This window comes from Pelecanus crispus, chromosome 10 (genome assembly GCF_030463565.1).
Source record: "Pelecanus crispus isolate bPelCri1 chromosome 10, bPelCri1.pri, whole genome shotgun sequence".
Lineage (NCBI taxonomy): Eukaryota > Metazoa > Chordata > Aves > Pelecaniformes > Pelecanidae > Pelecanus > Pelecanus crispus.
In genome coordinates this window covers 5,086,328-5,230,506 of record NC_134652.1, presented here as the reverse complement: position 1 = coordinate 5,230,506, position 144,179 = coordinate 5,086,328, and the positions used below count along the sequence as shown (strand labels likewise).

Sequence of the window (144,179 nt, the reverse complement as noted above, 5' to 3'; positions counted from 1 at the left end):
TTGTACACGAAATGGAATTGCATAGCTCAGGGTTTGACTGCATTTTTGTGTTTGCTGCTTGATATCTGCAAATGTGATTTACTATAAAAAATAATAGACAAGAATTGCAAAATGTGTAAATATCAAGGACACTTAGGGAACATAATCAAAGAAAATATGTAAAATTCTGTTGATGAAAATGTAGGCTTTGCTGTTGATCAGTCAATGAAGCTAGAATTAGCAAGTCTAGGCTTGCAACCTTGAAGTGTCTATTTCATATGCTTTAAATAGAGATTGTTAACATCTTGTAGAACTGATTGACAGAGACTCAGACACAAATTTGTCGTATTTTGGTCATTCAAGGCAACCACTGAATTTAATTAAACTTAATCAAATCCACATGCGTAAAGCATTTGGTAAAAGTAAATCAACCAGATGAAATTCAACATGATGAAATTCAAAATGCAAAGAAGGCACCAAATATGTGACTTGGAGAATAACAAGAAGAAGGATGGCTCATGGTAGATTACAAAGTAAATATGACTCAGTACATGATTAATTTCCAAATAGTCAATTCTCATTTTAGACCATATTAACGTGGGTGTCATAAGCTACATTTTATTAAACAAAAGAGAATACACCAGATGAGACCCCTTGGCACCTTGAGTAGATGATAATTATGTCTGAGTTTGGATCCTACTTTGTAAGAAAGATGCCAACAATGAGTTACAAGGAGAGGTTGAATGAACAGCATTTGTTTAGTCAAGAAGAAAGGAGAGAGAAATGGGACAGATAGCGGTTCTTTGGTATCTCAAGGTTGCTTACAGTGATCAGCTGAGCCAAGTGGCACCAGTAGACAGGCAAGAGCAATTCCAAGTATTTTCATGTAACATAGCCTGGTCACTTCAAATGACACGAACCCTAAAAACTTAATTGTACAGGTGCGCCTCACTTCTGATAGAAGTGATACACGAAGTGATCAAATTGCTAGCACAAAGCACACAAAACTATTCTCGTTATTAGAATTACCAATACCGTGACAGTGGCTAAAGCCCCAGCACTGACACACTCTTCTAAGGCCAGCATGCATATCCAGGAACAAGCAGGGCTTTTGCCATGGAGTTTGCTGTCTAGGCAAACCAGAACGGAGAGAGAAGACAGAAGCTCATAGTCAGTGGTGGAACAAATTAAGGCTCCTTAATCCCACTTTTGTGCTCAAATGACTGGACCGTGCCATCCTCCAGTGCTATTTTAAACAACATGATGTAATGAAAGTTTATGGAATGAGAATAAAATGACTGAGGAAAAGAATCCTCATCTCTAAACTGGTTGAAGTACCAACAGTATTGTCATTGCTGCTGCAGGAATCATGCTTCAGAATGCTCCTTGGAACTGGCCCTCTGTCTGAAGATGCATCAACAACTGAAGTATTTTCCAGGCAGGTTTAAGAGCACCTGCTGCTGAAGACGGTTTCAGCAAAGATCTTATTTGCCTTTGCATAGTGGGGCTCTCTAGCAGCACATGTGGCTGTTTGTCCTCTAGAAAAATCAATAGTTTCTCAATAGCTGTAGAGACATATTGAACAGAACTGCTTGCCCTTCAGTATTGCGCAAAGACATGGGGAAAGAAAACCTTGTGGAGTTATCAATATTTCACTGTCAAAAATACTGCCTCAGTAGAAAGTGAACTATCCGTGCTAGTGTAGGCATGAGGAGTATATAAAGCTCTTCCCTCTCTCCCTCTCTTCCCTAGTGAGTTAAAAGTTTTGCCTTGCTATATTTGTTCCAAATGTATATGTTTGACCTTTAAACTGACCATTTTTAAAATTCAAGATATATCATCAAGATATATCGTCTCTCAATAACGATTTTTCCTTCCGTGTGTTTCTCCTACGATCCAGACAAACTGTTTAAAAGCACTGAACTCTCTCTCTAGGAGCTGGATTGGCTAAGAAAGCTAAATAGCACTGGTGAGGTGGTTTCTCAGATACTCTAGAGGGGACCTAGAACCATGAGTTCAGACTAGATCTCGATTTTTAGATAGCTAATGGTAGGGGAATATGACTCCCATGAGACAAAGCAATGGCACTTTGTGTCCCGAGCTCAAAGTTTAGTGCTCAAAGTATGGTTTTACATCAATATTTAGAAAATTATGTTAGGCTATGCAGAAATAATTTTTTACAATACTTGTGGTTAACTTTGCTGTGCGTGATGGATTCAATGGTGGCAATAAGCATGAAAGTCATCAGGAAACATACCTGGGGAGATTATACTCCTTTCATTCCCTTTAGAGCTATATTAAGTCTGTGATGAACTTCAGCTGCCAGAAACATGATCTTATGACACACACTACTAGAAAAATGCACAAAATAAAAGCATTAAATGAAGAAAAAACAAAAGAAGTGAAATGTTACTGTCTAATAAGAGATCTTATTAGGACTGAAAACCCTAGAGTCATCAGAGAAAGTAACACGCATTGTCTGTATAGATAAGTTTTGGCACAGAGAGTAAAAGTGTAATGGTTGAGGATATGTTATCTAGGAAATTATTTTATGAGTAGATAAAATCTACTCGTGATGTTTTTCATCAGCAGTAAACTTTCCATGAAGTGTTGACCTGCTTACCACAGAGTATTTATGATCCCAAACATGGTGTTCACTAGACAGTAAAAACAGGGCTAGGTCACAGTACCCTAGAGAGAGAGGTGCCCCTTTATCAAGTATCTGGATGGCTTCAGTGAGCCAGATGAGTTGAAAACCCAGCTCTACATCAGAGATTTGGACTCAGTTTTTAGTCTCCAAAAGGTGTATTCCAATAACAAATAAATAAGCTCTTTTGAAGACTAACTCATATACTGATGGAGCTATTCCATTTTGCACCAAATTCTTCAACATTTATTGAGGCAAATGATCAAAGGAGCCTTTTAGGAGCCAAGATATCCAAGGCCCACTTCCAGCCTCAGTAAATGTATAGAGTCAAGGATGCTTTCAAGTTTGGAGGTCAAGACACTCTGATAGGAGCTGTGTAGTCCCATCCTTGGGAAGCAGATCTCAAGTTCATATTTGCAGTCTTAGAAATGTATAAGGGGAGGACTACATTCACATTTTCATGGGTATGGCTTTCTCTTCTTTTGTTTTCTTGCAATTGTCCAGGAATAAATTGCGGGTTTTGGGTGGGGGGTGGGGGGGGTGGGGTGTCATTGGCTTACAGTTTTGCTGTTGCTCCATGTGTTTAATATGAATATTCACTCCTTAAAACTTCCTCTTTCCACAGACTTGTTGAATTATCCTCTGTGGTCCACATCAATTCCCACTGGGGAATCATTTCCAAGTGCTTAGCTTACAGCAAAGTTGTTTCAGACCCTTTTGTGTACTCTTTGCTACGGCATCAGTACAAGAAGACATGGAAAGACATCATAAACAAGATCCTCAAAAGAAGCTCCATCAATTCCTCTGCCCTCACGAGTGAATCGCACGATCGGAATATATTGCAGCTGAATGAATGAGGAGCCTGGTATGGGACCTACAAGACACATAAAATGATATATGGGAAACAAAAGTAACTGGCCTATCCCTAGTAGCTATCCTCAGCTGTCGAGGTTTCGGGAGGCAGTCACGGACAGGTTGAAGCCCAGCCCGCGTCCCTCCAGTAGCCCATGTAACACCTAAGGAAGGCAGGCTGCTCTGTATCTGCTGCCTCCAACTAAAAGAGTGCTATTGATCTGTGGTCCTGCAGGCTTCGCAAATACTAATCTCCCATTGATTTCCATCAGCGGTTACACACACGTAGGGTAAAAAGCTAGTCCTCAGCAGAAGGGCTCACGAACATGATGGGAGCAAAACAGTGCCATCATAAAACTATTCTAAAAAGCTGCACAGGGATATTTGTGCTGTATTTTTCACTGGCTGCAGGTAATGCTCCTTCTGATGGAGCTGCCAGCCTGGCTTTACAAAAACAACCCCAAGCTAGTTGCTTGAGAGAAAAACTCTTAATGGGAAAAGATTAATAGAAAAATCTTTACCTAGATACTCATACAGTGCCCAACATAGCTTTCAACCTCTTCTGTTACATATTTTTTGAACAATCCTGTAGAATTAAAGGAAGAGAAAAATCACTTTTGAAGTATGATACAGACTGGGTTCAGCCATGTTTTTCTAAGCTTTTTAACTTCCACAGAATCCCATTAATTTTCTCCCCATTACATTTCAGAAAAATAAAAATGGTAGACAGGATGGAAAGGTCAGGATGCCTCCTGCCTACCCTCCAGTATATCTGAGCTATAAAGAGATGCGTTTTGCCCAAAGCTGCAGAACTGGGCCCTGTGCCCAGAGGAAAAAAAAAAAAAAAAAAAAATCTCTTTTTCTGAGGTGTTATTAATCATAGTTTTTTCCTACAGATATGTTACTTAAAGGAAAGATGAACCTAAAGATGAGTTTAAAAGTAAAACTTCCAAAGCAAGTGACGCAAAAATAACAGACCCCCTCCCCACCACGAAAGTGCAGCCAATAATCTGAATCCACATCTGAACGTGCAAATGTCAGGAGGTTTCTGTATAGATCTTTATAGCTCTAGATTGCAGCTATGCATAGTAACATCATGAACATTTACCATGCATTCAGTTCAGCCTGCAGCTAACACAGGCCTAAATACCAGTCAAATTTTCAAATCCAGGGCAATCCTACATGTCACACTTCCTCAGACACCGCCACAGTATCTTAATTTTTGTAAATGTTATTTAGTTCATTGTAAGTACAACTACAGCTGGTAGATGGCTTCACAGCTGTCACGTAAACATGTGATGCTGAAGCCATCCTCCAGTGATTCATAAAGAATTACTTTCCTGGGTAATTTTCAGTGAATTTTCTCTCAATTCAGTGAAAACACTATGAAATGAGACAGTTTTTCCAGTGTTTTCTTATTAATGAAGCTGTAGAATATCAAGAGCAGTAATTAATCAGTTGTCATTTCTGTTGTTATGATTTTTAGGAATAATCAATTGCTAAAACAACTTGCATCAACGTATGTCATCCTCATAACCTCTTAAAATTATTTTCAGGTAAAGAACTATTTGTTTCAAATGCTTCACTTTTATGCTTTGATTGGCAAAAGACTTACAACCAGTTTTGACCTTAATTCTGCACACATTTTTTTCCAGAAAGTGACTTGAAGTTCATAAGACAACAGCAAGTTAACATCAGAAATTAAATTAATTTTTGCTGGGTAGGGCAAGAAAGCTTCTGTCCAGTAGCTGTAAAGTACACAGTTCCTTTCTGAGCATAAATGGCAAATACATGCCCAGATTTTGAATAGTCTTGGTTAATTAGGCTTCATGCACGCAATGGCAGCTTAAATAACAGCCGACATAGCTGGCTATATTACCACCTATCCTTGCTCATATTCTGTCAACACTATACTGAGAAAATATGGTCAGGACCATATTGAGAAAATAAGGCCCCGAGTATTAAAAAGGTGGGATTACTTTTTAGTTACCATCTCTTGCCTCCCCCAAGCAAAGGGCGATTTGGTGCCTATAGCTCTGCAGAATCCCTGACAGCAAAGGTTAATGAGCTAAATTAGTATATTCTCTGTCACTTATGCTGAACGATCAATATCGGTCATTTTGCAAACATTAGCATGCTCCATTTTGCAAGCTCCACCATAAATATAAGACTTTGATAGAACAGACATTATGGTAACTAAAATTTCCTTCATACCTTGCAAAAAGTGTCTGCTGCTGAAGTTTCTGGCCAGTGACTCAAAGCCCAGACAGGTAACTCAGTGAGGGGCTTCACCCCAAAAAGTCAGTGAACGTGGTGTAAATACCTCAGTTGGTCTGGAGAGCCTTGCCTTAGCCCTCACTCTCGCATGGTACTATAGCTTCAAGGAACCGTGTTAATCTGTAAACTTACATTGTCACCTGCTTTCTAAATGGAAGAATTAATATAATGAAGATCATCAACTACCGTGTAAATAAAAATTTGCAGCTTAATTCTTAGTGTTAGTTATAAAAAAATAACATAATTACAAAAAAATATACACATAAATGTAGTCACAGAATTTGTCAGTTGTTACAAGGTTGTGTTCAAAATTAGCCCTTAGCCACATTCAATAGTCTACCTCATCTTAATCATTTTACGTTTTAGGCTTAGCACAATTTTCTCAGGTGCAATAGATAAAACCACCCAGTTCAATACTTGTTTCTTAAGAAATTCAAGTCATTTTGATGCCTTGATTGTATCAGAATACAGGACGTTACGAAGTTGATTATTAGTGAGTGTAAAAAAATGAAAAGCTCGATATCAGATTGTTATACATTTTACTAAGACCACTTTTACTTAAGTAAATTGCAACAAGATGATTGTTCAAGTCCACAGCTGTTGTCAACTTATACGAGGGGCTGCTGCCAAAGTCAATGGGAGGTTTGTATGTCAATAAACTTAGCCCCAGAAGGAGTTCAAATTTTCAATCAATTATTCAAGTAGTGTAAGATAATTTCCCAGAAAAAAAGAAAAAATGCACATATAGGTTGGCTAGTAAAAGATGGAGACAGCATTGGACTTGTCTCATTATGCTTGTGTATCACAGTCAGTCACTGGTTGATTTATGTGTCACCATGAGCAATAAATCTCTCCCCTTGTATGTGTTTAAAAATTTGTCTTTCTTTCATGGTGCCTTTCTTCTAGAATTAATCTTACAACAGAGAATAAATATAATTTCCCCTTCCCTACTTCAGCTCTCTGACACATTGTCATATTTCTACCATCTGAAGCAAGCAAGAGTTGTAAATGCTGATGCTTGCCAAACTGACTCAGTATACAAAATAAAAGTAATACCCTACCATTTCCTGATGACATTTTATAAGATACTAGAAATATGATACTGTGGCTCATTAAGTGCTAGATATTCAGCTGAATTCTTATAGGCAACTGGCAAAATTTTCTGAAATGTATGTCTAAGTGATCTATGTAGATTTGAGTAACTATCTGTCTGCTGAGTATTATATGTACTATACAACACTTTGACTCGAGTGAGTTAGAATAATGACGGTAAATGTAATGCACAATACTCCATTATCTCTGATCATGAAGCGGAACTGTTCTCTTGTCTAACACAAATGTGCGCGCGCGCGCGTGTGTGTGTGTGTGTGATTTTCCATTTGTTATTTAAATATTTTTGAAAAAGTTTGTAAAGTACGGCTGCAATGTGTGCCCAAAATATGGAACTGCATGTGCAAAAATTGTACAGATGCTTAGGCAATATGCAGTCTTCTGTTTGTTGGTATTTGAGATCCATATGCAATATCTATTTCTCACATGCATGTTCAATTAACATTTTCTTCATATCTTGTAAATTTGGCAGGCAGAACATTGGCAGACAATTAAGAGAATTTAGTCCACTATGTCATTTTGCATATTCTGAGCTTTTTCCTCCCTTCATTTTATAGATATTTATATAATCTCAGAGCCCTAACTGTGAACTAGGATTCTGGTTTACACTATATTTTTGAGCTAGACTGAATGTAAAGATCTGGGTAATTGCATTTACCAAAAACTATGAGAGACTGATAAGAGTTTATTGAATAAATAATAAGTACCAGGTCCTCTCCTGACATAAATCAACATCATATTTGGGTGTTTCACCTGAGGATCAGGTCCCATTATAGCCAAGTTTTATAGATCTGTCTTCTAAATGTGTAGGGCCCTGTTTCCATGGTATTTACAAATGGAAAGGTGTAAAGAGGATTTAGTGAGTTCCTCATATGCGTACGTGCCTGCTTGCAATGTCAGGCAACTGCATGACTCTTCTCTAAGTAAGTTCTATCCCTGTTTTTACTCTTTGAGTAAAAGACCCCAACAACCTCTTTTCAGTGGCTCTTAATCAGGCTTTTTATAACTTCTCTTATTTGTGAAAAAAATCAAATCTAGATATTAAAAAAGTTCCAGAAAAATCGTTATGAAGCCTGATGACTGCTGCAGTAGTAGCCACGCAAATCACAGAACAGCTGAGGTTGGAAGGGACCTCTGGAGATCTTCTTATCCAGTCCCCAAGAGGCACATCACTGCCTCTTCTTGTAGTTTACTCTCTCAATTTTGCCAATGCATCTGTTTGCTCTGCAATAGTGTTGGGAAATGATCCTAGTCCTTTTCAGGTCAACAATAAAATCTTCCTGGAAATAATTCTTTTTAAAAAATAATTTTGGGACAATATCTTAGACTTAACTTCAAAAGCAGCTGCATCAGAACAACTTTAGAGGTTACAAAACTGGGGCACAGAAAGAGATGTGAATGGGAGGCTGAAGGTCAGGAAGGTTGGGAACTATAAACCGGCTTTGCTGCCGTTGCAATGATACGTGTTATCCTGGCTGCAGCGGGCTTTTCTTGGTGACCTATTTCCACACTGAGAGTTCTCCAGGTCTCTCAGGCACCCATTGACTCCAAAGAGAAAGGTAAAGTTTCTATCAAAGCCCAGTAGCTGCCATAGAGCGGGCTGAGGCTACAGGAGCAGCCAAGCCTCCATAGGAAGGTCCATGTTGGGTTGGGAAGACTCTGATGGTTTTCAGATGGGCTATATGGAAACGATTCACATTGAATGATGAGAAATCACCTACACCTGGATGACCCTTGCCTTAGGAGACAGTCTAATACTTAAAGCCCAGGAGGTTTAGGTAGTTTGCAGAAAGTAATTATTTTTTTCTGGACTCACATGCCTAATGTTTCATAGTTCCCCTACTCCTCTTAATGCTAAAAGAAGAAGCTTCTGGATATCTTGTCCTACCTTTTTTACATGTGCAGTGAATGCCTTTGAAACAACCCTTTGGAAAATTGCTTGCTTTTCACTACTGATAGAACTGCCTTCTCCCCAAATTAAATGTTCTTGTGATTAAACAAAGCCTAAAAGCAAAGCCAGAGACTTCACACCTGTGTCAGCTCATTGTTACTTGACCCTAAAAATCACTAAGTATTTCAGCACATCACATTCAGCACAGAAAGCTCAGTTAGTTCCTGATCCTATGGTCTTGCTATGCGGGTAGCCCTGGATAGTTAGGGCTAAGCATAGGCTTATGTGTTTGCAGAATCAGGGACTATACCTTTGTAACCTACCCAAGCCTGAATAAGTGAGAAGAATAACATTTTAGCCTTAAATCTATTTTTTTTTTTACATTTTCTTTTTATGCTTTCAGCATTCAGTATATCAAAAATCTTTGATGGGTGAAGTTTCTTTATGAAAACCATCCTGCTCAAAGAGGCAGCTGTCCCTGTTTGGGAGGTATAAAAGTTTACATGAAGAAAAGAGCTGCTGCAGTCTTTGTAAAATGTCTACTTCTTACCTGTAGTCCTGGTGTGTGTCATGTAAATATGTATTTAGGATTGTTGGGTTTTAAGCAAATAACGCTGATCTAATGAACCAGGGAGGTTGCTATAGTTTATCATATATGTCTATATTTATAAAAAAAGATGGTTAGCCCTATAGACTGTAAGTGCACTTCCAAAATGTGTGTATTAAGCAAGTGCATCAGCTGTGTGACAGAATGCATGTGTGGTAATTGTGTAGTAAAGTATGACTTTTTTGTTGAAGAAATACTATTGCACATGGTTTCAATGTAGCCAAAGGCATGAGTTCACATGGGTGATCAATAATCTACAAAGATATATTAGGAAAAGGATCTCCATTTGGAGTTATTACTGAATACTAGGAAACTGTTTTCTAGTCACTGTAGTTATGCAATTAGAGCTTTAAAGCAAATCTTTTTCAAAAATCATACAAATAGCAAAAAATTGAAAGCCTCCATCCTCCTGGGATTTGATCCAGCAAGAGTTCCCAAGGAAAAAGAAAAGCAGTGCTCTCGAGTGAAATGCCAGTTCATCCTAGTGAGATACTAATGGGAATGCCATGTGGCCCAGGGTGCAAAGTTGTCTGTAGCCTTCCTGTTGTGGACCGTCACAGATAGTCCTACTTAGTGATATTACGCTAGCTTGAGTTCTTGAACAAAGCAAAACAAAAATCCCTGTTACATGTCAAAGTGGTCTATGTTACCACCATTCTGACAACAAAATGCTTGTGCAAAACCAGGTAATTTCTAGTCCTCCTGTTTTGCTAATGTGATCAATGAGTTACAGAGAAGAAAAAAAAAAAAAAATCTCATTATTTGAATGACTTTTGTTAGGAAAAAAAGTGTCAATAAATCCTTGGTGCCCTGAGGGTCACACAGCAAGTATGTGACAAGGCTGGGGACAAGTTCTCCATGCTCTGCCATCTGGCCCAACCTCATTCAAGTAAAATAAAGCTACCTGCGTCAGCCAGAGTAAAGAATGGGTCTTTTTAATAACAGAAACCGTAGGGCTTCCCAGATAAGATGTTTGAAAAATCATTATCACAGATTGCCTTGGAAAATAGAAATTGATAACTAAAAGGTGCCTTGATTTACCTTTTTTTATATGCAGGGCATTTTTCTAAACCTTAGAATTACTTTTCACAGTGTTTTTATTTTCTTAAGAGCATTTTAGGATAAAAGATCCCATATATTTGGCAATCAATCACTAATCATTCCCTTCTGAATTCTTGCAGGAATGTAACTTATTACCAGTCTTTCCAGATACAGTTAGATACAAACATTTTCCTCTAGATTAGATTATTAGATGATTATTTGCTTTAAAAAAAATTTAGGGACTGGTTTTACAAATCCTTGCTGTAAGGGCAGTGGGGTTGCTTGGATAAGTAAAGACCATTCATACGATGTGAGGTATAAAAGGTTTAGCCTGTGGAGTTAAACTTGTTTGGTTTATTTTGCAAAAAATGAAAATAGTTGGTTTCTTATTTCTAAAAGCACATAGCCAGTCTGAAGAAAGATAGTTCTGAAATGACATTAATAATAGCTGCTGTAGATAGGGCATGCTTTGATTATATTATTATAAATATACCCTTATAATTTATTGCATTTTACTTTTTTTGTATAACAATGGGATGTAATTGCAGGGGCTATTTATTTAGGAGAAAATGGCAATATAAATAAAACCTTTCTAAATGGCATGGATAGAGAGATGCACAGACCAATTTGTAATGATAACGTGTTCAAGAGTGCCGTGGGTTAACATGGTCTTTAGGGTGCCAGGTAAGCTAAACTGCAATAGTCTCCCAATATATGTTTCAGAGATACAGATTCATTCATGTAAAGGCAGATGCACAAAATTCTGCTACATTAGTACCTACAGTTTAAAGGAATAGAGTAAAAGAAATTTTAATCCTGACTTCAAATTTTTAATAATGGGGCCTGTGCTGTCTATTCTGTTTACAACAGCTTGTGCTTTGTGAATACATATCAAATGTTGTAATATATTTTTATTACATAGAGTTAATGGTTAATATGAACTGATGTATATAAATAAATACATACTATATATGTATATTGTGATTTTGTTAGATTTACTGTTAATGAAATGTGATTATGATTAAATGACTTGGTGTGAGCTATTTTTTCATATAAAAGCTAACATTTTAAAAAGTCTGTTTCACTTCATTGTTGCAAAAGTCAAACCTATAATGTCATTGCAATGATGTGACCTGATCGGTCCTGCTCATTTTTGGAAAACAACTACAAAGTCAACTGCGATAGAATATTATCTCACTTCAGTCATGAACAACGTGAGTGAAATAATTGGGGAACCTTAATACATGATGCATATGTCTAGTCTTAACACATATGTCTAGTCTTAATATATACGGTCCTACTTACATTTAGCTGTTCCTTGACATTTTGAGCAGGTTTCACAGTTGGTGTGAAACCCAAGATTAGCGGGGAGCTGGTAGCGTGGGGCTCCCTCTTGCTGCTCCCTGAGCATCCTTGCCCACACAGAGCTCCCACCGAAAGGTCTCTGGAGTTTTCAGACTCATCCTGACCCCCACCCAAGGGACATACCCTGCAGAGGGCATGCCTGGTAGTCCTCACAGAGCAAAGGTCTTTTATTGTCTGTGTGAAGTCCGAACTCTCAGTGCCCAAATGTGTTCTTCTGCTGACTCACAGGGTTTAATCATTAACTGTGCTTTAATATCAACATCATAACTTCAATACTCACATGTGGGTAAGCACTCATTGAAATCAACACAAATATCTCCAGTCTTTTCCCTGCGATCTCTAGACAGAGATTTGTTCTGAAGATTAAATTCCACTCCAGTGCACAGATTAGGCCTCTTAAGGGCTCTTTTGCTTCCCTTACAGGTGTTAAATCTCTGCTGTAGAAAAGCAGAAGAGACCCCAGAAGAGCTCAAAATTCTCCAACATTGAATAATTTCTGATTTAACCAACGTGATTGCTTTGTGCTATGTCTTTGGTTCCCATTTCCCCCCTTTATTTTAAACAGATCAGCAAATAAGTTTCTGGTTTCCATCTTTCTCTGTGTGAGCCCTCCCTTCTTGTCTCACACACACACACAGAGGCGGTCTCTACAGATTAACACAATGATCTCAGAAAGGCTGGCAGGGCTGGACAAGGTAGATAATTTATTCATGATTCCTAGTTTTTACTTTCATTATAAATGATCCAGCCACCAAGCCAGGAGGTGTGGGGCTGCTACTCTACCCTTGATTGGTTTAGCGTGGACTTGGTAGCGTTAGGTTAATGGTTGGACTGGATGATCTTAAAGGTCTTTTCCAACCTAAACGATTCTATGATTCTGTGATTCTATGATTCTATGTTCAGCTCATAGCCACTTTCAATTTGCACTGAGGGCAATGCACAAATTGGGCTCCAAATGCAAATCTTTCACTGTTGTCTTTGGGAGAAGCTGGAGACATGTTAGCTCTGCAAACCCTCAATGCCACAATAATGTCCTCTCAGAGGAGGAAGACATTTCCCAGCATCATGGATCCGCCCTGGGCTCCAGGCTCAAACAAACACCCAAAGGAAACCTGCTAACATAACGTGAGAGATTCTGGGAGGCTGTTCCTCTGAATCTGTGGGAGGTTTTATTTTGGTCTGGTCTCCATTACAACTGCTTCTTTTCATCCCTTAGGAAGGACCTAAATATTGCCTTTCACATTACAAAGGCTGATGCAAAGGAGTATTAATTCCTGGAAAGTTTTGCCTGGAGATTTAGCAGACACAGAATAATTATCCTGGAAAACGCATCTCATTTCAAAGGACTTGCCATCCACATGGTTATAAAAGATTTTTCTTTTCCCAGCATCATGCTAGAGCCCAGTTAGAAGCGTCATGCCAACTACTGCTACCCGGACTTCTAAAGGAAACCAGCTGTAATGCCAGCAACACAGTAGACATGCATCCAGCCTGGCAAGACACCTCAAACAATAAAACTAGTTATTTATTCTTTTGTATTTAGTGGCATGTGCAATGTAGAAAAGGGACCCAGCCAGAGCTGAAGGAGTCCCAACACAAAATAAAGAGATGTAGGCTGGCTCTGAGAGGTGTAGTCCATCCCTTGAGTCAGTCTGGTCCCCGCATGCCGGAGCAGTACATGAGAAGGTAAAATCTCAGCACATCACTAGGTGGCCAAAAGGCCTCTGAAGGGGAAAGGTTGTGAGCTATTTGGTGGTTTATGGTCCATTAAATAACAACAAGCTGACCTAAACTGATATTATATGCTACTCTACCTTTAATTGGTTTAGTGGTAGACTTGGTAGTGTTAGGTTAATGGTTGGACTGGATGATCTTAAAGGTCTTTTCCAACCTAAATGATTCTATGATTCTGTGATTCTATATCCCTGTGTGTGACTGTATGGACCATTTTCCAATGGGTGTGTGCAGATACGCCATACAAACAATACAGAAATACCCATACCGGTGCCATTGCTCAAATTCTTTGTGTTAATGCCCCTCCCAGAATATTCCCAATGTATTCATTGACAGAAAGACTGTAATGAAAGAGAAAATTAAAGAAACCAAACAAACCACAATTATCTGGCAGCAAATAAGCGACTAGTCATGTTTAGCACTGTGTCAACAGAAAAAAAAAAAAAACATTCCAGAGCAAGAGGAGATTAAACGACTAATCTTCAACATAGGAAAAGTGCTTTTGGAGGGAGATACAGCTCAGGAGATGCTTTTCCAGTTAAACAAGAGAAAAGAGCAAGCAGCAGCTCCAGCCACTCCTGCCCTGCATGTGCTCTGGCTAGCACGTGCATAGCACTTCAGCCCCGTGCCGTGAGCTCACCTTGACACTGAAATAAGGAAGCACTTGGGTTTTTTTGATTTTTTTTTTAATTAAACTCTACCAATTCAGATCATTGCAGCACAGCATTTTCCAGGTAATTACTTGTATTAATCTTTAAACCCCATATCTGAATATGCATATGCTGAATCATTATATTTGATAATTAGGATCAATTACCTTTGATGGTAATTTTGAACATGCACAGAGGCTTCAGCTGAAGGAAACACTCAGACAAAACACTGTATATCATTTTAAGTTTAAGCAGTCTAAATGATTCAGCTTTCCTGTTGAGGCTGGACGTAGGTAATGCTATTTGCCTTTGGGTTTTGGTAAGGATTTTTATCACTTTAAATTGCAAATATTTCTTTTCAGATTTCTTTTTCTTTTCAGCATTTCCTGAAAGTGCTTTAGAGAACCTGTTTCCAAGATGACAAGTGATGAAACCTAACGGTTTCTTCATTACATCCAACTTAATAATTTAAAAATTAATACTGCACCTTAGCTGTCCAGGTATCACATTTAATTCCCATTTTACTAACTGCAGCTACACAGCATCTTCCTATATCTGCCTATATGTGATGTCACTTTTTCTTTCATTAGTTTTTCTTAAACTGTAAAATAAATTATTATATACATTTCTAGACAACAGTAATTCCTGTTGCTATGTATGAAATATCCTGACTTTCATGGCATATGGGAAGAAATAATGTTGGCTTAATTTATCTGTTCAACCTCTGTTTCTGAAGTTGTGTGCTTGAACCTAATACTCACAAAATCTTAAATTTACCATTTGTCCAAATTGACCATCACAAGATTTCACTAACATCTTGGGATAAATGTCTCATTCTGTTAGTGTTTGAGGAAAAGACGCACTGGGGCAGGACCCAACCAAAAATATTTGTCTTATTATGTTATAGTTCCTACTTCCTTCTATTGTAAACCCTCCACTCCCCACAGGCAAACTGTCAAAATCAAATTGTTTCATTTAAAAGCGGGTTTCTCTGGCATCCAAACAACTTCATGCTCTTAAAAATAAATGTGATATGAACAACCAGCCCAAAGTGATAACATCTGAACTCGCTCTAGTCCGATTCGTTATCACCTTCCAGACAAACCAAACTTAAAGTACTGCGTTTCAGAAAGTCCACCTCCATTTCTTCCCTCAAGGGCTGTCGGTCATCTGCAATGCTCCCATACTCGCCCCAGGACCACTCATGTCGTGCCCCAGGGTCTGTGCAGGGCACAGCACCTACGCAAGGACCCAGCATTTGGGATGCCCACACACATCTGGGCTCCAGGTCAGCTCTCCCTCGGCACCTCTGTTTTGCAGGTAACGTTTCTCCACACTATCACCTGCATCACTGAGTCCTCGAGCCACCACTCTGAAGTTGTCATCGTTTAAAGGACCATGAGAAAGGGCAAAGTATGTTAAATGCATTTTCATCTTCTTATTCATTGTAAGAGTTGCCAATAACCATAAACACATCAGATACCTTTAGGAAGTCCAGTGCCTTGATAATTTAGGAAGTCAATTTTCCTTCTACCTTTAGGCAATTTAATACTTCCCCATAAATTAATGTAATCTGGTCTACTGACCATGCACTGGCATGAGAGCCTGCACTGTTATTTTGGAGAGTCTAAGTTGTAGGCTCATTTTCAGCAGTGAACTTTGTTTCTCTGGCTTTATCTCTCTGCCAGGGAGATTTTCATGTCAGCTGATTTAGTGGTATGTCTTGCCTAGTGCCTAGGACTTTTGCAACCAGTGGAGACAAGCATTTCCAGAGGGCAATTTGGAAACCCCATGCTGGACACAGTAAGATACTGAAGTAAGGTGACATGGCCTGATGTTGAAATGTCTAGTCTTTCCTCCAATACATTTGCTGAAAAATTTGCATCTGAAATTTTTTTGTAATCACTAGAATCCTAATATATGAGCCCTGCACACTTTTTTTTTTAAAAAAAAAATTCTATTATAACTGTTACTAATACCAAACAGCTAAAATTCTTATGGGTCCCTAAGGAAATATTTAAAATAAAATGTTACAGCAAGTGATAGCAGAAAGTTCTTAAGAGATAGCCTGAAGGGGCCTGATTGACAAGATAGTGTAGAGACTTTCTACAGAGTGCAGAGGGCCTTGGAGTAAAGTCCCAGATCTGAAAGATTTTGACTGTCAAATTCCCTATTTGCAATCAAGAAAGCATAAACACTAGATTTACAATCACGGCTAATCTCTCATGTGTACACTAACAAACAGAATTACTTCCAGCTGCAATGCTTTGGACTCAAACATAAGAAAATAATTGTTCAAGACAATATTACAGTGAATCAGACATTTGGGGTTCCCTGCCCTCAGGTAGGCTCAGTTATAACTCATCCAGCTCCAGCATAGGATAGACTCACCTGTTTTTTAAAACTCCCAGTGATGGTTTTTCCACAAATCTTCTATCCTTTCCAGATTATTTCAAAGTTTTACTGTTCCTATAATTAGATTACTCTATAATATCTAACTTATTGCTGCAAACCTTGATGCAAACTGTATAGCTCTTAATCTGTCTTATTCAGGTGCAGTTGCAGAAGGAAATATTTTAATAAGGTAGAATTTGAAGAGTTAAAGCTCTGTTTACAAGAAACTAAAAATATAAAGGAAACTTTCAGAAAAAATCCAAGAAGTTTCTTTTCTCCTGCAAAATCCTTTGAAGTGGATAAACATTTGCAGAATAAGCCTCTCCATGCAGATGGATGGGATGCTGGCACAATTCAGCTGCATTATTTCCAAGCTGCTAATGAGTCAACAGTAACAACGTCACATGACGCTTTTGAAAAGACTTCAGGACATTAAGAAATTGAAAAAAAAACCCAAACCCAACAACCCAAACCCCAGATTTTCAAAATTTTGGTTACCAAAAACTTAAGTCAAAATCTTAGCTTTTCCCCCACTCAATGGCCTATAGAAGAAAGCTTTTGATGGTATTTTATATATAAAATATACATAAAATACAACATTTATGTTATGTGTAAACCTTTATGAGCTACAATCAGGGGCGGCACTGGCAGGTTCCTCCTTGCCTCCCTCCATGCTGGGATGCCTCCAGCACATCCCACCACACACAAGTACCCACTACCAAAATGAGGTAGACAGGGAACATAGGAGCTAAATATCCCACTTGACACAAGCTGAGACCTCCTCTGCAGTTCCCAGCAGCTAGGACTGGGGTTGTCATAGAATCATGGAATGGTTGGAAGGGCCCTTCAGAGCCCCCCCAGCCCAGCCCCTGCAGTGCCAGGGACAGCTTTAACCAGCCCAGGGTGCTCAGAGCCCCGTCCAGCCTGGCCTGGGATGGTTCTGGGGATGGGGCCTCCACCGCCTCTCTGGGCAACCCCTTCCAGTGCCTCACCGCCCTCACTGTAAAACATTTCTTCCTTATAGCCAGTCTAAATCTGTTCTTCTGTAGTTTAAACCCATCACTCCTTGTCCTGTCGCAACAGGCCTTGCTAAAAAGCTTGCCCCCCCCTTCCTGCAGCCCCTGTCAGCACTGCCAGGCCGCACTCAGGCCTCCCCGCAGCCCCCTCCTCTCCAGGCTGAGCACCCCCAGCCCCCCCAGCCTGGCCCCGCAGCAGAGGGGCTCCGGCCCTCGGGGCATTTCTGTGGCCTCCTCCGGACCCGCCCCAACAGCTCCGTGTCCTTGTGCCGAGGGCCCAGAGCTGGGCGCAGGGCTGCAGGGGGGGTCTGCCCAGAGCGGGGCAGAGGGGCAGAATCCCCTCCCTCGCCCCGCTGCCCACGCTGTGGGGATGCAGCCCAGGGTGGGGTTGGCTTTCTGGGCTGCCAGCGCACATTGCCGGCTCATGTCCAGCTTTTCATCCCCCAGCACCCCCAAGTCCTTCTCCACAGGGCTGCTCCCAATCCCTTCATCCCCCAGCCTGCACTGATATTGGGGGCTGCCCCATCCCAGGGTTCACAGCCTTTAAACGCTGCCAGCTCCCAGGGCCTGCCGGTTGGTCCTGAAACGCTGTAGTGTGTTTTTATAATCAAAGTCCTTTTCTTTTTCTCTGAATGCCATTGTGAGAGCTCCCATGTTGCTCTTAGGTGGATACTCTTGTGTAAATGGAATTAACACATCCTGAAGGGATATCTTTATTTTCCTGGCATGTTTTTAGAACTTCTACACCCCCCTTTCTTTTATAAGATGCGTGAGTAGTGGCATCTCCGAGATTTCAACCACAAACCATCTCCAAGACTTCCATCCCAAAGTCCTACAGCGGCCACGTGCCTGCCAGACTTTACCCCCACATCCCTTTAGGGGGAATGGAGACAAAGGCTCTGCTTCCCCAGGCCAGCCCTGCATGCCACAGTTCCCAGGACAGAGCCGTTCCTAAATCACCCTCTAAGCAACCATTTCTCTATGTTCCATCCAAATTCAGTCCATTCCTGCTCTTAGCGAAGCACAGCTCTCATGCTGGCTTGCTTGTCAGATCGGCCTCTCGGCAGTTTCAGATGCTAGAAATTCCAGGATATTCTGGAGATCAAAGTAGTAATTACGAAAAGCAGGTGCTTTTTAAAAAATTTTAGAATGCTGACAATTACCGCAATCAGGATCACAAGGTGTTTTGCTAGAAAAAGATCCACCTGCACACTGGCGATTCAGAGAGAGCGAGGATGCTGCAAGAGTCAACCTTATAAAAATTCCAACAGCAGAATAAATCAGAAGCTAACAGCGAACCTGGCAGTAGTCTAAGGCTCAGGCTTGATCTGAACTCGGACAGAAGAACAAAAGCCACGGTGGCATTTTGCTGCACTGATTATTTACAAAAGTGTATACTGAATTGCAAATTCTTGTTTTACCACTATGAGAAAAAAAATAGTTCATTTAAAGTTTTTAATCCATACAAAGTCATGATATGTTAATTTTTACAAGGCTGCTTTTTCCTTCCATTTTTCCAATAGAAAGACTGTTTTCAGCGCTTTATCATCTGTCCTCATTTAATCCATTTCAAAAATATCTGTGCAGCACGAAACATTGCCGTTGATCTCAGTAAGTGTCTTCTAATAATTGCAGGTTTTAAGAAAGCTAAAGACAAAAACTGACTGAAATTAAGCTTGTAAAGAAAAAGAACAAGAAAAAAACGAGTAGGAGTATGGTAATTACATGCTTACGACTGTGACAGTAGGCAAAAGAAAACAGAGCAGCAGATGGTATCCAGATCTAAAGGAAAATGTAAATGATGCTGAATACAGACAGTTCTCTAAATAATGGTGTATTTAGCAGCAGGTAAATGTTCTACCTAAAGAAGTGCTGCCTGTTAATTCAAGGACATACATCCTATGAGGGGCATACCAGTCTTCTTTATTTGGATGAGAAATCACTTTATCCATTTCTATGTACTGCAGGGCCTTTACCTCACTTTCCTGGCCATCCCTACAATTTTGCTTATCAATAAACTTGCATTAGAGTTGATATTTGTCACTGGTAGTCACCAAAAGCATCACCTTCTTCTGTGACCTTGGTAGCCTTAACGTGACTATTTGCAGCGTAGCCCGAGTCAGTAATAGCTGGCCTCTAGTTCAATGGGGAAAATAAACATAACACTAAAAGCCAACAAAAATTATCAATAGCATTTTAGGACATGATCCCAGGAATGCTGCTCAGCACTGTAATAAAAGTGTTACGTGAATAAGTGCAATGGAAAAATCAGGTCTCCTCAATTTCCCGTGTCTGTGCCTGCAGTAGAACATGAAGGATCAAAAGGACCTGGGCAGAAGGTCTATCCAGCAAAGTGCTGATTTACAAAAGAGGTTTTTTTTTTTAACGAAGGGCATGTGTGCAGTTGAAATGTTTCATCAGCGAAAGCTTGTGTCTCAGGTCTGATAAACTGCTGGCTGAAGCACCAGCCAGCTGCCTAAAAGCCTCTTTCCAGCTATGAATTATTGGGTGTGTATAAACACAGTTAATAAGTTTCTTGGGCCTTGTTTTGCTCATGTTGTTATAATTCTCGAACCAGCAATGTACGACCACTCTGTTGAGCCAGGCAGTATTCGTCTAAAGATATTTTTACTCATACTTTGTTCCTCCTTTGCAATGCAAAAGAAAGAAGAGGAAGGGAATATATATCTATGCATTTTTCATATTTATATACTTATATATCACGTATAAATATGTCTTTTACAAATGCATTCTTCCAAAGGAATACTACAAAGGCAATAAAATCTATTATCTGCTAAAAATTAGTCAATTATGTTTACAAAAAATATTAGTATTTAGAAATTATAATTATTTTCACTTCTCGTATGTCAAGAGGATCCAAAGAATATTGCTGCCTACCAGCAAACAATGAATATACATAGGCAGTGAGATCATCATCTCAGAAGAACTTCTGATTTCTTTAGATTGTTTCCTCTATTTTTTGGCCAACTTGCATAGACTTCTTCCAAGGACTGAGGCACATTCCTGCCTATGGTATAAGTGAGCAGATTAGATTGAGTTGATTATGTGGTGAAGATACTAGCTGTGCCTTTCTAATTTTATTTTTTCTTCCTCCATCACCCAAATTCCATGTGCGTTCCAAAATCTCCATCGGTTTTAAAGAGTTTCCCGAGGGAGGTAAGCATCCAGTGTGGCCCCACATGACTTGCTTGGCCTACCTGCACCACCCATGAGCTTCCACACCGTGGCCTGAACCAGCAACACCCTTTTGTGTTTTGCATTATGCTCAAGACCTTCGGTACATGGTCCCAGGCTGCCTTAAGATGTATTTTCTCTTTCCCCTTTCCATCTCAGTTCCTACCAGCCCATGCCATGACCCACAGATGGGCTGATGAGTTACTGCTTGTTATTCTGTATATTTTGCTTCTTTTAATAGATGCAGGTGCACACGCTGCTGAAATGTTTTCCCCAGGAGCCCGCAGTTCTTAATCATCCTATTAAAGTGAATGTGTATTTGCCATAATTTTCACATTAAAATTGTCTGCTTTAACTGCACACACAGAGCTGTTCAAATTATTTGTTGTGAACAGCTGATTGAATTTAGCTTTGTTTGTGGTTTACAAATTGTCCCCTTCCTGTTCACAGTTTTAGGGAGCTGCTGAGTCACTGAAGTTGTTCGAGATATTTCAGATACTTTGAGCTGGGGGGGCATGATCACTATTGCTTACAGTGAGCTGATCTGAAAGGCCATGGGGCACCTTGCAGCCTAGCACCTAACCTGGTGGTATGCTTGGTCTTCAGTAGGCTCTCAGAGTTTTTCTCATCATTAATGCATGTGTGCATAGAGTCTTCCTACAGCAGCAGCATAACAGAAATAGCCTCAGTGCCAGCCTGGCAGCAGCAGCCTCTATGAATAGCGCACTGAAGCATTAAGCCATCAAAATAGATATACGTCCTGACTTCTGTTTATGTAGAGCCTGTACATTTTTGTCTTTCCACACTACGTTCTTCAGTCTTCTGGTCCAGCTGGCTGATGCGCATAAAACAAGGGAGCTTCCGGGCAGCTGTTTACTGTCACTTGATGTGGTGTAACTGCTTGCTTTAAATATCTCGCTTGCCTGAATAGAGTGGGTAGATGTGTGCATAGCCCCTGCCTTGGAGCAAAGGGACGAAGACGATGATGTCTGATATCTTCTGGTGCTTCTTAAGAATCAGTGATAAGAAAAAGGTACTAACTACCACACTGACCATGAAGACCTCTCCTGCTCTGTTGCTTCTTTCATTTTTTAAATTGTTTAGCATGTTTTTATATCAGGGTTTAAGAACTCTGGGTTTTTTGCCTAGCAGAAAGAAATGTGCTTGCTTATGGGGTATTTGAAAGGCCCTATAAATTTAAGATGTCTCCTATTTAGGAGTGTTTCCTGTGAACTTCTACACAAGAGATACAGTACTGTTTTAGAATTAGTCTCAGCTTTTCCAAAGTACATTTGTTTATAACATGCAGATATGTCCATTGTTAAAGCTAATTTACCTTGCTGAAGTCTGAAAATTATGCCTTTGCCTTTGGAACAACATATCAGTGAACTGAAAAAAACTTACCAAACGTTGCTGTGAATACTGCTGCCACCATCCCCTCCCTTCCCACTTTGTGTTCAGAAGAAAAAATGTTATAGAGACAAGCGCTGGTGACGCTACTCGGTTTATTCGTACACGAAGTACTTTTTTGCCTGAAGGAATGAAAAACAAGGACACCATTTTCTTGCTCCCAAGTCTTCTCTCTCGCCTCCTCTCCCTCTGGGATGTTTTGCATGAGCATACTGCCAGTGTGTTTCTTTTAGGCTTTCTCCTGTTATTTTCTTGCCCCTTATACTGTGTGTCTCAGTCATCTACACCATCACAAACAAGTGATCAGCTTTTGAGAGATGGCTAGTTGATGAAGGGAGGCAGTCACAGCTGAATTTCAAGAAGTTTTCTGTACAAACTATAATAAATGTACAATGCTGGATGTGCCAGCTATCCACATCAGTCCTCACGTCTCCTTACTGTGATACCCATCTCTCTTGGGACTGTCACTGTTCTCCATTTCTCCCTTTTGCAACAACATTACAATTTTTTTTTTTTTTTCCCCCCACCAAAACAGGGTGATTTTCAGCAGTGACTTGGACTGTCTCTGGGAGGCTAGTGCTTAATGCTTAAAGTACTGTGCATACAACTTAGAGAGGGAAGAAGAGTTACCATGATTAAAATTATCTCCAAGTACAGAAAATGTTCTCATAAGCTCTTTGTTAATGTTAAAAACAAAATTCCTATAAGAAAAGCAGTCTTAAGAAGCAACAAGTGAAAACCAAAATATCCTCATAATAGTACCAGTTCAATGTCTTAAAAATCTGTAGTCTGGCTCATGCAAAGTTCAGCTTAAAAATAATGAAATTAACAGAAAACTATAATCGAGGACATTGGTATTTGGCCATTCAGATGCTTCCAAACTTTTGATCTTTGGCTTTATTCAACAACTTTGAAGGCTAGAAATTTATTTATTTTAAAAAAACAAAAGCTGAGATTCTTCCAGGGAGATACGTAGTATAAATACAAGGAGTTGGCAGCATTTTACCAGAGCTCAAATGGCATAGATTTGTTCGTAGTTTCTTTACAGTGCTGGACCTTTTATAAACATTCAAGTGGGGATGGGTCACAAATTTTGATGTAGAAAATCATCATACTTTCACAGTAAGAATCAGATAAAAATTAACTCTTGGTGAGCCATTACCACTGTCTTTGAACTACTGATGAGGAAGTCTATCAACTGCAGTGACAAAGTGGTTGGCCAATTTTATCTTGATGTCAGCAGGTTTTGTATAGCTTCAACAGATGAGAATTTGTTCTTGTTTCCTCACTAAAGCCTCTTTACAGCCTCATTTTTATAAAAACATGGCCACGTTCCTATATATTTCAAGACAGCATTTTCAGATACAGAAGTCACAGGAGACTTCGGGGTTTTCTTCAGCAGGGTGTGGTTTTTTTTTTTTTCTTCTTTTTCCCTTCCTTTTTTTTCTTTTTTGGAGGGCTGGAGGGATGTTAAAACCACTATTTTACATCTTGAGTTCTTAGGCTGCAGCTTCATCACTGAAACAATTCAACAAGATATAATCAGGAAAGATGATAAATACTACAGACTCCCACACTCTGCTCTCATTGTTACTATAATAAGGCCGCATTCGTACAGTTTGGTTTTTCTAATGTCAGACAATTGGCAGCTCTGCAGTGTTGATGCCCCCTGAGGGCTGCCTGTCCTCATAATTGCTGCTGCCTACTGAAAGTAAACATATGAAGTGTATACAACATGCCCACACGAGGCACATAAACACACACATCGGTATTGTCGTGGGTCACAGAGACTCATTTCTACTCTATTATTTTTAACATCCTTATTTGCTCCTTCCTTCCCCTCCAGAGTTTAAATTTTTTCCCCCTAATAGCAGACATTTATTTTATTTTAAATTGGGAATGGATCATTTCAACATCCTCAGCAGTTCATGATACTTCTATAATATCTTTCTAGAAACTCAACAGCTCTCTCCAGATTCTCTGTTATGGGACAGTGATGATTCGAAGCTGTGCCTGTGCCTGGTATGGGCCAAATACTCCGGACAACATGAGGCGAACAGAGCCCCGGCTTGCCTTATTTCATGCATGCTCCACTGACTGTCCATCTTCCTGCCATGAAAAGGATATATGCACCGTTTCCTCCTTCACACCAAACATGAAGTTCATGTCAAAACGTAAACTTATTGAAGGAATGCTTCTTTGACCATCTCGTTTCCCACCCTGAACTTTTACCAGCTCTCTTCCAGGTCCCTTGGTGTGAAAAATACTCCACCTTCTCCTTCCTGCCAGATCCTAAAATTCATAGTCTTTTTCTGTTATGTGAAAAATTATAGTTATCAACATTTGGGGAAAAATAAAATATGCCAGCATCTGCTTCTGAACTCTCTGGTTCGGACTGGAAATCTTCAAATGCCACCATTTAGGCTGTTGCTTGTTGGTGATCTCACTGACTGCTTCAAAAACAAGGACTATTTGAAAATTCAGGAACAGACAAGTCCAGGGAAGATTTTTCAGGACAATAAGTGAGTAGAAGCTTTCAACTTGAATCCTCTTTTCCATGGTTCAGCTTTTCTTTGAAAAAGTGGTTATCTTGCTCCCCTCCCCAATCTCTTTTTTTTTTTTTTTTCTGTTCTCATTTCCTAAACACTAGACCTAAGAAGCTAACAAGTTCCCTGCAGACTGCAAGGATGAGTACTAGGGAAGCTCTATTAATTTATGTTTTGTCCCCAGAGTTAGTACCAGTAAGCCACCAAGCAAGTGGCCAGGTGAAACCCCATCATTCTCAAGGGCTTATTACATTTGATTTTCAGTCTGCTAACAGCAAATCATCCAGCAGTCAAGGAATTAATAATACATCTAAAGACTGTGATAATCTGAAAAGTACTCTCTGGAGACTCATGCTGCTTTAAAAATGATAGATTTCTTCTGAAACCAAGATGAAAATTCATCAATTAATTTGTATGAACACTTTCATTAGCAAGAAACTGATTTTATAGTGCTGGATTTTCTCCAAATCACATATGTTCTGCACATCACTTAATGCAAAAGGTGGCGTGGTTATTGACAGTATAATACCATTAGTACTCAAATCTAGAGTGACTCAGAGTCATTAAGCTGATCCTTGATGACCTTCTTAGGGCAAAAGTAGTATAAAGTGTGCAATGACACACTGCCATGAAAGTTCCATAAAACTAGATACCATATGTCTCTGAAGAATAACTATCAAGTTCTAACACTCAAGCAACATATTTTAGCATTTCAAAATCACAATATAGCAACAAGCAATAGAAAAAACCATTTAGAATTAAACTGGATAAGTAGATTTAATAGCTTACACTTTGTTTCTGGTGAAGCTGTTGACTTGCTGGTTGCACTGAAGGACCAAGACCGTAAGGGGTTGAAATGTTACCAGAAACCACTATGTTCATTACAGTGCCTCTAGATGCCATTCATTAGCCAAATATAGAACAATAAACTTTTGCATTTCGGCAGATACAGGGTAGATCATAGAAGCGGAGTCTGGTTTTCCATTTACTTCCCACTTCTTTTCAGATTATACTGTAAATCTACCAGTGCTGCTTGTGAGAGCCGGATCCAACCTTGGAGCCACCAGGAGCTGATTAGTGAGCTGGGTTAGAGCTGTGGCATGCTACTAGGAGACAACCAAATTAATGATTCCATTCACCTGTGAGTTAGAGGGCTCACAAAACTATAATAAATAGGAATGTGATTTTAATGCCTTTTACATTAAAAAAAAAAAAAAAAAAGCAACCCTGAAGCCATGTAATCAGATCCAGATCCTTGTGGTAAGAAATATACCTCAAATTTAAATCTCCCTGGTCTATTCAAGTGAGGTTATGCTGCCATTGATCCTTATTAACCTAGGTATTGAATTTCTGTCACATCTAAACCACAAAAAGTAATTCAATTTTTCATATTTTTACTTGCTGACAATAAGGCTGGCTGAATTTTTTTAGATCTTTAAATGACAGTTTACCCTGAATGCTCTTTTTTGTTGCTCTTGGGATAGTACACTGTTAATGAGAATGACTGTGCTGTTGACATAAGTGGTGTATTGAATTCTAGAAAGCAGCTTCTGCAAATTAAGTGAGAGTTAATGACTAGCATAATTAAAATATCAGGTGGTTGATACTACTTCATAGAATAATACGTGGGAATTGTTACTAACTGCTTTCTCTAAAGCGCATCGGTATTTCAGAATATACGTTACCCATTTAGAATGGAAGAGAGAAAGCTTTCTGCTCATAACTGTGACTTGGCATTACTATTCATAAATATTACTTCAAACATGCAGAGGAGTATTTTTTTGCTTGCTTATTTTGCTTGCAAAAAGCAAAGTGTTGATTTGTGTTGGTTTTTGGTTAGTTTTATTTTGCATGTCATTCTCACTGAAGAGCTCATTCTGTATATATATTTTTATCACAAAACTGGTTGGGCTCCCCCTATATGGGCACTTACCAAACTGCCATGCTTGGAGCTCCATCCGGGGCAGCTATATTTATATATTTCTTTAGATCTGCACATGCTCTATTCCATATACCTTTTTCTGGCCTTGAAAACCACTGTGCACATTGATGCTTTACCCTCTGAGACAGCATGTTTCAGCAGCTTTTGCCCCCGGTCTACACTGGACACTGCAATTCCTCAGTGCGGAGTGAAGGGCAGGATGATTTATTATTTAAGCCACTAGGGAAAAGCGCTTGTTTTCATATGGAATTCATAGATGTTGCAAGACAACTTTAAATACATCTGTAACTTCTTTGTAAAGTCTTCATAAATCTAAATCCAAAGCATTCCTTATGGAGCTATCATTTTGTCTTATTTTTTTTCAACATTCACTGTTCATCAGTTCTTCAGCTTTTTCTTTATCTGTGTCCTGATCAGGAAAAATAGAGCTTTCTGAATTGCCCACACCTTCTCTTAGAATAGTATTAAGGTAAAAGAATAGGCATTTGCAGAGCAGTGCAATGCTTCTTGGTAGTATTTTGCTGAAAAATCACCACTTTCAGAAGCGCTGCTCTACCTTGAGAGCCCAAATGTTCTCTCCAGATGCAATACTGGCACTCTGACCATGCTCTGATGACCTTCACAGATGAAGGTTGGACCTTCATCTGGGAGCCTGGTTAGTGAGGAGAGGTAAGTTTCTGAAAGGTCTCTGAAGGTCAGTTTAGTAAAGAGTCAAGAAAAGTAGCCTGAGCAGAAAACTATGTGGGATATTGTTTAATCCAGCTTGTACAACCCACCAGACCCAGGGGAGGGAAAGACGGATTTAGCCTCTCTGAGTCTGGCACTATAGCAGATGATTAAAGGCACTCATATAACCAAAAAGGCAGATTAAGTATATAAACATGCAGCTTTATGTTCACTGCCTAAACTTTTTTCACAGACTTTCCAAAATCCCATTCTTGTCATTTTTTACTGATAAATGTATTCATTTCAGGTAGTTATGAGTTGAAATGTTATACCAGATATTGTCCAATCAATACAGCCCCTCTGAAATTTATGAAAGGCATAAAAATGTCCTTTTTCTGCCTAATGAGCAAGGAACAGATAATGAGCATGAGAGCACTGTTTAAAATGTTCATGTGAAGCAGTAATTCAAATCTTCATCAAAATAAAATTGTATAATTTGTCAGGTTAAGAGGACAGGGAAGCTACCACAACAACTCATCAACAAATTGTCCTGCAAATCTAAATGTGGACTTGGTGGGTTTGTAAGTCTCACCTAGACTTAAACTGGCTATGCATGCTGTAAAATGGTGATTATATCAGTGGAAGATGGCAAAGGATGGTTATTCAGTGACTTACTGTTCCAGGCACAAGATTGCATTCATGGCTTCTTTGGACATAAATTTTGCAGCTCAAAAATCATATTATAGAGTTACAGTGAAATACAAAAATGTCATCTCAAGCTGAATGACATTTAAAAAGAAATTAAAGACTAGAAAGCACATTAGACTAAGTATGTAGATGTGATTTAAACTTGGAAAATTAAGGAAATACCAGAATAAAGACCTAAAGCTTCTATAAGTTAATCACCTGAAGCCAAAAACCATTCATAACCATTTCTCAAGGACTGAGAAAACTGCTTGCCACTACAATAGCACAAAGAATCAGAGGCAAAAGTGGCACTAAAATTATCCATGAAATCAACTGTAAAAATCACTGACCCTCTTTCCATGTACGCAACTGCTCCAAGTAAGAAAAGAAAAGGACTTTTGGAAAGTTGTATGCTCTCAGTGAGTATGAAAGAGAGCTGGTTTGGGCTCCTGCTGGAGATCTGGTAGGTGTACACAGAGCTGTTTGTCTTGCGGTGCTTCTATGCCGGCACAGCGGTGTACTGCAGCAGGACGTGATGCTACCACAATTTATACGACTTGTATGTGTTTTTATACTTCCTCCCTCAGGCTTATGGTATTATGACTGAATTTACACAGAGACTGATTACAAAGATAAATGGTAGAGAGGCACATTTGCCTCCAAACTCAGGCATTTTCAGAGCCTTAGAAAATATATTATATGCCAATTTTTAAAGGTTAACTAGTGAAAGTCGTTGGTGTGAAACCACTGGTACCCTATTTTAAGTTTACTCATCTCTGTTCCAGTGTTTCTCAAAAAGGTCAACCACCTACTACAACATGATAAAGAGGCAAGTAAATCTGGCTGTATAACTCCATCACTGACTGCCAAAATGCACACTTTGGGAAGATGTCCCATATTCACTGAAAATAATGAGCTGAAGTTAGAGGAAAAAACCCACAACTATACATGGATAAAAGAAGAGAAAGTAGTTGGTGACAGAAGTTGAAAATATGTGACAGGCTTAAAATATCCACCGAAAAATTGCATTTCTTCACCAGCATAGTCAATAGCTTCATTTACATCCATTTTTATCAGTGTGTTTTACCCACACAGAGCTCAACCTCCTGGTAAAAGGGATACTCAGATACTCCTAGCAGTCTTCTGGTGCCAGCAGATTAAATTTGGGTTGGAGATTACCAAGTTTCACTACACTTATACCAACGTGTGTAAGTAGATATAGTTTTTGTGGATACAGTTTATTGGTTTCAGCATTCCCAAGCTGATTTGCAGATACTGAGATCTGTCTTTGAGAGGTTAACATACTTATAGTTACTAAGATGGATGAGAAAAACTGAGATATGGGGTGATAAAAATTATGATAATTAAGCAGATAAAAAATGAATAGCTAGATAGCATAACATGGATAGTCAAGGAGAAGCCAGCCAGCTCCCACTGCATTTTATGATTGTCAGGGCTCTGCATGGGAGCAGATGACGGATGGCTGGTAATTATCAAGGCGAGTGGAATATGTCCTGTTTTAACCTTTTATTTGTTTAACCTTCACTGTGTGGGTGAGATTGTGTAGCTGGATGTCTTATTACTTGGAAGGGTGTTTATTTTTTTCTTTTATATCGGGGATGATCAAAACTTAGCAAGGTCCTCATATAAGTAGCTGTTAAAATGGAGCTGTAATTATAAAAGGAGCATATCCATCCTCAAGCTTTATTTCCTGTCATTTCTGCAGGGTTGCCTATTTTCCTACAACACTAAAAGGAAAAGAGATTAAAAGCACAGAATCTAGAAAAAATTACTTGTTCTAAAGATGTGGAAAAGGTAGATAAATAGAAAACATTCGTATACAAATTTATTGGTTTGTGGTTTGGATCTATCTAAAGGTTAAATAGTGGTGCTATGTATTTCAAAGAAAATGAACATTTTAACTCCCGAGTGCATAACTACAGCAGTAAATAGGGCACACATCAGTTCAGTATTATTATATTCAGGGCAAGCATAAGCATCTTAGCACAAGATATTCACACATCTGAAGTTCCTAGTAAAATTCCTTTGAACTTGAGTGTTTTCCAGCATAAAGGTGCTGGACAATGAAAAAATAATTGCACAGACAAGTAGACTTGACAGCTATTAGGCCATTTATTTAGTAATGCCTGGACTAAAATGGAGTAAGGTCACCTGCATTAGTCATAGTTCTGCTGTGCCCAAGTATGTCTGAGCACTAGTCACGGCCAGTAAAGAGCACCAAGGCCACTGTCTTTGGTGTCTGGTGTTACTAAGGACTTCAGCAATCAGAGTCCATCTAATTTTAGCTAATAGCCATTGAAGAATTTCCCATCAAATCCACTCCTTGCTATCAAATAAAAAAATAACTTCCCATTGAGATAATCTCATACCTGAGAACAAAGCATAGGGACCTCTAGGTTTGTAAAGTAAATCTCAAAGCAGCCTGAAACATTACTTCAAGGTAGAAAGAACTGACCGGCCAGGACTAAGATAGTGGTTTCCACCCTCAATCGGATTATCAGAGTGATTTAAATTTGGCTGGTTAGTTCCTTGTTTTCCTGTGCATGCCAACTACCCCCAGCAAGATGACCAGGTATCTTTTGTGGAAGTCCAGAGAGAAGCCACCTAAGAAACTCCATCAGTTCATAACACAAAAAATTGTGTATGGCCCTGATCTATTGTGGTGGTAACAAAACCTATATATGCCAATGAACAAGCCAAATTAAACTGCTAACAAATTGTCTGCTGTCATTACTCCATATTCCAAAATTATTTCACATCGCTACCTGCACGACGACATCATTAATCCCTTCTCAGCTGCCAAAAAAACCCTTCTTGACAAGTTGCTGTTATATTTGCTATAAAAAAAAATATATGGCATGTAGAATGTTGTAAGGGTGGTAAATAGAGTGAAATAAATAAAATATAATTCCCAATGCTAATATAATGATTGGATTATTTGTTTACCTCTATTACTTAATTTAAATGATGCTGATGGGAGTTGGAGTCCCATAATTTCAGTTAAAGAACATTATGTATGCACTCTTCTATTTTCTTTGAGCCCTTGCTGCCAAACACATTGCTGTTATTTAATGGTATCTGCAGAACAAGCATGGGCTGGAATTGTCTAAGCAATTTAAGAATATGACTATTTATTATGCAAGGCTCATGATTGTATTATTCATTCTGCACTCTTTTGCCTTTTCTGTGTTTACAAGATTCGTTGACAAGAAAAAAAGATTTAATACAGATGGCACATGGTATTTTTACAGTAAGTTTTCTACTTGCACTTTATTTTTTCTGTTTTGAATGATACTTTGGTGAATGTTTTTTCCAAGAATCATATCAAATAGGCAAAAACTGTAATAGCAATTAAAATACTTTAAACAGGACTGTATTTGGAAGTGTATGCCGCAGTCTTTCTACCAAGCATATTAAGAGATGTTTATTTAGCCACAGACTTTTGACTGGCTAAAATCATACAGCTGGCCCTTCATTTGGTATAATTAAGGTTGTAACACTGAAGCTAGCAGAGCAAAGTTGATTTTCACCAGCTGACAGTTTGACCAGTGTTTATGTAGTTCATTGTTTCCTAGATCTGATCTGCATCTTTCCTGAACCTCAATCCTGTCCTGCTGTACAATTTTGTTACTTAAAAGCCAGTAATAAAGCACAAATCCTGCTCTCATAGATTTGTACGGCCAGAAAAGCAGCAGCAGTGCAGTGGCGAGATGAGCAGACCACGCAGAGGAATACAAAATCCCTTGCATGTCATGGAACACAGCGGCACAAGGTGTGTATGAGCACAAAAAGCACTTACAGGCAGGACAGAATCAAGAAAAAATATGATGTCAGTGGATTTGTGAACTATGCACATGCCAGTGACCCAAACTCTCCTCACATATGTGAGATATGACTGGCTGTATCCACAAGAAAAGCTTTGTTTCGAGTCCTTCTCCCAGGTTAGAGAAGGGGTGCCACGCCACAGTGCTGCAGTGGTCCTTATCCCTTGCCCTTGTCATTAGGTTTAGTTAATGGAGTAAAAACGCATCCTTAAAAAGCCAGAGGAGAAAACCACTCCTGGCATTAAACTCTGGAATCACAAGACATCCTTAAATACAAACAACCCAAGCAGGAAAGCTAAGGTGGGTTATTCGCTTCACATTTTTTCCCCAAGTATTATGGTGCCTGTCAAAAGGTGGACTTTCAGGGAAAGGGGGACTGAAATTTTGACACAGATTTTAATGATATTCAATAGAAGTTGTCCCCTCTCAGCTTACCTCCTATATGAGAGTAAAATATAGAGAGTGTCAAAACTTTTTTGAACTGCAAAAATATACCAATTTTATACTTTAGAAACAACATTTTTCAGTTTTTCATTAAAAAAAGCACTTCTCCTTTATAAGTATCTCTTTTTTCTTTTTTCTATTTTTAAAGAAAACAGATTTACAAAGGATTAAATAACCCAACAAGCAAAAAATTTCATTCCAGATTAACTCAAAACATCTTTCTACAGTCTTCCTGCCTCTCCCCCCAGACCGGGGCTTATTTTGGTTCAACTTGAATTTTGTTTCTGGTTTTTTGCCAAACTGAAAAACCCCACTATTCATCCAGCTCCACTAACAGAAAGGCCTCGTGCAGAGAAATATGTATGAAGAGACGGGCTATGTAACTCTCACTACGACTAGAGCCAGGCTGACAGAAGCAGAGCTCGTGGACCTCGCAGGCTGCCGAGCTGAGGTCTATCGCTGCTGCCGCCACTGCCGAGCCCTCTGCCTGAGCCGCCGGATGGACAGGCTGATCGGCTGCTTCCCAAACTTCTTCATGATCTCCTTGATTCTCGCCAGGTTGGTTTTGGAGATGGTGAAGTCGCACTGGGTAGCTCCCATGTCGTAGCCGACTTCGCAGGTCTTGGTGGCGGTGGTGTAGCCCTCTGCCTTCACACCCACCACATATTCTCCTGGGTTGAGAAGACGCCAGTAATCCCCATCGGCTCCTGGTAGGAAAAGAGATGGTTTTCAGGACAGTGGCCCTTTCTCCTTGAGGAATTTGTTTATGAGAATACAGAAATACCAGAAATAAGGTGACGGCACAGGCAGCAACCCTGCATTGTCACACCAGGACGGTGCCAAGGAGGCTGCCGCCCATCACACGTACCCCTCCTCGTCCTGCCAACCCTACAGGAAAACACACCTCAAACATATTTTCCAAATGATGAAAAAAGGATGATGGGCTTCAGTCTGGCCTAAGATTTCTGTCAGTTGAAGTCAAAAAGATCCTGAGGCAAAGGGTCATATTGTAATGGTTGGTGATCCCTGAGGGGTATAAACGACCTTCCCCAAACTAATTTCTAACTAACCAGGCAAGAGAAGCTCCAGTGGGGTACCTACATAGCACTCATGATCCTGGCCAGACCACCTGGACACAGGCGTTTTGGTGTTATTTAGTGATATTTGGTGATATATATATATATCGCAAAGCATGTGAATGCATAATGTCAACTCACTTAGAGACCTAAGTAAATCCCCCTTCCATAAAATCTTACATTGAGTTTTATTCCACTAATTTTCCTACAAACTGTAATTCATCGTGTACTCTACCACTTGCTTACCCGTAAGAGCATGAAGAGAGCTCCTCTAATCAACAAAATTACTCATGCATAAAGAAAGATGTATTTTAACACATCGTTGAATCAGGACTTTCTGTTTTCTTTTTTTTTTCCCCCGTATATAATCTCAGGTTACCCATAGGTACATAAGGATGGTTTTAGACATTTTAACTAGCAAGTATTGCTTAGCTGTGGATTGAAAAAGGTGAAACATTCATATCTAAAATTAGTTTTGCACTCTATCCTGGGAAAACCCACTGTGGAATGAAAGTGCATATTCAAGTATGTAATTCTAGATATAAATAGAAATGCAACATCTCTTGTATGAAGAGGGGTTAGGTTTTTTTTAACACTGATAAGAACCGACAACCTTACTGTCACTAGCCTTGAGTCGCTTGCAATGCAGTGTATTGCAAAAACTAAAGATGATTTGGGTAAAAATATTACATTTGGAAAAAGATCAGACTAGCTAGCCTCTGTTTAGAGAAATATGATTTTAATTTAGGGCTTGGTAAAATAGTGAATATGTTTGCAAACAGCAAGTGTTAGCAAAACAGCGATATCAGCTATACCCTGATAGTGCAGTCTCTGAACGCAAGTGTGAAATGTGTGCAAGTAGCACACCCGACCAGGTTATTCTTGCAAACCAGCTTGCTCAGGTTTTTCTTTCAGCCAGTTTGACCCTAATTGGTGTGATGATCAAAGTCTGGATTTGCTGCTTCTCAGGACTCGGGCATTTTTAGGAAGGGCTCTCTGAGAAGCTCTTTATTCAGTTCTCCCTTACTATTGTGTCCATTGACACCTTAACCAAACCACGAAACAAAGCTGCCCAGATTTCTGGAATTTATCCCTAAGGGCTCATTTTTAGCTGTAAATGCTCTGGCGATACTACAGGGCTGGCGAAAGGCTACGGATCACCCCATGCGTGGCTGTGAACGTATCCCTGCTCAGAGTTTGGCTTTAGTCCCTGGACTTCAAAACTGACCCACATTTTTCTGACACATTTAACAGGCAGTTCATCACAACCCCACACACAAGGCCAGAAAAAAATCTACACATTCACACACCACCGGGAAATTATTATAAGGCTGGATATTAAACTGTTAGCAGGATGTACTGTACCTGCTTTCCATTTACAAGTAAGTAGACATTAGTATTTCTGTCAGCTGTCATTGCCCAGAATTAAATACCAGGCTAAAAGTTTTTGGTTTTTTTTTTTAAATCAGATTAAATGCAGTAGGTAAAAAATTTCAGAGCAGATGGTAAGAGAAACACAATTAAAAATACAGATAAATTTAGTAAATAATAGGTTTGCTAAAAGAGTAGGCTCCAGTGGGAGCAGGCTGGAGGCAGACTATCTCCTCCTATTGGGTCTGGGAAAGAATTGCCATGTCTGCTTAGATAAAATAACAATGCATAAAAATACGAAGATGGTATTATTATAAATTAAATGTCAGATACTCCATAAACACTTCAATTCAGAGGAACACTCTTTGAGCCTGACAGGACAGTCCTCTGTTACAATTGTGTCATATTTACACTTACATGTACCACATTTTACTAATTTAAATACATTATAAAAATCTATCCTAGTGCTCTGTTACCCACAAAAGACTCTCCAGGAAAGCTAGCCATAGTGCTGCACACCCAATGCATATAATAACTAAAACTTAACTTTTCTCTACTGAACAGGCAGCCAGGAATGAGGCTGGAGAGTTATAATACCAGAATTATGCTTAGCTTAGTCTAATGTTATTAAATATTACTAAATCTACTTCAAAATCTTTGGGTTTCGTTACATAAAGTGTACTGAAATCATATGAAACTTACCAAAATATTCATAAAAATTTCTCTCAACATTGTGTGAAATTAAATTAATTATGCTTTATTGCAAAAATCACACAGAAATCATAGATGTGCATCCATCTTTGGACTCTGGTACGGGCTGTGATACCGAAGTGTTTCACTAGAAGGAAACTCTACATTTCTTCATCAAGATTTGCTTTGAGGTTTCCAAAATGTGCAATTACGGGAAGCAACCCACAAAACTGCCTTTGCACCATGGGGAAAGGAGGTGTCCAGGTGCATTTGGTCATCCAGCTGGTGAACTCTTTTCCAAAGGTTATCTCATAGAGCACAGTCCACGTCTAACTGTAACATGTAATCACTCAGACTTAATCAATAGCTACATCTGCATCAAGAGAAATGGAATAGTTTTCCACAAAGCTCTTACTCTCAGAATCAATGACTTCAATTAGCCTATTAATATTGTTAGCTTAGTGTCACCAACCCTCTCTTCCTGTAAGATATATTGTATGGCCAAGAGAAATTAAAAAAAAGTGTTCCATGCACTTTTTTTTTGTCCACAGGAAGAAGCAGAGAAATTTTCTCAAACAAGTGAATGTTATTAGAGGGCCTTTACAGACAACTTTTGTCTGGCTCTACAGGGTAGTTGACCACACTAATGTATCAAAGAAACAGTAGCTACCTTACAGCTTAGCTCACTTAAAACTTATATGAATAGAGATAGTGGCCATAATTCTTCTCCTACTTGGCCTATTTTTATATCAAGGCAGCTCAGAGGTTTAAATGGACACATTTTTCATTTTAAAATGTATAAATGAAAGAAGACTGCTGACAATTTGCCTTCTTTCTCTGGAGTTATATATGTCATTTTAGCTTTTTGGCTCCAACATAAATTCTCTAGTTTCAATGAGTAATGAGACATACATTGTTACATGTATAATATAAAACAAGATAAAACTTTTATCTTCCCATGTACAAAGTGATTCCCAAACAGACTGTCAGCTTAAAACGTCTCATTAAAAAGAAGAATTAAAAAGAATTAAATAAGTACTTTTATTTTTACTAATGAGTGCAGGTGGCCTCGAGCCACAGAAGCTCAGCTCTAAGTCTAGTTGTAAACAGCTGCAAGATTCCCCGAGCATTACAAGGTGGATTCTGGGATCTTGCATATTTATTACACATGCCACTAGGACTCCTTTCCACATGCGTGTTTGCTGTCTTTAAACCGTTGATTTTTTCTTTCATGTGGCAACACAGTGTGCTGAGAGCTGGAGATTAATCACCTATTGCATATACTCGGCCTCAACCAGAGCAATATATTAATTCTGTTAACAGAGTAATACAACCTACAGTTTATGGCAGTCTGTCAAGACTGCCAAGACTTCCAAGACAAGGAAAAACAACTGATTACTTTAAGTCCTGCTATCATTTCCCAGTGGTCCCATTTTGAAATATTTAAGGCAGAATCATTATTGCCTAATTAAATATCTGTCATTCAATGTTTTCTTTTACAACAGAGACACAGTAGCACTGAAATAAATTTAATCATAAACCAAGTTAGTCATTCCAAGATTTATTATTGGCTCAGATAATCTACTGTAGCAAACATTAAAGATTTGGAAGTCTCTTATCTAAAGCTCTATGATATTCCATAGCCTGAAATCAGTTTACATGTCAAAGCATACCATACTGTACTTTGGTGGCAAAGCACGTGAAAGTGGCAGCAAATGAAAGACCCAGAATGCCAGTCAGGATGTAAAAAACACGTAAAATTAGTGTCCCTGATTCTATTATTGAAACAAATCTAGAGCACGCAACAATACCATTTGTCTGATTATTCACCGTGACGCTACTTTTCCATAAACATCCAACAGAAACCTTGTTAACCTCTTTCAACCAGCACTTTGAGTGCAATCACTAAAGACTCCTGCTGACATCTTGTTTTGCTATTTCTTTCCGCATGCTCCTCTCCTTGCTATGTCCCCTCTGTTGTTTCTCCATTTAAGATGACTGTGTGTCTTAAATCACGGTACAGTACCTAGACAAGCACAATGGCCATTGGACACAATCCCGCCCGCTATCTGCCAACAACAGTTTTCAGGTATTACTATTAATCTTGGAATTGGCTAGGGTCTGTTTAAAGCAGTTCTTTATTTAGTGCCGTAACTACTTTCCAGGCCATTAAATAGGGTTAGAGTTTACACTGAGTATACATATCTGTGTCTGGGTATAGATCAAGACTGTGCTAACAAGGCAAATAGCCAACTGTGTATTTTTTTTGGACTATACAGATTGAAAAGTAATTCTCTGGGCTGAAATTCTCCCGTGCAAAGCAGTGTCTCTACTGAGCCCCATTAAATGATCTTTTAGAAAGCTGTGATGTTTTGCAGGAGACTCTTCAGGTTGTGAAACTCCCCCTTCCCTGCAACAGCTGTTCCTCCTCCGGACACAGCTCCAAATCACTTCTCCAACACATTCGCAGTCCTGTAACTGTTAACAGCCAGAGAAACACTCTTCACCCACCAAGGCATTACCTACACCCTTGTTTTTCAGTGCTATAATTATTCTGGGTTAGATTTGTGCTACCTTTACACGAGAAAAGGAGTAATAAGAGTTCTTTAGACATAGCCTTACTCAGGCTGTTGACTTGGGGCAGATAAAAGGCCGTTTGCTCACTCCTGTAAAAGAGGTGGAAAGCCACAGTTCTGTTCCTGTCTCTGCAGCTGCACCATGGGAAGAATGACCCCCTCCTCATGTGCCACTCCTTCTGCAACGCTTTCCTTGGACTGCATACTATCTGCTGGCTTTTCTCAGAAAAGCGTTCAAAGTTGCAATGAGTTTCTGTATTTTGTTTTTAAACCGTAAACCTGTTCATTTGCACTGATGATTTTGGTTTTGTTTTTCTTACCTGTGCGAATGTCATGGTTAACGCCTTCTACTGAAATAACAGCATTTGGGATTCCCTTTCCATGCACGTCTTTTACTATGCCTTTGATGCCTCGGTGGACCTATTGAGAGAATAAAAAACCCAAATATGTATTGCACAGCAATGCACAGTACTATCATTAGGAAGATACAACAAATCATTAATTCCATATGTGAACAAAGTGTATTCTATTCCTACTTTATGGTTCATGTAACTTTGAAATATCATTATTAACCCAGTATCAGCCTTCAGGCATTAGCTACTTCTGAACCAGCTTACAAATTCTGTTAGCATTCCTGAGGCATCAAATTCGAGCGACAGATAAAACAAGCAGATAAAGAAGCAGACATAAGGAGATTTTTTTTTTCTGGCAGTCATTACTAGCAAGCTTTGCACTCATGTCAAATTTTAACAAGCTTTGTTATTTTGTCCTCCTAAGTTAAAACAGCCTGGCTGAAGTGATATGCCAGTATTGCTTATAGGTAAGGTTTCTATCACGATAATCATGTAATTAGTCATGCAAGAAAAATATCAGAAACCTTAAACTCCCTTTCAATCTGAAAGGAGTCATCAAGTTATTCAGAAGTTGTTCTTCTGTCAAATACCTGTTCCATAAAAACAATCAGGGACTCGCGGTTGTTTTCCCATTCTTCGGGCAGCTCACTCTCGTGGGGATACTTGTCACAGCCAACGTAGATGGATAGCTCAAAGCAGTTTGTGTGCAGATAACTGAAGTCGTTTATGCCTGTCAATAGGAGGTAAAAAAGAAACAATTTTATATCATCTTGTAATCTATTGATCAGATCTGATTATTTTATGCAAAGTAATATAACTTATTTAAACACAAACCGGGTATTTTTCTAGCTGACTTAGTTTGCAGCCTTGGCAGGGCAAAAGTTTTTTAGGAATGCCACATCTCCTGTAACAGAGTGCCGGGGTAACATCAGAGCCGTACATGTAACAAAACAAGGCTTTCTAAAGACAGCGTCCCACCAACATGTGCAAAACTGAGGAGACGAGATTGCAGCATGACAGCAGGGCCCCCCATGTCAGCCCAGCCCCGCATCCCCACTCCTTTGCTGCAAAGAGCAGCGTCCTTCTGCCACCACAAAACTTAAAGGAAATAGAGAGTTAGCAGAAAACAAACAAAAAAATTAAAGTAATTCCAGATAAGGTTTCTATGATATTGATGGAGAAGATGGGGGCACACCAGGAAGATGTTAGGAAAGGTTTTTTACAGCAAAAAGTTTGTGCTTTGCTTTTAAAGCACTAAACTTCGCTAATCCTGGATACATTCCCATGGAGCAGCTCTCACCTTATGATTGCCCGGGGTAGAAATGGGACGGTCTACATTCCCTTGCTCGGATGTGGGGCCATTAACCGAACTTATACAACCCTAAATGTCAGGATGCAGAGTAATGTGCACACAGTGGTTATGTAAAAATGATTTATCAGAACAGCAGACAAAATCATTTCTCAGTCTAAATGTTTTCCCATGTAAGTAATCTAAATGATAGGAAAGCCAGAAAAATCAAGGTAGTAATAAATCTTTTAAGTTATATATGGTGTCTATTGTCTTGTAAGGGATGAAAGGATCTATTCTGGTCTTTCCCTGTTATGGCTTTGCAGAGGACTGGAACTTGCACTGCTGTTCTGCCACAGGGATTTCCATTAGAAATATGTCCTAATCAAAACCCAGGAACCTCCGTGCCTCCCACCTCTGAGGAGCTGCAATTTAAGTCCACAGTACAGAGAGCGCTGTGACCTTTGCAAAGGTCCTGAGCACTAAGGAAGGCTGTGTTTAGATACAGATCTCAAACTTTTCCATTCTCCAGGTTTCTTTCCCATTTCTCACAAGTAATTTTCCTTTGGGAAATCCCATTTATTAGTTCTCCACGATCACACAGATAACATGATACAGTACATGAACACTAAGAGGAAGAAATGACGTGCGCTTCATTTCTTATTCCACCTGCATTTCTAATAAAAGATTATTTTAAAAAGCATTTATTAATGATCATTAATTGTTATATTTTAAATGGCAAAGATTAGCAGGAAATGCATTCACCAAGTGCTTCTGACTGAAAAGAGTTAGAAAAAAACCCCTAGTTCTGTCCAATTACCATAGAGCAGTAGTCAAGTATTTAACAAGCCCTCAGTGCCTTCTGGATGCAGAGCAGGAGGATTATACAATGCAGATGTTAAGCTTTTCGCTTTTGTTGATGAGCAAAGCCTAAATATCAGACAGTGGCATATGCTACTCTGCATAAATGTGCTTCCCCTCCATTCGAGAAACAGCCACAGTTATTTTCCCCTCTCACACTGTATTGCATCCTGATTAATCTATTGTGAAATGTTTTGCAATACACAGTAATTGCTCTGTTTTAATACATGTATTTAACAAAATGGCTTAACGCTGCCAAGAGCAACTCTCAGTGTAGTGTCTGAAACATGCAAATCCAGCCTTGAAAACACTGGATGTAAAATGAAATTCAGCTGTTCTTTGCCTTTGTGGAATTCACGCAGTGCAGAAACGTGATATGTAAAATTGCTGAAGAACTTGTATTCATTGCAGCCCATGATATGTGCAGGAAATAACATGGCTGGGTTTCAAAGGCAGTGTGTTTGATATCTGTGCAAGACATCTATGGTGCACATACTTCTCCAGGCACTCTCTGGTGCTGAAAAGGAATTGGAAAAATCCCTTATAAATTTTCCCATGGCATAGAGCAGTGCAAAGTTTTCATGCACGATGGCTGCAAGGCCAGGGAGCAGGTGGATGAGGAGAGAGAGGATGGGCAGCTTCAAGTTGTGCTACAGCCAGGAGGTGCCACCCACACCAAAGGACAGGTGGGGCAGCTTTCTGCAAGCAATATTTTGGGGTGTCACCTTCAGGTCAGCCATTAAGCAAGCAGGGGTTTAGGGAAAGAAAGTGTTACATGTTGATCTAAAAGGTAAGTAAACAGAAAAAGTGGAGCGGCTACATCTATGTAGGCATGGAATTACAGAGTGAAAAGACATAGGGGAAATCTGTCTCCAAATCTAGGATCATATTTGGACAACCCTTTACAACGCAAGGTGCCACGGGTTAGCTATCAGCTGTAATACATATATATGTACGCATATATACATCTGCCATACAAATCACTCTCTTCCCTTTGTCTATGTAGAGAAGAAGTCTAAAACCATCCTGCAGGTTGAAGGCTGAGCTCAAATGGAAACCACATCTTTTGAAGCTTAGTCTGGAATCCACGGTGTAAAGAATCAAAAGTAAAAGCTATATTCCAGCATTTTGCTCAGTCTCAGAAGTCTTATTATAATGGAAGAGAGTGGGATGTAAAGTATAATGAGAAACATCATAAAGCAATAAAACAAATCAGATGAACTAAATCCAATATGCAATTTTTACTAAGAAATCAAGATACTATTCAGCATCTGTATTGTACATCATTACTTAATGTAACTTAGTGTGACAGCCATTAGTGACATGGCCAATGTCATCTTTTCTGGATCGATTCATAATCATGTTTCTTATAGCACTTAGGAAAATTAAACTCATAAATTAGGTAATTAAGCAGTCAAGTTAACATTCAGAGGGTTTTTTTAGAATTTGTGGAAATGCGTAGAAATGTATTGTCAGGCATTGGCCTTGTGATCTAAGCAGTTCAACCTTCCCCCCCGAATTCACCCAGCACTTTTTAACCTCCTGAAAAATATTTGAAAAGAAAAGTTAATTCTTGGCTCTAGCCTTTAGAGGCTGGCCAGCATTAACTTTACACAGGCCAATGTAAAAGCCATAAAAGTTGTGTCCAAAATTTAAAAATGTTTATGCAGTGAAACTACCTGCAAGGTACAAACAAGAGCCAGCTCCAATAAAACGTGGTCTGCACAGATGTTCACTTGCATCTGTTTGCCATTACTGCTGTAGTTGTTCCTATCGTCATTCACGCAATGGCAGATGCACAGCTCATGTCTTAATTTCATAGAATACGTTGTCTGATGTACTTATAAAAACCAAAGATTTTGAGCAGAACTGTGATGAATCAGCAGAGTGCCTGTTCCGAGTCTGCTTGAAGTGTACACCCATAGAGATAACTGCGCCCATTGCTGTTAAAAATGTGCTTCTAATTGGGCTTTCCTAGAAATCGATGCTTTGTCTGAACTGCAGGACATGCCTTCCCCTTCACACTGCTTGACCAGGGTGAGAGGCTGGGGCATATGGTGAATGATGCAGTCTGTAATGTATTCTGGCAGCAGAAATGCCTACGGAGCCCGTGCAAATTTTAAGTGTAAGCACGTCCAGGTCCTTTAAAAATAGGATGGTAACAGGCAAGCAGCAGCTTTTTGTGGCATGTTTTTACAGTTCAAAGTGAATGTGAGTGGGGGCCAATCTGCAACTGAGTTCAGCAAGCAGGAGGCTGAAATCATGATTTTCTTATCCAAGGGCCACTGGAGTCTCTCCCAAGGCTCCCAGACTGGTTTGGGAGTCACTGCTTTGGCTCTGACACTGGTTACCTCTGCTGTTTGGCAGCATCATTGTGTTGGCACCCTCTGAGATGGCAAAGGCTGACAGGTTCCCTCCTGGGTTTAGACTGGGTTGGTTTTCTCCTGACAAACCATCTTGAATGTATAAAATCCATAAAACTAACGTATTCCATGTGCACTTTTAGAAACCTCAGTAGTAAATTAAATGGCCACCAGGTATTAATGACACAGTCTCCTTCAACCCTCTGATACCTGACGAAATGCAGTGAACAGACTTTCAGATGGGGATGTTCTCCTCTTAGTGCACAAGTTTGACCACCATTGCCACTGCAACATACACCAGGCAGTGACGGCATTCTCATATTTAGCGAGGTAACGCTAATTGCAGCTCCTACGGACACTTACTTCCAGCCACGGTATGCCAGGACGCTCCATTAACAGTGCCATCCTCCTTTTGGAAATCCTCCGTGTGACACGCTCTCCTTCTCGCATCTGTCATCAGGCGGTGAGTGGAGGCATAGGAATATGCAAGCCAGCGAAAGACGTGGTCATCTGGGGTAGGTGTGTAATCCTGGGTTTTCCACATCGATCGCACCATATCATAGGGGTACGCCACCACCAGCTCCCCTCCCTGCAAATTGCCACCCAGCACAAAAGGAATTTTTTCCATCCATGCTATTATTGCCCGCGTCTCAACTGCCACCTGGGAGAAAAAGAAAGAGCAGCTTTGATTCAACCTGTGAAATTGGATAATCTTCTTTCAAAGGTAGACCAGATGCAGGAGTCCTGCTTTGAGTTTCTTAGCATGGAGTGAGTAGCCAGCACAAGAGATGTGGCCAAGGAGAAGAGCTTCTTTAAATTACAGTGCTTGCCAGCTGTGCTCTGGAGGTCACCAACAGCCCACAAAAACTAGCAAAACCTTAATGTTAGTAATCTCTGCAGCAGGAACATCAATGTAGAGTGAGGCCAAGAGCAGCAACCAACAGAGATGTCAGACCATGACACTGCTCCCCCTGCCATTGGCTGAAATGAGTTTTCAAAATAAGGGATTTTAAGCACAGAAATATTTACAAAGCCGGCAGAACTGACACAGTTAAGTGCCTTCCCCTCAAACTAGGCGAATCTCAGCCACTATAAATAGTTGCCATTAGATTTAAAAAGCCATGCAAAAATAAGTTAAATTTTTGGCACTGTGATCCAATAAATGACTTTAGCATAAGCCACTGCATTGGTTTTGCATGTGCCTCAGCGTTTGCTGTGTTATTTCAAAAAAGAATATCAAGAAAACCCCAGGAGAAATCTGTATTGTGACTGAGTTTGCAAAGAGCTCATCTACACTGCAAAACTAGGGAGAAGCCTGATTTGCAGGACTGAGCCCTGCAGCGGGTTTCTCTTTGTCAACCTGTTGCTGCCTAAAAGTTGGGTATGAAGTCCTCCAGGTTCTCGCAATATCCCAGGGAAAAGAGGATCCTCCGGGAAGCAGTTCCCTTCCAAAAGGCTGCCTCTAAAATACAGGGATGAATGGTATTTTTGTGGTGCATTTTTATTTCTATTGACTAACAAGGAAGATTAAACAAGTAGCTTAGACCAGGTATGTAACTTCACCTACAAGTTACTAATTTCTTGAGATCAGTTGTAAAGCTCACTCTTTCAGCCTGCCCCAGCCTTTGCATTCCCCTCTCTCTAGCCTTACTCACGGTGGCATTTTCGGACAGGTACCAGTCGGGGATTGGGATGTGATGGTTTGGAACTTTTCTTTTACTCTTCTGCTGATCTTCAGACTCCCAGAGCAAAGAGTTTAAATCAGGGAAATTATTGTTGATGTCAATGCCGTCCTGAGTCCATCGTCCTAAAGACCAGCCCCCTAATTCTGAACCCTTAGATTTAAAAAAAAAAAAAGAAAAAAAAAACAGAAGAAAAAAAAAAAAAGAGAAATGTTCATTCCAAATATGACAACCTGTGAGCCCTCAGCAAGGTGTTTGGGGATGTGTCAGAGAGAACTCTATACAGAGAAAGGGAAGGATGAATTATTTAACTAACTGAAATTAATAACTGGCATTTTTTTCATTTTCTATGAAACCTTGAATGAGGTGAAGCAAAACCCATGAAAAATTACTTGGGGTTAGCCAAAATGTTCTGGTCTCTATTTAAGACTGGTTTTCCCATAGATTGCAATGGAGCTGGCATATATTCCCATCCACCGCTGTGAGTGTGACTTTTCTATTTTCTAGTGCATTTTACCAGCCCCTGAAATTTTTCCTCGTGGTGTCTGTCTTCTTCCAGACTGAATGAGTACAATGCCCAACAACTGTGCTCTCCTTAAAGATGCACTATTAAATTTCAGCTGTGGAGGAATGCAATTTTTCATGTGCTTAGCTTGGTTTCTCATGAGAAACAGACTGCATGAATTTTCCATTTTCCGTAATGGTGTTCCTATTGATCTACACACCTCAGTATGGTTTGTTCTGGCAGTCTTTGTGGCCCTCGCTTCTATACACATCTTCTTGTTAACCAGTATCACATAGAATACTGTTTCTTTCAGCTTTTTTTCTGGGTAAGGTGTCTTAGTGGTTTATGTATGCTTTGATGTGTTTACTTTTGAAGTTGTTTATTTTGATTGCTTGTAAAATGTGATCTTTGAAAAAAATGACAACAGGAGCACGTTTCATTAATCTAATAAAATGAAAATAACTCCTTGATATGTTCATAACCGTATTACCGCTTTATATGCCTTGTCATATCCATCTGGGTTGACTGAGGGCAGGAGGTGGATTCTGGTATCCTCAATGAGATGTACAATGCGCGGGTTCCCAGCCAGGTATTCCTGACACATGAACTGCATTAACAAAAGGATTAGCTCACGTCCGAGCACTTCATTCCCATGAGCTCCTGCAATGTACCGAAATTCTGGTTCACCTGTTGGAAACACATGGGGCAGAAGTGTAGTCACAGCAGCAAATCAAATATCTAACCAAATTTCATTTGTCAATCAGCAGCATTTCACTTAAGGAGAGCTGGAGAAATGCCTTAACTGAACAAATGATAGGTGAAAATGTAACTTTACAGAAAGAGATAATTACTTTCTGCTGCTGTTTTAGAAGGGCAGGTTTATGTATCAGTGATATATAAAGCCACCACGTAAAATCTCCAAAACTCATTTTCCATTAAACAGATTTTTAATTACACTCACAATTTCAGTATGTTACAGGTAGATTTTAAAAGCTCTGATAGTCTAAAAATAACATGAAATATACATTGCTGGTAGTTCTGATGTTAAGGCTCTTAAAAGAAACAGTCAGTAACTGGACATAATTGATCTCTGACTTCACACACTCCTTTTCCTTCACTCCTCAAAAAACAGGTTCACATATATTTTTCAAGGTTATACCGAATGCCACAATACTTGCATTCAACTACAAAATACTTCAGAGATGATTATGAATAATGCCAGCTACTAAAAAAAGCCCCATAATTTAGTTGTCCTTTGTATGAATAACACTTGCAGACATCAACAGGACAGACCCTAACTGGCCAAGCTATGGCTTGTGGCTGGATCCACCCTCCCAGCTTGTCTGGCTCATGATAGACTCTTCACATCTTTTCTGCAGGACTCTCAAAAATAGGTAAGTGAACAAGGCAGATTAGATGAACTATTCTGGTGTTAACATCTGAGACTCAGAGACTACAGTGTAAGGTCAGCCCCAAGCCTACTGAGAAATTACATCTATTGTGCTCCATCCCTTATGGCAAAGTAGAGAGATGTCTTAGGAGCACGTTGTAGCATTCTTCCTTGGGTGGGATGAACATATATCAGGCAGGGTACGTATGGACATGGCAAAACACAAGACACCTTTATTTCAACAGCTGCCCCAGGCACTATCATAGTGAGAGCTTTATTTTTCTCCACAGAAGGATCAAAGACTGGATAAGTTTCTATTCTGAAGAATTATATCACTGTAGGAAATTGTACCCCAACACTCACCAGTGAAAGATGATCTGGGAGATTTGACCTGTCCTCGTTCACAGTGCATTCACCCCATACAAAAAAGGTAAATTTCTATCCAAAGCTACATAAATCTCCACTACTAAAATCCATTTCCCAGTACTAAAATTCACTTTTATTTTGTTATTGTAAAGAATAAAACTCATTATTGTTAAAGAATTTGATCCCACATTCAAAATGTCTTCTATTTGTGCTCACCCTCCTCTTCCCAATTTAGAAATATAGCACTGAAGTTCCTCCCACATACATTTGAAATCTTTGCTACCACGAATATAATTCCATCAGTGATAATTACTGCAGATACAGAGAATGAGGAGGAAAAAGAAAGCCAAATTCCAACACTCTTCAACAGATTTAGTTAGACTAAATCCTAACCAACTTCGTGTTCTCCTGGGTTGTCAGAGATCTCAACAGCATACAGCTTTAGTCCTTGGTTGCTTTTTCCAATATTGTAAATTCTTGTGATATTCGGGCACATTTTATTCACGGTTTTCATCAACTGCCAACAAAAAAAATGACATATAGTTAGACAATCAGCATCAAAATAGATCCACTATTAATTATTTCATCCCAAATTAGTTGTGGCAAAACCTCTTCTTTCTCTTTTCTGGTTATTTCTTAGTTGTAAAAGCTTTATGTTTAGTTCATGAATTTATGGCTCTGCTATCACGCAACATAATGTTTCTTCAGCTGGAACAACCCGAGTACTGTCTGCTGAAACACCACAGTGTAGGTGAGGTTCAAGATCTTTCTTACATGAGATATATTTGTAATATTATTACAAAATTAAGGACTTGAGGGGGAAGTTCAATTCAAGGAATAAAACTAACAAAAACATTACTACTGTACAACCAAACATGTTTTCAAAACATTATGCAATGGAGGATAATTAGCCACATTAACTCTTCCTTCTACACACTCTGTGATTTACTGTAGCTCAGTGACTTGAGATGACCCAGGGTGTCAGTGGCACGGCAATGCATATTCATTACAGGTTGCCACAGACACACTCTGGCCAGTAAAGAAGATTTCTCTCTCCTTTGCCCTATGCGGCAGTAACTTAATTCAAAACGAACTAAGAGAGAATGATATCATGCATTTAAACACGATTTTCCCAGTGAATTCTGATTACACCTGCCTCCACTGAGGTAGAAACCAAGCCCACCCTTCTTGATTTACAGTGTGAAATCTCATATGGAAAAATCATCCGTTAAGGCAGTGTTGATGTAGCCAAAATAGTGAGGAAAAATATAATCTGAATGACTCCATAAACACAGCAGGATATACTCCTTCAGTAAATAACAGATTCCTCAGTCTTTGCTTACCAAGTTTCAGCAAAAAATAGAATTAATAATGGAAATGCCAACAGATGGTCTGAAGACATTCCTATCGTCAAAATCTATTCATTTTTTCTGCAGATATTGCATGACATAGTCAAAATATAATCAAATAGCCTTAATGCTTACTAAAGTGCATAGGGAAGGTTGTGGTTAAGGGTAGAGTTCTGTTTAAACCAATGGAATGACACAGATGACATCCAGATAGCGATATCTGGAGTTTGAATTGTCCCACAAACACTTTACTGTGACATTTTAGCTGAATGTTAAAATTTACAAACAAGACTGAAAATTGTTGTTAGTAAGAAGTTATTGCAAATAGCTTTAAATGACAAGAATTAATGTGTCTTCATTTTTTTTTCATTGGAAGGCATTAAAGAAAGAAATAAGGACTTTACTGTAAGTTGGAACCCTAGAGACTATTAATTAGACAATCCTTTCATAAACAAGGGTGCATATGTTATTGAAGAAATATTGTAGCCTAACAAAACTCTTTGCTCATACAGTGTTAATTTAGAAATAATATTGGATGATCACAAGGCTGATGATTTAAAAAATGCAATAATTAGATGTGTCCGATTCCCATGCCACCATTTAGCAAATCTAAGCAGAAACACAATTCACATTGGGAAGAACATTATTAAAATTCCTCTCATAAAAGGCTTCACTTCTATTTATAATCATGTTTCAAAGAGACCCCAAAGATGCTATTTTTTTACGTCTGTTCATCTCACACGTTTTTTTTACATATAGAAACAATTTCTTTTGCAAATCTAAACTCAGCACTCATCTGAAATATACCATCAGTTATGCTCTTTCAGTGTATTGTCTAGTTTCCTATCTACTTTTTTTCACCACTGTCATCATCATGAGTGTGCCGGTATTATGGGTTCCTAGCTGTTTCCATGGAACTCTTTTTAACGTTATTGGCATACGAAAGTGGGTACGTCATCATTTGTTGTTCCAGCTGAAAAACATATGTGAAGCCAGAGGACATTGTTTTATATTTGCTAGTGTTTGGTTTAAACAAGTCAATTCCCAGCTTTTTCAGGCAGACAGACTTAAGTCTTCATGGTCAAGAGCTACCACACCTGAACCCACTCATGATGAACCAAAAATACTATCAATGGGTATGGAGCTATGGACCTCTTACTAGAGCCTCACAGACCAAAGCTTATCCAAGGTCTACTGGGTGTGAATTATAGATTTATGTTCTACTGACAAGAGGATGAACTGGATTATTATTGGATCAGATACTGTGTTTTTCTCCAACAGAGATTTTTTTTTTTTTTCACTTTGCCAATGAGTACAGATATTGCATTAAAAGAAGGTCTATTTTAGCAGGCTAAAACACACTTTCTGTAACGCATAAATAATGTTACTGTCTCAGCTCCGTGTTTACTAATTCCTCTCCTTACACCCTCGTCAAACTGCTGGAAAGTCCCTCCGGGCTGACGTATCGCTGCATCCACGCAGCTCCCTGAGATGTGAGGTAGGGAAGATGAGCCTGTCTTCTCAGAGCTGTCTCTGAAATCAAGCTGCAGGGCAGAAGCTTTCCTAACGCGCCTGGCACTGCAGTGGGCACGGCATACCCGGAGCACTGATTTAGGAAAGCAAAGTATGTTAAAAGTTCGTTGCTAGTGAGAAAAATGCCTAGAACTAAATTCAAAGTATATTACAATCAGTGGAAATATTTGTATTGGCCTCAGTAAACTCCCCATCATCTCTTTAATTGCAAGCATGTGATTACTTTCTGAGTCAAACAAAGAACCTTTCCTGAATTAGGGCCTCTGCAGTAGACTTCACTGTGGCTCTTTTATAACAGTATGGATATAGTAATGTAGTTAAATGTTTATATGTAAATACAATACTGAAAATTAACATATTTCATATTTGCTTTTCTCATACCCATTTCCTACAAATGGCACAATAGGTCACCTGCAATGTCACAGTGTTTTCTTTGCGCTTTGTACAAACTGTCAAAGACAATTGATGATAACAGTCACTCAGGGCTTTATTAACCACCAGCAGGACTGTAAAACACTTTCATAATTACGTTCACTAACAGTTCTTATTTGACAGTTCCTATTTGTTTGTCACTACCAATTATTTACCCTATTAGTGCCCTGGAAAAAGACTGCATGCGGTCTCTGAAGAAGCCCCGCAAAACTGGTCTCCGAAGGCCCAATTCCTCCATTTTGCAGAAAAGGTGTATTAAATGTAGGTCTAAGTGCCATCTACACTTAAAGGAGGCAAAAAGGCTCTCAGTCAATGCCTCTCAGGTTAGGGCTATTTCCTACCCTCTGAGGAGATCTCCATATTTCTTGTTCTGCTGCGGGCCAAACTAGAAACTACCTCCTCCTTGAGGTTGGAGACTACCAGATAGAGACTGTCAACCTGGCATTGCGTGCAACCTAGGATGTTTGCTGGGTATCGCTCTAGCCTTCTACGTTTGCTTGTTTCGCCTCCAAATGAACCTGTTCAACTGGGAACATATACAGCGCTCTTCAATTTTCTGCATTATCATTACACCACTTCATAAACACATCTGGCCATGAAGAGCAACGTGAGACTTCAGGGGTGCTTGGAGTTTGGCTTGTCCAAAGCTATGAGTCACATCAAGTTAAATGGATTTCAAAATTAACACTGTTATTTATGATCCAGGTTAGCTATTTCAGTCTATTCCAAAGACAAAATTGTACACAAATGTCCATCTCAAACTATTTCTGGGAATATCTATCAATTATTTTAACAGCTTTCTATACAGCATGAATACATCCTGTAAATATTTTGGACTGTAAGACAATTCTGACTTCTGCATACAAGATACAGCGAGTGTTCCCATTGACTGAAAGAAGAATCCTGAATGCTCTTTTAAGAGAAAAAATTGGTACTATAAATTTCATCTTCCTAAACAGAGAGTTCTATTAAAATAATCTGACACTGAGAAAATCTCTCCCTCTCATAAATACTTGACATATTGCAATATAATGTAATGCTTCCAGAACACCACCCAGGGCACACTCACTCCTCCTTTTTCTTCTGTGTTTATGATAAATAACTTCAAAGAACAGTGGTTTTCTAAGATGGTTGACAATTAACTAGCTAATAACACTGACAAATAATGCACAGTATTTTTAAAAAAAATAAGTTGACTCTGGAAATTAACAATTATTGTTCTATTTTACACTCAGAAAAGAATTTATTAAGTCCTAAGAATAGTTTTGGAGATCTAAGACTTATTGCAAACCCAACCCACAATCTTTTTACCAGCAGCAGAACCCAATTAGAATCCAATAAGCTCTGAATAAAGTATGTTGACATACAGAAAAACAGAACTTGGGGGAGCACAGTCAAAGACAGTTCACAGCTGACCAGCTCTCAGCCAAATTCTCTGCTTCTATGAAAAGTGGAAAAACTTTCTGTTTTAAAGCTGCGGAGTTTTTTTCCCCAAGGTATTTCTAACCTGACTAACCTGTCTTTCTGCAGTGAGAATCTAAAATCCATTTTATTTTATTGTTCTTGACAGTAATTATGCCAATTGAGTTTCTACTTGTCTAATCTTTGTGCTAAGAAATATAGGCCACGAAATCTTTACCAAAATAAATGTGTGACTCAGTACACAATTGCTTAATAAAAATGAATGGTGATTCATGCAGTATAAATGTACTGAAAATTCAGAACACAGCAAATGATTCACACACTTCAAGTCCAAATATATTATCTTTATATTTGAAAAGAAAGTGGGTAGAAATAATTCTTTAGCACAACCCACACCTGTATCTGTGGTTATATGAAGCAAGATTAAAACCACCAACAACAAAAATAACAACAAGGTTGCTTGTTTGAGGTTAAAGGAACAAGATTAACAAGGCTGGTAGATTTAAAATGATACTAAGAAGATTTTTAAAATTCTTTATAATATTTTTCTTTTCTTTTTTTTTTTTTTTTATTCTGATTATCCAAACCCACTGAAATATAGGATAATTCTTATGGCTAAGTCAGCGTCAAATCTGAAAGGAGAAACCACTGTAACATTCACCACTAAAATATACATGGAAGAAAAATGATGGCACATGACATGTAAATACTCCCTCTGTCATCTAGTGTCACCATTTAAGGTTAGATGATGTATAAATTAAGACTTGGGGATTTTAATAGATTGTTGCTTTTAAACGATTAGAACCGAAAAACATGATTTTTTAAATAGATTGCAGACACCATTTAATAATAATTTTAACAGGTAGAATTCAGATTCCTTAAGAGCTCAAAAGCCTCTACCCATCCACCCTCCTCCATATCTAGGAGGTCACACACCAGCATCTTTGCCTACCTGCCTCATTTCCTTGTAGTTGTGATGCTTAAAGTCAAGATTATCTGTGGTTGTCATTTCATTTCTTCTGTGGTAATAATTATTTGGGTCTGAGAAAAGAAATAAAAGAATTTTCATGTGCTTACGGATATCCAATATAAAGATGCTTAACCATAATGCACGCAAGGAACATGGAAATCTGAATTCCATTGTCCTATATGTATTTAAAACAGGTTTTCAAAAGCAAAACTCAAAGAAACCACAAATTTGAAATATTTCTAATTACTGCACAAATCAGCTCACATAGATCCAAACAGAAGCAAGGAGGCAACAGGCATTAGCTCACTAGACAGCTACGCTGCATGAACAACCAGACTTCAACAGAAAAGCAGAAGGGCATCCTAAGGCTACAGAGGAGGGCAAGAGACCGTAAAATGATGAGTCAGATGCAAGACAAAAGAGTGGAAAAAAATTACATCAGAGGAAAAAGCTTCAGTAAATATTTGTCTACTTGATTAATTTACTATTACAAGGACTTATCTTCTAGTTTTCTTCATGAGTATTTTCGGAGTCTATGCACTGCTTATAAAATACAGAAAGGATCTACTGTGCATATCAAACATTCCTGATTATTTTCTTAAACGCTTTTTGTGGAAGTTGGAGGTCTTTGTTACTTTAAAATCAGCATATTCATTTCTGTATGGATAGAATTTATAGTTTGTGTGTTTTGAAGTATCAAAGGAGAATATTTGGATACAACAAAAACCTTCGTTTGCTTGATTTTCCAGGCCATTCACCTGGAAAAAAAACAGGCCAAGACTGTTAGGACTCAGCTTTATATTGCCTGATGTATGTGCTCCTAGCCTAATCTATTATGATTTATTTTTAGGGATAAACAAGTCTATTTGGAAAACATCAGACATGTTCCTTAATTTGCCATATCTGGGATGTCTGGAATTTTGAGTAATCGTTTGTCAAACCAGTGGCTGTCAGGCTGTTATGAGTAATTGTTTCCCTTCACACAAAATCATCCTCATTTGGTTTAAAATTATTGGAAAAAAGCCAAATATGAAAGCCTAAACATCATCCTGTCTTATTGTGACACAGTCAAAAGATACTGTCTCTAGAGAAGAAAAATTATTTTTTTAAACAGTATCACCTATCAATTGTGATTTTCTTGGGGGAAAAAAAAGCATAATTATTAGTAGGAAGAATACGTAGATACTATCTTGCAACAATAAACCCTTAATGAAATTATGGAAAACTCATAACACTTAAAAATACCTTATAACTCAACATTTTTAAGCTTCATATTTCTGACATTAAAACCTCTAAATTCTCAAATTTGTTTTTCCCATAAAACTCTAAAAGATTTGGGTTTTTTTTTCTTATGTGGAAGGAAAGCAAAATTTGAACTGTTTTAAGTTATTTATGAAATGAAACATGCAATTTCCATTAAGCTGCACTGTGACGCTACCCATGTTCTCTACCACTTATTTACTCTTCATTCACGTGCTTGTCTCCACTTCCATCCCCTAATCTACAGCAGAAATACTGGAAGGTCAGTTGAACAGTGCTCTACAAAAATTACTGAAAAATGTCAAAAAAACATCTTGCCTCAACAAAATCTGGTTGTTCAATGCAGTCTGTCCTTTCCAGTGAGAACTTATTCTATAACAAGACCACCTGGAAATGGATTTGAATTAGAACCTAATCAGGTGAAGAAACAAGATTTCTTTGCCTTTTTTTTTAAAAAAAAATGTTCTGAAGAATCAAGAGGGTTAAGTTTCGTATAACTCACCTGCATTTTTAGGTCTTCTTTCCAACCTAACTGCAGGCTAAATTGATGCAAGTCCACTGACAGCAACAATGCTGCGCTAACCCTGCAGATGACTCTGGAATGTCAGACCCTTAAAGGTCAACCCATGTTAATTCATAGAAATTATTCGTTAATATATTGATGACTGAGGAATGGAAATCATAAAAAAACCCACTTCTTCTAGAAAAAGACAGTGAGTTTAATGCCACACAGAATATCTTCACCATTGTAAAAATATCCCTCTTTTGTAAAAATACAAAAATAAACATCATAAAACTGCCAGGATGTTGAAGGCTTTCTCTATCACCATGAGCCAAAATATACAACAAACCATATTTTTTCCTAATACTTTAATCCCATTCCTTTCAAAGTCTGGCACTTTTTCCATACGTCAAACACTAATATCATGGGAATGACTGTGAACGTTGTAGAGTTGGTGGAAACTTAAAAAAATTTACAGTGAGAATGATTGTATGTCTGGTTCTTCCTCAAAACCAGTGCACAATTTGACAGCTCCCTAGAGAATTAACACTCATATTTTGCCACACTCTACTGTGAGTCTGCTTGGATCACTGGATTTCTGCTGCAGCAGGAATACAGATTAGAAAATTAAAAGCTAAAATGTAGAAAGGCATACAAGTCTTGTGCATAGCTGATTAAGTCCACTTTGGCAAAAAATATTTTCTTTAATAAAACAGAGAATAAGAGACTGAGAAACTCAAACCACAGAAGAACTAGAATTGAAATACACTCGTTTATTCATGGCACTACCTCTGACAGTCTCTCTTTCTTCCAAGGAGAAAAGGTCCTGCAAAAGTGTGGCACTCCCATTTATACAGAGGAATATATTTGCTTTTTCTACCTCTAATCTATCTTTACATTACCAGTAGAGTTAACTAAGTTTGCAGCTAAAGGTAGCTTGTTACCTTCATACTTCTATTCTTTGTAAAGATGGATTATATATAAAGATATTATATAGGAATATATTACAACTCTACACAACACCTCAAGCAATGGAGTCCTGATGCTTCCAGTGGGTTTCCAGTTATTATGCTAAAAACAACAACATGTGTTGGTCTTTTTTTCCTCCTTTAGTTTTCAGTGCTCCTTTAATTGGCACTGGAAAGGTATGAAGTGAGCTTTGCAATGACTTGAAGATGGAATCAACACTCACAAAAAAATATGATCAAAATGCTCTCATTTAGTAAGTAAAACTTATGTCCATTCTCAACACGATTTGTTCAGATGCTTCGTTCTCACAGAAGTCCTACGGTGAGTTGTATGGTACCATACTGATGGAGTTTGCAAGCTCAGAAGTGGTGCTCATATAGTGCTCCAAATGGATGAGATAATGAAGTCAATCCAAGTGATTTAGAGAAGTGCTTAATAAAAGGAATATTCTAGCCTAAATCCTTCAGACTGCCTTAAAAACCACAACTTGCCATTTTGCAAATGACTGATTTTTTTCATTTCCATGTAATATAAGTGAATTTGACTTGTCTTCATAAAATTGAACGTTACAGACGGCACACGTGTAATCTTGAAAAAACCCGCTGGCGGACATATCGGATGATTGTAAGGTTTTTTCCACATGATCTATTTTATGACAGTCATGAGCATTAACATCACACATTAAATGAGCAATGAAATAATATTCTTCAACTATAGATGGATTCTTTTCTATATATGTTGATGCATAGTCAAATACCAAACAACTAACTCCAGTTAAGCACGGTGACTGATAACAATGGGTAACACAAAACCCAAACTCTTAACCTGCAGTAGTCGCTTCTTGAAGGTTTTCTACCAACATTTGATCTTTCTAGTGATTTCCTACAGTTTGATTCCTATAATAATGGTAATTCTGAGGATTGTTAATACTTCTTCAGAATAGTATACCCTTCATTTTACAAATAAAATATGAAGGAAAACCTTTTAACAGCACCCACTGCATTGCTGGGGGATGTTACACATCTGTCTTGATGAGTATGGAGAAACATAATACATTGGCCTTTCCCAGGAGAATTATTGAATTTGGTCTCATTTTTATTCAGTCACTGCTCAGGCAAGCTCCCAAAAAATTTTTAAATTGCTCAAGATTAAGTTTTAGCTTTGCAATGATAAAAGCAGAACACAAGGACAGACTGTCAGTCTAAGCAAAAAATTTACTCTCACAAGTAGTTCACTGAATTTAGCACTGCTGTATACACGATCACTTATAAACAAAGACAGTTGTAGAAATCAGAGTTTTATACAAAATGAGCACACTCCTAGACTTAACCAGGTAGACTGGCAAGAAGAGACAAGCAATGAAAATAGGACTGAATGATGCATCCACTGCAAAGCACAGTACTCCGTTACAGAGTAGTTCATCTTTTATCTTGGGTTGAAAGTGATGGCATAATCATGATACCAATGAAAGTTTTCTATATAAGAATTATTAAAAATTAAATTTAATCACAAATTTATTCCATTAAAATAATTGCCTATTGCCTTGAATACTCTGCAGTATAAATAAATGCATGAAGAGCTCAGCTAATTTTCTCTCTCCTATCTCTGGGTACTTTTGATCATATGCAGTTTCTTTTTGATTTTCCTTACACTTGAGAAAGAACAGGCAAGGAAACTACACCCATCCCTCTGAGACAACTGCAAAAGATTGTGCGTGTCAGTCTACATCTATGTAAATACTAACATTTTTGGAAACTGGAGGGGGCATGAAATGCTGGTGCTTTTGTTCTCTTTTTCCCCAGTGGGAAATGGTGGCACTGATCCTCTGCTACAGGTAGGATTTTCTGGCATCTTTCCTCCACAGCTAAGTGTTTTTCCCTTGGTGAAACAGCAAATCGCTTCTGTTGCCTGAAAGACGGCACTGACACATTTCGGTAACACAGCTTTTTTTGTAGAGCTACTGAAATAGTCTAGAAAAGGTGGTTTGTCAAAACTAGCCTACAACAGACCAAAAATGTATGTTATGAATAATATATAAGCATTTCACTGATAAAAATTACAATCACCTTATATAATACCAATTAGATAATCTGTAACTTCTCTGTTCCAATTATCTAAATAGCGTTTTCTCACGATTTGTCCAATTTATAGTGCACCTAGCATATGCAGCAGGTTTTATTAAGAGATTCCTATCCACAGGAATGGGTCCTAGCTGTCTTTAACTATTTCCATCACATTCTGCCAGCGCTAACAAGCTTTCCTAGAATATTAATACCTTATTCAGGTTTCTTCTTTATCTGATATTTCTTTCTTACCCTCCCTTGTGAGCCTACATGATGGAAAGCTGATATGGAGTACAGACTGAATGCAAATCACTTAATTTATTCAGGGATTAATAAAGACATAAAACCTAACATTACAAGTTTAAAAGACATGAAAAGAAATTCACAGTGATAAAAAATGACTTACTTCCCTTCAGCCCCACTTTTTTTCTTGGGGTATTTCCCTACACCCCATCTGCCCATGCATTGTCATTGCTGCAGGAGGACACGGTGTGTGGGAGCTCTAAAACATGACCAAACTGCTGCTCCTGACAACTTGATTTCTTGTATGTTCACACTCAGGGTGCAAATATAATCAAACCCACACCAGGTATTCAAGGAAACTGAGCGTCACATAACTTCTTTCTTGGGTCTTTGTGCTTTGGAAAGGATGGAGGTGTGTGAACAGACAGAGCTCCACCTCCTGATTTTCATGAATTTATGAGACTTGCTCAGTTTTACGGAGGAAATCTCTGTCAGAAAAGAACCCTTGATTTCTAGTTGTACAATCAATACAGTGTATTAGAACAGCGTTATCAAGGACACTGGACCCATGGCCAAACCAGTCGGTGATCTGACTTGGAATGAGTAAGATGATACCAATAGGGGTAAGGAATCCAGTTACAGGGAACTGCAAAAAAAAGTCACATCCTACAGGAAGAAAACGTGCATGGAAAGGCCTCTGCAACCTGGGGAACAGCTTTGTTATGAGCGCCTTGCGTGCGATGAATAAAATGAGCTAGAAGAAAGAAATGTCAGTTCTTTCTGAGCTAAAAAGATGGGTCAGCAGCTTATCAAAACCTATTAGTTCTTTCAGTTCAATTATATTTTGAATAAACACACCCCGTTCCCATTGTGTTTCTCAATGAATGATTCTGGTATTTTCTTTCAAGAACAAACTGAATCAGCCACTGCAGGCAATTAACTCAATAAATGACTACCATCAAGAAGCACTGATGCTGTTTCTATGCTGATCCAAGACCTGCAACATGCTGCAACAGCACTCATTGCAACAGTGGTGGACGTGCAGATAAGTTCTTACCTCCATAACACCTTCACCCACCAATACAGCCCTGTCATGCTGAAGGGTGACAAATGCTAACACTGCAAAGCAGCATCTGGCCCTGTATGGGTGTATACCCCAAAAAACCCTGGTGTAAATAGCTGCTGCACTTAATAAAAATCACCTTTCCAAATATCGACATTTTTGCTCTTTCCTCTTTAAGTACAGGTTTATGGAACTGGAAAGGATTGTGAGAATTTCCCTACAAATTACTCTCTGAAATGGTTTGAGTGTCATCTCTGTTATTCCCTGGAGACCTCCATGCATGTCCTGCATGCCAGTAAAGTCACGGTGCTGATGAAAGCTATGCTTTTCCTTCAGCCTCACACCCTGTGTTATAGAGAGTGGATCCTCTGCAAACCTGTGTAGGAATTTGGGATAGATCACTGCTCTTCGACAGCCCTTTCAAGAGCTGAGGGGAAATACTGGCTCTGGAATTGCCCCTCCATGGTAAAAGGTGCAGTGGGAAACAAACAACCCACAGAGCTAGAGTGTTCTAAACCCACAGTTGAAATAAATCAGAATCTTACTGAAAACATGAATATTCACATACATGGGATACCCCTGGTCACTGCCGTTCAAGTCCAGGATGTATTTGTTACCCGCAGAAAAGCAGGTCTCTAAGCACTGCTAACTTTCACTGCTTCACGGTAATACACCTACAGACGAAGTTTTATGACAATACTTGCCCCATACTTTTCTTCATCAGAGAATTATCCCTTCTGTAGCCCAGCTTGGTTTTTTTTTCCATGAGTATTTAAACAGCTAAAGGACAAAAATCAGGCTACCTCTGCTTGCAATGTGAAGACCCTACATCAACAGTGGAACTGGAGGCAGGAAGTCTCTGAACAGCAGCAGGAACAGTTAAAGCAGTAATGACAGGCTCTGGAAAGGCAGTTCTCTTTCTGGCTCTGGTATTTCTGAAAATACTATTCATAGCCCTCTGCAAAAAAAAGAGAGTGCTATCCCCAAAGTGCCAGAATTAAGAACAAAGAGAGAAAGAAAAAAAAAAAAAAAAAAAAAAGATGAGAGATGTGGAATGATTAGTGGGCAACTTAGAAAAGGCTCAAACAAACAGCTTTTCAAATATTTATATACATACACACACATATGAAGACAGAAATCCACCATGAGACTATTTACAATGTCCTTAACAGAAAGATGGCTTTGCCATAATTTGCAGTATCTTTTTTAGGTGGCCTTGTATAAGGTTTCACTTTGTATACACTGTTTAGCAAAACCCTAATTGTATTTTGCACTCATATGATAAGAGAAACAGCTAACACCCGAAGCTTGTGCTAAACATCAGGTTGTGTCTTTTCCACAGTCTTTACCGAGGGTAGGACCATTTACGTTCACCTGAGACTTACCAGGGATCATTCTGGATGTGATAATACTTGAAATTTGCTAGAAATCCTTTACATCCCCAACTTCCCTCCCTCCCCACTAAAAGATAAGCACTAGTTCAGTCACAGTATTTACCTTCAAATTAATTCAGGGAAGTCCTATGGCCTGTACAATGAAATGAAAAGAAAAAAAAATCTGACTACATAATTATAATGGTTCTTTCTTGCCTTAGAAGCTTAAGACATCTGCAAGTGACTGTCCCGATACGTAATCCTATTGCCTCCCTAGTACATGTGCACTCAGTAAGATTAATTGCACTGCACTTAAGCCCAAATAACAGAGAAAATCTTGCTAGATCATCCATGCAATCTAGTTTTATTAATAAAGCCACTTATAGATACTATGTGGTTGCATTTGAGGAGTTATCCTGATACTGTCCATGAATCTGGACAGATATTTTTGTTTCTTTTTGCATAACTCTACTCACTAAAGACAGGTATTATATCAAAAGCAAAGATATCCAAAGGAAATGAAATTTCTGAGTCTTGGCACAGGCAGCCATGTCAACATCAGTTGAGACAGACTCTTACCTGGCAAAGGACATCCTAAGATTTCCAGTCTCATACAGATGCTACCTTCTTCAAACCAGGACCGAGGGTTTATACGGATGTAACGTGCAACCAGAGGCACCGGCAACTTGTTGAGAACTGGGATCTCTTTTTCACTGTTTCCTTCAAAAATCTATGCAGGCCAAACATAAGAAAATAGCAAGATTAGTTCTTCAAAAAGTCTTTTAGCACTTTTGGTAATACACAGTCACCTGGTACAAAGAGCCCCATGTTGATGGTGGCTTAGGCCAGAACCACTCTTCAAAGAACACAATCCCACCATGCCCCTCAGAGATGGGCAAAGGAGCCAGAGCTCCACACCTTCTCTCTGGCAATAGGCACCTCATGGGCTTGAGATGTCCTCTAGGATCAGCAGAGTGACACTAACCCTTGCACAGCCCATGCAACAAGAAACATATCTCACGATAGGCAAGACCACTGCCAGGGTGGCTTTCACATCCGCAGGCAGACACATGCAGATTTGCCATATAAGATATTCTGGGTCCCTCTCTATATATTGTGATTTGCTCTTAAAATTAGTGGGATCACTGAGAGATGTTACCTTGTAATCTTACATGGACAAATCTGGCAAATCAAAACTCCACGTGGACAGCCCCCACTTCCCCACCTCTGCTCTTCTTCATAAAACGTCTGTTTCGTGATACTCACCACATCTCCAGATTCATTTCTGACAGCAGTCCATGCATGACTGTCATTGCTCACCAATACTCTGTAAGAGGTCACCCAGTTACTCCTTGAAAAAGACAGAGTATCCAAGTTATTTTTTCATAACTTAGAATGACTGCAAATCATGTTTAATGTAATAAAGCTTGTAAGACTGCTAGCAACGGAAATCCCAGTTGGCAAAGTCATGTCAACACTTGGCTGAAAAAGTGACATGCAAATCTAGATTCAACAGATAATTAAAAAAGCCTAGCACATAGAAGCAAAAAACCAACAAGGTAATGTTCTGGGATTCCAGGAGGTGAGGGGTTACTGGTCTCCTTTCCTTTTATATGCAGAGTTTGGGATAAATGGCTTAGCTGGAACAGATGCAGTCAGTGTTCAAAAATCTTACCTTTTCAGCTACAGAACATTCATTATTTCTGCTGTTATTATCAGAGAGGATGGAAAAAAGTAATAAATCCTCTAGGATGAAAAGTCCGTGAATTTCAACCAGCAAAATTTCCATTCTTCCAATACAAGTATGACTGCAGGCTTCAGTCATTCTTGTATTTATTAGCAGTAGATAGGAACAAAGAGACAACTCTGTCTCTGCACAGCAGAGTCCAATTGATCACAGTATTAGTGCACTACAACAATATCTAGATCAGTCTTCAAGCAGGCTGATCTTTCTAGTGGCCTGTTATCTGATTTACAGCAAAATGCCCTTTAATCTAAAAAAGCAAAATCTTCATTTGTACTTAAATTATGCCTTATCTTTATACAGCTGAAGGAGAATATGAGGAGAAAACACTGCTTCCCATATTCTGAGTGGAGTTAAAGCTATGTAGCTTTTACACTGCCTGGCCATTCTCCACGGTAATATGTCTACAGCTACAGAGAAGGTAATGTCCCGACTCTCCTGTCATCTTTGTTGGTCTGAAAGGGCAGCAGTAATTTATTTTTTTCCCTAACACCTTCCTGGTTTCAGTAGGCAGTGACTTGGAGGAGAGTTGTGGTTTGGAGGTATCTTTGTACCATAAAGTCAGTCCAGGATGATTAAATTCTATTTTCATGTATAAAAACTGATCGTGCATAACCAGCAGTCTTCTAGAGCAGTCATTCCTGAACACAGATTCTTAGCTGAGCTACACAGTCAGATTGCTGGGAGTGAAACCGGAGTAAGGAAAGCTCTTGGGACAAGAAAGAAGAATAGGGACAATTTGGGCGATTATGGGAGAAGCATCAGAGCATACGGATCAGAGATAAGGGAGTACCTGCAGGGACAGACACACCTAAGAAAAGCTTCCCCTTGTACCGCACCCATACAAACACAACTTTGTTTTTCTTTCTTTCTTTTGAAATCAACAAATAATATAAGCAAACTACCTATGAACACACATGTTGACTTCACCGTGCTTGTGTTTAAAAAGACAAAGCTAGTCTTTATGTGTTCACTAAAAGAGGGTTGGGCTTCTACTGAAGACCAAAAAAGGGGCAGGGGAGGAACAAGAGCAAATTCATCAGCCACAAGAGCAGCACAAGTTCACCCAGCTTCGTCTTGTACAAAACAACAACTTTCAGAAAATGCCTGGGTCAATGCATGGCAGCAGAAAATTTATAACTTTAGATTTCCATCTGCTATTTCTTTTTCTGAGTAACAGTGGTCCTACTTACACAAAAGATTCAAACTGATGTCCAGACTTACAATGATGCCGAAACCCAAAGATTAGGTAAGTGTTTAGCGGGATTTAGAAAAGCACTTCTGTATGTACTATTCTAATACCCCCAAAAGTCAAAGATGAGATATCATCTGATTTTGAAAAAAAAAAGACTGAACAAACCCAGCTCTGTTTTACAAACTAAACCAGTCCTTTGCAAACTTTCACCAATCACCTTCAATTAATAATTGTTAATAATTGTTGCCATTCATGTTATTTTAAATTGAAAAATCTTGACTATTGCCAAGCAGACTGAACTTTTTATTATTGCGTTGAAAAGATGAATACATCTATCAGCTGTAACGCACACACTACTTCAACATTTTTTTTAACAACTTTAACAAGTTAGCAGATTTCTGAGAATACTAATTGTCCGCCTGTCAGTGGAAAATCTCTCACAGAGATCTGCGAAGTGCCATGCTGGCGTCTCAGGTCTTCGTGGCTGTAAAATGATACACAACAAAATAGACAGCAACTTCAGTGCATTATAAAAGCTTCTACTAACTCTTGCAATGAATTATAATTTCTTCCCTCACTTCTGCGATAACCTGGCAGTTACACCAGAAGATTTCTGTGATCATAAGTTGAAGGAAGGTAGATTTTCATCTAGCAAAGACTGAAATTGGGAATTTGGGAAATGGCCAACATCAAAACTCCAGGAAGAAGAAAAATAACTTTTTCCAACTGAAAAAGAAACCAAGTTTGAGAGCAAAACTCATGGTTTTGAATGGTGGTGGTGGTAAGTAGTGTACATATTCAGTGCACATAAAATGGTGGTGTGGGGCTTTTTGGTGGTTTTTTGTTTCATTGGGGTTTTTTTGTGTGGGTTCTTGTTTGGTTTTTTTTTTTTAATATTCTTGGCCATTTTTCAAAATTGGGGTAAATGACCAAAAGAGGCAATGTTACAAACCAAAAAGACATCATTGCTCCTGAAGTATTACAGAACTTTTTTTACTTCAACTGCACAAATAAGATTAGGAGGACAAACACAACACATCCATATTCATTCCTCTACACCTGAAAAAAAATTTTCAGAGTATCACAACCACATGAAAACAAGATAACAGTGAACATTCTGTATAATTGAGAATTCTGTAAGAAAATCATGGCATAAATAGACAGGTTTTAAAAGAACCAGCTCATTTTACTGGCATGAGAAAACGTTACTGTTACACTAATACTTCCAATCTAGGACTTTTATTTACCATACTTTAATTTTCTCACTCCCTACAGTTACAAAGGTTCAAACCTCTCCCAAAAGAAAATGTGTACTAATCAGTCACACACATATTCCATCTTGAGTGACAACAAGTAACATGCTTTTCAGAGGCACTCTGCCAATTACAATACCAATGGGAGTACATCCAGTCTTGCACATTTGCAGTATAAAAGGACTACAGAGGGTCATGGGAGGAGATAAATCAGCATAATATATTAGGTTATACACCACATCCTATTAACTGTGTTTGCCTGTAAGGAATAAGCATCCACTTTGCATTTGTTGAGATGCAGAATAAAAACTTCACAGGTGACCAAATCCTTCTTCCACTGGCACTAAATGCAAAACCTCTGGGGGCTTAAATTCTTCCCCCTTTTTTCCAACGTCATAAGAAAAACAGCTTCTGCCACTATTAAAGCAGCTGCTGTAAATTCGGATTCCCCTCAGAAATGACATCTTCTGCCTTGAAATCACATTCCCTGTGGTGGGGAAGGGGAACACTGATGTATTCATGTGTTCAGAGTGTCTGGAAAACTAGCAGAAGCTCACACACAGGGCTTCTGACCAGGCAGCTGAGTATCTTTAAATCCCAGATATTTCTACAGATACAGACCAGCAGAAGAGCACTCATATACTAAATCTTCTCAAAACGCTGCAGATTTTCTACACATGTGCAGCACAGGAGGTCTGAAGATTCCAGGAAGCAGATGGATGTGTTGCACGTGCTCGAATCAACAGCCAGTCTGTTTACAGTAAGCACAGTGCTTCCTGGAATTGAAGAGTTTAATATGTACACGGTGCTCAGTTTATTCATGTAGTCACAGAAATCTAAAGCTTTCAGGGAAATCCATCACAGAAAACACGACGGCTAAAGCAAAGTCTCGTGCTAGAAGAAGTATTGAGGAAGGTCATCTGCCTTGTGTTGTTACCTGGTGACAGGAAGATCCATCTCATTGGGTTTGGGATTTGCAGACATTAATTTCTGCAGCACGTCACATCGAATCTTTTCGGGGCCCATCAGCATTGAACAATAAAGCTATCTAAGGAAAGCTGAAAGAAAGTTATAAAGCTCTGCAGTACTTAGGATGTCCTCACTGTTGTTTTAGAGACGCTCTTCTGAATTCACTCTATAAAATCTCCCCGGACCTATTATATTCCTCAGATATTTTTTGGTTTTATAGAGTCAAGGAGACATAATTCAGGGAAAGGCCTATGCCAGCATTCAGAAAAGAGTGCCTTAATTATCGAGCTTTTTCTTGGCAGAAAGCTAGGCAATACAGAAGTTATTGCGTGACAGTATCTCCAAAAGAATTTGAGGTTACCTCTAGTTCATCGCACTCCAGCACAAAGTGCCACTTACGTGACTGCCTCACAAATTTCATCAAGGCTAGAAAAGGAACACAAGATACAGATCTGGCAGGAATTATTTAGTTTCAGGTGCTTCCCATTAATAATCCTTTTTAAAATTTATGCTATTAATAGTAATAATTAAAATTATCTATTCAGGAGAAACCTATCTGAAAAAATCTCAGTATCTATTGCCAGCATTAATCAATTCATTTCACAGCAAGTAAATGCAAAAATCAAAATATGATTCAAATTCACTTATTGTGGTGGATTTTTTTATTATTATTATTATTAATTAGGGTTTTTTATCTGTAACACATTGTCTTTAGACAAGGCTTATTTCAACATCTTTGATTTTAAATTCAGTTTCTTGTGATGCATGGAAGCATCCAGCTTGTCCATTTCCATCCAACAAAAGACAAGCTGAGTGCTTAAGTGACTTGCCTAGGGACAGAGAAGAAACCTGAATCAAAGCACAGAATTAAAAGCAGATCTCCTACAGCCGTGGCAGGTTCCCGTCCAGAGGATCAGCTTCTCCTTTTCTAACCACATCGTCAGGCTACTGAGCATAGGGAAGGACATCACGACAGCACCAGAACAACAAAACGTTTTTTTGCCTTGCCTTCCCCAATAGAATTTTACTTTTAAGTGTATTAGACACGTAGATGAATCCCAACCTGGCACAACACGCAGCGAGTGCTAAATGAGAAGAGGTAGAGGGGTGCCAGCCATTTGGCTGCCCAGCCTTCAGCAGGCAAGTACATCAGCTGAGACTTCTGACTATTTGGATATGGCTCTATTTTGTTTGAACGGCATCTGCTGCATGTAATATTTTAAGGCCAAGCTTCTCAATTATGGAAACCTGAATAAACAAGTGAAATAAGTCTGATACTCTTACCCTAGTCTCTAAGGATGCTTTTCCACATCACTAAAACTCCACATGATGGGAGATAAATGAGGAAGGATGGCAGGTGCCAGTCAGCAGAAGCTCAAGCCCACAGTGGCAGAGCTGCTGGGGATGAGACTTGCAAACATTGGCAGAGTTCACGTTGGCATCCTCTACAATGAACTTGGCTCCAGCTGACCGTATAATTCTTCTGCTGTCACGATAATCTGATTTATCTGCATTACAAAACCCTAAAATTAATAGAAAATAGAACCAGACAGGCACACAGATGTGTATCCTTCAATAATATATAAATTGACAAGTCAAAATACTTGAAACAGCGGAATCTCTATGCCAAAAATATGCTAGGCAAACCCTAGATTAAGCTGTACTCAAGCAACAGAATCAGCATGCTGGCAATTAAAAGGCTTTCTGCTTGAAAAAGTAATTTATAGTCTTATGCAATTAAATGTAAACCCATTAATATTAATATTCTATAATAATATTTATGCTGATATTGCCCAACAGTTTCAAAAACAAGCCAAGTCAAAAAATGCTCAGGCTAACAACAGGTAGCCCAGCAAGTTTTACAGTGTAATTAAAATAAATATGATTTAATAGCTGGAGCTTGGCTAGCAAGCAAGGGTATTTTTTTTAATAATTGAAATCTTTGAATGTTTAATTTTTAAAATTGCTTCTAGCTGACTTAAATGAATATACTGCTGTGAAACCTGGCTCTTTGGAGGCCCTGTGAAGAAAAGCTCAGGGCCAGAATTTCACTTGCTCAGAATGAATTAAGCACAGATTTTTCAAAGCTCTCTTCTCAGTGAGGAGGAGTTGGGGTTGCAAATGCATTTCCTACCCAATGGCTGCCACTTACAGCTGTTTTTGGGGGGATTTTTTGGGCGGGGGGGGGGAGGGGGGTTTGTTTTTTGTTTTTTTTTTTACAAGATTTTAATATCTGGCTTTCTGACCTTTCTAGAAAATCTGGTGCCGGCTGTGGGTGTTTCCTTTCGCTGTTGGACATTCAGACAGTAACACCTGAAGGTGCCAGGGCTCCTGTGTGGGGTCAAAGACATCCTCTGCCCCAAAGATTTTACAGTCAACACTTGTCATTTCGGGCCACTCTTTGCAGAGATCTGCATGTGTTTGAAATTCTTCCAACATCAGACTTTCCCCTTTCATATCTTCTGTATCTGCTAAACAGAACCAAGCTGTGATTCCTTTTCTTCTAAACCTCATTTTGTGACATTTTTAATTTTCCATTCTTGTTTGTGCCTATCACACCTTTGTAAATCAGTGAGGATTTGAGGGGAAAAAATCCAAAATATACAGGCACTGCTTCACTACGCCTTTTTGTTGCCTTCCCGTGAATATTAAAGTAATGGAAAATGAAAAGCTCTGACTGTAACCAGCAAATGCTGCCATTTGTGTGCACAGCTGTGAGCATATTTAAAGTAATGCTGAAGGGGCTCACACCTACCAAGCGCACACAAAGATGTGGCTGAGTGCCGCTCGGTGCACGCGGAAGGGATGCCGACTTGGGAAGGCTGCGCCGGGCACGCGTGGAGCGGAAAGGAGCAGCTGCCTGCTGTCCCCTAGGTAACCCCCCACACAACCATCCTCATTGCAACGAGTCGTAATGCACATGCAAAACAAATCAAAGCTGTGATTAACAACTGTGAGTAATCTGTTGCAACAGATGCCTGCATTCATTCAATGTAGCTTTTTCCTAAAGGCTTCAGCTCATTTGATTTCAAACCGCCCATTGTGGTCCCTTCCACAGAGGTTAAAAAGCTTTCCCTTCCTCTTCTGAGCATCCCCAGTCAGCCTCGCTGTGCAAAGCAGGTTCTCTCCACGCCACACCACCCTTTCCCCATGCAAGGTGGTGGTTACCCAGGCAGGAGCCCTCCTCGTGCGGATGGCAGTGACCTGCTCCCTCCCGGCGCCGTACGGTGAGTCGCCGAGTCTGGCAAGAGAGTCGTAACTGGAGCACGGGCACCACGACAAATCATACCCGCAAGAGAACACCGTCAGTGTTGACATTTTTGTCAAACAAACTTGAGAAAGTATAAATAGATTTCTGGGTGTGCTGTCAGAACTCCACCTACACGGGATCATCAGGGCTGGTCGCAAACTCATCTCCCCGACACCGGGAGTGGATGGCGAGTGTTCATCAGCAGCGATGAACACTGTACCAAAAATCCTGTGTAGAGCACAAGAATCGAGGTGGAATATTAACATGGCACAGGAATTGACGTTAAGTAAAAAAGATGGAGGGCACTCGAGGCTGAAGCTGCCAAAGGCTGACTTTCAGTGCTGCAACAACCGAAAGCCTGTGAGACGGCTCCACCAAGCCAGAGTTCACAGAAAATATAACTTATTAAGAAACCCAATCATAAACACTAGTATAATATGTAACTAGTGACATTAATACATCAAGGGAGCTTTTTCTACACTGAATTCAGGTTGTTTTGTAACTCCCATCAACGTACTTGATATGATTTCAGTGGATTTGAAACAATTCACTCTATGAGAGTCTGACTTTGGGGAAGCTGTAATAATCTCTGTAGCCCTGTCAACCAGTCAGGGCAAATAACAGTTTGTACTGATTTAATGCACCGTAACAATTCAAGTTGGTACACAGCAGCTGCTTATTTTATTACATGACTTGGATAAAACATTGAGACATTTTCATTGAATTTGCTGAAGTTTCATCAGGGTGCGTTTTCACAGCCTCTGCATGGGGATAGGAGATATTGCTTTTCAAGCCAAGTATGTCTGTCCTTGCAAGCTGGACAGGATTTAGAGCTTATTCTACTATCCTTTCAAAAGCAGCTTTCCACTGTTGTATTTTGTCCCTTCTTCTTGTGCACAGTGCAAACTTCCGTTTTCTTGGGTAACTGTAGAAACAACTCAAATACCTATGAGTAACCACTGTACGGTCCCAAATGCCACTGCAGTTCCACTGAAAGGATTATCACTGCTCTTTATACTCTGATTATTGGAACACTGAAGATGCTGATGTGATTATCTCTTCATGAAGCCAATCTTACTACTGAGACCATGGTCTTAATACCATGAATTGCTCATAAACTGGGGAGGAAGCAATTATTTTGACCATCTTGCAAGGAAGGAAGTTCACCAGCTTGCAATCCTCACATACAGACTATCCACAAAAGCAAATCTCAGCTCCTAAGGAATTGCCAGTGAGTATAGCAATAAATTAAAATTTGGGGCAACACATTCATTTTGTGCCTAAGAAAGAGCAGAATGCTGTACCACCAAAATTAGAACGAAGTAAACTGCACTGACCTAAATTTATCCTCAGTTCTATCTCTGGAAGGTGCCCAGCTTGCTAGAGACCTACAATTCCTTACAAGGGAGAGTTTGTCAAAAGGGATGCTGGGGGATCATGAAGGGCTACGCTGCACACAGAGCAGGCTGAGGATGAGGGTGTAATATAGAAAATTGCAAAATTATTCCCCTATCCAATTACAAATATCTTGTCTTTAGCAAAAGCATGATCAGACAGAAGATCAAATGTACTGGATATTTATTATTTGCTATCCATATAGAGTAGCACAAGGAAGTCAAACAAGTGACACAGTAAGGAGCATGTAACAGTGTTTATGCTAGCTCCTATTAAAACGTAGCTTCAACAGTGATGAGCAAAAATGACCAGTTTAGGAGTGAGTCAGTTTAGAAGTAAACGATATGTGTAAGTCATTGTAACTACTACTTCTAACCAGCAATGCCACTGATTTGTTGTGCCCTCCAACCAGCTCACTTTTTAAGCCCTTTTGCAGGTTTGCAAAGCATGTGGACTAACCTCTACCCAAATCAGACTTTGAAAATTGTCACCCCCCTCCATTTTTTTTTCTTAAAGAGAAATGTCTTGCATAAAATTAAAAATCTTCAATATTTTCATGGAACTGAAAGGTCTTAAAGAAGATATAATTGGAAATAAGTCTATTTTGATTTTTTCTAGAAAATTCAGAATTTTCCTCTGGAATTTGAGCATTCAACACAGACTCCTTCATTCATGCTTTTCATTATTTTAATAATTTTGTTATTTCATGACATGCAGTGATAGTGCATAATTTAACATGGTTAAAAGATTAATTTTAACAAAATGCATCAAGTTACACATACATCTTACTCACTGAAACATCGCATCGTCTTCTAAAAATCAAAACATCCTCTGTGTTGAAACAGTTGGAAGCTTTATATCACAGCCAGTACACACTGAGTCTATTTAGACGTGTGGGTTTTCTCTTGATACAAAAGATGGTGCTGAATTATCAAAAGATTGGGTTGTGGGAAACACGTATGCTTATGGGTTTTTTTAGATTCTTTCCAAACTGCTAAGTGATTAAAACTCTCCCCCCGCGCCCCCTGTCAAGAGTGCATATTTTAAACTATTGCATCATTGCTTTAAGTACATGGCACAATTCCACAGTGATGCTTTCAGTGTCTCACTCGACAGCATTGAACAGTTTTTTAAAGATATTTGATTCATAAAACTGAAGGATGTATTGGCAGCAATATACAGAATTACATAGTGTATTTCTCCCCCAAATATTCAGCCATAAACCCTCTTGTAGCCAAGCTATGGCAACATCCACCTCCCAGACGAGGATGTCACATGCCTTTCTAAAAGGTCACACCACTCACACAAGCTTCTCTAGCCTGAGAAGGCAAACAAAACAGCTCTGCAAAGAGATGTCACCAATGTTTGTCTATTGACTACTGAATATTCATAGTGAAACAGTGTGGTAACTGCCCAGAGACACTGATCGCCAGATGTTCTCAGCTCCTACGAAGGAACTGATATTCTGCCCACTCTCAAGGTGTTAGCTTTTATTCATATCAGCCCACACTTGTGGAACCTCTGTGTTTTGGACATCCTCAGCGGATCAAAGGAGTCCTGGTTCTTGCAGCTGGGCCCCCCTTTATCTGAGAAATTCAACACCTGCAGATCTTCTGGATAATCTAAGCAGAGTTTGCCATTTATGATGGTAAAAGAGCACTTGGCCATGATTTCAGATTTCCCAAGAAAGCCTGAGGTGCCTGAACAGCAACAGCCTTTGCGTCCACATGCTTGCTTTGACTGGTAAAAGGAAGGACTCCTCAAATTTTTCCTTAAAAAGGAAATGATTAAACAATTCAGGTATTCATTACTAACCAAGCATGGTTTCCTTCTTCCTCTGGTCAGGTCATCTGTGCTTTCAAGAGCTGTTTCTGTACCTCGGCCTTTTCCTCCGCAAGGCTCTCCTGTCTCAAACACATTAGCCCTGGAGAGGCAAGCAGAGCCACAGCCCACAGGGGAAGACAGACAAGAAACAGCAACTTTCCATGTGAGATTGGCAGAGGAATAACTGAGGCGAAGCAGTTCCTGTCAGCATACAGAAAGTGATAATCCCATGCATTTTTGTATTCTTTGCATTGTCGTGTAACCTTCATCAATAGCGTATAAAGCTCCAAAAACCAATAAGCAAAGCTGGATGTGAATAGACTGTCTCTGGTTGGAGTGGGCCATCAGCAAACCCAGACTACAGTTGCCAGTGCTGCTATAGAGGAGTAGAGGGTTGCTTCCACCACCAGTATACTAGCTCTGGCTACAGCATGAGAAATACAAGCAGAATCAAAGGCCAGGCTGCTAATAACTCAGGTGTTGCAGCCCTGCAATGAGGGGCAAAGTTGTTTGCTGCAGGATTCAGTGGGGTGTCTTTGCTTGCCATCCCTTGTAATTTTACGTGTCCTCATTGAGTCAGGAGAAGGAAGCTAACGGGATCAGGAGAGCTACAAGTCTAATCCAGGCAGAAGTTCTGAGAAGACTTTCAGTTAAGTACATTTTTCCACTTTGTTAAAGTTTCTTGTTCAATACAAAGAGGAAAACGGAAGAAAAAATGTTGCTTTTCTGATTCTTTATCACTCTCACATAATAGCATTTGTGAACTTAACATATATCCTAGTGTCTTGGTTTTTCTTTTATATAATGCTGGGAAAGACTCCAAGGCTTAAATAAAAATCTTACCTTGGCTCTCGAGCTTGGCAGGCTTTTGCTTCTAATACAACACAGATCACAGGGTTGATTTTTGGCTCTCCTACCTGAAATTAAGTTATTCTCTAACACATGTTTCTGTTAATTACAAAAGCATTATATTCTTGTCACATAACTTCATGAAGTTGGGAAGGTGCCTCAGGTAACAGAATGGCATCTTTTTGTACCAACTTTCATATCATAAACAGTCCTTTTTGATACCATCAGAGTCAGTAGCTAATTATAGAATTGTTTAGGTTGGAAAAGACCTTTAAGATCATCCAGTCCAACCATTAATCTAACATTACCAAGTCCACCACTAAACCAATTCAGGGTAGAGTAGCAATTTTGTGTTTCCTGGCTTGGTGGCTGGATTAATTTTTAATGAAAGTGAAAACTAGGAATCATTAAGGTTGGGAAGGATCTCTAAGATCATCAGTCCAACCATCAACCCAACACCACCATACCCACTAAACCATGTCCCAAAGTGCCACATCTACCCATTGTTTGGACACTTATAACACCCTTTTTTTGAACATGTGTAAGAGAAGGAAGCTAATGAGTCTCCTTTGCTTCTAGTGTCCATTATAGCAAAACAGCCACAGAAGAACTTGCCCACACCAATAAAATTCCTACCAGCCTGTTTCTCCTGGGCTGGCTTATAAAAGTCAATCCACTGCATGCAACCCCTATGACTACAGGCAGGTCATTGTCTCCCGAGTTTGCCACAAGTACCAAAGATTCCATCAGTGCCTCTGAACCCCACCCTAAGGCAACTTCTGCTCCAAGCTCAGAGTCTCTACTGTTGTTTGCATTCAACTTCCCTTTGCACAGCTCTTCTCCACACCAGGATTTTGTGGGGCGTTTTCTTTCCCCTTGCTTTCTTGACTGCTGGAGGAATTGGGGTAGAAAGTCACACTAAGATCACCTTTCAGATGCAACATGATTAATTCAGAAAGCAGCACCTGCCATCTTCCTGGGTGTGATCTTCCCAGGTGCTGACACTCTGGAAATGCCAGGACACCACTCTGGGCTCAGATGAGGGCTACATACATCAGCCTAAACTCTTTTGAAAACATGAACACCTACTTTGGTACCTCAGGGAGTACCAAGTTATTTTTAGAATCTAAGGACTTACACATGCAGAAGCAGAGCACACAAACACCAACTACACTGATTTTAACTGTTCAGTCTCATGAGAGGAGAGGGAATATGACGCGCATTCCAGGGAAGGCAGTCCCACAGCCAAGGCTGTATTCAAGAGAAGTCAACTGAGATGGAGAGCATCACACTGACAAGGAAACCACCTCCGCAGCAGTCCCTTTGCTTAAGCTGGAGGTAGGGAAGGAGGTCACCCCTTCCTGGGACTATTTTTCCCCCACTCCCCTGGCCCCTTTATGGGGCAGAGCTCAATCTTGCAGAACCTGTTTTCCAGGAGACATTAGCCTGCCCCACAGTCCAGCTGGTCAACTTGAATCCATCTTTGCTCCTATGAAGCAGAAATGTGCCTGGTTCCTTGCAAACCTGAGTAACAATCCAGGAGGAGCCTGGACCTGCTCTCCCAGCATCAACGCTGCTCCTACTGCAGACTCTCAGAGATCTGTCCACCAACTCTTTGTGGAGAAAAAGGGCAAAAGCAAGGTTCAGTAATTTAAAAACTAAACAACAACAAAAAAAAGGTGACTGTGAAAACCACCTATAAATAGAGCATCAAGTCCTGCTGTAAGCTCACAATATAGCTGGACTAAAAATAGCAATATGACAAGACAAAGCAGTGCAGCACTGGTGTTGATATGATCAGCAATGTCAAGAGTATGAATATAGAAAATAATAAGACTTTACTACAGTAATTATCTGCTTAACACAGAACAATGTGGAATACATATAGAAACCTTATTGCCAGAAAGGCTCCTACTCCCACATTTCCATTAAAAGAAATGGAAAAAAACCACAGAAAATTAAACTATAGAAGGAAAAAAACCCTCTTTTTCTTTTTTCTTAGATATGGTGGTATTTTTCTGGTTTGCCTTTTGTTATATGACACACTCATTTTCTTAAGTGAAGGACCTGACCAGAATGGATCTCAGGCTGTGCATCTCCTGTACACTTGGTCAAAAGGTCTAGCAGCACAAGTGGGATTATGTGCTCACATAATGCAGCGAGGCCCAATGAGAATCTTAAAGAGACTAAACAAATGCTGTAAGGATCGGGGGGGGCGGAAAAACCCCATCCCCTCCAGTTCCTGTTTATGCCAGCTGATTGCTGTTTTCCTAGTATATAATTCTCACTCCACTCACACTGGCTGTATTATAGAGCAATCTGGGCACCTACACTCAGAAGCAGGTCACAAAGGAGTAGATGAACACAAGTCTGTGCAAAACAGTTATTTCCCAGTGCCATACGCTCCCTCTGTGACACAAGCAGTAACCAGAAAGCTCGTGAATGCTTTCAGCATTGAAAGTGGGCAGCACTATCAGACCAAAGCAGAGTTCTTGGGGTACACATGGCTGGATTGCCTCCTTAGACTGACACCGCAAGGCAGCTGCCCTATTTGTGGCAAGCACTCCTTCCTAAAAGCTTTTCAGAAAGCAGGCTTGAACCGCATGGAGTCTTCCTAGCATCCGCAAACAGAGCACAACATGCCTGCTACCAAACACCGTGGTGTGGGTCAACATATACTGTGTGGTTTTTGGTTATATGATAAATTACTCTATAGAACAAAAAAGCATAGAAATAAAATTTGCTTTAACTGCTCATTTAAAAATCATGTTCTTTTGGAACTTTACCAGTTATTTGGTGATTTCCTATGTACTAGGAAATCTCAAAGATCAGTTCATCATCTTCAAGAATAACCAGTAACCAAGTTAAATATTGGAAAAGAATTATGAAGTTTAACACAAGCAAATTTGACTGGGTAACTATAAAGGCATGTAATCTGAAGGAATTGTGGTGCTTCCTTTGCCAGATGTAGATAAAAACTATAGAAGTTTGTTACCTTTAAACTTGTATTTTACGCCATATAAAAACACTTGGTCTTTTACCATTCCGCCATTCAATTACTTGATGTCACACAGCATTCCCATTCTTTCTTTTTTCCTTGAAAACCCCAAAACACCATACAACATAAATTCCTTGGTCCGAAAGCTCAGAATCTCATGGAGAAAAATAAGCATGTACTTACGACCAGAGAGAGTTTCTTCCTTGTGTGATGACTCCAGTGAATTTTGTTAGCCTTCGAGCATCTACTTCAATCCACTGATATGGGTCATTTCTTCCTGCACACCAAGCACCATCATAAAAATCATTTTCGTTAACACCTGCCTGAAAAGAAGGCAAAACTGTGTTCATAAATCAGAACCAAGAAACTGAAAGTCTTTCATGGGAAAAAGAAAAGAAAACATGAAGTCATTATTCATTCCACTTACTCCTTTGGCTCTGTTTTAAGACCCCTGGGACTGTCATTCTCAACAGCTATATGGAGCAAACAAAATATTTTCTTACTCGAAGCAGGGAGGGGAATTGTGCAAAGTCCCTTCAAAAGCTAAGAACCATTACATATAAACTTAAGTTAGAGTGAGAGAGCATAAACAGAGCTTCAGTCAGTCCACCTGTCTGTGTCCTGATAGAGCCTTCATCCAGAACAAATTATCCACATGGTCTGCAGAGTTATGAAAGTCCTAAAAAGCCATCTTCAACCCATGTAAATAATGGTCAGTGCTGGAGGACTCTTTCCCCCAGAAGCAGCAGAGTGTAGGGCATATGGAAAGATTAATACCATTTCCCACCAATATTCAATCCCAGAATTATTAATTTTCTTCACTAGGGATATTCAAGCCTTAAGCAAATTAATACCAAAGGTCAAAAACTTAGGAATACCCAGCTGTACTCTAACTTATGTGGCAATCTATATCACAATTTATGTTAGCAAGAACCCCACAAACAGTCTTCTCAACATTTTCAAAGAAATAGCTGCAAGGTATTTTGAGCAAGCTGTATTCTAAATACATCTGAAATAGCATTCAAAGAAACATAGCATCTGAGGTCTTCAGATATTTATCTTACTACTAAAGCCCAGGAAATGTTTGGCACCAAGCTGGCTGCTGCCATAGAGAGCACAGAAGCTTTTCCATATGGTCCTCTGAGGCTATGTATATTTTTGTATTTCATCTGTGTTTAACATAGGCTTATCATTGCCATCCACACAATTCAAAGAATTAATATCCTTAAATATTTCCCAAATATAAATGGAGATTCTGGAAGTTTGTAAGTTTACATTAAAGACACATCTTAAAGCTCTGGTGTGCAGCTATTATCTGTTCAGTGGTATATTTTCAGTTGGTGTGTGTATATACAAAACATAAATGAAGGACCCAAGAATACAACTGTCAATTAAATTTCCTGAATTATCCCTCAGCTCCCCACTGAGCAGTATTAGCAGATATTACAGTCATAGCTGGGTTACAATGGCACAGATTGATAGGTCTGCCTGCCTCCATTTTTACGGACAGCTTCTACCCAAATGGGCACCAGGTGGGTCTAATTCACAAGGAGAGGATGCACTTGTTAATCCCTTTTCCCAATGTGAGGCAGGTGGCATCTGAAGTGCTGCAAAACAATTTAATTTATTCCTAAATTCCTACAGCTGCTTGTTTTCTCAGGTATTCAAGTCTGAGATAGGGTAGCTTAAAAATTACTTGTTTTCCTGCATCTACCAAATTTAGGTTAAGCCATTTGTATTTATTAACTCTGCTATTTTAAAGTTAAGTTTGTATAACAGCCAAGGTACAAGATACAGAGAAAAACTATTAACAATGGAAGATAAGTTCTTCAAGGAGAACTGAACAATGGGAAAACATGAGAATATAAATATGATCACTGACCTGAATTATAACCTTTTTCAAGAAAAGGTTTCAATGCATTTTAAAATAAGATGGAATTTGAAGTAGCCTTAGGGTTTAAAACCAATGCTTGCCAGGAAGCGTTAAGATCTGCAGAACACCTTGAACCAGTGTCATGCTAATCCCCTTCACACTGATGAAATTCCACCCATTTCTGCAGACCAAGTACCCATATCTCTCATTGCTTCAGCTGGCATCCTTGGTCCTCATTCAGATGGATGATATTTCTCATTGGTGTGGTGCTCATCAGGGTGTAGAGCTCTCCTCTACTTTACAGTAAGAAGAGGGAAGCAGAGGAGAGAAAAAAAGAGCTTATCTGCAAACCCCCCCCTTAAGTTAGACACTCAAGTCTCCATGGTTTCAACAGGACTTAAATAAAGCTAAGCATGTGTTTAAGCTGTATATTAAATATAGGGAGTCTAAAGGGCATGCTTACAGTTACGCGCAACTTAAAATACTATAGGCTTAAATAGTGGCAAAGAGAGCATAAAAGTAAAAAGAAACTGTGCTGCTACTTCTTCCTGCTCTCTTATTTCCTGACATCACCTTCTCTGAAGCTAAAAGGATATTTTTACTAGGTAGAAAACAAGTGTCTGTGTCTAACTATCACAGAGTACTACTAAAAAAAAAAAAAAAAAGAGACCATTTTAGTCAATGAGAAGTTCTCATTAGAAATATTTCCAAAGGAAAGGAATTCCAATAAATTTGTGTTGAAATGCCTCTTTTCAAGTTTCAAGTCTATATTTTTTCTTAAGGTGCTTGAAGTTTTGAATTTGCCTTATGGCCACTTCAAAATATTGTTTCTATAAAAACCCCTTATAAATCAAATATTGAGTAGTTAAAATTGCTATTAAATTTCTTTGGAAAAATTTTCATTCCTGAAAGATGAGAACAGTTATCATCAAATATTCAGTCAAAGAATATAGATAAAGATACCTTTTTGTCAGTAAGATGTTTACTTGAATTTAAAAATTGTATATTGAATTAACAGAGATAATGGATTCAAGTTATGACATACATGACTTTAAGCTATACATTTTAAACACATTATCTTCATAAGTAGGAGAGTGAAGGAGCTAATGAAAACTGGAAGTAAGGACTAGGTCTTACACAAATCCTTTTTTTCTTCTCTGCATTTTTAAGAATAACTCAGCTTATATTTCACTTGCAGCCAAATGCAAAAACAATTCTCCATGTGCAATGTCTTATGAAAAAAATGCTTATGAAAAAAGGGAGTTTTTTCTGTCACTCCTGAATAAGTTATCTATAGATGTGAATGTTGAAAATTGTAAATAAAATAAAACATATCAACTGCTTATTATGTACCCAGGAGCTAAGGTGAAGGAAAATCTAAAGGTTAAGATTCCTTTACAAATGGTATGACTTCCCATTTTAATTAAAGTTTTTCTCTTCTGAATTAGACATGTGCAACACAGCACTTGCACACATTACCTCTGTTCCAAAAGCCTTATTCCATAGTGAGGAGAAAGCTATTACTGCCTAAGTGTATCCAAATGAAGCCAGAAATTTCAGTCTTCTGCCACAAGTCAGCTGGGCAGCAGTAAAAATATACCTAATATCAAACCACTTCTGCTTAAATTCTTCTCCACTCCCAGCATAGTGATTACAAACTTTATTTTACCATAGGAAATTTGGGAGGAGGGAAAAAAAAAAAAAAGCATTACTCATCACAGGTATTTATAGCAACCACTGCCAGTAGAGAAGAGAAAAATTAAAGCACACAGGCTGAAAGTAAAACTTCAATAGTTTTGTCTGTTGCTTGTGTTTTGATAATGGAGCTTTTCAAAAGGAACTAGTGAAACAGAGAACTGCAAAGACAAAAAGCAATACATCCTGCTTATTTGCATAAGCATGATTACATTACTTGGTTAATCTTCTGTGCTGTTTGGATTTCTCCAACCAGGAAAATGAGGAAGGGGAAGAAACATAATTTGACTAATTATTTCAGGTTTAACCACTGCTAATTATTGTACAAGTGACAAATACTAATGAATTTTATCCCTGAAGGCAGAGCACCTCAATGAATATTATTTTATGCTACGATTTTTCCTCATGATGTTAAATTACTACTGGTTGTGCCACTATTGCGGTTGCAAGCTAGATCTCCAATAAACCGGGCTCTGGTAGCGTTGCTCCTGCGCTCAAGCGGTCCCAGCTTCATCACCACACTCACACAGCACTGGGAGCAAAATCAGGTCCCACACAGCGTAAGGTCACGAGAGAAGCAGATCCTAGAAGGTCTTATCCGGTCCTGCTAAGCCTGGCCTTCTTTGGAATAAGGTTTGGAATAAGCCTGGGGGGTTGGGCTAGATGATCTCTCAAGGTCCCTTCCAACCCAAAGCATTCTATGATTCAATGATTAGTTTCATACACTTCAAATAATCTAAACAGAAAAAAAGACCAACCCTCAGAAGCCTTTGAAAAACTTCATTATTTGGCGAGTTCCCTGTGAACTGAGGTAGTGCCAGTTACCTGGGGTGAGCCCTAAGCGCTCAGCTCTCGCATCCAGACGACGATGTTGAGCGGAGAGTGGATTTTGTCTTATTTCAAGGAGGCACACAACAGTCACATGAACGCTGTGATGGCACTGTGGTGATACCCAGACCACGCCACAGGCACAGCAGCCCATAAAATTGCTCATCGCCATACTTATAGCATAGGGCTCTGGTGAAACCGCAGCGGCACATCAACCTTCCTGACTCAGGCCGAGTGTTTTTCTTCACGTACGGCACTAACCAGCATGAAAACACGGCTGCTTAAATACCAGTGCCTTTTGCCTTTCCCCAGCATGCCGCAACCTGCCCTTCTGAGCAGCAAACAGAAATCACCGGGGACCTCATTACCCATCTGACACGTCAGTCCCCTGTGGCACCTATTCTGGGTTAGAAGCATATATCTTTTAACTGCGACTGAAATTCAGCAGTCTTAGGGCAAAGTAAAATTAAGCGCCGAAATCCAAGCGATGGGGAAGAGGTCTGCAAATTCTAAGTGGCTTTGAAAAAAATTTTAAAATGTTGTTAATTTTAAGCTAATCCCAAGGGAAGCAGTAGCTAAAGAAAAATAAATGCAAGCCCATACTTTTAACACTGCCAGTCATAGTGGTAACTCTAAGTGGTCAGGGGGTTTAGGGAATTGCTCTATCTGTAGTATACAGATAAGCTTTCACTAAGTGTAAAAAAGCCTTTGATTCGAGGATTACTAGAAATCCTCATTAGAGGTAAAGATATAGCAGAAAAACAAAAAAAAGGGCACATTTAAACAAGAAAAGTAAGCCAGAGAAGTCACTTTGCTATAAGCCAGCTTTTGTTGGGTTATTCGTATATGAGCCTCCCACAGCCCTGGGATCAGGTAAGTCCCTATACCAGAAAAGAGTTAAAACAGCCTTTGGATAATAAGGAGAATCAATCCATACAGAATTCCTACAGCTCAAGAAAATGACAACATGAAAGTCTGTATCAAGCAGAAGCATGACATTGTGAAGCCTTTGTTTGCAGCAAAAAAAGGCACCATCATTTGAACAAAGAAAAGTAAAAATGTAATTTGCACAGGACACAACGTCCTTTCACCCGAGACTCTGCACAGCACTCCAGGGAGGGGCGAGAGCCCCCGTGCTGCAGAGGCGAGGACATTATTCTCACAATAAACGCAAAAGAAACCGCTGCCACAGAACTGGCAGAAGCATTACGGCTATAACCGGCAGGGCCCAGGCGTGGCTGCTACCCCGCAGGTGAAGGCGGGATGGGAGAAGCGGGGGCCCTGAGGTCCTAGGGGACAGGACACCAAAACAAGTGCACTTGGTCTAATGCGAACCCCAGCAGCTTTGGGGAAGGAAGAGCTGAGGGGCACCTCGCTTCTGCTTGCTTCCCAGCAAGAGGCTGTGCCCTTAGCTTCTGCTGGAAGCTCTGGATTATGTTTAGGGGAAACATCATCCACAGGTAAGACTCTTACACGTCTCTATTTATTTTAATGCAGTGTTACTGGTGACGGCAGGACACCGGACTAGATGGACTCCTGGTCTAAACCAGCATGGTCATTGGGGACAATCTTTTTAGCAAGGCTTGTTGGGACAGGACAGGGAGTGATGGGTTTAAACTACAGAAGAACAGATTTAGACTGGCTATAAGGAAGAAATGTTTTACAGTGAGGGCGGTGAGGCACTGGAAGGGGTTGCCCAGAGAGGCGGTGGAGGCCCCATCCCCAGAACCATCCCAGGCCAGGCTGGCCGGGGCTCTGAGCACCCTGGGCTGGTTAAAGCTGTCCCTGGCACTGCAGGGGCTGGGCTGGGGGGGCTCTGAAGGGCCCTTCCCACCCAAACCATTCCGTGATTCATTCTTGTGTTTAAATAAATTGGACTTTAACACCAGCATGAAAAATGAGAAACCACAACCGCCAAAGAATTCAGATGTTTGCATCACATTCCTTGGTCTTATGTGACTATATAAACAAAACAGTAATAAAATAATTAAACTTTCCTATAGAACCCACCTGAATATCACCTGCATACCATTTTTGTGTTCATGAGGTGGTGGTTTATTTTTTTTTTTCCTAGCAGAGAACATGAAGTAAAGCAGCAAACCACCTCACTCAGACCTCCAAAGGAATTAACTGTGAAGGCTGCAGGTGAGACCTCACCTTGCACCGGGCGCTGTACCCGCGCACTGGCTTGGAAAGGAAGAGCCTGTTCCCACCCCCGTGCTGCCTGCGGGCTCCTGCCACTCACCTCCCGCTGGCTCTGTGGCTGCATAGCCAAGTGGTTGACTGAGCTTTTGGACCAAATTAATTTTTTGGACCAAAATTAATTCCTTTAAACAAAAAAAAAAAAAAAGGGAAGGGGCAATTTTTCCCCCTGTAGAGAAGTTCACAGAGCTGTTTGTGCACTAGAAGAAGCTGAAGCAATGCAGGGCAGCTGCACCATGGGGTTTTTAACCAAGAGTGATCAAGTGATCCCTCCTTCCAGCAGCTGCCCCCCATTACACTGCAGTGGGCACCATGTGAAATTGCACTGCTGATTAGAGCTCATCCTTCCTAGGCCCAGTCATAGTTCATTAACTAGCAAAGGCCTTCAGCTGGAGAAAAAAAAATATTTAATGGCGTGCCTAATAATGAATGGTAACTAATAAATTAAATAAACTTTAGAAATTTTTCTCTGCTGGTTTGTTGCTAGTATCCTGTTTATGACTTTGAGTTTCAAATGTTGTATTTTATTACGCAAAAGTAACATTTTTACACTGGAAAAGACTGTAATTCAGAAAACAGCCCTAATAAAGTGGAAAACAGAAACACAAGAAATGGGAAAAAAATTGAAAAAATTTGGTCCTGCAAAGTATCTAAGCACATCTGTAATATTAAATAAAAGAAGCTGAAACAGATTGTATGGTAGCGACTTCTGAATGGAAGCATTTTTGGAAGCATAATCACTGCCTCTGAAAAGCTGCCTTAGGGCAAGCGCTTCACTTAAAACCACACTTTCAATTAACCATTGTCATTAACTACAGGCAAAAAAAACAAAAAAGCAACTTGCTGTGTGAGCTTCCTTCCAGGCTGATTGTTAAGGGAGCAGGGAATATTTCCCACAGCTGGGAAGGGAGCATTTCTGGGCTGCCTCCACCTTTGCTTGCTCACAGAGGTCTGCTTGGATTTGCATCCTCAGCACACAAAGTTTGGAGTTTTTTCTAACTAAGCCCCACGAATCTAAAGGTTATCCATCAACCTTAGTCACTTCTGTAATTCCAGTGTTTCTCCTTCATTTGAATTACATGAGCTGACAAAGTAGTCAGAACCAATAACCATCCTTTGGTTCTCTTTATACAAGAGTACAACCTTAAGCCATTCTCCAACTTAGGAGGAAAATTGATGTTACCTGAATGTTAAGCCTTCCTCTGTGGGCCCCAAGGCCATACCGCTTTGCTGTAGAGGCATGGAGCTGGAAGTCAGTAATTTTTAATGTCTCTAGACCAAGTGGAGGACAATCTACAAAACAAAAGATTGATTAAAATTTAATTAAAAAAAAAAAAAAAACCCACCACCACAAAACAAACAAGTATTCAAAGTTTCTGGATTTCACTTGTGCCAAACTGGCTGGGGTCCTCAGCTGGTATATATGAGCACAGCACCGCTGAAGTCAATCTGAAATGGCAGCTCTTATAAAATCAATGAAGCAATGCTGATTTACACCAGCTGAGGATCTGGCTTTTTGAGGGTCTCGGTTATTACTGCTTGCTATATGCTTCACTGTTTCATGGATATGCACAGTATCTGCTGTCAAATGCTTTTCAGTACAAAATGCCAGTAAAATGACCTTTTATTTTCCTATCTTTTTGGCATTTTCTTTTTCATCTCTTGTTTTGATTCCCTTCCCCCCCCACCCGTACTCATTCCAAGCTACTGTATGAAGTTATGTTTCTAATTAAAATCTGTTCTGGAAGCTTCAATCACAGTCCCTCGCATTGCACAACAGCATCTGTTACAGAGATCTGGGAGGCTGGACAGCCGAGCTCTGCAGAGGTAATGACTAAGCACAAAGAGGACAATTTTGAAACAAGAGGCCATCTCTCTAAGCTCCAAATTGTGCAAAGCCTTGAAGAAAGAAAAGCAAATGCCATTACTTTAGCAGCTAGCCAGCAATGCAGCAAACTAGAGCCTGGAACTCTGGCTTTGGAAGATAAGACGTTGGGAAGAGTCTACTTCATGATTATCTGAAAAATATTTTGCTCTAAAATGACCCCAGCCACCGCAGGATTTAAGTCCCTCACAATGCTTAGCGTATTTATCCTCAAAATCCCATGGTGGCCTGGGGAAGACCCACTTTCAGTGTTCCACAAGGGGTGAACAAAAGCATGGAGAGACACTTTGGGAGCACCTAAATGGTACAAGAGAGCACAATTTAGAGACCCTGAAGTCAGTGCCACCTGGAATTGGAAAGTGGGCGTGGGGCAGAGGTGGAAAGCAGTGTCATACTTATTATTTAGATCAGGTACATGGTAGGTTAGACTGGGTTTTGCACCGCTGTGGCTGTACCCCTTCTGGGCTTGGGTAGAGGACAGATCTTTTCTGCAGTCGAGTGTGGGAGGTTTGCTGTGACTTGTACCAGGGGCTGTGACAGAGACAGGAGCCGAGCACCGGTCATGGAGCCCAGGCCACATTTCCAATCCCTGGGCCACCCCTCCAGTCCCCAAACCACCCCTCCTCACCGCCTGCCTGAGCTGGGATTGCCATCTCGCTTGTGCCACGGTCGCTGGAGAATTGTCAAAGAGCTCACTCCCATGCGCTATACCTGTATCCCACTTACATATATGTTTTTAATCACCCACCAAAATGTCATGAGGCTATGCACCTGAGAATCTTATCTTGACTGTGTCTAACTTAGGTGTAGTTTTGCATTACTATGCACAAACTGGCAAAATGTATGAGATTTCCTATGCTCCTCCTTAGCTCATAACAACCTAAAATCCCTCAGGAAAAATGTGACGTGCTGTCAGTTCACACTAGTATTTCTTTGTTCATCCTTAGGAAAGTTCTTAGAAAAATCCAGGGCCAAATGTCTCCATCAGAGGCAGTAAAGACAAATGCTAAATATTAATGTATTTTCTAAAGTACCAACAGTGATCTTAATCTTACACAAGAGACAAAATGTAGACAGTTCCTCATTTCGAAGAGCTTTCAATCTAATTATCCAAAACAGAGGAGAGACAGGATGTATAAAGGAAAACCAGAGGAAGGAGTAGCTCAGAGGATTTTTGTTTCATTGGCTGATTGTTTTAATTGCATTTCCTTATAGAGTGTTTCATCTTTCATCGTACTCCGACTGGAAGAAGTCTCAGGCTCTGACAGATCTCTACTGGGAGTAAATTATATATCTGGGAACTGCCTGACTTTCTTTAACAAGTTCAGTCCTCAAGACAGGTTTGGAAATCAATCTCATGGTGTAATCCTGCAAACGCTTTTGCACTTCGGTATATTTTGCTCTCTGAACAGTCTCGGCATTCAAAAGCTACCCAGAAGTACCCATGCCAGGTCTGAGCTGAAAATAAAAGCAATCTGCTTTTACCTACTCAGTTCATAAAATATAATTTAATTCAATGTTCTTACTGCACCTAACAAGGCTGAGGGGCAATCTACAGGTACTGCTAGGAGTTGACAAAGAAGTAGAAAATTTCCCACAAAGGGGACAGCCAGCTCCATCGGCAATGGATCCACTGAAGCTCGGTCTCTTCCAGGTTGCGTTTCACAGCCCCTTCTCCGCTACCAAAGAGGAGCAACTCCACTACCAGCTTACGGAGCTGCCCGGGGGACCGTCAGCACGTCGCTGCTCTTTAGGACGCACAGCCACACGACCTGTCATCCCCTTCCTCCCCATTGCTCTCTTCTGTAGAGAGACCTCTTTTCATGAAACATATAGGAAAAGCACTAATTTTGAGCCTGGCAGCTGCCTGCCAGACCTGGCTGAAGTTACCTGGAGTGTAGGTACAAGAAGTGGGTTTGGTTTTATCCAGAATGAGATGTTACTAATTCACTATAAAACTGTAGCATTCTTGGGGTGCCTGTGGATTTCAGGGAGGATTTCTTAGACTGCAGGATGGGTATTTACAGGCTGAAAAAATTGCCTGCCTGTGTTTGTGTGTATTATCTCTGTTTCTAGAGAAACTGAAGCCTGAGAGTAGACTCAAAAATGTTCATATGGATCTCAGTTAAACACGCCTGACTGCTCTTTATTTTTCAAGGATGAATTATTTGGATTGTCTGTGAACCCATCAGATTAACAGGCCAATATTATGAAATGCTCAATTTATCAGGAGTTTTCAATGAAAGCAAGATTAGACTCTAAGAGCAGGCAGGAGCTATCTGCGATAGGCGGTATAGATACCTTTGATGAAAACTGTGCAATATGTTGTTAACAGCACGCTGTCCTTTCTTGATGTACTCAAGCCTTACGATATTTCAAGTGAAATCATTAGGATCTTTACCATCAATTCAATAGTATCCAGGAATTTATTTTTTACTGTTATTTATGTAAATTAGTAGGAGAACACCTAATTTGTTTTCTCTGGCAGTGAACTAGACTTTAAGCAGTGACTTCACTAACTTTCCAAATCATGTAAACATTTTTTTTCTTGTAACTTGGTAAGAAAAATCAAGTATTTTTCTCCAATACTTGACTGAAAATTAATGAAAAGCATTCCTTTCACAGTTGGCCCCTCTTTCTCCAGTGACCATCCCAAAGCAGGAACAGAGCAGCAGGATTCTCCATAAAAGACCACTGACCTTTAGATGTTTCCGTTTGAGCAGCTCTGCACGGGGATGATATTCTTGGAGCCATCAAACCTATTGTTTGCAGTAGCTTTGATGTATGGGATTTGTGCTGTTTTCCACAAGAGAAGACCTTTGATTTTCCTTTTAAATGAAATTATGTCTTCTATTTATAGCCATTATACTATTAACACTTCAGGAATATTAATTTCTTCCACATGCATATGAATTCCAGTGTCAATAAAGGGATGAAAAGAGGAGCATATTAGACCAAAACATCAATCTGTAATGTACAGAGATGGTGGGGGCGAATTTTTCAGTATGGCCTCATCTGATTAACTCCAAGTTACTCCGTATAATACAACACAATCCACCTAAAGTTGCCATTTCACTACTGAAAAAAAAAAAATCCTGATAAATTATTTTGTTGATGTGTGTCCCCCCCTGCTTCTAGAGATGCTAGAGATAAGCAGGACAAGCTATTTTTGAAAAAAACCATACAGGAAAAGAAACTGACTTATGGGATTCATAAAGACTGTACTTTTTAAAGTATTGCTTTAATATATTTTATTTAACTTGAAGAAATCTTGCATATAACAATGAAAATTGCCACACAGTCAGTAAGACTGTCTTAATGGTTTTGTATTCTCCATGCTAGTTTGAAAAACACTTGCAGAAGCTACAGATATTGGGTAGCATGAATAATCAGAGCAGTTCATACCTTATAGATTCAACTGGAAATGACCTAGTTATTTGGTCATTTCTTTAACTGGTTGAAAAAGTAATCATTATAAAATACAGGAAATTCAACTATGGCTTTGAAAGACATATAAATCCAGATGCTATGTACATAACAACGTACTAACAAAATGCAGCTAGAGTATTTATGTTTTAGAGTGACCAAGAAGCAAGCATTAAGCTTGCAGGTGCAGGGAGGAGGCTGAATTATGGACATTTCTCTCTTCCTGGCCCAAATCCAACCATGATTTTGTGAGTGATTTGCAACCATGAATAGGTATTCACTTGAAAAACAAGCCATTAATAAGATGTCTGGATCTAATTAATTAATTCCAAGACCTAAAAAGAGATGGGGCTTGGATTCAGACTTAATAACATTTGTATCTTGAACAGCGTTCTTGTGAGGTTTCCATTTTGAAATAGCTTTCTTATTATCTAAGTTAAATGCCTGTATCTCAGAGTCCATTATTTTCAGTTATGTTTCTGCTAGCCAGACAGATGATTGTATCCCCACTAAGGGCAGCAAGGCGTTTCTGATACTTCGACACTGTTAGCAATCGCCTGTCCCTTGAAGTAAGGAGGGGGAAACACCTAAGAATTACTTCGGTCACAACCTCATCTCTTGATATCTGAACTTACCAGTTACAATTTAGAGCTTGCCTAGAGAGGTGGTGGAGTCCCCATCCCTGGAAGTGTTCAAAAAATGGGTAGAAGTGGCAATTTGGGACATGATTTAGTGGGCATGATGGTGTTGGGTTGATGATTGGAATGATGATCTTAGAGATCCTTTCCAATCTTAACGATTCCTAGTTTTTACTTTCATTATAAATGATCCAGCCACCAAGCCAGGAGGCATGGGGTTGCTACTCTACCCTGAATTGGTTTAGTGGTGGACTTGATAGCGTTAGGTTAATGGTTGGACTGGATGATCTTGAAGGTCTTTTCCAACCTAAACGATTCTATGATTCTATGATTCTATACCGAGAGCACTACCCAAAGGAGCTACTGAGCTCCCTTCTCAAGCCAACATCAACTGAACTCGCAATCTCAGCATGGCTCTGTGTGAGGATATTAGCCCAGGTTTGAAAGCAGTTTCAGCCTCATGACGGCTGTGCCCGACTGATGCAGCATCTTCCACTGAAACTCTGGTCAAAAAACCCACCTTCTGCAGAGCCAGCTTGGTTGTCTTTACACCTGCAGTATAATTATAGCTGCTCTGCTGCAACATTATCTGTTCTTTATGAGAAAACTGTATTAGCAGGCATTCTTAGAGACATATTAATTCCATAAGTAGAAGATATATGTATGAGCAGGGCAAGGAAAACACTTCTGTTCATCTTTGTTGCCTAAATTATTCATTTATTTTGTTTTCTTCTGGTCTAAATAAAGATTGTCAGACAAGCACAGTTTGGTTTTATAGCTTTTGTATCTAATAAGGATGCATTTAGGAAATCACTCTGTACTGTTCCTTTGGAGGCATAACAGACAAATTATTGTTTTATTTAAAGAATATTTTCCAGTAATTTAGGAATATGTTCAGTTTTTCAAATGGAAAGAAAAAGAAGCATCATGTTTCCTTTTCACTTATATTTTTAAAAGCCATACCTATAATCCTTTTCAATTCCCGCAAGTCTGTTCTTGTCTTACTCCTCATGCACAGTAATACTCAGATCTAGAAATGGAGAAATATCAGCCTTGTGCAGTCTGACAGTCTCCTTGACATTTGGAGGCAGAATGTACGCTGACTATTTGTTTTTTATGATCCTAAATATGTTTTAGCTCCAGCAGCTTTGTCATTTTTAAATACATAAGAATCCCCTTGCACTTCAAAATGTTTGTTTGGGGAGAAAGGATGTTACGCTACAGAGACACAGCAGTTCACAGAAGACAGGAGGAGATCAAGGCAGCACTCTCGGTGAGTTAACACAGGATTTTCTCTATGCAAAGAACGGTTTTAGCACCAGGATTTTTTGTTGTTGCTGTTGGATCTGTAGCTTTGCATTTGGGTCTTGAACTTGCACCACTGAAGTCAGCAGAAGAACTATGATAAATATGAAGACCTCATCACCCTTCCAGTGTAACTGATTTCTTTAAGTCATGCATTTTCCATCAAAACATACACTGCCAGTATGATTTTCAGTAATGCAGGACATCCCACGTTATCACTGCATTCAGCAGCAACAATGGACATTGAAGTATCTTTAAAAATCATGCAGGTCAGTTTAGAGGGTCAAAACCACGTTGCACATCTTGGCCTTAGCGTGGCCAGAGTTTGCCCAAGTTGGGGGATGACAGTGGCCAGCAGGTACCTACAGCAACAGAGATGATCTGTCCGTGTTGGAAGGGAAGCCGGTATGGTGCCAGCATGATGTGCTCTAGGATGTTGTTTCTATTTCTAGTACCAGTTCTACAATACCAGTTCTAGTAACTAATACCAGTATCTTCTTTCTGTAAACCCATTTGCTTATCAGACTTGGCTATAGACTCGTCCCTTCTCTGGAGACCTCGTTCTCTGAGGACTCAACACCTATGTTGCCAACACAGTATGGTCAGCTATCTCATGGGAAAATCACGTGTCATAAAACAGAGTTACTTTTAGGTTTTGATTCCCTGTTTCTTTTTCTGGGCCATCCCAGAGTTGGTGCAGAATTTAGGCCTTGGTTAAGCATAACACTTAAACATATAGTTAAAGGAGAAGATGCAAATCTGTGAAGCTATGATATAGGTAAGTTAAGCACACAATCAAACATATATTTTGGAGGATGAAGACTTTAGCACTTATTAAACTATTAATACTATTCTTAGATCTTTATAGTCTTAGACAAAAATTCTTAATGAGGTCAATATAATAAATTTTACCCTAACAGCTAACTTTAGAGCTTTTCGTATGAAAAGCATGGCTGATAATTCATCTTCCAGCAGCAGAAATTTTAATGGAAACTCTGGCTGGCTAAGTCCCATGTCCCAGGTAATACTTAGGTCACAGGTATGCGAAGTATTTTAATACTGCAATGCACCTGAAAGGTGAACTAGCAGTAAAAGCACATTTCTGCTGACCTGCTATTTGCTGAAAATATCTTTTGATTGCTTTGCTGTGACGGACAGCCTTTGTGGGGGCTGAATCAAACAGAACAAGGTTCTCCATTTTCTAAATAATTTGTTATATTTACAGTCTTAGGACATTTGTGGGGGGAATGTGGCCTAGCTAAATTTTGCTGTTTCGGTGACGTGATTGTGAAAGTGTGAAATTTCTGCAGATGTTCATGAGTCACACTCTGCACTTGGTATGGCCCAGCTTTTCCCTGGTAACAAGTCCATGCGTTTCAGTCTGAGTGGTTTTCTGACTTTGTTCACACCCAAAGTGTTGCTAGCTATACATGCTAGTTTCTTTTCTGGCCTGAATTCAGGCCACCAGCCCCTATGCACCCCAGATTAATTGAAGCAGTACAGGCAGATGAAGGTTTTTCAAGCACACACAGTTTGCTTTTATTTGCTTTTTCTTATAAATCCATTCCCAGGGCACTAAAAGAACAAAGCAAGCAATGTGCACTTAGAACAAATCCCCTATATAGAAGTTAAAATACTGAATTATAGTCCCAGATCATAGATCAAATAAAGGATTAAGTAGACGCCAAAATTTTCTATCCTAAGACAACATTAATTGTTCTCTAATGTTGCATCAAAGCTGTATATTTTTCTAGGACAAGCAACAAATACTGCACGGGGGTTTAAGACGTCGGGGACTTCCATCAGAAGGAAAGGGCAATATTTATCACAGCACTGCAACATACACTAATCCTTATGGTTGCTGTTGAAGATTAAAAAAAAAAAGAAAAAAAAAGCCACAAACACTTTTGGTTAGAAGCCACAAAACCCAGCTGTGTTAGAGGTCTGACCCAAAGCCTCCTTAAATCACGAGGAACATTTTCATGGGCTCTAGGTGAGGGCACAGCCTGAGTGAGGCTCCCACCAATGTTACCCATCTGGTATCTCAGAGCTGCTTTTGATGATCAGATATGCTTCTTCTGTGCAACCATCTTCTCCAGGGGCTGCCTCTGGTCCAAGGAGCTGTGTTTTGACAGACTCTTAGCCTGTTGGGGAGGGGGGTGCTTTTTAATCCTGGCTTGCTCACTAGCCACCGCTTTGTCTTCCAGGTAAACTCTCTCTTTTCCCTGCTAGGAACCTCACCAGAAGATGTGTTGCAAAAGTCTTTCATGTGTCCCATGCTACCCATGCTTCAAAAATTGAACCAGCCCGTTAGGAAAGGAGGTAGGTAGAGAGAGGTTGCAAATCACTCCCACCTGATGGCACAGGGCCAGTCCTGGACAGGGAAGGTGCCCACTGGAGTCAGAGGCAGCAGACAAGAGTGAAAGCCCTGAGGTGGTTTTAAGGCCACCAAAGTTGTGTCCTCTCCATACCTGATACCAGTGTCACACAGAACCCTCCTGTGGTGCAAAGACGCCAAACACTTCCATGCTTTCTTTACACCACCTAAACACTGTGGACCAGCTGGCAGGATCGGGCACAACAGTTACTTGAAAAGTTGCAGGGTACAGACTCTATGCAAGGGTAAAATTGTCTCTTCTCCTGCTTCCAATGTTCAGAGAAAATTCAGCAATTAAAGGCAAATAAAGAATAAATTAAGAATTATCTTGATCCTTTAGGTCAGGTCAGACATGAAACCAAACATTTCTGAGATTCAGGAAGTACAATTTTTTTTTTCTTTCATTACTTTTCACATTTTTGCTCCCTCACAAACCCAGGTTGTGGCTGGTTCTAGATGCAACAAAACAGCACATTTAGCAGGAAGATCTTCTGTTATTCCTCGCACAGCTGGAAGCAGGAGTTTCCAGAAAGCCTGTTCTCTGGGAATTTTCTGGCTAAGCTTTCAGACTCAAGAGGCTCATCTAAACTCCCGATACAGTATATATTACCTGAGCTGCCTATTGCTGCCATCGTACAGTGTCCCTAGGAGACGATGTGATTTATGACATGGACAATACAGGAGCCAAATCCCACACGCACAAAGTCAGCATGCTTGGGCACAAGAATAATTTTCCATTTTTCCCCCTGGCTCTGGTTCTTAGAATCACAGAATGGTTTGGGTGGGAAGGGCCCTTCAGAGCCCCCCCAGCCCAGCCCCTGCAGTGCCAGGGACAGCTTTAACCAGCCCAGGGCGCTCAGAGCCCCATCCAGCCTGGCCTGGGATGGTTCTGGGGATGGGGCCTCCACCGCCTCTCTGGGCAACCCCTTCCAGTGCCTCACCGCCCTCACTGTAAAACATTTCTTCCTTATAGCCAGTCTAAATCTATTCTTCTGTAGTTTAAACCCATCACTCCCTGTCCTGTCCCAACAGGCCTTGCTAAAAAGCTTGCCCCCCCCTTCCTGCAGCCCCTGTCAGCACTGCCAGGCCGCACTCAGGCCTCCCCGCAGCCCCCTCCTCTCCAGGCTGAGCACCCCCAGCCCCCCCAGCCTGGCCCCGCAGCAGAGGGGCTCCGGCCCTCGGGGCATTTCTGTGGCCTCCTCCGGACCCGCCCCAGCAGCTCCGTGTCCTTGTGCCGAGGGCCCAGAGCTGGGCGCAGGGCTGCAGGGGGGGTCTGCCCAGAGCGGGGCAGAGGGGCAGAATCCCCTCCCTCGCCCCGCTGCCCACACTGTGGGGATGCAGCCCAGGGTGGGGTTGGCTTTCTGGGCTGCCAGCGCACATTGCCGGCTCATGTCCAGCTTTTCATCCCCCAGCACCCCCAAGTCCTTCTCCACAGGGCTGCTCCCAATCCCTTCATCCCCCAGCCTGCACTGATATTGGGGGCTGCCCCATCCCAGGTGCAGCACCTTGCACTTGGCCTTGTTGAACCTCATGAGGTTCGCACAGGCCCCACCTCTCCAGCTTGCCCAGGCCTTGCCTGTGGTCCTTCTGCTCAGGGGCAAGAAGCAACCATACCCATACATGCCTGCAGCCAGCAGCCTCCTCCAGGTGGAGAGGTGGGGAGGTATGGTAACACTTGTCCATAACTCTTGCATGTCTTAAACTGGCTTCATCCCTCTTTCCCGTCTTCTCTTTAGGAGAAGAGAAAGGCAGAGGAAAGGGAGGTGCAGACAGGCACCCCAGAGTTTCTGCCTTGCTGCCCATGGGATCCCCACCTTGCTGACCTGACATGGGAAAGGATGAGGGTGGGAATCATATTGCCAACCTGGTCATGGTGTCCAGGCCATTAACAAAAGAAACGAAGCGAATACAAGCTGTATTCAGTGCGGACCATCAGCATATGGAGGCACTAAGTATCACGGTAGGCATAGCCCCAGGAAAGGTTTCCAGATGCTGGTAATACAAGGTACCCTCTCATTTGTACCCAAACCTGATGAGTCCTCCATTTTCTCTATAAAGCAATATGTGTATTTAGTTGCTCTGAAAAAGACATATTATTCCCTTTAATGACCTAAAAAAATACAGCCTGAAGAATATCATATCAATTCTTAAGTTTTTATTATGAGCTTTGACTAAGGCTGACTTCTGTGCTATTAATTTTAAAATGTCTCCTCTGATGTTTTTCTGAAGCACAGGATGAAGACTTTCTGTAATTCCAGCTAAAGCCACAAAACTGAGTACAGCCATCAAAAATGAGAACCATCCTTTTTTCTCCAGAGCCAAACAAATAGACTTAGCCAAATGATGGAGAAAAAAACTGAGACGGCACAATAGGACTGTGTATAGGACTAAAATTACCATTAAAAATGTGCATCTGTCCAATGTGTTCATGCCAGAAATAGCTTAAAATATCAAATCACTGAGGTATACTGCAAGACCAAAGTTTCTTCAATAAGAACATTAATTGTAGCCATTAAAAATAAACATTGAAACTTGGAATACCAGTAACAAATACAAAATCAAGGCAGAAAATAGCTCCTATCTTAAGATACTACCTTGGCCCAATAAATGAGACACCTTTAAAGTGTTAAAGTTTAACCACTTTAACAATTCCATTTGAGTGTGTTTTACCAAAAATAGTACAACTGCATAAAAACAGTTGTATGAGTATAAAATTGACTTATGGTGCAATTATTTTCCTCCCCCTCTGTGAAAGCTGTAGTTGCAACTTTATACAGAAGTGAATACATCCACAGTTAGGTATAGCACGTTCACTGTGCAGTTGTACAGAGTGACAGCATAGTCAGGAAATTCCTTACACATACATAACCTAGAAATTTTCCATAACTTCGGGCCCTGGAAATATACATCTACGAAGAATTCTGCCAGCTTTAAGCATTTTGCAGCAGTCACCTTTCTGGAGCAAAACAGGGATCCCAGGCAGCACAAGGGAAGTATCCAAGTGGGAGGGCATAGGAAAGGGGTTGTATATGCTCCATCACAAGGAGCAGAATTACACACCTGGGGCTGTAGTAGACCTAGTGTTGAAATACACATGAACAACTTCAGCAGTTCTCTAAAAACACCTAATTTCACTGAAATAGGTGACACCACTCCATATCACCCAGTTTTCACCTCCTCACTCTCCCTTGCACACACAGGAAGCCCACACACACAGAGCAGGAAAAACCTGCAAGATTGTAAAGGAGGTCTCATTAGTACTGATGAGCCATTAAATTTTATCGCCACTACTACAGTTAGCCCCACTCCTAAATACTAAATTTACACTTGAGAAAGACTGAAATCAGCTGCTTCCAGGTCAGCACTACTTAATGTCATTCAACTTTTAATCCAGTTAAGCTCTAGCATAGACAAAACTATTTCTTTTACTTTTCTTTAAGGTGGAAAACCTGGTGTATATGATATTGAAACAGATGCGTTAGCTTCCTTTGATGAAGCAGTCCAAATCCTAACACAAGTAAATCAGGGATGAAGAAAGAATCACTTTGCTATTCAGTTTTGGGTTTCCTAGTAGGCTGTTTAGCTTTCTCTTGGTGGGAGCCAGCAAACTTCAGAGCCAGCATGATGAAGTAGTATGAGCTATGCTTTTACGCAGCAGACAGTCATTAGTCATCTTAGCTGTGAGTTGAAATGCCATCTTTCATTTTTTCATGATTAAAACTAAAAATACACATTTACTAACAGAATGTAGAATAGATGTAGTCTGTATCTGCAGTGAGACCTAGGTGAATAGCACAGGATCACCTTGCCGAGAGTCATTCGGTTTGTGAAAAACTAATCTTTGCCATTTTTAAATCTTTCCAAAGAATATGTTGCTAATCAGAAGTGACATTAAAATTTGCCTCCTCTGCAGGTGGACAAACACATAGTTGCAAACACACGTCCACGCACAAGCCAGAAGATCCTCAAAGGCGGGCTGACCACTTCAGCAGAGATTGCCAAGCCAACCATCGTACCCCAGCACCCAGCTGTGCTTATACCCCTTGCAGATAACATCCCTCCTCCTCTCACAGCAGTAACTGTGCTGCCCGCTACGAGGAAGCATCACTGAGGGGGTGGGAACGACTGCTCAAGCTTCAGAGTTTATTTGTGAGTCGTCACCCTGCACACACTGGTCTCGGTGGCTGCCTAGCCCTCCTCCAGGTTGCACATCTGGGCTAAATACTTGACCTATATAGAGAGCCTGTGACAGGAAATACCTAAAATCAATCCAACTTGGTTTTAAAACCTTTTATAAAGTGTAAGTCTCAGTTTTATGGAGACTTGGTGTGTCTGCTCTAGCAGTGAGTTTAGACATTTATACTTTTTTTTTTTCTAAAATCACATCCGTTGTTATTATTTCATATGAAATAATAAGAGGAATGAATAAAAACAAACACTTCTCATAAAGTATAGAAGTCACCGGAGTGCCTGGAGCTGTTGCTCAGACAATGATTTCAGAAGAGAGTTGCGTGGTTACAAATAACCTGAACTCAAACCTTGCGCTCCTTCCTAACCCTGAAAAAGGAATCAGTTTGTATCTTCTAGAGCACAGTAAAAGAAAAAATAAGTTTAGTTGGCTTGTTTGCTTTTCACTTAACTATTCTTTTTGATGGACTGTTTTTTTAATTGTCTGGTTAATTCAAGTGCAGCTCTAAGAGAGTACTAAAAAGTCAAAAGCAGCTAATGCATTTAAAGTCCCAAACAGTAGAAAACTGTTTTAGTGAAGGGATGAAAAATTGGCCAAGTACACACAGAAAATAACCAGAGGTTCTTTGGATATACCCAAAAGTCCTGAAAAGCAAAAGATTTAGGAACTCATATAACAGAGCTTTCTTCTTTCCTTTAAAACACCCTACGTTCAAGCTCTTGCACCCTTGAGAAGCACCCTGAAAGCAGAGTATTTAAGAGTTCAAAGCAAAAGGAAGTAAAAGTTTAACAATTAAATCTCTAAGATTTGAGAAAATTAAATCCAGGCCTGGACTGAAATGTGACTACCCTCGTGAAAAAAAAAAGAGTCTAAAGAGCAGAGGAGTGGAATTGCTGGGGTGCAAGGAGGGGTGCAGGAGGGATGCATCCCCTTGGAACAGGTCTGTGACTGGTGTTTGGCTTCACTGTGGGGACACAAACCCCAGGGGAGCACAGGAATCCCACTGGAAAACGCACCATCTACGAAGAAATCTAAGCACAGAGCCCAGCTTCCACAGGCAAATAATTATTCCCTAAAGTAATTTCTGAAAAAGGCATGATTTTTAAGCAGCTCAGAAAACACACACACACTCTGCAGTCAAGTTCTCCCTTTCCCACATTTCACCAGCTGTGCTTCCCATGAGCTTTTGCTCAACTTCCCAAAGGATTTCAGTTTCCAGATGACTTTTTAGCTTTCAGACGTTAATTGTCAAAAAAGGCAATGGCACATACCATAGTCCATCCATTTTTCTTCCCCCTCTCTACCTGCCCTCAAGCTAGTCATGGAAAAAGCAATTTAGGAAACTAAAAAAAAAAAAAACTTTAAAAAAATGCCCCAAGACCAAGCAAGCACCAGGATTCTGTGGTTTTGAAAGCTCAGTTAATATCTTTTAAATTTTGAGCACTCAACATTTTCACAAGCGTTTGAGCTTCCTGCCCACAGAAGGAAAAATGCTAAAAATACCATGAGAAAGACATGGTTCTCGATTTTCTAATCTGATCGGACAGAAGAACTGGAGGTTCAGCAGGGAAGCTCTTATGAAGCTCCAGCTCCATGTTACAAAGTGAAGGAGCTGAAACAGTTCAAGCAAGGTTCAGACAAATATCTCAAAGTGTGGGCACCTCTCCAACTCAAATGACTGAGTGTTCAGAGGTCCTTCCTCCTTATTCCAGCTTCCTACGATCTTGCAGCTTTGTGCAGCCCGCAAAAGATTCCCAAAATTCATTCTGTCTAAACATCTCTTCTGCTTTGTTTAACAATCTAGCCCTCATCCAGCAAAGGCTCATGATCACAGGCTAAACATTTAGTAAGTAGGAGATTTCACTGATTCAAAGCTAAGTGTGTCAGAAGCTTCAAATGATATGAAATGGGAGTTATTAGTGAGTTTAAAATTGCACGTATGCATGGCTGCTTGCTCAAGTCAGAAAGCCCAAAGACCCAAACCGAAGGCAATGCACTTACCAGCCTGTGGACCCTATGAGGACTGCTCAGAAAAGTATTCAAATAAACCCTAATTTATACTACTTGCCCAGCGAGGTTTGACATCCTTTCCCCAGAGAACAGTGTCGTGCTAGCGATAGCCCGTGTTGGCACCAACAAAGCCCTCGTCTCCACTGTAAAACATGGATGTGCTAATGTGAAAAGTGCAGGCTATGATTTGGGACTTATCATTAACACAACTGCTGCCTTGGAGAGCCCATCCTCCTTCCCTCCCACAGGAGCTGGAAGTATTTAGTAAGCATAGGTATTCTGCACTAGAAAAGGCGGGGCGGGGGGGGGGGGGGGGGGGCATGGAATAGGGAAAGCTTCAAGGCAAGCTTCCCTGAGCTTAAAAAAAACCCCCATTTTTCAACTTGTTAATTTGGAGAAAAAAAATCAGATTCAGGATTAATGAACAGAGATATGGAACAGTTTTGCAGAGGAATAGGTCTGTGCTATTTTCTCTCCACTTTCTCAAAAAGCTCTGTGGCATTTTAGCTGCGTAACTCCATACTAGCATTTTTTATTCATATTTTGAAAAGTTTCCCATTCTATCCCTGTTGTAAGAGTGCAGGGGCTCTCGCTCAATCAGTCAGTATGATTGCCATTTGACTAGCATTCAAGTATCAAAAAACCCCAAGTATGTATTTGCTGTTTGCATATTATCAATATAAAACAATTCAGAGGTGTCTGCAATATTTTGTATTCCACATGCTACCAGTCTTCATCAGGATTTGGATTATTTAGAAAGTAGACCTAACAAGACTTCCCCCCCACCCTTTCATTTAATAGTTTAAAATAACACTGAATGCCTTCAGCTACTGACTGAGAACTTTGCTCTTTGTTCATTATGGACTTGAACGATTGCTTGAAGATAAACATCACTCATTTTTTTGTAGCAGTGTTTTCATATCCTAAGCAACAAGCAGTAGTTTTTCAGGCAAATTGGATCAAGAGTATATAACCGCTCATATTTTCTTCTCTTTTTAAATAAAGAATACAGTCATTTAGGCAGGGAACAGATACTATATTTTGTGATTTCAGTGACCAGATACCTCAACCCTCATTCCTCCTGGGCTGCAAGTTTGGCAACTGAGGAATTTATCCATTTTCTTCTCTGAGTCCTGTGCATCCCACCCACCTCTGGACCTCTGCAGTACCTGGACTCACTTTGTCAGCATTTTCAAAAGTCTTTGGAAGAAGACTCATAGGTTTCTGCCTCTGTATATGATCCCCCAGTCAGCTGTTCCACTACAAGATGGAAACAAGATTTTTTGAGACCCCTTTTTGTCACTTACATATATCTAATGAAATACCCAATGCAAAGGAACTGAACCAGATATCAGACACTCATCTGAGGAGCCTGCAAGTGTTTTGGACTGCAGTGCTCTGCTGGAATCCAAAAGCATCCAGAGGAGCCAGAAGAAAAAAATATCCACCAAAAGAGCTGTAAGCAATTATACTCTTTGTCTTAGCTGGGTTATGTGCTGGACCCTGGCTATGACTAGCCCTGGCTACTCCTCCTCTCCTCTCCTCTCCTCTCCTCTCCTCTCCTCTCCTCTCCTCTCCTCTCCTCTCCTCTCCTCTCCTCTCCTCTCCTCTCCTCTCCTCTCCTCTCCTCTCCTCTCCTCTCCTCTCCTCTCCTCTCCTCTCCTCTCCTCTCCTCTCCTCTCCTCTCCTCTCCTGCAGCATAAGAGCTACTGCCTCACCTTAGGGGAAGCCTCCTGCTCCAGTGGCATGCACTGAAGACTGGAGCACGTCCCATGCTGCTGGGTCACCCGCATCCTGGAGCAGATCTGGGTCCAGATTTACTATGGGAAATTCCAGCCTTCCCTCTAGCCATGTATATAGGCCATACATAACCCAGACATACTTTTGGCAGAGTTCTCGATGAATTTTTGCTTGGAATTTAAAACATGTAAAGAAAGTGCGGTTTAAATTGGTTTAAATACTCTGTGGGATAAAACTGGGTCTATCCTTTGGGGTAGAGTACTTGCCATCCAGCTTGTGATGGCAAATATAATTCTAACTGTTTCTGAAATGTTTTCTGTAACTTCTCAGTACATAAGCAATTAAGGGGAAAAAGAGAAAAAAGTTGTCAAAGGCTGAAATTTTCAGTTCTACTTTTAGGCAACTGCATGTGCAAAGCTGTTTGGTTGAAATCGAAATTTCTGCTCTAAGCCAATGTTAAATTTTTGGGAGGGTTGAAATCTGGTCTGGTGTTCAGACATCCTCTGTGATGTGTATGGGGCAAACTCATTACACTATTGAAAATGGTCTTGGGAAAAAAAGAGTTAAAGCCAAATCTGGCATAAAGGGTGGTCACAATGGTGGTGGTAGGGAGTGCTTACATCCAGATTTGAGATCTGCTCTTCTAAGATACTTTGAACTTTTCCCTTCATTTGACAGATGTTTTAGGAGGACCCTGACAGTAGAGAGCAGCCATAAACTTGTCACCATAAAACACTATATCTCTGAAGAGGAGAACATAAAACCACTCTGATTTCTGGGAAAGAATGAGAAAGATGGTTTTCAGTTGCTCCCATTGCAAACAACACCGTTCCCCAGCATACACTCAGGCAGCTTACAGTAAATCTTGGATGTGTTAGAGGAAGGAGATACTTGGCCTTGCTCTGTAGTCTCTTGTCAAATGTAACTCCCCTTGAAATGGGAGACTGTTCTGCTTTCTAAAGTTCATATGAGAAAACAGGTGAAAGGCAAATCTGAGGACAACAGAGGCTGCAGACCTCCTGAGCCCCTCCATAGGCCAAAGAAAACTCTGGAAATCAAGCAGGGACATTTGGAGTTCCCCCTCAGGTTCCCTTTTAGGTCCCAGCCAGGGAGCCAATCCAGCCAATCTCGTAGAGCCAAAAAGAAGGGAAATGCCAAGAAAAGCAGTAAATTTGTGATACATGGGAGTGTGAGGAAGAAATCATCTACAGGAAGTGCTCAAGCCCCATAATTTAAGCAAACAGATTTAGGAAGCTCTGTTAGACATTATCACATTATCTGGATGAGCTACTGAGGTCCAAAAGAACAAGCTGAACACAGGAGTCTGGTGCTTAAGCCCAACCGAGTCCCATTATAGAACAGCTGAATGCTGTACCTAGGTTTCAGCTTTGGGGCGTATGCAGTAGTGTCTTCTTCTGGATGGTGAAGATCTGTCTACCATGTACTAGGATTCAAAACTAAGCATTTGTCTTTCCACATTTCCTGAACTGATCAGTACCCTGCAAACAAGTCCAGCATTCGAGGTTCTGGGTGAAACATGGCCACCAGAAATAGCAATAGAAGAGGATGTTTCCCTTTACCTGACTTCCAACGATTGCCCAGATGGCTAAAGCACTCTCATTGCTGATGTGAAAGCACATCTCGCAGGGAAAGTTGCTGAACATCAAGGTTGTATCACAGGTGCTCTTACCCCACGCTACAGGAGATACTCCTCTTTTCATAAAGCTCAGAAGGAGCTGAATGGGGGCTGGAGAACTAAGATGAGCGTGATGCTCCAACCTAAGGGATAGGGAATGAGAAACCCTGCCCTGATGATTATTTTGATATTTGTATTAATTCCCAATGGATGAAATAGAGAAATATCAACTACAGTTTCAATCACCACTACCAAAACCATCACTATCTGTGGACATATTTCTAAGGACAGGAGCTTCTCTCTTAGATATTAATCTGTTGTCTTGAGCACAAGACTACACCTCTTTCGAAACTCCTGTATTTTTAGAAGTTTATAAATATAAAAATGCACATAACCCTTTAATATCGACTTCATGAAGATTTAAGTTGCTTTGTTAGTTGAACTTAGTCCTTGAGAATGACATTGATTATAGCAGAATAACGCTATTGCCAGGTACACACCTCACATAACACACAAGCAGCCCAAGGCTGACGTATAGTCATACAAGAAGTCTGTCAGGCAAATCATGCTAATGAAAAAAAAGAGAAACCCCCAACCAGATCTTTAAGTGATTAACCAAAAAAAAAGAGTGCTAAATTAATCAGGTACACTATTCACTTTGAAAGTAATATGTAGCTAGAAACTACAGAGCAGTTATACTGTGTAGCAGAAAAAAGTAAAAGGAAGTGTAAGCTGCCCGTACATGAACTATGTCTAATTTATGTATACAACAACTTTTATTACATTCCGTGTTTGGACTGAACTGTTGGATGCAGCAGCAAATTTGCAAATACAGCATCCTGCTAAGGCTTTTGTGAAAGCAGGAGTAGAACTGTATTATTTACTATTATTTACAGACCTGTACATTTACAGGATTCCCACACTGTAAATAACCACAAATAAACAGAAGATTAATACTGTATCTGGGTGCTTTCCCTACTAAATCAGATATTCAATTCACCCATGAACAATAGTTACTGGAAGTCACTGTGGTCTGCTGAAGCTTGCCAACTTTTTTGCGATTTTTTGCAATATCAAACCCCAGTGGACCCAGTGTGGTGCAGCCCCACCCAGACCATGCAACACAGGTTTGGGGCTCACTCATGTGTCAGAATAGGAAATCATTCACTCTTCCTAATCCAAGAGTAAAGCGTGTTCCTTCAGCTCTGACATATTAGTAGCATCTCATATAATTTTTTACAAGACATTCTTGTAAAATATACTTTGCAGTGTATTGGGCCGGATTCCCATTTATAAGACTGCTCCTTTAAACACCCCTCCAGAATCAGAAAGTCACTTTAAAGCCTGTTTTTGTTTAGAACAATGATGTAGATGACTGTGGCAATAAGGAATGGAATGCTTATTTTTCCTCATCTCCATTTAACCTATAATAACATGGTACAAATCCATGCTTGCCAATGCAAGTATGTTACCCACCAGAAGGGAACTATTTTTTGTCCAAAAGAGGACTTAGATATCTGTCAGCAGACTCACCAGGCTATCCTTTGTAATTTAATTCAAACAGGGCTAGAGAGATTAACAGCTCAACCCAAGTACTCCAAAGATGCTTTAAATGATCCCCACATACTTCCTCTGATATTTTCATAGGCACTTTGACTCTCAGAGTCACCATCTGGCATCTCTTCATTCCCCCTCTTGTTTTTCTCACCTTTCTTTGTTGGCATTTTTAGCTATGGGTAGAAAAGAGAAACAGTTTTCCTTTTACACCTGTCAAGATGATTTAGCACTGCCTGGTGACTGCACGAAGAGCAAAATGCCTTGCTCCTCTCTGATGGTGCTCCATCCCTTCCAGCACAGAGCAGACCCCAAGTACCCTGTTCTTCCCCACACTGGGATCATAAAACCACAGGGGAATGGAATCATAAATGTTCCTTTTGCTGCGCTACGTGGAAATAAGAAATGTATTTGCCTCAGAAGTAATGAATTACCATTGCAGTCTATTTCACTAAGGGTTTAATGTAGGCGGTTTGTGTTACTTGATCAGCTATGCGAAAACCCCACCACACACCTTTGAAAGTCAACAGATATAGCCAGAGAAAGGCTTTCCAAGGAGCTAGGGAACTCCCTGAAAGAGGTAGCTGTGGTGCTGAGTGAGCACAGCATCATCTGTGGCTCAGGAAAAGAAGTGCCCTTTAGCAAAATAATCAGACAGCAGCAGTGTTAGGTACCTGTCTTGGGGCTGGCCACAACGTCTTCTAAATGCCCTTATTCCATTGTCCATGCACTTTATTCTTGCTTAGAATCATAGAATCATAGAATCATAGAATCGTTTAGGTTGGAAAAGACCTTTAAGATCATCCAGTCCAACCATTAACCTAACACTACCAAGTCCACTCTAAACCAATCAAGGGTAGACTAGACTAAACCATGTCCCGAAGTGCCACATCTACTCGTTTTTTGAACACTTCCAGGGATGGTGACTCCACCACTTCTCTGGGCAGCCTGTTCCAATTCTTGACCACCCTTTCCGTAAAGAAATTTTTCCTAATTTCCAACCTAAACCTCCCCTGGCGCAGCTTAAGCCCATTTCCTCTCATCCTATCTCTAACTACTTGGGAGAAGAGACCAACACCCACCTCACTACACCCTCCTTTCGGGTAGTTGTAGAGAGCGATAAGGTCTCCCCTCAGCCTCCTCTTCTCCAGACTAAACAGCCCCAGTTCCCTCAGCCGCTCCTCATAAAGCCTGTGCTCCAGACCCTTCACCAGCTTTGTTGCCCTTCTCTGGACATGCTCCAGCACCTCAAGGTCTTTCTTGTAGTGAGGGGCCCAAAACTGGACACAGTATTCCAGGTGCGGCCTCACCAGCGCCGAGTACAGGGGAACAATCACCTCCCTGCTCCTGCTGGCCACACTATTCCTGATACAAGGCAGGATGCTGTTGGCCTTCTTGGCCACCTGGGCACACTGCTGGCTCGTGTTCAGCCGGCTGTCAACCGACACCCCCAGGTCCTTTTCGGCCTGGCAGCTTGGACATGGATAGTGTGTTAAGGCAGGTTACTGAGAAGTAACTTCTACACTGGAGATGTGACTGCACAGATATGATGGCCATGACCATCCCTGAATGAAATCCCACGGAAAAATGAAGGAAACTTGAATGCTGTCTTTGATTCATGGCCTATTGAATTAAATAGGACCGAACTGTCCATTAAGGGAGCTCCCAGGGACAGAAAGATTAAAGGTGATTGTCTGTTTCTAACATGAGTGATTATTCCAATCATCTGTTTTCTCTTGGTGAATGTTTGTTTGAGCTGAGTAAAGGCTATGGAGTGTTTTGCATGTGTAATCACTGGATTTTAAAAGGCAAATAATTTTGGCTACATCAGAGCTTTGCTTGTTCCTGTTTTCCTTGAGTACCCGAAAACCTAATGTTAAAGGCACATATTTATATGTTCATTTCAAAAAGCCTTGCTTTATAAAACTAGCAGTACCACAAGGCATAACCTCACCAGAGGCCTGACAAGAAGACCAGATCTGATGCATCCTTTGCATAGGAATAATACAAGTACAAGGACCCACTATATGTGAATATGACAATCAAAGCTCAGCTCTGTACCCAGACAACAAATCTGTTGGTAGTCTGCTTTTTACACAGACAATGAATTGGGCAAGCCTCAAAAATCCCAGGAAGAAAAGGCTCAGATGTTGAAAATTCAATAAATTGCTGCTTCTGCACCGCACCTTCCACTGCTTCGTCTTTTTGACAGATTCTAAATTCACAGAGCTGACAGAAGTCTTCATTCCAAACCCAAAAGAAATAAGTGAAATTTGATTGTGAACCGTCAGATTGACCTGTCTAGCCAGCTCACTGAACAGAGAATAACATTAAAAACCAAGAATGAAATCAAATAATGAGTGACTCGTAATATGTTGCCATTTCAGGAACAAGTCTAGACTCAGGTTCATACTATTAAAATCTATTCAATGAAACCATCCTTTTTTTAAAGAGGTATTCTTCTCACCTTAAAAATTAGTTTGAATTCAGAGAAGACTGCTAGGAGAATTATCATAAGAAACTGTTTTCTCCAGCATAATCAAATGTGTTTATTCTGATTTTTTTTTTTCTCATGTTGCGTTATTCATTGAAGCAATCCATATTCATGGATAAGGAAAGATGCTAATCAAAAAGGTTTGGCCAATTTGGAGGGCATTGCTCATTATTCATTCTTAGTCATCCTTTTTCCTCTTTTGTTGTGACATTCTTTAAAGGATGGGCTCTTAAATGGAACAGCTATGTTACATTTCGTTATTCTACGTATTTGTAGAAGTGCTGAGGAGAAAATAGAAGCTGGTAGATGAAAGAAAGCTCATTAAAAGCCACATGTTTTCATCTTTGCTTGTCACATCTGGCAATTAGGACGAGATACAGGTCATATTAAAATTCATGGGATATGCACCTAGGGCCAATGAGTTCATTCTTACAAGTTGGTAGTATAAGAAGTTTAAGCAAAAGCTTTAAAATTACAATCTGTATTCTAGGTCACAGGAGCGCTCCATTTTCTCTGGGCTTCTCAGGAATGGAAGCCAGCTATAAAGTTTAAGAGAGAGGATACCAATGCGCTAGAAAGCAGCAGCACTGGTAATTACCCAGCACATGGGTAATTCTATACTTATTTCTTCTTAGTTTCTGTACGAGTCGTTTCTCACTGAATAACCTTCACTTAAATACCAGCCCATGTACACAGTCATCCCCCAACCTTCATTCTACCCTCTGATTCAGTTCCCTAACCCAAAAGCCTGTTTCCTGTGAATCTCTTTTGTATTTCCAGCTCCTGCCCCGTTTCCCTTCACACTTTCCCTCTAAGTTCCCTTGACACGCTGCTGAAAGCCACTGCTGGCTCTGCTCCCTGCCGGGCCCACGCCAGTCACCCGCCCCGCCTGGCTTTCAGCCCTTGCACTCCACTCAAAGGCACCTTGCCAATGTTTCTAATGACTTCTTCCTAGCCAGAGCTCTGAGGCATTACCCATCTTCAACAAGCCAGCAAAGTTCAACACGCTGGACTTCAAACTTCTTTGGAAAGCTTTGACTTCGATGACTCCCTTTGCTCCTAGACTTCCTCCTAACTCTCTAGGTACGCCTTCAGCCTGCCTGTCTGTTTTTAGTCTCCCACCTTTCCGTCTTTGCTCTAGCTAATCCCATCCAAACCCACAATTTTGGCAAGCTATGCTGATTCACAGGCTACCTTTTCCTTCTATGTTCTCTTCTGTTCTAGCTGGAAACCTGGTGTATCTTGGTGACCTCTTCTTAAGTGCTTTCAGCTATCAGTTCAATGTCTTATATATCACTCTCTCCTACCTCCTGCCTAGTGAACAAATTCACCACTCAAATGCCAGTAACACCATAAACTTGTCATGTTTTTAACTCTGCACTCTCTTCAGATCTTCATCGTCATTTTACAACAAAATCTTGCTGGTTTTCCCTGAGTAACATCTCTATGATTCAGCTTTTCCTCCTTATTCACTCATTGATGTCTCCCCAAGCCTTCATTATGTCATATCTTGATAAACAACTCAATTAATGTACTATCAGTCTATTTTTATACATTCAAAGTCTTTCTGCAAGATAGTTTTCATGGTTGCTTGCATTGGTCATTTTATCCTCTTTTTGCCTTCCCTCACTGACTCCTTGTCAGACACTGGAAGTGTTCAAAAAATGGGCAGACGTGGTACTTGGGGACATGGTTTAGATTCCTAGTTTTAACTTTCATTATAAATGATCCAGCCACCAAGCCAGGAAACATGAAATTGCTACTCTGCCCTGAATTGGTTTAGTGGTGGACTTGGTAGTGTTAGGTTAATGGTTGGACTGGATGATCTTGAAGGTCTTTTCCAACCTAAATGATTCTATGATTCTATGATTCTATGACACCTGGTCCGATGAGATCCTGACCCATCCAAGAGATTCCTGTGCCCTACATAAATGAAAAAAACCCACAAACCAAAAACCTTAAGGATTACATTGCTGAACAGGTGGCAACATTACACAAAAATAAACAAATACAGGGCGAGTAAACAGTGATGCATCTGAAGAGTTTCATTAAGCCTGGGGAAAGCAACAGATAAGAGAAGACAAAGGAAATCATGCCTACTACACAGACATGTACATTGGATTGCACAGAGAGCAAACACTGGAAGACCCATGAAATACAGAATACATGTGCACTAAAACCCTTTCTGAGCACTGCCATATAAATAAACATCACTCCTTTACTTTCTAAAGGCAGTCAGAATTGAGGTAGGGCCAGAACAAGAACTACTGTAACAAGTATAAGTTTTGTAAATCAAATCAAAATAATTACAGATTTAATTGTGGCAAATTTGGGTGCAATAGGATTGACAGTGGGAACAGTGCAGTCATGACCCAGAACAATGTGCAGCACTGAGTCAGCCCCATAAACCTCTCAGTGCATGCAGACAGACCCCCAAAGCATTTGTAGGGGTCTGCCCCACAGATGGTACCTGAGGCGGCATATATGCATATATTAAACTCCATTAAAGGCCTCATAAAAGAAAAACATTGATGTTAACAAGACTCTTTCCGCTGATTTGAATGGGCTTTGGACAGAGGCCTGAATAAACAAGGATGGAATTAGAAAATGGAAATATGTATGTACAGAAACCTGTCAATCCAACTGTTTACCTTCCAAGGATGACCTGGTACCACTTCATTTATGAGTCATTTAAAGGGCAAGGAGGCAGACTAATATTTTTAACTGTTATCTGAATCGAGTATTTGCAAATATTGATTCTAATAATACTTTTTTAAAGAAAAACAAACATTGCAACCCCACTGGCATCAAGAGGGTTTCTTTCTACGTGAATATTTCACAGATTGAAAATATCTATATTCTCACCACCTTCAGTAATTAGCTTAAATAATTCGAGTCTCTGTCATCTGTTATGTGCCGTGTCCTTCAGACTGCTATGTTTGATTTCAACTTTGATTCAAAGCTTGGGCTGATCAGTACCAGCTGCTCAGCCAAAGGGCAGATCACACGTTCCTGTTCCTCCGCTTTCTTCATCCCAGCTCCCAGCCAGGCTATTGTTTGTTACAATTAATTAATCCCGCATGCCCGGCTGCCAGCAAGCTTCACAAAAAGCAAATTTTTGTATTTACTGCCTGTCCAATAAATTAATTCCAGTTCTGGATATATGTTTAAACACATCAATGTATACATATATATATCCAACACAGATTTACACACCCAGATTTATAGTTACTATTCATGGATATCTGTTTGGCAACTGCTGTTATCATTTCTAGCTGTCCTCTTAACAGGCCAAACGTGAGAAATTATAGGTATGTATTATTATTTAGGCATCTCAGTGAGGGGCCAGATTTTCAGATCTTCATTTCAAACTGATCCCCAGTGACATGGTGACATGGCACTAAGCATTGGAGTCACTGCGCTGGGCAGGACCTGGCCCTTGCCTGCCTTTGGGAGAGGAGAAAGGAGAAATTTAGAACATTATAGCCAGAACTTTTAACACTGTCTGCGGTTAAAAGTGCCTGAAACTTTCTGCTAAAAACCTCCTGGGTTTGCTTACATCTTTAACAAATGGCAACCATTCTCTTTGTTGGGTGTTTGCTTTACGGCTTATTATGGCTATTTCAGTTAAAATAGTTCAGCTGCTCCCGAGAAAATACACTGCATTTTCCCATATTAAAGTAAGTCTAACAACCAGTTTGTTGAGTTGGTGTCAAGTCTTCATGTGCTGGAGCAAGGAGTGAAAGTTTGGTGGAGGGGATCAGTTGTTTGTTGCAGCTCTGGCTATTTTTTTAAAAGCTTATAGGCTTTAAAACCTCTTGTTGCATGTGGCTGGTGAAATCTTGCAGCTTGGTAGCTCAGTGGTGTCAAAAGAGTGCATGCCTGCTGTGGAAGGAGGGACTGAGCTATTTCCAGCTGCTTTTGGTGGTGCATCATGAACCTCTCCCGTGCTCGCCTTGTGCTTGGCCATGCCGAGGAAGAGGAGGAGGCTGAGGAAGGACCTCACCTGACTCAATGCAGAAATAAAATGACTCCCTGGACTCAGACAGTCAGGTAGGGTGGAAAGTAAAAAGCAGTAAATTAGAAGATGAATCTTGTGCAAGTCAATTGGCTGGCACACAATGGGGTGTTTTCTGGGGCAGGTTTGACGAGGTCTTTTTTTCCCCTTTCTAATTCCATAATTTCCTGTATAGAAAAATGAATGTGATTCCATTTGTAAAATCAAACATTCTTAGGAAATGACCAAATTCAGACTGCCTCTAAGACCTCAGTATGCTCCCTGGCAGGTCAGCAGTGTAATATATTTTGAATTTTGTACTGCTGTGTCTACAGTGCATAATCCAAACCCGGTTTGGAAGGGATGGGTGCTCCACAATGATGGAGGTAGCTACTGGTACGGCTGCTGCCTTCTCTGCACGTGGAAGGTGCTCAGTGCAGTGGGTGGGGAACGAGGAAGATGCCTGTCTGTAAAGATAAATGAACATTGCCCTCACAGATTGGATGCTATCCTCATCACTGTCATGGTGCTCCATGTTTGGTGGAGTATGTGTGAAGCCATGGTGCTGGGGAAATTGAGAAAAAGCCAATGGGGAAGGTGAAAGCAGAGCTGAACTGCAGCACATCCCACTGCAGGCTGGAAATCTGTAATGCCTCCATCACACCGAAGAAGAAAAAGCCTGGTACCTAATTAAGTAGCTTTAAAATCCATGTGTTGCCTGTGGTTAGATGATAAACTTAATAAGCTGGGGATGCTGCTGGCCCCGATGGAGCCAAGGGCACAGATGTCCCGTGTCCCTGCTCCCCTGGACAAGGTACATTTGCTGTCATCCCTGATTTCAGCTCTGAGTTACACCAGCAATCCAGACTGCCTGTCCCACAGACGGTTTTCCAGGTTTCAGAAGTGGTATTTTCTTGTCACTATTAATTATCATAAAACCTCACATCTTTGCTAATCAAAGGCTAATTAATTTCTGTTGGTGTTAACTTTAATTGAAAAGCCTTTGTTTACTATCTGCTAGACATAACTGGGAAAAGTTAATGTCACTCTGCAACCCTTGATGCTCTGTTTTGCTGTACTGCATGTATTAATGGCTCTAAATTGCAAACTCTGTGCCATATGCTCCAGCTGTTAACATTAAAATTTCCTTCTGAAGTAAAGGGGAGTTCAGCTGTAGGGGAGTGGGATTTGGCCCCAAATTTTACAACCCAAAAGTTCATCACATGGGCCAAACTCACTCCTAAGTGTCCCAAACCAGTAAAGCACCTACCATGCATTCGGGAAACACGGGAAGAAATTACTCTTCTTTCAGGGGGGTGCAATTAGCTCTTAATGGGAACAATTGGATGGTAAAAGCTGATCAAGTTTCTGCAAACTTTAATAATTGCATATTTTCATCCAGTCAAATGCAGAAAATGGCATTAAGGGTGGCCTTTTTTATTATAAGGCATTTTTGCTGCTGTTTAACTTCTTGATTTTACAGGTCAGGAATTAAACTGATCTTGTTATGGCTTAGTCATTTACAGGAAGATCTTTGTTTACATCTCTTCCTCTGGAGGGCTTTAAAGTGAAACCTCAAAGAAATTCACAGGTTTATAAGTAAAATTAATTCAGGTACCTGTCTTACATTAAAATGACAAGGGGTGAAGTAGGGTGTCACCATATACAATCAGCTTTTACTATGGCATTTGTGTCTCTTCTTTTGCTTATAGACCAGCAGCTTTAACAGCAAGCCAGTTGTCAAGTGTAATTAAGAAGGAAAAGTCCATATATTAACCAGAATGCAGCATAATTAATACATTACCACTCTGAAATCTTTGTACTTGATGAGGAAAGGGTTAAAAAGCCTATAAAAGCTCTGTAGATCTGTTCGGTGGGATATTAAAAATTAATGGGTTGCCATCGTCATCACCACGAGCACATTTATTGTTATTATTACCAAGACTGCCATTAACTGGATATTCATTAATGCTAAAAGTCACAGTCAGCATGAGATTCAGCAGACTCCAAGCTCTGGAGGAGGAGGTGGAAAGTTACCTGGTGGAGTTTCAAGAATGGCTTTTCCTTTTTTGTTGCTTTTCTTCGGTTTTAACTCTTTCCTGCTCGGTTTGAACCCTGGGTGCTCCTCTGTCTCTGCAGCACGGATAGGTCCTTCCTCTCCAGGTTGCTCCGTGAAAGGAAAAAACTCTTCACCGGGATATGGAAAGGAATAATAATGATCCCTGTTGCTAATCTCCTGCAGGTAATAATCCTGATCGTCCATGGGTACAGCTCGGGACACATCCCCCAGCAATGCCAGCCCAAAGGCGTAGAGAGCGAGGCAGAGTTGAGAAGAACATGAGCCTTTCTTGCTAAGGGCAATCATTATCGTTTGCTTTTGCAGAAATCTCCTCTGCAAGTCCCAGAACTTTATTTGGAAACAGGGAAAACAGAGAGCCTTGGCAGCTGGCAAGCCCCCCCCAGGAGACGCAGAGGGCTAAAGGAGCCTGCCTGCGAAAAGCGCCTCCGCTTTGGGCTAGTTTTGCAAAAGTTGCGAGGAGCGCAGTGGGATGGAGGGCTGCGGAGGGAGGGGGCAGGACGGGGATGCATGTGATCGTCGGGCTCACCAGCCAGACAGACGGACAAGCGCTCCGCTCCGCCGGCATTTGGCAGGTGGGATCTCCAGCACGGTTAGCTTGCTGCTTTTCCTCTCCTGCCTTTCTTTTTTTGTTGGTGGTGTTGCTGCTTTCTTCCAAAACCAGAGTTACTAGACAGTTTCACCTAAATCCCCTAACAGTTTCTTCAGTCTTCCCGCACGCAGCTAATCCGAGAGAGCACTTATTCAAAGAAAAGTAAACTTGGCAGCCAGCCTTCGCCTCCCAGCCGGCGTACAAAAGCGTTTCCCTCCCCCAGGAGACCCTGTGCAGATACGGGTGGGCACACAGAGCCGGGAATGAGCCCTGCCCGAGCCTGGCAGGCTTCATCTGCCTGTGCTTTGACCCTGGGCATACATGAAGATACGTGTGCTGTGGATCTATGGTAAATAAGCCTCATTCCATATATGTTGTGCTATATTCCCTTTCATGGTATGTTTTTTTCTTTTTTGCTTTTACAAATGTGGGATCCCTCTCCAGCACCGAGCTCAGCCTCCCTTGTTTATATTAGTTTAAACATATATAAGTTATATACAGTTTATATGTAACTTAGTTTAGATATATATTTTTTTATATATATATAGTTTACATATATATGTTTTTATATATATAGTTTATATATAGCTCATATATCTCAACACATAGCGTGTGCCAATTTATGAGAGGCTTCTCCTAGGGTATATAGGAACTCCCTGGACTCAACCCAGCTGAAAACCAGGAAGATATGTTTCATCGGTGGCCCTTTTCCCCCCCTCTTTTTGGAATGATCCTGACTTCTGTTCTCTCTGAAACATCTTCTAAACAGATTAGGATGTACTCTGCTAGCAGCTGCACACATGCGACCCAGTGTCGTTCATGGAATCAATTTGTCTGAGAATAAAATCTTATCTTTCATCTTTTTCATACCTCTAAAATAACCTTTGGTGCTGAAGGAAATGTGCAGCAGTTGGCTCGCATGAAATATGAATCCTTACTCCCGTGCTGAAAATACCAGCTTATGTTTTCATCATGTATATTGTATTTCTCCCCATTGTCCAGTCATCTAAGAGAAAGTATTACAGCTGTTACCCCACTCCTTATTCTGCCTTTGCAATCACATTTCATGTGTGTCTCTCATAACTTTATTACCATAATAAGCATAATTTCATATCTCAGTACCTATATCTTTTGGTATATTTGGGTTGCAGACTGTGGGTGATCCAGTCCCATATATTTAATGATCATCCTTGCTTTCTTAGTCACTATCTCAAAAGCAATTTAGTGATTATGTTGTGTCCGTTGTCATTCTTTTTTGACAAATTAAAATATGTTTTTCGCTAGCAATTCTATTTTCATTCTTCAGCTTTACATTTTTTTCAACCTGAAAATTATGACTTTTTCTATTTTAAATATAGGAATTTTCATTTTCTAAAACTAGAATAAAAGATACTTTGCTTTTTCACTGATGTACTCAATTAGAATTTTTTTTTTTAAATCCTTTAATGGAAAACTGCTTCACATCAAACTTTTCAGACAGTTTTATCTGGAATAGATGGCTTTGTCACCTTTGGCACAGAGTGTGCAGTGACTGGCTGAAGTGTGGGAGCTAAGACCCACTGGATACAGTGTGTGAAACAGACTGCTTGTTCTCTGTATTCAGGGGCAGGCTGAATATCCTGGATATCCCGTCTTAGCGATTTCACAGATGTTCTTACTTTGTTTTCCCTTTCCAAAGTATCGAGTCCTCTCCTCCCTTGGTCCTAACGTCTGAGGGCAGAGCACAAGCTACAGAAAATGTCTGTAATTTTGTTACCGTTTGCAGCACAGTCACTCTTTTGCAAACATTGTGGACATTCAAGACTTCTCCATGACATCATTAATGACCTATTTTTTCAGTAACTAAAGGAGTTTTAGCTGCAAATTATTATTTAACTCATTGCAATGGTCGAAGAAGGATACATAGAAATGGAAGAGGATTTACATTTCCAAGCATAACAAGAAGTATTTTCATAAAGTATAGAGTCAAATGTACATTAATTAAAGACCTGAGGAATGCAATTTGGGGGAATTTTACATTATTTGCTTTTGGCAGCTTTATATGTGTACATTTCAATAATGTATGTGTATAAACATCATGTCTTTTCTTTCACATAGAACAGTCTGGTTCTATAAAATAGTACCTTGTCTATAAAGAGACAACTGGGGGGGGGGGTGTGTCTCTAATTTATCCTATATACTATAACAATGTGTCATATTGGATTTGGACCTCTTTAATAGGTGGTTATGCATAGTAGCTGTATATATGTTGATGTGTGACTGTAGTTGCATGCAGTATAGCAGCAAAAATCTTCTACCAATACCAGTCCTGTAGTTATTTAACATATGTAAAAAAATACATTTAAGTGACACAAATACCCACCCCAATGTTACCCAGATCACTCATCACAATGCCTTATTATCCGTGTACCCAACAACTCATTGCTCTATGTTCATGTTGTTTAAGTGACGTGTTGGTGGTAAAACTGGGGGCCAAATCATGTGCCAGCAGTGTTTCATCTCATTCTTTCATCTCACCCCTAATAATCTCTGGATTTGCTGGCAGATTACAAACAAATGCATCAAAGCAGTGAAGATCTCGGTGAAGTTTCCATGCACTGCAGTTAGCTGAGAGGCCCCGCAAGGGCCTCCGCACGAAGTGAGCTGAGGTGAAAAGCCACCACATGGGCTTGCACGTTGCTGGAAACAGGAGAAGCCATGCCTGAGCGTGCCTCTGGGGACACGCGAGCCAGAAGAGAAGCTTGGTGAGGAATTTGTGCTCAGCCATGAAGACGTACCCAGAAGGACACATGGAGAGATACAAGGAGCGGCAGGTTTGCTTGCACACCTCCACTTCTGCAGGTAAGAACTTTGCAGAACTTCAGGCAGTGCCATACCCATTCCTGCACCTCCCAGTCGCCACAAATAGCTCACTCGTTTCGCTCCTTGTGTACTTACCTTAAGAAAGGTTTATTCACCCAAACACACCTATCGATATCTATCCCTAGGTCTCGTCCTGTGTCAATAACCAGCTCCCCTATATTTCTTTCTCCTGAATGTTAGTACTTTCTGTGGGTGTGTGTATGGATGCACTGCTGCTCCTTCCAGACCCACTTCTGCTATTGGGGTGTGCGTACATCCAGCCGGCTGGAACCACACAAAAGTCTGTCTCTAGGCAGAATTTTGGTCTTCCTCATTGTAAGAGGTTTTTACCATTTTTTGCTCCCATTCCCATCCTAGTAACACACAACTTACAGGAAAGGGCATGTTTTTTTCTTCTTAGAGTGGCACAGGAGTATTAAGGTCACAGAAGGCTTAGATGTTTTTGGCCTAAGGGCTCTTCCTTATTTTTGCCTGTGAAGGATCACAATAGCTTTTAAAAACTTGCAGCTGATGTGGAAGGAGATAAAGCAAACTAATATTTTTGTAGAACAACTGTAACTTGCATTATCCTCCCCTCCTGGCCTGATGCCAGTGATAGTGTGTAAGTTATTCTACAATTTGCTTTAAATCTTTGTCCTGCTGAAGTGAAACACAACATGCGGTTATCTGCAAACTAGCTGGGCTTTCCCGCTCTGTTCCAAAGAAATATTTATTTGAAAGATGGTGGTTTACCCTCTAAGCTGCGTTAACACTTCTCAAGCGATGTATTTTGAGGCAGTTTCAACAACACACCTGGATGTCGGGGTTCAGCCCAAGGCAGCAGCTCAGCACCACGCAGCCGCTCGCTCACTGCCCCTGCCCCGGTGGGATGGGGGAGAGAATCGGAGGAGTGAGAGTGAGAAACACTCCTGGGCTGAGATAAGAACAGTTTAATCATTGAAAAAAAGTAAAATAGTAATGACTAATAACAATATAATAATGACAATAATAATAACAATATATAAAGCAAGTGATGCACAATGCAATTGCTCACCACCTGCTGACCGATGCCCAGCCAGTTCCCGAGCAGCGATCGCTGCTCCCCAGCCAACTCCCCCCGGTTTCCATACTGCCCATGACGCCGTATGGTATGGAATAGCCCTTGGGGCAGTTTGGATCAACTATTCTGGCTGTGCCCCCTCCCAGCTTCTTGTGCCCCTGGCAGAGCATGGGAAACTGAAAAGTCCTTGACTGGCATAAGCAGTACTTAGCAACAACTAAAACATCAGCGTGTTATCAGCATTCTTCTCATATTAAATCCAAAACACAGTGTTATGCCCACTACTAGGAAGAAAATTAACTCTATCCCAGCTGAAACCAGGACACTGGAAAAAGAGGCACCCCCAGCTCCCTCTTGCCCCTAGCCACAGGCAAAAAGTTGTCTTTAGCTGGACGAGTCCCAATGTCACCCTGAGCTGGAGATGCTCAGGTGCAGTAGCAGGAGAGCACACATGAACCACCCTTTCCTGCCTTGCCTATGCCGCAAGATGGTGTTTCCCAGCTCTTATTTCACCTATACCGTTTTGACAATATATGGCTTTACTGGAACTAGTGGTTTGTGTTTGGAAGAATTGGGCTCTACGTGTCACGGTCTTCCCCTCCCACCTCTGCAGCCTTGTTTCTCCCTCTCTGATTGTCAACAACTGTAACTTCACAAGGCTCAGATTCAGGAATGCATTTTTCCTGAAAAGAGGCAGAGTTGAATGTGTAATCACTGTCCTGGCCCAAAATCTTCATTTGTATTTATATTACACAATCAGTGATCGCACATTTGTGCTTAAATGAACTTCAAACTGTTTGGTGACTCCTGTGACTTCTCCTTTGGAATATGTGCATCATTTTTTAATTGGAGAAAAGCTTTGTGGTTGGAAAGAAAAGATGAAGAAATGGGCATCCCTCTTGCACTGCCATTCCACGGTAACTTTCTGAGGTAGCACATAAGGTTTCTATATGCCTTGGCAACAAAACAACACTAAAAATAACTTTCCTTCTGAACACCAGTAAAGTTTCTGTTCCTTTGTACTTCAGATCTGCAATAAATCATGGAGCACAGAATGGAGCAAGAAAACAGAATTACACTTTTTTAACAGTCATTTTCTTTTCCGCATAAAGCATTTATTCCTGCTGTCAACAAGGTCAAACCATCTCAGAGGAAATGGAAACCTGAAGCTGACATTGGGAAATACGAAGTAAACTGCGTTTAACATTTATGCACCTCTTAGCTGCCTGTTTCTTACATATGTAAGAGACAGAGACTAGCTAGCTGTCCTCCTGTTTACCTGCGTACACTGCACGCATCCCTGGGGGATCCAGGCATTTAAAAGCCTGTTTGCACTTGTTGATAAGGCAGATCCTTGAAAGAGTGCCTCTTACAGCAAAAATGACTGGAAACAAAAGCAAGCTCTCATATGGAGACATTTTACTCGTTTTCAAGAGGCATTTGACTTTAAAGGGAATGTCGTTATTTTACCAGGTGAGGGATGCCAAAAATACGTGGGATCTTAGGATTTGTCTCTGAGCATATCAAATAATGATACAAAATGTGTCTAAAGAACAGCTGCCCTCATGAGCAGGCTGCTGTTTCCTTGAGGAAAACAGATTTTAAAATAAACAGATTATATTAATGGAGGCAATTACTTCCTTTAGCAAGTGCCTATTTTAACTGGTTAGAAAGGCAACATGCATTCTGACTGGGGTCAGTCCGGTGTGTTCTCTCTAACTCTTCTGGTAAGAACAACATGACCTTCAGATAATCATTCAGCATATTGCCTTTGTGCCTGTGTCTGAAGAAGGAGCTCAGATTGCCATGGAAACAAAAGTTCCTTGTTCTCTTATACTTCCCTGTGCTATGATACCATTTTCACTATATGAACCCTTTTCTTAGCAAGAAATGGAATTGTGGGATTTTCCTGTTTTGAGCATCCCGGAGTCATCATCTTAGGTGATGGCTCAGTTCATGGCAGAAACGCTTTGAATGTGGAGCCGAGACTGCACCCTTCATCATTATTGTTTAGGGATATTTAGATCAGATACATCTGTATCAGCTCATTTCTGCTGGAGAAATGAATAATCTCCACGTACTCTTTTCCAGAGTTTTCTTTACTTTCCCTTCCATGCTAAACAGATGAGAAGAAACAGCATTTTAAGAGACACAATGTTAACCAGTGACATAAACAAAGCCAAAAAGAATTTCTGGCATTTTTGCAAAGAATGCAATAGTTCTGGGGTTTTTTTTTGTTTGTTTGTTTGTTTGTTTTTTTTATGATGAGAACTACATGTCTTTACGCCCCAGAATGCCTGTAGATTTTATGTTGACAACACATTGCCCTGGCATTTGGCAGCCACTGCTGGATCAATGCCAGCAGGATTATTGCTAGGAAAGGGACTGAACAGGCTGCCTTGTGATTAAAAAATCTCTAATGCTAGCAGTAGAAAAAGGAGAACTAATAATATATTTTTTCTAATACTATTTATTCTTGGTTAATTTATTGGCATTTGAAAGACTGTAGGTCTGCATTTGTCAACGGTTGAAAGTAGAGGTTTTTTGCATTGTTCAAAAATGGGCAAATTTTATGTGCATTTTATTTGAACTGTAAGACTGAGCCAGCGTGAAGACAACAGAGATTACTGAGTGACAGTAGTTTTATGGAACAGTTGGAGAAAATGGGATGAAATGCCCCCGCTGTGCACACAGCCAGGCTGTGGGTGATGTGTGGCTGGAACGTCCTTTTCAGTTTACTTGTATGAAAACAGCCACTTCCAGCAAATTCCCATGGACATCACCTACCTGCCAACATTTGAATTTCAAAAAGTAATGACTCTCACATTTCAGTCTGGTATTTCCTGGACCAAAATTGCTGTACATGTGCCACGCGGAGTGTGAGCAGTATGTTTAACACATCCCAGGCAACAGCAAGGAAATGCAATGCAGAGTTTGTCTGAAACCTCCTCAAAGGCCATTTTTCCTGGGATTTCTTCAATATCCACAGCCTAAGTGTAGGCTGAGAAGTCATGGACAAAAGTCCGGTGGGAACTGAAGATGACACATTAATGTAGTAGTCTTTGTCATGCTAAATGCAATAGAGCTGGCAAATGCAACAGCATCAGAGAGTAGTCCTCAAAATGTCTGTATTTAAGGATTGTGTTTTAAAGACAGAACAGCAAGGATTCATTCTTTTCAGATACAAGTACTATTCATGGCTGTTATTCATTTGGGTGAATAAATACATAATGTGATACTTCCATATGATAACTATATCTCTGCCTAACTTATGTCCAAATCCAAACAGATTCCATGTCATTTAGTGAAGTTTCATTATTTGTAGCTAATGTGCTTGTTTGAAGGTGGGAAGAACTGATTTTGTTTATCTTCATAATCACAGATTTTTGACAATATGCTGGAAGTACCTTCAATAATGCTTTCATTTATGAAAACAGTGAAAATACAAGAATTTATGGGAAAGAAAAGCTCTGAAATGAGTTTTCACTTGTCATGCAGAAGGCATCAAAGATTCATGTCAGACTTACATTACCGGATATGCCAATATAATTTCACAGCTGTGTATTAAACTTGTTTGAACTTGACTTATAGCCATTAAAAAAGGGCCTGTGCCAGCATGTTGGATAAAGCTGTCTGAAAGGGGAAGTGACAGGCTCTAAAGACACAGTGAAGCATTAAGGCTATGCAGATGTTTACTAATATGTGTCATAACATAAATTATAAAGTTCCAGAGAATTTTTTGCCATGTCATATCAAAAATGCCCAACTGTTTGAAATGCATTAATATATTTTTCTGCATAGGTCCTTGGCACTAATTCTGCCAGGGAAGTGGGATGGTGAAACTTGCCTTGCATTTTTAAATCTGTCTTAAGTATTTAATTTCCAAAAATCACAGAATAGCTTAGGTTGAAAGGGACCTTTGGGAGACCAGCATCTCCCTTTTAATCCCCTTTGTGTGTTTAAACTGTAAGATCTCTAAGACAGAGTTTATTTCTCACAGTGTGATTGTATATCCTACTCATTAATGGGATTAACACTGTTAGAGATATTATTGACTTCAACAGAGTTATATCATAAAGAGTATCATTAACATTTGGGTTACTGAATTTGAGTTTTGGAAATATTGAAACTTAGCTCAAATACACCCCATAGTGCAGATCAGATTGGTTTTGCTTGCTTCGTACTGGTTATGGCAAACACAGTCCAAGTAAAATAGGTTGGCTTCACTTGAGGCCAGATAAGTTTGTCAGCTGAGTAGGGAGTAATTTCCAGAAGTATCTATCAGGACTTAAGCAGCTTATCTCAGAAATAATGATGATAATAATAATAATAATATTTTTAAAGGCAATCACTTGTGACTAATAGTAAGAAGAACTGCTGTCTCCTTTGCAACAGCATCCAGACAAGTGAGTTTCTTACTTCTTTTCTACTGCTATAATTGGATTGATAACAAAACTGCTACAATGTGATTTCAAAATTCTCCTGGCATTTTTAAGAATGCTGTTATTGCTTATGACCTTCTTTTCCTCTCCTGCCTGTGATCCCTGCATATTTGCCTGGGGATGGGCCTCCTCTTCTTTGGCCATGACGTCTTATGGCATTGACCACAGAGCACTGGGGGAGAGGCTGAGCCCCGAGGGCTGGCAGATCAAGGACCATGTTGCTTCTCCAGAAGGTGAGGCATTATATAGCCAAGCAGTTCCCCAATTCTTCAGTGTCACTTTCCCAGATTTTAATACAAATATTGCTACTGAGCCCTGCCTTCACATTTGTGATTGTGTTCTGCTTCTCAGTGGCCACAGTCTCAGGGCTCCATTTCATGGGAAATCTCAGAAGATTTGCAGTGGTTTTGGAATGAGGTCAGCAGACCTCCTGCAAGGCTGGCAACCCTGGGAATGGGACATCTGAAGACCTGAGCCTTGAGGTTGGTCTGATATTTATGCAGGCGTAACACTGCACCGTAATTATCTTTCCCATCTAGTTTCACAGGTGATTTGAAGCCGTATTAAATAGGATGTTTTTTCTGAATATAAACAAGCATCTTCAAATGCATTCATCATCCGTATTTTATTCATTTCAGACAAAATCCTGGCAGAAACACACAAGAGGCTCCAGATCATTTGCAGGGAACATTACATTGCCAGCAAATGAGGAAAAATGAAAACTTAGCTCCTCTCTCTCCAGAGAACTCCATCATGCATTCACATACTTTTATTATTTAATGCTGAGTGACAGCTTTAGTTTTTAAGGGCACTGTACATGTATTTTAAGTGAGATTACAGTCGTATGAGGTCATGATGTTTTATAAATTGTAGAAGTCACTTGCAAACACTCATCTGAAAACTGTGATTATGTCAAAAGTGTCACATCCTTCCTATACATCTGGATTATCTCCAACAAATCCAAACTTCCAAAGGTGTTACAGAAGCATCATTTTTTCATCCTTACTCCCTCAAGCCCCATGGAAGATAATTTATCTAGTAGAGTCTTTGGAAACATCTGTCCCATTGTGTTGCACTGTCACCAAACTGTCTGTGTGCTCGTCTTCCCAGATGTCTGTCCATCTGCAATGCCCTCATCACTGCTGGAATCCCTGACGGATTTCATTTGCACTGAATGGAAAAATAAAGATGACAAATGAATTCCCTTCACCTAGTATGAAAATTGGCTGAATAGTGAAAACAGGGCCAAATTCTGAGATGGAAAACTGCACTGTGAATTTAATGATTTTCTGTTATGTTTAGCTAGCTGATTTCTCAATATGCAGATAGCTTCAGACCAATCCAAGCACATGAGTCCTGTTGCCAAGATGGCAATTTGGGGGTGTGGAAGAGAGCCCAAGTTACTCAATCAGGACAGGGGAGCAGGAATCATAGAATCATTTAGGTTGGAAAAGACCTTTAAGATCATCCAGCCCAACCATTAACCTAACATTACCAAGTCCACCACTAAACCAGTTAAGGGGAGAGGAATAATTATTTTCATGTTTCCTGGCTTGGTGGCTGGATTAATTTTTAATGAAAGTAAAAACTAGGAATCAAGGTTGGAAAGGACTTCTAAGATCATCAGTCCAACCATCAACCCAACACCACCATGCCCACTAAACCATGTCCCAAAGTGCCACATCTGCCCATTTTTTGAACACTTCTAGGGATGGGGACTCCACCACCTCTCTGGGCAGCCTATTCCAGTGCTTGGCAACCCTTTCAGTGAAGAAATTTTTCCTAATATACAATCTAAACCTCCCCTGGTGCAACTTGAGGACATTTCCTCTTGTCCTATCGCTTGTTACTTGGGAGAAGAGACTGACACTCACCTTGCTACACCCTCCTTTCAGGTAGTTGTAGAGCCCTCAGCCTCCTCCAGACTAAACAACCCCAGGTCCCTCAGCTGCTCCCCATCAGTCCTGTGCTCCAGACCCTTCACCAGCTTCATTGCCCTTCTCTGGACACACTCCAGCACCTCAATGTCTTTCTTGTAGTGAGGGGCCCAAGACAGGACACAGTAGTCGAGGTGCAGCCTCACCAGCGCTGAGTACAGGGGAACAATCACTGCCCTGCTCCTGCTGGCCACACTGTCCCTGACACAAGGCAGGATGCTGTTGGCCTTCTTGGCCACCTGGGCACACTGCTGGCTCATGTACAGCCACTGTCGACCAACACGCCCCCAGGTCCTTTTCTGCTGGGCAGCTTTCCAGCCACTCTTGCCCAAGCCTGTAGCGTTGCATGGGGTTGGTGTGACCCAAGTGCAGGACCCAGCACTTGGCCTTGTTGAACCTCGTGCAGTTGGCCTCGGCCCATCGATCCAGCCTGTCCAGATCCCTCTGTAGAGCCTTCCTACCCTCCAGCAGATCGACACTCCCACCCAACTTGGTGTCGTCTGTAAACTTACTGAGGCTGCACTCGATCCCCTCATCCAGATCACTGATAAAGATATTAAACAGAACTGGCCCCAGTACCAAGCCCTGGGGAACACCACTTGTGACCGGTCACCAACTGGATTTCACTACATTCACCACAACACTTTGGGCCCAGCCATCCAGCCAGTTTTTTACCCAGCGAAGAGTACACCCATCCAAGCGATGAGCAGCCAGTTTCTCCAGGAGAATGCTGTGGGAAATGGTGTCAAAGGCTTTACTAAAGTCTAGGTAGACAACATCCACAGCCTTTCCCTCATCCACTAAGCAGGTCACCTTGTCATAGGAGGAGACCAGGTTAGTCAAGCAGGAGCTGCCTTTCATAAACTCGTGCTGACTGGGCCTGATCACCTGGTTGTCCTGTACATGCTGCATGATGGCACTCAAGAGATCTGCTCCATAACCTTCCCCAGCACCAAGGTCAGACTGACAGGGCTGTAGTTCCCTGGATCCTCCTTCTAGCCCTTCTTGTAGATGGGCATCACATTTGCTAACTTCCAGTCAACTGGGACCTCCCCGGATAGCCAGGACTGCTGATAAATGATTAAAAGTGGCTTGGTGAGCACTTCCACCAGTTCCCTCAGTAGCCTTGGGTGGATCCCCTCCTGCCCCATAGACTTGCGTGTGTCTAAGTGGTGTAGCAGGTCGCTAACTATAGCACGCTACTCGTGCCTTACTTTCCTCCAGTTCACTGCAAGCTTAGGGTTTTTTTTCTTATTTCTACATCAGCCTCCCTTTTCCCAAAGGCTGCAATGGTCTTCCAGTCTGTCTGCCCCTGGCCAAAATATTGTGTCATAGGTCTTCCCTGGGGGAAAATGCACTGTCTGTAGAGGGGAGGTTCTGCTGCTCTTTTCATGCGAGACACAACGATGGTTCGAAGATGCCATTTCTGCACCAACATGTCTGGTGTGATTTTCCCACCCCTTGGAAGGCTAACAGGCAGGGGCGGAGGGCAGACTGTTGAAAACTCTTCCTGAGTGAGCTTCCAGACACGTAGGCAACACATCACCAAATGGAAGGGATTTTTATAGGCACATTTGATTTAAATCACATATATTCATCTTAAGTGCAGAGGAAAAAGGAAACTTCACTTACAGTACCTGTCCTACCAATGAAGTTGCCATATGTGGAATTCAGGTTGCAGCTAAGAACTTCTGGGCTCTTTAACAGCTTGAGTACATGTTGTGATTGCTTTCATAAACTAATATGAATACAGTCTTTGGCAGCAGATCATCTTCCCTGAATTTTTACAATGAGCCGAGCTGTCAGCCACTTCTTTCTTTAATCCCAGAGTTGCAATTATTTTGGTTCTTGATTCAGCAGGCGCTTTGCTTCAAGACCGTGGTGAGTACCGTTTGAGCACGGTGGAAAGTCCTTCCCTTTCCTGAGCCGCTTGGCAGTCTGTGAGCACAGGCGAAGGGCTCTGAGCTGTGAGGAGGAGAAAGTTCAGGTAGACATGAGGCTCGTTAGTGGTCATCTTCCTTACATGCCCATACACCTCCTCACATGTCTCAGCAATTCACTACAGGGCAGCGTTAGTTATTCAAGACACTCAAGAATCCACTCAGACAAACTAAGGGTTTTCTAGTGTCATATTTTCCTGTGTGAAATGCTCCATGTCATGAGCCTTCCCATATCCACAAACATCTACTGCCTCCAGGGCTGCACAGTGAACCGTGTCTAAGCAACCTGAGGGCCAGCACAGCAGGGAAGAAGGATGTGATGTGCCTAGAAAGTTTTCTTCTGCTGTAGCAGATGTATCTTGGTAGTGGAAAATTAGCTTCTAAAGTTCAGGTCAGCTGGAGGATCACTTACAGCTACTTTCTACATGGTTTGCTTCTAACTGTGATCCATCATACATACCAGACTAATGGATTACGGTGCAGCAACTTTAGCTTCATCTGCCTTTATCTTGGAAAATATGGGTAACAGTATTAAGTGTATTTTTCCATAAATAATTTATATGAGGAGGCCACCCTTGTAATTGCAATGGAAAATATTTGTTTCTTGTTATTTCGCCCTATCATGTGTAAATTCCTCCTGCCTACTTGTCTAAGACTGTCACAAAAGAAAAAACTACTTAAAAGGCAATGTTGAAAATGCCCTGGAATACACCAGAAGCTTAAAACAAAACAGTAGGGTAGAGAAAGGCAAAGCAAGACACAGTAAATTCCAGACAGACAGCCAAATTCCACAGATAATCATTAATCTGGAAAAAAATCCTTGCAATTTCTAAGATTATTGGAAGAGGGTGTTGGTTGCTATTGATTTAAACTTTCTAGTATTTAAATACTTACTCCTGCATACATAACATTGCCATTGCTCATCCGCCGCAGCGACAGCAGGAGAGGTGAAGCGCATGCGATGGTTCAGATACAAACTGCAACCTCATCCCACCTGTGACCTGCCGGGAATGTGAAGTCTGCTGGCTGCAAACCTTGTGCAAACATCACTCCCGGCTCTAATTTACAACAATTTTCTTTTCAAAAAGCCTTAATGAGATGATGTTTACAGAGCCCCGCTTGTGCCTGTCAGCGGTGCCGGGGAGCCCGGGGGCCGGTGGTGCAGCCCTGCCTGGCGGGCAGCCCTGCGGTGCCAAGGCGTGCAGCCAGCTCCAGGCACCATCAGGCCAAAAAGATGTCTTCAGGCCACATCAATTAACAACCCCCCGAATTTCTATCTCAATTCCCTTTCAGGCAACCCAGTTATTTTGTAGCTTGGTCCTTAATGCCTGTGCCATCATTTCATGTGGCACCTCACTCCATTTATTAAAGCGTTGGTGTTGTCAGCACTTCAAACTTTTCCAGTAGCTGTTTTTGCTAAGAAAATAGGATGAAACCAGAAGGTTTTATTAGCAGCCCAACAGCAATCTATCAAGGTAACACTGCCTTTACAGACAGACCTTTCTGCTTGGTCTGTCAGTCTCTTTCATTTCCTTGTCAGAAAATGAATGTCTGAGCTATAAAGAAAAGTTTAAAATGGGACAGTTGTGATTCTGGTCTCTTCGGAGCGGACTGTAATTGTGCTTCTATAAATAAAATATCAAAAGCTATTGATTCTGCCAAATCAGAAGTGCATGTTCATCTTTAAACAGATAAGCAGCGATACTGCACTCTTTCAAAATCAGATTCAGGACTCAAGAGAGAGGAAAACTTTTTTTCTCTGCGTTCCTCCCTTTCCCCCAGGCACAGAAGCGCTCCTTGCATATTTTCTCTTTGTCCAGCTTCTTTGCACTAGCAACAACACGTGGTGCAGCCACGAGCACAGAAAGCTGAGGAATAGCAGAGCTGAGGGTTGCTTTGAGCTCTGGCACTGACTTGCCGTGTGAACCTGACCACGTTGCTTAAACTTTCTGTAACTCACTTTCTCTGTTTATTTTCCTTGGAAAAAGTGCATTTTTATGCAGCTGATAAGCACTATTAGCATTATTCTTTTGTACTTTCATGTGCATTTGTATATTGAACACAGATTCAATACTCCCAGATAACTTTGTTTTTGAAAATTCATGTTAGGAAGATTAATTAATAGGTTGACTATGAATGGTGCTCCACCATCCTAATAAGGAGAAGGCAGGGAAAGTCTTGGCATCGGTTCAAATTGTGTCATCTGTTCAAATAGTGTCACCTGGCTGCAGTCAGTTCTCCAAATTATTTCTTGAAGAACCTGCAACTTGTAACTACCAATCAGCTTTACAGACATCCTGTTTATAAAAGCGATTGTAAGAGTCTCCCTCCTGGTAGCACAGCTTTTGAGGTCTCATCTCAGTGCAAATTTCCTGGCTAAAATGGTGATAAAACATAATCATGGTTTTCATTTGCCACAAAAGGAAAAAAAGAACAGGTAAGATGCCAGCTATATTAATAGTTGATTGATATGAAAGGTACTTTCCAAAGCAAATGAGGCAAAACTGCATGTTTATACTTTGCACTGAAATTAGGATATTTTCCTAATGGAGCAATTTGGCATGCAAATTTTTGAGTTATACTCAAAAATTAACTTTCTGCATATAGCAAGTGTGTTATGTGCATATGCTTTTATAGAAAGGCATAGGATTAGTTGGTGGTTTTATACGGTTGCTATAAAGCTGTTGAAGTGTAGTGTTCTTAAATGTTTAATTATATAATAGTGGCTGTATTTTATATATATGCAAATTATAATTGTAATGTTTATTTTATGCCCCATATATAATAGCACAGATTATTAGGAAACACATCTGTACTAAACACCATGGATGAAGGTGGGAGCACACAGATAGACTGTGTTTGCCAGCAAATCCCATTATCAAGGCTGTTGTCAAAAGACAGGCTCTTTGATTGACCTCAGGAGAGCGAAGGGGTGGATATAAGAAAGGGATGAGAAAGGAAAAGTTAGTTTTCTGAAAGCTTCGCAGTTCCTGAATTTAGGGTTAGCATCACAAGAGGACAACGTTTGTGGACTTCTCATAGGTAGTTGGCTTTGTCAGCGCTGATCTCTCGGAGGTGCTGGCAACGGATGGCTGTTGTTTTAGATGTAAGATAGATTGCTAAGCCTTTGCCCAGCATCAGGAAGAGGTGTTGCAGCAAAGAGCCGCCGGCTGCCCGAGCCTGATGGACGGTGTGCCCTGGGCAGCACAGCCCCGGCTGCTGGTACCGGCTCTGCTGGCTGGATGCAGAGCAGGCTGACCTCCTGTCCTGGTTTCGGCTGGGATAGAGTCAATTTTCTTCCTAGTAGCAGGCACAGTGCTGTGTTTTGGATTTAGTAGGAGAAGAATGTTAATAACACATTGATGTTTTTAGTTGTTGCTGAGTACTGCTTATGCCAGTCAAGGACTTTTCAGTTTCCCATGCTCTGCCAGGCGCACAAGAAACTGGGAGGGGGCACAGCCAGAATAGTTGATCCAAACTGCCCCAAGGGCTATTCCATACCATATGGTATCATGGGCAATATAGAAACTGGGGGGGTTGGCTGGGGAGCAGCGATCTCTGCTCGGGAACTGTCTGAGTATTGGTCGGCGGGTGGTGAGCAATTGCATTGTGCATCACTTGCTTCATATATCATTATTATTATTATCGTTATTATACTGTTACTATTAGCATTACTATTTTACTTTATTTCAATGATTAAACTGTTCTTATCTCAGCCCAGGAGTGTTTCTCACTCTCACTCTTCCGATTCTCTCCCCCATCCCATCAGGGCAGGGGCAGTGAGCAAGTGGCTGCGTGGTGCTGAGCTGCTGGCGGGGGCTGAACCATGACACCTCCTTTACCGGTGCTGCTAATGAGGGTTTCAAAATGGGGTCAGGGATTTGTTTTTGTCCAGAAAAACATACAGCTGCTAATGATGTGTAACTTCTCCTTTCTACACACTTATCATGAATTCAGGCTAATTCTGAAGAATAGGCTCATGGTCTGGATGGTAAAAATTGTTATAATTGGATATTTAACGCACTTTAGAGAAGCTCAGAGGAGCCAAATGATCTTGGACAAAAGCTGCAGAAACTCTTAAAAATGTCTGTTGATATTCTCGAAGGCTGATGTCATCATGCAGCTTTTCTTAATAAAAGGGTGATATGTGCTGGTGCCTACGGTATTAATTAACTCTTCTTTCTGTGCAGTTCTGGATAGTTAATGATTAACACTTCTATCACATGATAGCAGGCAGAATGGATTAGCTCAAGTTGCTGCTGTTACATCTCTAAATAAATGCAGATCATAATACCAAATAAACAGCAGCAATGGCCAAGCCAGCCTTTAAGTGTAACATACAAATGAGCTCAATACAAATAGCGATCCTGGGTCATTACTAAGAGAGGGTGAGTGTCCCTCTCTGTATGCGTAGCCACAGTTTCAGGGTTTTTTTTTTTTGCTTCTTGATTGTATTGATGCTTGTTCTAAAAACAATCCCTCCTGTCCAGACCTGTTTGAGTCCGTGGATCACCCCAGCATGTATCCTGTGACAAGCCCAGGGCTGATAGATTAATTTACACTGTAAATGGAATTTTTAGAAGATGCCCAGAACATATTACCATATCCCCGAGGTGGGCAATGAATCAGCCCCGTAAACAGCCTAGAAGCCATCTTCATGCGAGAGTAGCTGCAGGAGTGTGAAACCCTGTCTGCTTTTGATGGCCTCCCCAAGAGCGCTGTGTGTCCATCACGATGCCAAGCTTTCACCAGGACCTCGGCGTGTGCTTTGGAGCGGATGTGTTGTGGAGAGCCCCTGTCAGTTATTTCAGGCCACTTCGCTGTTCCTGACCGTTTCAAGAGCAATTAATGTGACAGCTTGGGGTTTGTGTTGCTAAACACCAGGTTTCCGTCATTTGCCTCGTGTTGTTGGAATGATGAGTTGTGATATACTTTTTCCTTTTTTTTTTTCCCTTCCCTCTTCTACTAGTACGTTATTGTGTACAGCCCTCTGCTCTCTGGGGGATCACCACATGAACGTTGGTGGTTTGGAGCGCCCAAGCTGCATTAGCCTTGCTGATTTTCCCTGAAGTCCATGGGCCATACTGAGCAGAGCTGCGTGTAAGCAGACACCAAGTAGCTGCATTCCAAGATCAGGCCAAATATCCATCTCAAAACCAGAACAGAAACTACGACAGCTTACATTACATAATGATCCATTACAATAAAAATTACAATTAATAACATTTTATTGTGACTGAGCTACTTACGATCCATTACAATAAAAATTACAATTAATAACATTTTATTGTGACTGAGCTACTTACGATGTATCTCCCCACATAAATTCTCTGTTGTTTGTTAACAAGTCAGTTCAAGCTACGGGCTGTTTCTTACCCAGAGCATCAGTAATCTGTATTTCATAAAAATAAGAATGTGGGAAAGGAAATCAGTAGTAACTTTAAATCTCTGCAGCCTCCGTATTCTCTGTCAAAACCCAATGAGCCAGGCCAACTGGAACAGAAGTTATTAGGGAAAACATTCTCACAGTATGGCTATAAAAGCCTAATTAATTAACAAAACAGGCTAATTAGAGAGTCAAGCTGGGATTTGGTAACAACATCCAGATCACTAATAAAATTAATCACATGTGCACAATTAAGATGCTGTGAAGATTTGGGCCAATAGATTATAACTTTGGAGTCTCCTGTGAACATCAGGAAAAGGTGAGGAAGATCTTGTGACCGGGCCATTGCTCAGATCAACTGTTGGGCATCAATTAATGCAGGAGGCACTGCAGGGCAAGATCCACAGAGATTTCTGCAGTGCCACCAGTGACAGCGACTGAACCAAGGTCAGCTTGTATGGCTTGAGGGAGCCTATTTACTTTCAGCTTCTTGAACATTTCCTTGAAATTATCTCAGATGTGATGGATCCATTTAAATGAGAGAGTACATAAATGCCCATTATAATTAATAAAGAAAGCAGCTGCAAGGACTGTACATGTTCATTTACGCAGCCTCCAGCATGGCTCATGCTGAGACCCATCAGTGCTGCCACAGCTACGTGCACCAGACATGCTGCTTTGAACTGATCGTACAAGACTGAAGCACATGTAGGTATAAATTGTCGTAAATCTGGTGCAGGAAAAATTAGTATTTCATTCTGGTTGCCTACATTTTCTGGAATAGATGACCCAGTCCTGGCTTCCACTGAATGAATTCACTATCCGAGCTGTCGGAGGGAAGAAAGGCTGTCCTTAATGATGTGTCTGCAGCCAGCTTGCCCTGCCCACTCCTCCTTTCTCTTCCTTGATGTGCCCCTTAAGGCTTGCGGTGGGCAGAGGGATGGAACAGGCTATGACACTCCTTCTGCCTGTTGGAAAGGGTTCTCATTTCTTCCTTGTAAGCTTCACCATGGATTGCTCTGCACGACTCAGCCCCTGAAAGCCCCCAGGGCAGGATGGAGCATTCAGCTGGGTGACACAAGGGAAAGCCCAAGGGGGACCCAGGTCCAGCCCTCAGGGTAAGAGCAGAAAAATAGGAAAAACTCTCATAGCTAACATTCAAAGAACGTAAACCCAGAGTTTCAACGAGCAAATTGCTTTCACTTTCCAGAAGCAGAGCTTTTGTTAAAGGTCCATTTCCACACTTTTAATGAGAGCCATATTTTTATAAGAGCTATGAAAATAAATGAGAAAGCTTCAGCCTTTAGACTGTTGCTAGCCTTGCCTGCGTTTGCAGGCACTATCATCTTGCATTTTGAAAACTTCATGTCTGTCTTCTACTCTGGATGAATGCTCTGACATATAGTCCAAAAGAATACCGCAGAAAGGTGCCTTCTCTGTAAGAACGAACAGTGTTACATACACATCTTTACTTGCAGCTACCCAGTTCGCACTAAAGACAATGGCTCAACTTGAGTCATTTTACTTGATGTTGTTTTGAAGAATAACTATTTCAAGGTGAAATCTGAGACTTAAAAAATTTGAGAAAGGGAGACAGGGGAGGAAGTATTTTTGAATTTCACCACAATTGAAATGCCAGTGTTTGCAATGTCAACCCATGCAATTGTTGGCAGTTTTAGAAACGTTTCAGAACAGAGCCATGAGAAAGATGCCAGCATAAGAAATACTGCCTTCCAAAACCTAAGAAACCTCTGTTTTTCTGCACCGTGCAACCAAACGCTTGACTGTGGGCTAGCAGTCCCCTGGGTGGAAGTAGGTTTCCAACAGCAGAGGGCTCTTTTGGCTCAGCAAATGAGAGAATTACCAGCTCTAGTAGCTGAAAACAACTGATAAAATAACAAGCAGAACAGAAATGAGCTGCAAATTTTTAACAGCAAGGCTAAACTTTATTGGAACAACTTCACTGGTGACAGATGTGATAGAGAAGTGAGAATGTCTTTAAAAGCTATGAATGTTGGTGTAGAAATAACCTAATAAAGCTCCCTTCCTAGCCTGTATTGTGTAGTAGATCAAAATGAAAAAACACAAAAATCCATCCCAAATTTAGAGCTTCTCATTCCTCTATGGAAAATGTCATAAGCTGAGGACGGAGGGTTAACATGATTCTAATTTTTAGGTTTTATATGTTGGTATTCTAGAAATGTGCCTTGATGGAAGTGTTGTCCACAGAATTTTCACATTTGGTTGGGTTTTAGTTATGCAAGTTCACCAGCCTGATATGTTTACAAAGTGTTTAGAAATACCATCAGAGGCTTGAATTTAAGATTTGGAGAGAAATCAAGGTAGAGTAGTTGAAATCAGCTAACTTAGCGTTCTTGGTCACTGGAAAATGATACTCTTTTTCTCATAGGGGCATGAAGTAGGCATTATAGATTTGTAATTTAGTAACAACAAAGTTACCTAGTCATGCATCTTTTCTTCCTGAGGACACTTCATGCACTCAGGATCTTGGAAGATAAGAGCAGAAATGAGCAGATGTGCATGTAGATGCAGAAAGTTTATACTCTTGCAGCGGCTGATTTCATCACGATCTCAACCAAATGACTGGCATAGATATGACTTCTATATTATTAGGCACATTTCACCTTCTCTCAGCAGGGCAAGCATTAGGAAAGTGCTCTGACACATGTTCCATCTAAACAATAAAAAGTGGTCCTACTTAATGGGAGATTCCACACCACTTCTTAGGTCAAAACTTGGTGTTAATATTTGATGCTTAATGTCATGTCAAGAAGTTTCTTACAATGAAGTAAATAGCATGTGTTTGGTGCATAATCCTTTTCTATGAATTGGGATATTTTGTTCTCAGTTCTTAACTTGTTACTGATATTTATTGTAGAAAACACTGCTGTATCTCTCTGTACTGTGTGGAAATAGTCTCTGCTTAATCTGAGTCTGCCAATTAGAGGTTACCCTCAGCACCATGCGTAAGTACACTGAAACAATCTGACCATGTATACAACCTGCATGTGGGGTCTTTTCATGGGACACAGGGAATATTTGACTGAAAACTAAATACAAGCAGCTCTTTGAAATTCATAAGTAAATACCATATATCAAACCTTTTCACATGCCCTTGTGTAAATTGTTGTTTTGTTTGCACTGTGTAACCAGATGTTTTTATATAAAATATCTCCCATGCTGAGAGCTGTTACTAGAGGCTGCAAAGAGCGCATGCCGTTAGCAAGAGAAAGTGTTCCTGCCTTTTTTTCCTTCTATGTACACCAGTTTATAATGTTTTATCTCTTACTCAGAATTAATTCAGTCTTGATTTATATGCTTCTGAAAGAAGAACCAGGCTATATTTATGCAATGCCCAGTGCCAGCATTTCCATTAGCCTTGAAGACTGCTCATTCTCCTCTTCCTTCGAGGTAACGTCACCTTTTAGCTCCCAGCTGTTGGGCTGAGGCTCATGCAGAAACCTGTTCCCTTTCAAGAGCAAGGGCAAGAGCAAGCGAACGGTTGTCCTTCCCTCCTGGGCTACCCTTCCCAGGCAACAGGGTGCAACTGCACATCTCAAAAAATGAACAAGTTATTGGCCTTAAGTTGGGACACAAACTTTGCCTTTGTTGCTGATTCTTTCAATATATGTTCTTGGGCTCACTTTCTCTACTTTCACACCAAGAAATAATATCAGAAAAACTGAACATTTTACATTCTGGGGTATTTTATTGCAGACGACTTGATACCACACTTTGCACCTTCCCGATGTATTGCGGAGGTGCTGCCTGTGTGACACATTCACAGCCAGAGCTACTGAGCCAGGTGGTGGCTGAAGATCTACCCTGGTCTTTAACCTTCCCAGGATGAAGGAGTGGCTTTAGGGAAGAGAGCTGGAGAGTTTGCAATTGACTTGAAAGATTCTTCGCCTTCTGTTTCCAAGGGCCTCCTTCATAAGCAATAAAAGGCTGGAAAAATTGCACATTTGTGAATATTTCTCTCTCAAAACAACTGTGGGCATTTCAATGCCAGCAGCTTTTCAGAACTAACTGTTCCTTTTGGAAGCACGCAGTTTTTCACACACAAAGGCATCTGAGGCAGGACCTTCACATATGATCTCCTTCAAAATATTAATGTTGCAGAGCTTGAACCCCACAGAAGAGGGCCTTACAGATTAAAGGGGAAGATGGGGGAGCTCACAGACTTTGTTGAGTGCTCAGGGGGGTGAGAACCCCCCTAAGAAGGATGCATTCTCTCAGAGCAAAAGGCAGTTTAAGCCACATTTATGAGTCTTGTGACAAAGGAAAGACTTTCTTCAAATCATGAATACAGTATCTCACAACAATCTTCTTCTTTGATCTGATCAGCTACCCTTATCACTGCTCGCTGCAAAACCTTGGTGCTGTTGTTCGCATATGGAGATGTTTTAAGCAATTAGAAGAAAGCGAGACGAGCTGTTCTGCCACTTTATTTTGGAGCTCATTGAAACGGCCCTTGACGTACAACGTAAAGGACCACCAACTGCTAGGAAATTCAATCAGAATGCAGCATTACAGTGAAAAATTAGCCTCCTAAGGAGCAAGTTCAGTTCTGTTCGACTGAACAATGTGTTAAGAATATCTCTAAGCATATGGCTCCCCTGTGATCCCCATTTAAAAACAATCCAAACTAATTGATGAGGGACATTAAAGGGTACATCTAAACATTTCCTACAGCTGTTGAAGCAGAAAATTATTATTTATTTTTCCCCTATAGGAATATAGGACTAAAATTTCTATAAGGCCCCCAGCTATACCAGCATGTTTTTCAACATGATCAGCAATAGGGGCATAAGGCCTGTGTAATGCTTATCCCATAAATGTTGCTTTTAACCACCTACTGGCTTCACTCATGTCTATTGCCATCAGATAGCAGAGTCTGATTCTAGAAACGGAATCATAATGTATTTCAAATTAGCAATGTGTTACTATTTTTATTACTGCTATAGATATCCCTAAGACTGTAACAAGAATTTCTGGTCTTAGGTTTGGATGCAGAAGTGGATCAAATTAAAGTCCCTGGTTCAATAAGGGGAAGTGCTCATCTTTTTGGATTTGAACAGGTCTGATGCACTATACTAGGGAATCCTCACACCCAATTTTTACTGCTGGTGTTTCCATATTTATGCAGGTACCTGGGACTGAGTGATTCCCAGACACTACCATCCCACAGACCCTGCGGGGGCCAAGATGTGCTGGCTCTGCAGCCACTACAGATCACCATCATTCTAGCAGAGCTGGCAAAAGCCTTGTAATGTGCTATGGAAAGTTCTTACGGCAAAGGGGACAATGGGCTGACAAAGAAATATCCTTTTAGATCACCTCCACCTGCATTTTCAGTGACCATCGGTAGGTATTTGTATCTTTTAGTGTCCTGCCTCATCACGTTCTCATCAGAAAAACAGAAAACAGAAGAGATGTGCAGAGGTAGACACTCTTTGGCTTGTGTCAGTTTATCTACAGGATGATGAAATATCTTTACATGGAGTTGTAATCAAGGGAAATGTTTTTGTTCAGCTCCAGATACTGGGATCAAAATTAAGTCTTGAAATAATGGTGATAAAGTCTCCAAAATGGTTTCTTGTTTTTTCTTGAAGCTGAACTAATATTTAAGAAAATAACAAAAGACTTCTTGCAAAATCAGCTAGTAATATGATGTATATAAAAAAATCTTTTACTAAAAGCTCAAGGATGAGCTATTCATTTTATTCGTAACCTATGGTCCAAGCAGAATTGTGTAATGCATTTCCTTTGGTCTTAGATTCATCCAGGAAGAAAAGGCATCACATGAGCCCAGGTCTAAGGATCTGCCATGTCTTGAAGGTGAGATAGCTGCCATTTCTGAGCTGAGCTCAATTTCAGCAGTTCGATATGCAATCTACGCGGGCTCGAGATACAGTCCTGCCTGTCTTGTGCTTCTTAAAACCTATATTCATCATCAGTGCAATAGTAATTCAAGAGTTTCTATGTCTGAAGCCCCCAATAATGCCAAAGATTCAAAATGTCCTTTTGTGGCCTTTTCTTATCCATGAGTCAGTACTGAGTCAGTATTTGCTTCTCTGATAATGAACAGTAAAATCTATTCATCTTCATAAATTTGGGGAAGCCAAGTTAGTCTTTTAGGGAAATTTACTGAGCTGCTTCAGAACAAAAGAATGCAGCTACTTCACATTTGTGATGGTGTAAAAGGCTCTTTGCCTTCTACACATCACCACTTCTAGTGTTTTAATAAGAAAACAACCTACTGACAGGGCAATAATAACCTATTGTTAAGCAACAGCCATAACGGTATCTGTTATACCTTTTAATAAGCTGAACAGTCATAATTCAATGAATTTCAGATCACGTGGCTGAGGTAGCTGGATATTATCAAACGTGAGGTATCAGAAGAGAAACATGAATCAAGAGGAATGTAACAGTCACTGGTGAAACCTGTAAGTTCTTAAGCCAGGATCTTCAAAAGTAGTTTGATGCCCTAATTTTAATGGGAATTGGGAGTAAGCTGTTCCGTAACAAAATGTATGTTCTACAAAGAAAAGGAAAAGAAGCAGAACTTTTTAGAAATAATACATAATTCAAAGCCTAGAAGAGATGCCTAATAAGAAGAAACTTCATGTTTCTTCTGCTTAACAAAGTGAAGATTGTGAGTCTCTTGTTTGCATTGAAAACACCTTTGCAAGTTACAGAGATAATCAAGTTATCTCTAATCTATTGTACGTTTAGAAAGGGGGATACATGATCTTCTTGGTCTCTTTAGCTAGCAAGCCTATGAAAAGATATACAAAACTTTTTTTCTGAGTCTGGTGACTATTAATGACTGAGAACTGCACAGCTACATGTAAAATCTCCATAGAGTAGAGGTAGCACAAGCATTTCATGACACTTCTACTAATGTCTTTCACTTTCATTGCCATCCAAACTGCAATTTCTCCATTCAAAGCCTCTCTTCTATGCATCTCGTCTCCTTCTTTACCTTTCTCACCTGACTATGTTTCTCTGTCCAAAGGGGACCAAAAGGCAATCTGTGTAATTCAGAGCCTGGAGGATGCCTAGATCTATCTTAGCTGACAGACGACCCTACAAAACCTTTTATGCTAGCTCCTTCAGAGCAAACCGCAAAGAGTGTGTTTGCTTCCTTTGCAAGGTGCCTAGTCAGTGCTGGCTCCTTTGTGCTCTTTTGGCTTTTGTGGTCTCAGTAACAGGATGATTTTACTAAGGTTGCTGGAGAGGTTTATGGCACTGGACTGCTGTGTAAAAGAGCACAGTGTATCCCACAGAATGTTTTTTTAGAAGTCAATAAAAGTTAGTTATCTTAAAGTGGAAAATGTGTTGCATTGCTTCTCAATCCCAGCTTGTCTTAACATTGTCCCTGCTGCTATATATTGATCAGGGTTCATATCCTGATTTCCTGATTAATATCAGGAAAAAGATAAATCTTAATACATTTTATAGCATGCAGTGTAAACGGCATTGTTTCTGCCAAGATGCCATTTTTGCTGGCTTGTGCTAACAATAAAACTGCTTACACATTGTAATTGATTGTAAGCAGAGCTGACTTGAACCATTCATGCTGTCTGAGTGATTAAAATTCTCCAGATGGATCCTCAAAATACAAAGGTCATATAATTAGTGTCCCTTTAAGTGAGAAATTCTTTCTTCAGGGTCTGTCGGCAAAATAGAATGTAGTATATAATATACATATCTCTGCACAGTTCAGTTTGGAGTGTCTTTATGCTGTAACACTTCTCCGGTTAGGAGAATGGTCCCAACTTAAAAGACAGACACTGCGTACTTACTTCTGCATAGAGTTGTATTTTCTGGTCATGCTTATGAACACCATATGAGCAGAAAAGACCTTTATTATGAAGTTGTTAAGTAACAAGCCTAAGTTTTTATGCCATGTTTTTAACCTCAATCTGTCTGCTCCTCTAAACTTCCCCTAGATTGCCATGAAGAATTTTGTGGGGTTTTTGATTTATATTAACTACAGATGCATTTGCAAAGAGAAAATAGGCCTTTAAAAAGATGCCGGGGGGGAGGGGAGTGTGTCCTACTTGTAAATAATGAAGTATACTTGTTAAATTATTAAAATAATCTAGAAAAACTAGTCATTGGTCCTTCTACTCAGAATGTTCTGTTTTTCCAAAAGCTTTCATTTAGATTAAATCACCAGATGTTGAATCTAAGTGTAGATGTAAACCATGAGTTTTCTCCTGTATTTTCTGCCACATCGTGCCTCTGATGTATCTAGAGATTGTTGAAATTTTTCTCATACGTAGGACACGTACAAGCCCTCAAAATAGAACTTAAGTGCAACTTTTCTAGTAAAGCAGCAATGAATTTCCACTCAGACCAGAAGACAAACTTTAGTTGATGCTTTCTGAGTTGCAGAAGGGTTGAGAAATATTCGATCTACAAAGTTTCAGGCAGAACTTTGTGATGATATGTGCAGCAATGTAAATACAGGCAAAGTGATTACAAATAAAAGCTCCACCTTTTGAGGTCTCACAAAAGTAAGGGACTTTTCATTTAGTTATGTACAACATCAGCATCATCCACCACATTTTTCTTTGTTGCCGTATTACTTTTCTCTACTATTTCCTTCTCCACCATGCTACCTGGTGAGTGACTCTTGCACAACAAATCAGTGTCTTTAAGTTTCCCCCTAAATGTTTTAAAATTTCTTTAAAGATTCTAAACTTTACCATTTTTTAATTCTAATATTAATTCAATTCTAGATATAGTTCGTTTCCTGTGGTTTGGGATGGATGACTTTATTTGGATGCTGAGGAATGTCAATGGCAGATGTACAGCAGTGGTTATGCTCTAGCTTTGGACTCCTTCAGGCAATCTTCCCTGTAGATGCCAGGGCTCTCACTGTGGCCAGACTGGATGTTTTTTTTCCTCCAGGAAGACTCCATTAGGAACTGAATTCCTTTAAATTATCATCTCTTTTTACAGATCTCCACTTTTATAACATGACTAATTCAATCTCACTTAAATGTAATAGCAATCTCATTCTAAAAGCTGACAAAATTCTGTTCCTGAAAACTGTCTTATGGTTTTAAAGGACCATATAATTTTTAGTGAGGCTGTTCCATTAATAATTTATTTCTACAGTTTCTCTCTTTTCTTTCAGAGTTATATTCATTGTCTTCTATACTTCTATCTTTTGTTTCTCACTTTCCCTTTGAGTTATCTGGGTGAAGGAGGAAAACTTGTGAGGCTATTATTAAACTTCACCTAGACCTGTTTGTCCTGGATAGGCTCAGATGTCAAGGTCACCTTTTTAAATTTTGTCCAGTGTGAATTACATAAAGAACAAAGTTTAAGACATCTGAACTTTTAGTCATCATATTTAATAGAGTACACATCTTTGTACAATTGAAAATGCTTATAATGCCTCTGATGTTTAAAAAGTATCCTAAAGATATATATATTCATTAAAAATGTGAATCATAGAGAAAAAGGGGGTCAGATTAATCATTGAGAACTCAACTCCAGCGTTTTATCATGGATAAACCTGTATGTCATCTAATGGAGAGAAATGAGGCACATCTACAAAGTTGAAGAGTTTGGGGAAAGCAGTAGCTGAAGATCTTGAAAAGTAAAAAGGAAGGTTCTGATTTTTAAAGAAAATCTAAAATCTCTCTCTTAAGCTTTAAAAATGTATGCAAGATGTATAAGCCTCAATCAGCATTTAAGTTTAAAATTCCTTCCTAAAAATATGTAACATTCATTTTTAAAATAGAAATAAGAAGTCTGGGGCAGTCAATGAATGGTAAAATCCTACCGGGGTTTTTTGCAAGCTGAAGGTTTTGCCTTAGCCTAATTTCTTGTCACATTGACCTGTGAGACAGTTTCCATGCAGCTAAAGTAAACATTGTGTGAGCCTACCAAAGAGGATGGCATGAGACAATCTGTGATGGACAATTATGGAACAACATGTCCTCAGAAAGATTTCCCTGGCACAGTTGGCCAATCCACAGGAGCCAGGGATGTTTACAGTAAATCTTTGATCCTCACTAGTCATTCTCATAAGCTGCCTCTTCTTCACAAATTAAAGAAAAGGGATAGGATACTCTTCAGCCCTCATTAACGCGCAAGAAGCTCATCTAGGTGCCACCAGGGATATTCTCTCCTTCCAGATGCAAAACTGAAGAGTTGCCCAGACTCCAGCTGTCATGACAGCTACTTCCCCAGTACCGCAGGTGGACTCTAAGCAAAGCTCCTGTACCAGAGCTGCTCCTTCAAGGCTGAGAGGTGATCTGTCTTCACTGTCATTTGGATGGAAGGATTTGGGTTTCCCCCCTTGTACAGCATGGGAACAGCTTCACATGTACAATTTTGCACATGCACCTCTCTGCTCAGCCCTGGGAATCAAGCTAAATATTGTTTTCAGCCAGGTGTCTGCACTAAATAAACCCTCTGCTGCCTTTGAAATATGCTCATAAATTTAAATCAATACTGAGCCTGGAGTCTCCACTCCTTGATAAGAGCACATTTTTCATGTTGCAGTCATGTTGTTGAGACTCTACAGGCTGAATCCTTGTCTGCTGGCCAACATCTGGGATATCATTTTTTAAGGCAAACATTCTAGGTCATTATAAACTGAACTAATCTCCCTCGTTGAAATTTACATTTCTAAATCAAAGAGGGATCATGATGTATTTGTCCTGTCACATGCTATGGCATTTAACCAGGAGGTTAATTCATTGATTGACTTACCACCTCTCTTCAGCCTGCTTTGCTACTAATCTTCCATACAAATGGGGTTAAGGAATATAATTTAGATTTACCAGCATAAACAAAGTGTACAGCCACTCCACTAGGATATAGAGCTTAGGAAATTCAGAGGATAAGAAGAAAACAGCATAGCTGAAGAAACAATAAAATTGACTGTAAAATCGACATGCTGAAAATGGTGAAAATTAGAAGGAACAAATTGGGAAAAGGAAAGTTTGTCCTTCCAGCAGCCAGGGCTGGGCACAAAGGCAGAGGGGATGGAGAAAAGAGCAATGTCCCTCCCACCTTGTAATCTGTGTTCATGAGCCACCCTGGCTGCAGATCACAGGCTCCCCCTTCTTGTGGTATCTGAAATTGGTGCCCAATGGGTAGGGCTGATGGTTCCCCTGTTCCCCTAGAAGTCCATGGTGGTTTGAAGACCCCCAAAGGACACTGCCATGAGCCCCAAGGTGGCTGTCACTGCCGAGCTGTGTTGTGGCAGCTGCACTGTCATGGATGTAACAGGAAAAAATCTGATCCAGTTGACTTAAAGCACCCAAAATACACGAAGTAAAAGAAAGAAAGAAAGAAATTAAATAATCTCATTGTATTGAATGCCTTCCAGCAAGATCCCACAGCTGGGAGGGCTTGCTTCCTGGAAAAAAGGAAAAAATAGAAATGCTAGATTTTTTTTCTAGCTTAGTTTCTCTGCCCACCTCTCATCCTGCAGGAGTGCAGAGCAATCCTGCCCCTGCAGACTCCGGGGGAGCTGTGAAAACCCAGCATCTCTCCACATCAATCCCTCAGTGCTGCTGTTACAGTTTCAGAGCAATTTCTACCCTGAAGGTAGATTCTGTCAGTCTGTCTATCAGCCCAGCCATATGGGAATAACTTCTGATGATTAAAAGTATCATGGGCTCATCAGCTTGGAGACCCAGCAGCCTCCAGGGACTCTCTAGCATCAGCCAGCGTGAAAGAAAATAGCAACTTTTGTCAATGGCACAGGTTTTGCAAAGTGCAGAAAATATTTCTTTACGTCCACCGCCAACCTTGTGCTGCTGTGGTTGCCACTATCAGCCAGCTGTGCCATGCCATGCCTCGATGAACCTTGCCTCTCCCATGCTGTGGGGCCGGGGCATTGAACTGAGACCTGCTCATCTCACCACATGCACTCAAAGCAATTCTCAGACTTCCGGTGTGTTCACTTTTGACCCCCTAAGTGTAACGAAGCTGCAGGGATCAAGCCAAGCAGGTTGTCCCACCACTCGTCCAACCACGTGAGCTCTGTGGAGATGGCAAAGATGGAGGGGACTGTGTGGGCTGACATCATTTGTGTTGACTGGTGCTTTGACATGGTTTTGGAGAAAGGCTGTGATCTTGCCGAAACACGTGGCATGAAGGTGTGAATATGTGAAGCAATTAGCAGCCTCCATCTCAATTAATGAATAAGGGTTAGGTAAAGTATTTTTCCCCCTCTGCTTCCATTTTCTTCTCTCTCCCATCCTCTGGTTAAAATGCTTTAACTATGGAAGCCAGGAGATTTTTCCAATGTGTAAACAAGGGGAAAATGAGTAAATCTCAGGGTCAGAAAAAAAGGAAGAAATCATTGGCTGAGGAGTTGCAGCTGCCTTTTCAGAAAGTCCCGTGTTTGAACAGCAATCTCCTGCTTTCTCTGGCAATGAAAATCATCCTCTCAGTACATGGTGGCAAAGACCACTATCGAAAAAGGCTTAACAAGGTGCCGACTTCAATCTACTATCTGCAAAGCATTCAGTCTTTTTTGAAAAAAAAAACCAAACAAACAAACAATGATTGTGCTGTGAATACAAACTGATAAAAGCAAATCCTTGCCAACTTAGACTTTTTGCCAGGTGAGAAGGTGAGAAACCGACTCTAATTTTATTGTCTTAATTCTGGTCATTGTTTTTAGCCTGGATGACCTGTCGTCTCAATTGTTTGGTTTTGGGTTTTTTTTCAGAAACATCAAAATAAAGTTCTTTTTGCCTGTCTGTACCTTATATTCTAATAAAAGTGGTTTACTGGAATGATAAACTGGCAGAACTCTGTCTCAGGCCATAACCTGTGCAGCCCACAAGCACACAGTTGCCTTTACAGACATTGAGCCAGTCTTAAAAAAAAGAGAGAAAACTGAAAATATTTTAATGGAAACATCAATTTTTAATAAAAATCACATCTTAATTGAAAAAAAGATTATTCGAGTGATTCTGTTTTCAGCTAATCAGAGAATATCTAAGACAGCTTTAAAATTACAGAATTTTGATAGAATTATAAAAGGCTGATGTTCACTGGCTTTGTAAATTACTTTAAAAAAAATCTGTAGAAAATTATTGTGTAACAATAGGTTTTCCCCTTAGTTTAAAAAGGGAGTAAGCCAGGGAGTTATCATGGATTGACTATCACAGTCACCTTCCCTGAGAAATGTTTATTCACTATTCGGCTGCTTTTCATTCTTTGTCTGACTTCAGTCTCACAAAACCAAAACACAGAGTTTACGGACATTGTTTGGGAATTAGACAAGAAAAATAAATGCAAGAGTGTTTTCTGATCTGCTCCAGTTAGAAATGAAGTGGATTGTTGTCTATTTTTTAATTAGTGTGTCTGGACAATTTTGACTTTTTGGGAAAATACCAAGCCAGAAGTATTCAAACTGTTCCCAAGATACAAGAGGGTAATTGAAGTTGAGTTGTCCTATTTACTGTTCTCTTGGAGGAGCTGGATTCTTCTGGCTGATTTGTCTTTTCTTCTTTACCATCACCACTAAGTGGTAAAGGGTGCATCTGAAATGTGTATAGCAGATCCCAAAGAGCATGTGAATTTAAATATTGGGAGTAGGGAGGGTTTAAAGGCAAAAATATTGCAAGTCTCTGGGAAAATGTCACCAGTACATTTGTGACAGATATCTAGAGTTCTCAGAAAAGGTAGATAGGTTTTGTGTGCAAATATCACTGAATTCAAACACTGTTGGTGTGGATGCAACAACAGAAAGCATAAATAACACCCCTAGGTCAGGCTCAAGAGAAGGAACATTAATGGAAGCCTTTCTTTTCTTAAAGAACTCTGTTCATATTTTAGAAGGGAAAACCACTGTAGCTTCATCACAGAGTATGTCCAAGGAAGGCAGAGATTTTTTAAGTTAGAAAATGTATTTTGTTTACCCTTGTATTCTCAGGGTGAGGATTACCCTAGATCTCAGTTTGTTGCACTTCCTGCTATACAGGCTGGTCTCTTGTGACTTAGTGGGAAATATTTTTTCTGAAATAAAAAGATTTTTCTTTAAGCAAACTGTGACATGACTTTCATCCAGCTGACAAAACAAAACAGTGAAGATTTTCAGTAGCAAGTAGGAGTGGGTTTGGGGGCTTCTGATTATGTGCAAGAATTACTTGAGGCAATGAATCAAATTGCTGGCATCTAGTTTTGTCAAGATCCTACAATCTCTTTTTCTTTGTATGGTAATATTTACTCTCAAAGCACCCCCAACTACAGCCTCAAAATGTCAGTGCAATAGATAAATTTCCCATACAAGTTTCAACAGATATTTCCTTTTTTTCCCATACCACGAGGCTGTGGTTTCTGCTTTTGATTTTCTTTCCTTAGTTCTCCTCCTACACTCATTTTTCACCAGTGCAACTTCCATAAAGTTATTCTTCATATCTATCAGCATGAACAAATGCACACTTGGAGACAGAAATATTATTAAACAGTTTTAGCAAATCTCAAACCCAGATTGTTTATTATATTTAAATAAGAACAGGTTTTTCCAAATTTGCAACCATGTCTTAGTAATAACCCATG

At 40.4% G+C, this 144,179-nt stretch overlaps 2 protein-coding genes across 2 annotated transcripts in view; one reads left to right on the top strand and one right to left on the bottom strand.

The window, feature by feature from the left end:
* The window catches only part of GPR26 (G protein-coupled receptor 26), a 14,057-nt gene extending 10,574 nt beyond the window's left edge, over window positions 1-3,483 (top strand). Inside the window, exon 3 of the mRNA XM_009479459.1 lies at window positions 3,252-3,483. Within this exon, the coding sequence (XP_009477734.1) occupies window positions 3,252-3,483 (232 nt within the window). The remainder of the gene's footprint in view (window positions 1-3,251) is intronic.
* Window positions 3,484-32,751: 29,268 nt separating this feature from the next.
* On the bottom strand, window positions 32,752-111,701 carry CPXM2 (carboxypeptidase X, M14 family member 2). The gene is made up of 13 exons (XM_075717571.1): window positions 111,362-111,701; window positions 83,257-83,366; window positions 75,659-75,798; window positions 61,265-61,349; window positions 60,578-60,728; window positions 52,508-52,596; window positions 47,213-47,336; window positions 45,554-45,750; window positions 44,532-44,711; window positions 43,240-43,537; window positions 38,955-39,094; window positions 38,332-38,431; window positions 32,752-33,005 (listed from the first exon to the last, which is right to left on the bottom strand). Exons 1-13 carry the CDS (start codon window positions 111,687-111,689, stop codon window positions 32,752-32,754), a joined length of 2,196 nt encoding a protein of 731 aa, XP_075573686.1. The 5' UTR covers window positions 111,690-111,701.
* Between the last annotated feature and the right edge of the window lie 32,478 nt (window positions 111,702-144,179).

What these genes read in the sequence shown, in the direction of transcription:
- CPXM2 (XM_075717571.1), bottom strand. Translation starts at nt 111,689, where the DNA reads ATGATTGCCCTTAGCAAGAAAGGCTCATGTTCTTCTCAACTCTGCCTC. An exon ending in ACTACAAGGAAATGAGGCAG is followed by an intron (nt 47,337 to 52,507) that starts GTAGGCAAAGAT and finishes TTTTGTTGGCAG; the next exon opens with TTGATGAAAACCGTGAATAA. An exon ending in ACCTGTCCGAAAATGCCACC is followed by an intron (nt 43,538 to 44,531) that starts GTGAGTAAGGCT and finishes TTTTTCTCCCAG; the next exon opens with GTGGCAGTTGAGACGCGGGC.